General features: G+C 38.5%; 1 protein-coding gene across 1 annotated transcript; it reads left to right on the forward strand.

The window, feature by feature from the left end:
* The first annotated feature begins 20,078 nt into the window (after positions 1–20,078).
* LOC149193961 (uncharacterized) lies at positions 20,079–101,915 on the forward strand. The gene is made up of 5 exons (XM_089407490.1): positions 20,079–21,391; positions 21,460–21,707; positions 21,757–22,418; positions 28,261–29,011; positions 101,475–101,915. Exons 1-5 carry the CDS (start codon positions 20,371–20,373, stop codon positions 101,913–101,915), a joined length of 3,123 nt encoding a protein of 1,040 aa, XP_089263616.1. The 5' UTR covers positions 20,079–20,370.
* The last annotated feature ends 42,264 nt before the right edge of the window (positions 101,916–144,179 follow it).

Genomic DNA, 144,179 nt, shown 5'->3' on the forward strand with positions numbered 1-144,179 from the left:
CATTCCCTTTTCAGAATCAAATACAGAGCCTATCTTGGGATGGGGATGGTATGGAATGATGCCTAAATTGAGTTCTGCTGCAACCTTAATAGTACCCCCAAAGATTTTTTGCTATTGCACTAGACTGTGAGATGGTCGGCAATGGTCAGGATGGAACCCTTGACTTTTGTGCATGAGTTTTCTTATTGATGAAGATGAAAAGTTGGTCATCCACACTTATGTCAAGCCACAAATTCCAGTTACATATTACAAGTTATAATGTTCATTTATGACTTATTTATTTAATTTTGACTTGGCACTTGCTAACCTTATCTCATTTGGATTAGGTTAGGTCACATTGCATGACCAAACCACCTAATTGATTATGTTATTTGTAAGAATGATGTCAGTGGCATCAAACCTGGGCATCTAATAGATGCACTACCACTAAAGCAAGTGCAAGAGAAAATTAAGCAGGTCTTATGCAATGGAGAAACAATCTAGCGTGCTCGTTTAAAAGGAGGAAGAGAAAAGGTTCTTGTAAGACATGGTTTGGATCATGATTTGAAATGCTTGGTAATGGAATATCCTGGTCCTTTAATTAGCTAACGTGGTTATATATGTGTATATGTAGTTGATGTCTCCACATAAATTGAATTTCTAAGGTTTGTTGGGCTCAAAGACTTCACTAATGTTTCTCCAACCTTCATTTTGCAAGGTTTGAATGAATTGTTTGGGTCAAAGATTGTCGTAATGATTGTAATATATTATTGTTGCAACATGTGTGGAATTTTATCTTTGACCTTTATTATACGCACAACTCCTCTAGGGTATTTATTGTCTCTATGCGAACAAGCGAGTTCATTATCCTTTTTCTTTTCCTTTTGTAACGTGAATCTACAACATATAGAAGATTGTTTAGAGTATTTTTGGTTTCTAAATAGAGTTTTTCCTTGTTTTAAGATCAAAAGATTCAATTACATCATCTACAATTCTTTTTAAATGTAGGATGAAGCTCATTACTCTACTCCCTAATTTTATGGGAGACTCGCCAACTCAATTTTTCTATATAACTATACATTAATTGAATTGGATGTGGGCCCAATTGGGTCTCAAATTCGTTGTTTTAGGTCGAGTTGAATATTTTAAGATTAAAATATTCAATTACATCTACAATTCTTGTTAGATATAAGATGAAGTTCATTACTCTACTCCTCAATTTTAATAGAGAACTATCAACTCAAGCGTTTCTATATAACTATACATGAATTGAATTCGATGTGGGCTCAATTGGGGCTTAAATTTGTTCTTTTAGGTCAGGTTAACTAAATGTTTATGAATTTTTTTCTTTTAGACTAGGTTCACTAAATGTTGACATTATATAACTATATTATACAATAGACTAACTTGGTTATCATTTATAATGATTGTGAATATTCCTTTTAACTCTGTTTTCTGGGCCAAAGTTTTTAAGGTCTTTTTTGTTTGATTTTACGGGAACTTTCTTTGAGAAACAATCCCTGAGGTAGGTAGTTGTGGTGGATTACATGAGTTATTTTGGCTTAGAGGTAAGGGGTTGTGGTGCATAACATAAGTTGTATTTGGATTATGTGTTAAATCATATGGGTATCCATTTTTCCACAATCGTACAAGACTTCATCCCAGCTTCATCCCTTGTTTGAAATATGTTAGTTTAGTTGAATTTATATTATTAATGCTAAAAACTATGTGGAATTTGCAAACTCTTTTGTGGCTTTTATTGTGAAAGTTAAGGGTTCATTGCATCTTAAAAAAAATCAACGCTAGAGAACCGTCACATTCAATCAAGGATCCATACCTACATTCAGCAACCATCCATATCCAAATTACCAGGCTATCTCTTTCCCTAGAAGGGTATAAAACGAAACTAAAGTTGCAAGTACAATGTTGAAATTGCTAAGAATTCCCTCAATTGGCATATTTCAACTCAAATCAATAGGATAGATAAAGAGGAGTTCACTTTAATTTTAACACCATGTTATTTCTCTCACTCAAATTGTAACATATCACGCTTGTCTCCATCTATGCTCTTTCTCCATATGTTATTGCCCTACGACATTCCTTTACAACATCTGGTGCAAGTGCTAGTTAAATAACTTTCTCACACACACACTCATGTTTTTTAACAAACTCATATACATACACATAGCCCCCCCACCCAATAAGTAAATTGAACCTTTAGGTACTCGACCATAAGGGAGAGGATGCGTAAGCAGGCTCGACTGTTAAGGATGCGTAAGCAGGCTCGACCATAGCCCCCCCACCCAATAAGTAAATTGAACCTTTAGGTACTTGACCATAAGGGAGAGGATGCGTAAGCAGGCTCGACTGTTAAGGAGAGGACCCTTTAGGGTGCGTTAGCACACTCGACTAATAAGGATGCGTAAGCAGGCTCGACTGTTAAGGAGAGGACCTTTAGGTACTCGACCCCAAGGGAGAGGAGAGGGGGCTCGACTGATAAGGATGCGTAAGCAGGCTCGACTGATAAGGAGAGGACCTTTAGGTGCTCGACCATAAGGGAGAGGAGAGGAGAGGGAGAGGAGAGGAGAGGAGAGGAACTTTAGTTACTCGACCATAAGCCCCCCCATCCAATAAGTAAACCCAAGAGGTACGTTAGTGACTTTTTTAGTTACTTATTTGAGAGCCCAATAAGTAAATTGAAAAGAGGAGGTGGGTGATTCTATTCTGGTTCCTATCTCAAATGACGTAATTACGTATATAATGAATGCCGACCAAGACAATGAGTAAGTGACTGCTGAAATGGTGGTAGTTAGTTATATATGAGCATGTGGTAGTTTAGGTTCAGTCAGTTCCTTGCTCTCTCTTTGGTCGAGCAAGCGGGAAGAGAGAAAGAATGAAGTGCGGAAATAGAAGTATGGAATTGGGCTTGAAAGCTTTCAATCGAACGGCTTTCAATAGAGCGGAATTAGGCTTTCACAAGTAGTGAGATTCGGTCCCCACCCCCACCCCAGTAGTTCTAGGCGGGTGAATGAAGGTCCCAAGTCATCCTTCCGAGTCTTGAGATCAATTAGTTATCTATATAATATTCTGTAGGCTTCACGCTGTTAGGCCCTATCAAAAGATAGGAGCGATACACCAGATGGATGTATGGAGGGAAGTATGGATGAAAGGGTTGGGCCGGTCAAGGTATGCCTAGGAGAGCGGTTAGGGAACCGGATGCGGGTTGGGGAAAAGGATGCATGGGAACAGCTAGGTTCGGTTAGCTATAGTTCGAGTGAGTAGCCGCTTGGTAGGGTTAGCTATTGTTCCCATGGAGTAGCTTTTGTTCACCCAGTTGATGTAGTCTACAGTGTGGTGGGTCAAGCCATTGTCTGAGCTTAGGAGGTAAGAGCTAGAGCGTGATAGCTGCTGAGCGTAGTAGCTGCTGACCGTAGTAGCTGCAGTAAGGTGCGAGCTATAGGGCGGCTTATGTCCCGTACTACTGTTTCATGCCGTAGTAGCTGCCAAGGTCAGGCTGATCCCCGTGCGAGTAAAGGGTAACTGGATGGCTCGTGAAGCAGTTCAGGTCAGAGGTCAGAGTTATAGGAGTGATAGGCATGTATAAGGATGGGTGAAGGTGATCTAGCTTGGTTCGTGGTTATTGATGCAAGCATTAATGGTTCAAGTGAGTAAGCTAGCTTGGTTTGGTTCGTAGTTAGTTAGCCAAGCCATGGTTCAAGTGAGAGTAGCTGTTGTGTGTCTAAGCCAGGAAGGCTCCTTAGTGCCCCCTACGGGGATTCGAAGAGTCAAGCCATTGTCTTAGGAGGTAGGGTCAACCAATGATGTTTAGCAGCTCCAGGTGTTTGGCTAAGCCAGTTGATCCAACTTGACTTTCCTATTCTCGTGGAATATTTGTCATATTCCACTTGATTCTCTATCCCAGCTATGTATTCCCCAATAGTAGTACGAAGGGGTACGCGAACTAGCTATTATATTCCCCGAACCATGAGTAGTACGAGGGTATGTATTCCCCAGCCCCTGTGTTGGGGTGTGTCCAAGCAGTCGTAGGTGTGGTCTCTGGCCCCATTGTTTCCGTTAGCCCTGGATTGATTGGTCCAGCTTGGGTGTGTCATTTCCCTCCTACTATTAATGAAACGGTTTGGGTTCGGAGACACTCTCGAGATGCTGGGTCAAGCACAGTTGAATTGGATAAATCAGGAGATTCATACCGAAGCAGATATCTTCGCTACTCTCTTCTCACCGAGTAATGGTCATAATTGGCAATAGACGGATGGCGCTACGACCATCCATGCTTCGCAATTCATAATAGTAGGGCCACTTCGTCCCCTGCGCCGCAGCGAGAGAGGAAACAAGCAGTGAAGGTGAAACCTACGTATTATTCACTTACTCCTAACGGGGCGAGAGGCAACTCCTCGGATTGGCGCCTATGGATTGGGAATAAGGGAGGGACCAGAGGCATGTCCATTCTGTTGTCGATAGCTGTGCCAAGAGGCGGGAGGGATAGAAACATTTCGGCGCATAAGGATGAGCTTGGAGCAGTGAGGCTCTAGCATTTACGTATTAACAAGGCGGTGGCATAGATATGTGGACCAAATGTATTGACCTCCCCCATTGGTCCCGGACCCCGGGAGGATTGGGACTTATGGAGACACTCTGGGACGGATGCCCGTACGATAGCTAGTACGGATACTCCACTCATGCTGGTATCGCTCCAAAGATGCCATAAGATGGGATGATGTTATGCCATGTCCTAAAGCGAGATGCTGGGATACTAACACGGATGCTTAAACCCTCCATGTTCCGCAATTCATAATAGTAGGGGTTCATTCTCAAGGTTGACAGCTTAACCATTCTACCCGATAGCCTACTCTACCCCCTATTCTTATTCAAGCATCCCTGCCCCCCTCGTTGAGTTCTTAAGCCCATACCTTAGACCCCCGGCCTTTCTCCCTCCCTCATCTCCCTTGTCTCGATCATCGCCATCATCTCCTCGAATTGACTCGTAATGGCATACCGTAACATAGCAGTGAACCCATAGGTCACTCTAACTAACCAGTGGGCTTCGAGGGGAGGGCAGTTGTTTTCTCATCATCCGCCTGCCCGAATCTGCTTATTCGCTTGGACCAGCTTATCTCTCAGTCGTCCGGCCGAGGCAAGGTTTCCTATTTGATTCACGAGGTTTTCGGTTTTTGATTCACACAAGATGAGAGTGGTGAAAAGAACACACATTGGAAGGAGGGAGGTGACTATATGAGGGAATGACTAAGACGTCCGCTAGACGAGTGAGATGCAGCTCACTTACGTATATAATAGTCGGAATTTCATGAATTCTTTCTTTCATGAATTCTATGGAATGCGAAGTGAACAGATCTAAACCCATGCAATAGTTTTTATGGCCACAATCTCATCCATCTGCTCGACTACCGCTGGACCACACGGGCCATTGATACAACTCTCATCAAAAAGTTTTCTCTCTCTGCCCCATGAATGAATTAATAATAAACCCCCTAATAATAAAAAAAGAGACAAGAAAGAAAAGCACTCTATTATATATGTTTCTCCAGTCAAGGAGTAATCAAACAGGGACTAAAAGGAACATCTTGATGAAATAGAGGGTGAGAAAGCGAACTCTCGACCAAGGGGAGAGGTCCCACTTTTAAGAAATAAGAGGCGATAATGAAAGAAAGCTGCTCCAACCACTGATAGATCGGCTGGTGTCGTACAATTCCAATTGTGTACTTCTCACTCCCCCAAATTCTTATATGATAGAGGCGGATCAACTATTACGTATGCAACACTGGGAACCCGCCTTCCGGTCTCAAGTCCAGGAACTATAGGAACGCCCTACTATTTATGAAACGCCCAACCACTTATATATCCCGCCCAAAGGTTATTGCGCCTCATCGATCCCAGTTGGTCGTTGCAATTAGGACCAGGGTTCGGTCATCCCACCTAGAAGGGAGCATCATCCGTACGAGAGAGTGAGGAGGGGTTCCCATTGATCCTCAAAACCCTCCTTGGACCTTAGGAAATGTCATTTTACCCCACCTTGTCCGTATTAGAGGGTTGGCTTAGAATGAACTGCAATAAGAATAAGAATAAGGGCAACGCGTGTATTCTTACGACGTTAGTAATAGATGATGATAAAAGCACAACTTCAATATTTTTTAGGCACATGCGGTTGCTGGGAGGATCCGGATTTGAGGGCCCCCTTTTTCTTATTATTTAAGGGGAAAAGATGTTTGACCATGCACAGGAAGGAATAGTGAGGTGCCCCTTATCAGGTAGGTATACCTGGGTAACTCGAGTAGCAGATGCAGATGCAAATGGGCGAATTAAGAATCTTATTCAATAGACTGTAGCCAATCATCCTCTATGATTATTGCTGCTTGCCCCTCAGTCTGAGGTGCCTTAGATCCTATTCCTTATCCTGTAAAGTCTCCTGTGGAGGAGCTGAATATGGCACTAACTGCTGAGTTTCCATTTCCTTAAGTTTCACTTATTGTACTGAGCCCTGCCGAGTATCTGTCTTAGTCTGTTCTGGCTCCTCCTGATCAGGATTCTCTGTGTTACTTCCTTACGGTGCAGCCTGAGTTGGCTCAATGGAGAATTCTTCATTGGTTCGCTCCACAACCCGCACTGCAGTATCTGTTTCTGTCATTCCTTCCAAATTGATGGTATATACTGGTCGGGAAGTACAGTGGGTTTTCATGTGCTTGGCACAGCTGTGTCTTTCTCCTTTCTCACTGTAACAAACAACCTTTACCTGTTCTCGAGGAATATGGGAAGAACTATAACCCAATAAGTAAGGGTCAACAGGTACTAGCTTGCTTCCTTCTGGGCTGAGTATTCGTGTATAGGTAGGGGTCAAGGTGAATGTAATAAGTAATGGAGGGACAGCAGGTCCGAGGTTGAAAGTGAAAAGTAAGCAATAAAGTGGCTGGTCCAACACTCTCGGGTCTGGTCCTCAATCAAACACTATCGTAAGGGTCTGGTCCTCCATCCTACACTAGCGTAACGTAAGGGGTTTGTCCCCTGAGGTCTGGGGCTGTCTTGGTCGTATGCTCGGGTGTTAAGGTAAAAGTCGGTAAAAGTGAAAAGGTAAGGGTAGGTGGTTGCTGGTCCTACAATGTCCTAGGGTATTAACGTATATAGAGTACAATAAGTAGCTGCCCCTAAGGAACCGTAATTCAGGCAGTGGGTGACGGAGATTGTGTGAAGGTGTTGTAGCTGGTCCTAAATGTCCTTTCGTATTCACGTATACAAGAAGGTATATGCCCCAAAGTCGTATTCACGTATACAAGAAGTCTATGCCCCATATGCCCCTAAGTTCCGTAGGTAACTCAGGCATTGGGTGACGAACAAGAGAAATAGGAGTGTCTCTCCCTCCATCCTCCGGCCCTGTCCCGAGGTGTTGCTAGCTAACCTAACCTCACCTCACCTAACTAAACAGATTGGGGGAATGCCTTTCTCGTCCCGGTTAAATAACCAAGGGTAAGGTAAACAATAATTGGACGCATGTGGTATGTGACCAACCCCCAAATAAGTAACTAAGGGTAAAAAGAAAGGTTCTACGTGTCCTTCCCTTCTGGGATGAGGATTCGCAGGATAGGTAGGGTAGCTTGGTGAAAGGTGAATTCCATCATTAATGGAGGGACAGCAGTTACGACGGTTCAAATAAAAGGTAAGCAATAAAGTAGGTGTTTGGTCCAACAATAGCTCCAGGGTCTGGTCCTCCATCCAACACCATCAACCAATAGCGTAAGTATAGGTCCAACGGTTGAAAGCAAAAGTAAGCAATACAGTGGCTTACTGACTGATAATGTGGTTGGTGTGCCTTACATACAAGAAAGTGTTGGTTGCTTTTTTATTCATGTGGTCCATGTTTGCTAGCGGGCGATCAATAATAGATAAAGCTGGATCGACGGTCAATGAGCAAGATCGACGAGTCGGGATTCCCATAGTCAAGGTAGGTGGATCGATTCGGGTTGGGTGGAATTAGAAAACCAGTCTTTATTCTTTTCCTTTCCTTTGGGGTTGGAGTCACTTTGCCATATATATATATATAATACAAATTTGCTTTTCTTTCTCTGCCGGTTCTTCTTCCTTTGGAAGATAATTCGGTTCCTCTTCCTCATCCTCACCTGCCTCTTATTTTTCGCCCTCATAACCCACCCCTCGCTATGGTAAGGTTTATACCTACAACCGAGATATAAATTCCACCTGCTCCTAGGCCCACTGAGCAAGTGTTATGACGGATCAAGTTAGTTATAGACGGCCGTGTAGCCGGTGTAACGGATCAAGCCGTAGATGGCCAAGTGGGAAATTATATATCCTTCCCAATACTTCGGATCGTTAGATTGGTTCGCCTCGGCTGGGGTTTATGACCAATGGGATGGGGTACATCTTTGGGGTAACTAAACCGGAAGAAAACCTACGGAGAATAGTTCCGGAAAAGCACTTAACTGATGGATGGCTCCTTCTTTCAGTCTGTACGTCACAGATAGATTCCAAATCCGTAAATGGGCTCAATTAGCTCAGCTCCTTCGTTCCTTTCCTTTCGGTCAGTTCGCTTGCTTCCTTTCTTTTGGTCAAAGCAACTACTCGACAGCAGGAAGTAGTTCTCGCTGAATCCGTTTCTATTCCCTCGAGTTCCTACTTCCGGGTATCGAGATCAGAGGCAGTCGATGGAGCAGGCACTCGAGAGCAGGCAATCGAAGAGTCCGTCCGTAGAAAGAAATACGCTCTTCGTTCTCCCTTTGAGGGGTTGGGGGTGGGAGCCGAAGGAATAGGAAGTGCGTAGAGAGAAAGAATTAGTCGTTCCGTTTTTGGAAGGCAAGGTTAGTAAGGCTGCTCTATTGTTAACTATTTACCCACCCACCCCAATCCCCGAAGGATGGCTCACCTGAGGTAGGAGGGTGAGGAAGGAATTGGGAATAAGGCTTATTTAGAAAAGGATATAAGAAGTAAGTTTTATATAAGAAGTAAGTTTTAGGCTTTTCCTTCCCCTCGGAGGGAAAGTAACTAAAGTTCCTCTCCTTATCAGTCGAGCCCCCTGTCGGGTCCTTGCACTAGGAAGCGCAAGCCCCTCCGGGTCCTTCTTGAGTCTTTATTTCCCCGGTTCATTCAATTATTCATTCCCACCCTTTGACTTACCGGATGATAAGCGAAAAAGCAGAAGTGAAAGGCAGTCATTGACTCTATACAGTGAGGTATCTCCTTACCATTTCTTTCCTAACTGAATGGGCTATCTTGACCATATCTGTCCTTCCCTCCACCTTTAGTATCCTTCCCCCCTAATTCCCCACCTCTTATACTATGAAGAGTCTCCTTCCCCATATCTGATCTCTCCTTCGCCTGCTTCCCTAGATAGTTGCTATAGAACTGTCCCACAGCAGTCATTAGGGTCTATTCCCCGCTTATTTCCTCCATACAGATGCTTTATTTACAGTTGGGATATTGTTCTAAGTAACGAACCCTATTATTTCTCTTAACGCTCTCCTCTATACAGTTAGAGATATCCTTACCATTTCTGTCCTTACTTGTATGGGCTATCTTGACCATATCTGCCCTAACTATAAGGGCTTTACTGCCTGGGTGGGTGAAACTATCTACTGGAGAGGATAGATTTATTTATAAAGGCATCCATGTTCCTCGGTAGGTGCTGGGCTCGGCTATTCCTGCTATGCCTCTTGGCTGGCCAGACCGGCCGGCTATTTATCGCAGCGGGGTTATTGGCCCTACGGCCATTGCAAGCAAACTTAGCGAAGTATTACGGATCAAGCCTTAGCGTCTGCCCAACTGCACTAGTTACTATATCTGTCCAACTACACTAGCCCAACTGCACCGGTTACTCTATCTGCCCAAAAGAGTCTGAATATAACTCTTACTTTGTACTTATCGAGGTTCTGCCCCCATATATAAGTAAGTAAGGAAAGAGGTTCTCAATACTTTCTTACTTATGTATGTAATTACGCTCTGATCTTGAAAGAGATTGATTCTGACCGGAGTACCCTCCCAAGGCCAAGGGGATAAGTAGATCAACCGCCCTGCCTACCCACCCACTAAGTCTCGTCCTGCCTACCTACCTATCCTATATCGAACTGCCTATCCGTAGTGATCTGCCTACCTATCAGTATCGATCCGCCTACCTAAGGAAGGAAGGGGATAGTAGCGACCTGCCTACCTATCAGTATCGATCTGCCTACCTGCCTGTCAGATTCGAGGACCCTAAAGCGGGTATTGACTATTCCATACAAATCCCAAAAGAAAAAGACACTCCAACAGCAACTCTCAGAAGAAAACGATTCAAATTAGTGAATGAATTCTGATTACCAAGGTATTGGGTCGAGTCAATTCAGAAAATGGAATAGATAGGACATATGTAAATAGATAGATAGGAAATATGTAAATGGAATAGATAGATAGGACATATGTAAATAGATAGATAGGAGATCTGTATCCCAATCAATTCTGACATCTGGATAACTCTATTTTCTTTTTATTCGTCTTTCCTCTCCTTATCAGTCGAGTCCCCTAAAGGGTCCTTGCACTAGGAAGCGCAAGCCCCTCCGGGTCCTTGACTGTTACCCTTCATTCCTTCGATCATACCCGATAAGGTTATAAGTGCCTAGCAACAAAGGGTAATGAAAGGCAAGTGTTATCGAGGTGAATGCTGTCTCTCTCGAACGCCCATACAAGATGCTCTATGTGAACTGCCCGTACAATGTGCGTTTGGGGTATGGGTTGGGTAAGTGAGTAAGTGAAGGGTTCATAGATGCCGTACCCTCCTATTCCTGGCCTGGCTGAAGCAAGTGTTGTTGAGTTGGGCAGCACTCCACCATCTCCTAGAGTGGAAGGCAGTAAGGTCTGGTATAACAGGTGGTGGGACTAAAATGAAAGAGAAATAGGGCTCTTCCTTTCCTAGCCAGTGGGTTCAAATTCCTAAATAGTATTTGGCTGACCTAACCGGGTGAAGCTAGTTCGTCCCCCCAGCTCAATAGTGTTGCTACAACAAAGCATTCCTGGCTGAAGCAAGAGGTTGTTGGGGCATCCATCCCATCCAGCATTAGAATTGTGAAAAAGGGAACCCACCTATGAGCTACTCGACCATCCATCCAGCCAGCCATGTCTCTGAAGTTCTGGCAGCTGTTTAGAATCTATCCGGGGCAGTTATTCCAATGATCCCACCCACTTAGTCTTCCTGGCTTCAGCAATTGGTAAGGGCAGCCCTCCCTCCATGGACTAGGGTGATAAGGGAGTAATAAAGTAAGGGTAAGGTTGGATAATCCCGTCCTGTCCTGATAAGAGAAGGGTAATGAGATGGGTTGGTTAATAGCAGTACCGACTAAGCGATTCATTAATCAAGTAGTATAGAGGGCTAACAGGTATAGGTATTCAGGTGGGAGGTTATGTGGAACCAAGGTAGGGAGTTCTCCTCATAATGCCTCCCCTACCTACGTATTCCTGGCAGAAGAAATGGTGCCCGGGTTTATAAGGGATAAAGGCACTTCCCCTCCCTCCATATCCTAAGTAGGTTGAAGCATAAGATCTGGTAGAACAGGACCAACCTTTCCCTCTTACTCACTTACCCTACTTTGTGATGCCCAAACCTCGTGCTGAATGAATGTGGGGTAGGCACTTTCAACTTGACTACTCTTTATATGCCTACTTGCTTTACTTTATTTCCGGCAGCAGCAACCAACTCAACTCACCACCTGGCGTACGTATTAACTCACCTTTAGAGACTGGCTCCATGACCTTCCTTATCGCATTTTGGTGGGTCACTCGATTAGCTGCTTCCTTCCTTATTACAAGGGGACTTCCTTGCACTAGGAAGCGCAAGCCCCTCCGGGACCTTGCCGGCAACTTCTCTATTATCGTACGGGTTCCGACATTGGTAGGCAAGCACCCGAACTCTCTATAGGGTTCCTTTCCCTCTAGTCAATTTACAATAGTACTTCATGATTCTTGGGCACGCCTTTCCAATAAAAGAAAAGAAAAGGAGGAGAATCACCCTGCCCGAAGGTCTCAATGAGAAGGCTTGGCTAAGAGTATCCTGTTTCTGGTCCGGTAAGAGAGAGCGGTGTAAGTAAGTGAATTACAAGGCTGGTCTTCCCTCCGTAACGGTACTGGCTTATTATTGCTTTCCTACCTAGGTCCCTAATGTCTGATTGCTCGTAGCTCGTGCTTGCTAAAAAGGCTGATAGTTGCCTGTGCTATGCATACCTGGGAAAGAGGGAGGTAGTAAAAAGACAGGTTGGAATTCGTGTGGGTCCGTGTGTCTATCCCTACCTAAAGAAAGGGTGTCCAGCCTGTACGATAATGCCAATTAATCAATTTGGGTGATCGCCAGACCATTCATCTTTGTATATGATATTATTGCAGCCCAGCTTGGCTAAGTTGAGCTCGCGACTGAGAGATGACTGCACGCATGTTAATAGGGGGAGAAAGCCAGAGCTTCTAATTAACCATCACTTGTGAAAAGGTGCTGCACAATTGGGCTAACTTGAAGGGAATTGAAAGTGGGGTAAAAAGCGAAAAGGAAGGCGGCTGGAGTGCCTTTTAGATTTATATAAGTAGGCAAGCCTTAAAGCAAGCAAACGTTAGTGTAGATTCATAGATAACTACAGAGTATGGATCAAAATAATTGCAGACGCTATCGCTCTTGTTGATTCAGGCTAGATAGGGAAGACAGCTTGGAAGGGAGCTTCAGTTCAGCTCAGCTCAGGTACCAAGCCAGCTGGCAAGTAAGAAGGGGGTTCGGGTAAGTCGGATGGAAGTCAGATGGTGGCAGGCCCGATGTGCCACGGCTTTATACAGAGAATTATACTTTGAACCCAATCTAATGTGGAAAGGCTGATTCCTTCCTCGACCTCGTCTTTCTTCTCTCTCTCTAGCTAGGAAATCACTCTCATTATATATGTCATTACGGCAGCAAATTAGGCTATTTCTTAGGTCTACGCAGGTTCCGAGGGCCAGCTTGGGCGTGTCAAGTAGCCGTAAAACACACGCAAATGGTCTTCAGACGAAATTCCACTCTCGATGCATGCCTCTGGAAAACTACCGCAACATAGGCTGGCATAGGCTGGCTTACGAGCTTGCTATCGAGTCATGCCATAATGACATATATAAGACACTACGATCTGACAAAGAGAGGATGCGTAAGCAGGCTCGACCAACACCCCCCACCCAATAAGTAAAATGAACTTTTTTCAGTAATGAAAATTAATCCTTCACTCCTCGGCGATAATGCAGTCAAGAGAGAAGCAGGAAAGAAGGCCAGGTTCGCATTCTCTCTCTATCCTCTTTATACGCCCACTTTCTGTACTGAAATTACCATATCGATAGGACACGTTCATTCGCACTCTCTTCTCTATATCATTTCGCGATGCCACCATTGCTTACTGAATTTACCATTCCAAGCGCGGGCTCTACCTGAGAAAGGTGTTAACCAGCCGAAATCAATTGGTGATTCAGATTCTTCCTAGCCTGATAGATATGATCCAGAGGAAAAGGCTCAAGGCTTATGGTGAATGGTTCGTGTGGCTCTTGTTAGTGTGGTTGGGAAGGTCAGTAAGCGTGTTCCCGCAGTGTGTGTTCTTTTCTGTCCGCTCTGTCTCGTTCATTCTGTGCCATCCGGTCAGATGGCCGCCCGCAGTGTCTGTCGTGTGTGGCTAATCGGTGGGAAATGAGTGGTCTTCCTTCGGTGGTTTCGTTGGTCGGTTTCTTCTCTCTCTTATCTCGAAGCATAATCTATCTCTCGACGGTGTCTAGCGTGGTGTCCAGGCATGTCACCTCCGAAGTATAATAGTGTTGTCCAGGCCTAGGGTGGGGTGTGTTGGTCGACGCCTCCCTCCCGGCAAGTCAAACTAATCCAGAATAAAAGCAAGTAAGAAAACAAGATCGCCTGCCTGTTGGGTTGCGGCAACCACGCATAGTAAAGAATGTCCTAGCTTCAGGCAGGTTCTCTCTCTCCCTTTCTCTGCCAAACTAAAAGCAAGCATCCGGGGGGATCAAGCCGGTTCCCTAAAGCCTAAAAGCAAACGGCAAGCATTTCCTCAAGCCTCAAAGAAGCATAAAGCATCCGGATTCGTTCGTCAAGCCAGCAAGCATAAAGCATCCGGGTTCGATCGCTCCTCTAGCAAGCCAGCAATCCGGCCATCCATGCCGTTTCTTCGACCAGCCCGCCATCAATTAATCAATCGCAAGCGCGCCCGCCGTTTCATTATTTATTATCCCAGCCGGTTCTTATCCCAGCCCGTGGTTTCTTGGGCCCGCCCGTTTCGTATCTTCTGCCAGCCCGAGCATCCGGGTTCGTCTAGCAAGCAAGCAGCAATCCCAGAATCCTAGCTGTGCCATTCCCCTATCCGTTCGAAACGTTGTGAAGTACCAATCTTCAGTAAATAAAACATCACTTTCAAAGTGAAGTGGGTTCACCCTCAGCATGCGAAAGGGTTTTTTCTTAAATGTTAGAAGCATAAGCTTCGAAGGAAAATACATTGAATTTGTTTTGAAATAGTAATTTTAAAACATACTTTGAGTCTTATGCAACCATTAAAATTTTGTAAATAAGTACAATTTATGGTGATCATGTGAGAATTCTTGTAAGGCCTCCAAGCTGCGGAGCACCGGGCGCATCATGCACGAAAGCGAGTCGGGCGCGCGAACGGGCGCGTGGGCGGGCAGAGTGTGACAGGGCTACAGTTGTGCGACGAGTTTACGACAGAAATGCGACATAAAAAATGTGACAAAAGGGAGCATGCAAAAAATGACTAAGTGTCATTTCCTCACTTGTACGCATATGTTATGAAACAATACGAAGGTTTATATGCGTTGACTGTTGAACATAAAACACGCTCGAAGCCGACATGTAAAAGAATCATACGACAATGGATTGTGCGGGTCGGCCATGTGTTGGCACCCCCACGTAACATCACATGTATGCGTATATATACATGAGCTTGGGAGCTCATTTGAACACAAGCTCTTCGCTCATACATCCTCGCAAGAAGGAAAGGAGTGCGCAGTCTTTAGTAGGGAAATGCGCACATCTCATGCGCATTAGACTTAGGAGATTACGCAGAAAGTCTTGGTGGATGGTGGACATGTGTGCCACGAATTGAGTGGGTTTTTGGATACGGTTTCGTGCAGGATTTGGCAGGAAGGTTGGGTGGCTCGGGTGAGCACTTCCTCTTGTGCAAAGGTGCACGACGCAGTTGTAAAAGGCTGTTCTATGCCTTGTTGTAAAATTATTCTAAGTGTTGGCTTGAAGTTTGTCAAGCACACTTGTATTGTAAAAATTGAAGAAGCTGTTATAATACATTGTTGGGCAGACTTTATCGGGAGTTGCCCCTCCCTTTATACTTGTGTATTGTTGATGTTCTCAATTTGTTGTACATGGTTAATGATTGAGAATGATCTTCTTTAAAGTATAAAGGATAACTCTTTAATTGGTTGCAAGAAAACATAAGTTAAAGTAAGTTTATGTTGGGATAGGCGTAGCCCATAAGAGTTAGTATTGTTAAAAAGAAAGCGTTCGGTGGTGCCGCACCTCACTACAAGTGGTTGAAAGATCACCACAGGTGTAGGGGCGTGACAGTTGGTATCAGAGCAAAGGTTTCTCGAGACAGAGATAAGGGGTTGCAGGTGAAGATGTCTATCTTGCAGAAATTGGGTTATGCATCCTTCGAAGAACCCGAAGGGAGTCTACTTGAAGAGTCAGAAGGAGTAAAAGAGGATTTGCAGAATGGGGCAAAAGGTTGTTTGAAACAAAGAGTGCTCTTCATGCCTTGGCTAAGAAAGGGGTTTCTGACCAGAATGAGGAGGAAGCCTCTCAACTTGCAAAAGAAATGGTCTTGCTTGAAGCAGAATTCAAGGAGCTCGGGATAAGACAAAAATTGAACCAAAAGAAGTGGGATTGCCTAGCTCTTGAGAGGCATCTCCTAGCCTTGAAGAGGAAGGCTGAAGCTGAGAAAGAGCTTCTTCAACCCGGTTGGGCAATGGAGCAAGGTGAAGTAGCAGATTGTGCCAACAAGAAAGAGGAAGTCGTGATAGAGGGAGATGTTGCAGGCATGACTACGATGGAGGATGAACTTGAAGATGATCAAGTTGAACCAGGATCGTGCAGTTTGTCAACATGTATGAATGAGGTCACTCACATGGAGGAGCCTCATGATGATAAAGTAAGTGATGATACTTGTGTTTCATTTGGGCATTTGGGAGATGGACCATGTGCAGGGAAGGGAAAAACCAGTTTGCCAAGGCAAGAGGACATCTTACCATGGATGACTATGATGGAACCTTGTATGGAAGAGCAAGGATTCTCAGTTGTTGGAAAGCTTGTTGGGGTTACTTGTGACCTTTTGATGAAAGGTGCAAGGACCCGGAACAAGGATGGAACTTGATGATCGTTGTGGATGATTGAGTCATGCTTTAGCCATATGGAGAATTGGCTAAGTGCCCGGCATGACTCATGGACAGATTGAGGAGGGCACACACTTGTGATGTTTTGGGTGGGCTTTTCATGGCCGAGACCAAGAGATAGTCTTGATGGACACTTTGGTGGAGGAGCTATGATGAAGAGACTCATGACATGATGACACGTTGGTGAGATGGTTGAGTGACCGAGTTCACTAAACCGAAGTTCGAAGACTTGGATGAGATGGCCAGATGTTGTGATGTGTCTACTTGGTTAGACTACATGGGCAGCTTAGTCATGGACATCAGGTTGGAGACTTGAAGACATGAAGCATGGTAGAGACCTATGCAAGGACATTGTGTGGAAGCACTTGTAGAGATGTCAAGGGACATCCAAACAAGGTGCTAGGGCAGGAATGTTATGCAGGAGGACATGCTAGTGTGACATGGAAACTTGAGGATGGCACATTGCAGATGATGAAGAGGACTTCATGGACCTGAATGGGGCACATCAAGAGTTGATAAGAATGAAGACTTGAGGATGGTACATTGCAGATGATGAAGAGGGCTTCATGGACCTGAATGGGGCACATCAAGAGTTGATCAGATTAGAGACTTGAGGATGGCACATTGCAGATGATGAAGAGGACTTCATGGACCTGAATGGGGCACATCAAGAGTTGATAAGATTGAAGACTTGAGGGTGGCACATTGCAGATGATGAAGAGGACTTCATGGACCTGAATGGGGCACATCGAGAGTTGAATGAAGAATTGAGGGTGCCACATTGCAGACGATGGAGAGAGCTTCATGGACCTGGATGGGGCACACCAAGAGTCAGTTTGATGATCTCTTCACTTTGGAGGAGACACACACATGGACAACATAGTGCAGATGACAGTGGTTCTACATATGTTGCAGTGATGTTTGCCTTATGTGGAGGAGACCATATCATGGTTGATGGTATGTTGTCGAGGACGACAACGATTTCAGGTGGAGGAGAATGTAAGGCCTCCGAGCTGCGGAGCGTCGGGCGCATCGTGCACGAAGGCGAGTCGGGCGCGCGGACGGGCGCGTGGGCGCGCGGGCTGCGACGGGGCTGCGGTTGTGCGACGAGTTTACGACAGAAATGCGACATAAAAATGCGACGAAAGGGAGCATGCGAAAAATGGCTAAGTGTCATTTCCTCACTTGTACGCATATGTTATGAAACAATACGAAGGTTTATATGCGTTGAGTGTTGAACATAAAACACGCTCCAAGCCGACATGTAAAAGAATCATACGACAATGGATTGTGTGGGTCGGCCATGTGTTGGCACCCCCATGTAACATCACATGTATGCGTATATATACATGAGCTTGGGAGCTCATTTGAACACAAGCTCTTCGCTCATACATCCTCGCAAGAAGAAAAGGAGTGCGTAGTCTTTAGTAGGGAAATGCGCACATCTCATGCGCATTAGACTTAGGAGATTACGCAGAAAGTCTTGGTGGATGGTGGACATGTGTGCCACGAATTGAGTGGGTTTTTGGATACGGTTTCGTGTAGGATTTGGCAGGAAGGTTGGGTGGCTCGGGTTAGCACTTCCTCTTGTGCAAAGGTGCACGATGCAGTTGTAAAGGGTTTTTCTATGCCTTGTTGTAAAATTATTCTAAGTGTTGGCTTGAAGTTTGTCAAGCACACTTGTATTGTAAAAATTGAAGAAGTTGTTATAATACATTGTTGGGCAGACTTTACCGGGAGTTGCCCCTCCCTTTATACTTGTGTATTGTTCTCGGTTTGTTGTACATGGTTAATGATTGAGAATGATCTTCTTTAAAATATAAAGGATAACTCTTTACTTGGTTGCAAGAAAACATAAGTTAAAGTAAGTTTACGTTGGGATAGGCGTAGCCCATAAACGTTAGTATTGTTAAAAAGAAAGCGTTTGGTGGTGCCACACCTCGCTACAAGCAGTTGAAAGATCACCGCAGGTGTAGGGGCGTGACACCTCTAGTCTCATTTGGCTACAACTTTTTATTGAACAACATGGTAGCTTGATAGTCACGAACAACGTGCATACATTAAATAAAATTCATTAATGTCAATTCAAATCAAAATAAATGAATCTTTGAGAAAACAAAATTGGCTTACAGAAAATCTAAAGTTGAAAAGATTAAAAATTACAGAGTTTGCATCAAGTGAGTGTGTTGTGCATAATTGGATTCATATATAGAAATACATTACATTATTCTTATATTCCACAACACATTTCCTCAACCTCTCTAAACTAGTTGAAAAGATTAAAACTGACATATTTTTGGCATCAAGTAGGTGTGTTGTGATAATTGGATTGATATATAGAAATACACTACATATTTCCTCAACCTCTACCTAAAAAGTCATGTTAAATTATCATTTTATCTAGTTATTTTATATTATTTTTATCTTACCAAGTCAAAATGTTTGCCTAACATAAGTTAAATAACAAGGCATTATAACATCTCTTCCACACTGGTTTGGCGAGCCTCTTAGACCAATAATTAGCTATGCGAAAAAGCAAATTGTCCATTATTAACTATGGAAAAGTTATTATTAAAACTACTTGATATTTAATGGAAAAATCAAAACTTTTGCTTTATGGAAAAATCAAATACATATATATACATATACATAGAGTCAAATTTTAGATATATATTTCAAATTAGCAATTAAAAAATGGCATAGTCTAATTTATACACGAAATAACATTTTTCATGACATGCTTTCTAGTTCGTTTTAATCAAAATTTGAAGAAGTTTTTAAAAATGTGAGTTTAAGTTGTATGATCTCGAAAATTTGAGTGTCCTAAGGGTTTTCGAGGGTGTTGAATCTATTTACGCATTCAAAAATATATTCTAAATAACCCTAAGGGTTTTCGAGGGTGTTAAATCTATTTATGCATTCAAAATTATGTTCTTAATAACAAAAAAATCAAAATTATTTTACCCAATATCAAAAAAATATATATATATATACATTTCTTCCGTAAATTAGACTATACTATTAATAATGTATAAATTTTAAAGATGTCGGTAAATAATAAATAAAACCGTAAAAACAGTGAAATATAGGCTTCACATTTAACCACTGGTACTTAGTAAGTTTTTCAACGATATTTTCGGCGGTGTGTTTGAGTTCATTAATTTAGCCGACGAATAGTTGTCCTGCATGGGCCATAAGTTTATGAAAGGAATATAATAATCATTTTTAAAGTTGCTGTCAGTCGTAGTAAGAGTGGATTTGGTCGAAGTTCATGAATTCAGCCAACGAATAGTTGTCTACACTAGCCGGCCATAAGTTTAGGAAAGGAATATAATCATTTTTTAAATTTGATCCGTCAGTCGTAGTAAGTGGCGATTTGGTCGTGCTATACCGATTGATTCGTTTGAAATTATATTATTAAGTTGAAAAATTTGCGAAAACCCTAAAAATTCGGACCGTGGACTGTTTCGATAGGGCCATGCTAGTTGGGTTTCTTCTGAATGTCACCCACTCCGGACCCAGCGCCAACCAAATTCCAATTAGAAATGTGGCACCAACTATCTTCAACATTAGGCCCCACTCAATACAACATTGTTGACAAGTATGCCCCACACGGCTTTTCCATTTACTCAGTAGCGTTGAGTGAACTTATGTGAGTCGGGCACAATATAGCATAGCAAAGAGAGGAGGGCATGGCTGTTGGGCAGCGAAAGAGAGAAATGGATAACTGTTTTGTGTGCTTTGTGATCATGGCAACTGCAATAATACTCTTTCCTGTCACTGCCACAGTTAGTATTAGTGACTCAAGGGAGCCACATTATTCTTCCCATATCCATCTCCAAAATGGTTTCTCCGATGGTCATCTGATCGAGAGCAACCCTGGTGGAAATACTTCTCTGCAACTCCGTGGTTTTGGTTTGAAGGAAGATAGAACGCAAGCTGGAGGAACGTGAATTGGCATCATCCATGGATACAAGGGACATGGAGGCTCTTCTTTCATTCAGAAAGATGATCACGTGCGATCCACATGGATCTCTTTTGGACTGGACGGCAGAAAACTCTAAAAAAGTATGCTCCTGGACTGGCATTTGGTGCAGAAAAAGAACTAAAAGAGTGGTTGCAATCATACTTCCTGATCTGCAATTAGAAGGTAGCCTTTCTCCGTCTCTTCGCAACCTTTCATTGTTGCGTATTTTTAATCTTTCTCAAAATAATTTCAGAGGAGGAATTCCACCAAAGCTTGGGCAGCTTAAAGCGCTGGGAATTCTTGACCTCAGCTTTAATCATTTCCAAGGCTTTATTCCAAAAGCATTGTATTATTGCACACATCTTCAATGGATCGAACTTTCACACAACAGCTTGACTGGGATTATTCCATCAGAATTCGGGCGTCTAGTCAAGTTGGAACATCTGCACTTGAGTGGCAACTCGTTAAGTGGTGATATCCCTGAAGCTCTGGGTAATTGTACTCAGCTTGCGGATTTAATTCTGGAAAAGAACGGAATCCAGGGGACCCTGCCCATGAACATATTTCGGCTTCCCCTTATAAAACTAGATCTTGCCGGTAATACTTTGTCTGGCAACATCCCTGAAGCAATTGCCAATTTGAGTCAGTTGACCGTCCTAAATCTCGAGGCAAATCAGTTCACCGGTAGCCTACCGAAAGCGATTACCAACTTGTCTCAGTTAATCTTCCTAAGTCTTGCTGCAAACCATCTAACTGGTAGAATACCTGCGGAGATTGCCAATTTGAAAAAGCTTGTTTTCCTTTACCTCGATACCAACAATTTCACTGGTGCAATTCCAAAAGCCATAGGAAACCTTCAATCCCTTGAAATCATTGCCCTTAATAGCAACAGCTTGACAGGAAATATTCCGTCAGAATTCGGACGTCTATCCAAGTTGGAACTTCTGCGCTTGCTCGACAACTCATTAACTGGTCATATCCCTGCAGCTCTGGGTAATTGTACTCAGCTTACGTATTTAATTTTGGGAGCGAACAGAATTCAGGTCCCCTGCCCATGAACATATTTCGGCTTCCCCTTATAATACTAGGTCTTTCTCGAAATACCCTGTCTGGCAACATCCCTGAAGCAATTGCCAATTTGAGCCAGTTGACCTACCTAAATCTCGGCGCAAATGAGTTCACCGGCAGCGTACCGAAAGCCATTACCAAATTGTCTCAGTTAAGCTTCCTAAATCTGGGTACAAACAATCTAACTGGTAGCATACCTGCGGAAATTGCCAATTTGAAAAAGCTTGCTTTCCTTTACCTCGATACCAACAATTTCAGTGGTGCAATTCCATAGGAAACCTTCAATCCCTTGAAATCATTACCCTTGATAACAACAGCTTGACAGGGACTATTCCAACAGGATTCAGTGTCTAGCCAAGTTGGAAACACTACGTTTGCAGCACAACTCACTAAGTGGGCATATCCCTTCATTTCAAGGTAATTCGAGTCAATTGGTTAACCTAAATCTCGGTGATAATAAGTTCAATGGCAGCATACCTAAAGCCATTACCAAATTGCCTCAGTTAACCTACCTGGATCTGGCTATAAATAATCTGTCGGGTAGCATACCTGCGGAAATTGCCAATTTGAACAAGCTTGAAACACTTTATCTCAATACCAACAATTTCAGTGGTGCTATCCCTGAAACTCTTGGTAAATGTATGGCACTGCAGTATGTAGATTTCTCCCAAAACAATTTTAGTGGAAAGATTCCTACATCTTTAGGGAACTGCAAAGCTTTAAAGGCTCTTATACTCACAGAGAATTTGTTGTCAGGGACAATACCATCAAGTTTAAAGAAATGCACTGCTTTAAAGAGATTGAAATTGTCAGAGAATTCACTTAGTGGAGATTTGACAACGCAGTTTTCAAATTCTCTACAAATTTTCTCAGCACATTCTAATAAGCTCAGTGGGATTTTGCCTTCATCCTTGGCTAATTGCACCCAACTTCAATTGCTAGATTTAAGAAATAATGAATTTACAGAAGGGCTTCCTCAGTATATTGTGTTATGAAACCAGCTCAAGAAAAGATAGAAAAGATAGATCAACGCCTTAGAATTCAGCCTCTTCGAGGGGGCAACCTCCTTTACATTACATAAATGAACAATTCTTGGATGATACAAATGACAAAACCTCCTTTCTATATATAGGAGTCTAAGGAGTCACAATATAATCCAGCCGACCTAACAATAATAATATAAAGCCACAAAAATAACAATAGAGGGATTCTATGGGGCACAGAAATAACAATATGGGGGTAATAGGGGCACAACAATATAAATAAGGGGTATAACTACAATAGTAATGGGGTAATCACTAGTATTATAGGGACCCAACATGCCCCTCTCCTTCAAAAAAGTGTTGTCCTCAACGCTTGAGTAGTTCTGGATACTTCTGCATAAAATTCTCATCCTCCCATGTGGAATCTTCAGCGGATAAGTTCTTCCACTTGATAAGATACTCTGAAATTGATCGATTTCGTAGCTGTCGAGTTCTTGTTTCTGTGACTGCTTCCGGTTCCAATATAATTTTTCCTTCCTCGTCAAGTTCTGGCAATATTGTTTGAATTGGGAGCTTGTCACCTATAACCTTCTTTAAACATGAAACATGGAAAACTGGGTGCAATCGAGAAGCTGCAGGAAGCTCCAATTTGTATGCCATAGTACCAATCTTTTGCAACACCTTGTACGGACCATAATACTTTGGTGATAATTTATTATCCTTCTTAGCTTGCTTTAGGGACATTTGCTTATATGGTTGTAGCCGTAGGAATACCCAATCACCTACATCAAAACTTCTTTCACTGCGATGTTGATCTGCCTGTTGTTTCATTCTATTTTGTGCCAACACGAGGTTATCCTTTAAGAGTTGGAGGACTTGTTGTTGATGTTCGATGTGATGTTCCACTGCCTGAACCTTAGAATTTTCTCTTAAATATGATGTGATGGATGGTGGTTGATACCCATAAAGTGCCATAAATGGGGTCATTTTTGTTGCTGTATGGAAGGAAGTGTTATACCACCATTCAGCCAGAGGCAACCATTTGACCCATTGTGTCTGTTTATCAGATACAAAGCAACGAAGATATCCTTCCAAACATTTGTTTACTATCTCAGTTTGCCCATCAGATTGAGGATGATAAGATGAGCTATGAGCTAACTGAGTACCAAGACAAGAAAATAATTCTGTCCAAAAATTTCCAGTGAAAATGGGATCTCTGTCACTTACAATAATCTTTGGGTTTCCATGTAGCTTTTGAACTGTTTCCATAAATGCAGTAGAAACTGTACTGGCTTTAAATGGATGTGATAATGCACAAAAGTGTGCATACTTGGTAAGTCTGTCAACTACCACCATGATGACACTCTTTCCCTCAGACTTGGGTAAACCTGTGATAAAATCCATTGAAACCTCCTCCCAACGTTGGCTTGGAATGGATAAAGGTTGTAATAGACCCGGTGTCTTAATTGTTTCAACTTTATTTTGTTGGCAAACCAAACATTCCGCCACAAACTTTTGAATATCTGATTTAAGGCCATCCCAAAAAAATTCCTTCTTAACCCTGTGGTAAGTTTTTAAAAATCCTGAGTGCCCTCCTAAGGGAGAAGTGTGCAATTCCATAAGAATCTTTTGTTTTAGCTGGGAATTCTTACAGAGGTATAAGCGATCTTTGTACCATAACGAATCATTTTGCCAGCTAAATGTATCAGAAGTACTGGAATCTTGTTGTAGCTTTCGAATAAGTGCCCACACTTCTTCGTCATTCTTCCATTCCTCCCTTGCTTCGTTTATCCAATCTGGTTGGATAATAGAAATGGCACACAACAATGCTTCCACATCCTCATCCTTTCTTGAGAGTGCATCTGCCACCACATTTTGCTTCCCTTTTTTGTAGATGATTTCAAAGTCATAACCCAACATCTTTGTGACCCACTTTTGTTGCTCTTCAGAGGATAATCTTTGTTCTAAAAAGTATTTAAGGCTATCATGATCCGTTTTTACCTTGAAGTGTCTTCCCATTAGGTAGGGTCGCCATTTCTTAAGTGCATGGAGTATTGCCAACATTTCCTTCTCATAAATAGCTTTGCTTAAAAACTTTCCCTTGATTGGACGACTTTCAAAAGCAATGGGTCTTTCATCTTGCATTAGAACAGCACCAATTCCATTTCCTGAAGCATCACATTCCACAATAAAGGTTTTTGTGAAGTCCGGTGTAGCTAAGACCGGTGCTTGGCACATTGCCTCTTTAAGATGTTCAAAGGCCTTTGTTGCTTCCGGAGTCCATGAAAATGAATCTTTCTTCAATAATGTTGTTAGAGGTGCTGCTATTCTCCCATAATTCTTAACAAACTTGCGATAATACCCTGTCAACCCAAGAAATCCTCGCAGATGCTTTATGGATGTGGGGATTTTCCATTCCTTAATGGCTTTAATTTTGCTAGGGTCTACCTTAACTCCTTCATGAGATACAATATGACCCAAATATTCCACCTCCTGGACTCCAAAGAAACATTTGGATCTTTTTGCATATAATTGTTTCTCCTCCAATAGTTGTAGCACCCTGTCAACATGTTCAACATGATCCTTCCAAGACTTGCTGTAGATTAGTATATCATCAAAAAATACTAACACAAATTTTCTAAGGAATGGTTTGAAAATTGAATTCATCAAACCTTGAAATGTTGAAGGTGCATTGGTAAGGCCAAAAGGCATGACCAAAAATTCATAATGACCCTCATGAGTTCTAAATGCCGTTTTCGGAATGTCTTCAATCTTCATTCTGATTTGATGATATCCCGAACGAAGATCCAACTTGGTGAAGTAAATTGATCCATGCAATTCATCCAGTAATTCATCAATGACAGGAATGGGGAACTTATCTTTAATAGTGAGCTTGTTGAGCTCCCTATAATCCGGACACATGCGCCATGATCCATCCTTCTTGTGCACCAATACTACTGGAGCTGAGAAAGAACTTTGACTCGGTTGAATTATACCAGCCTCTAGCATTTCTGCAACCATACGTTCAATTTCACTTTTTTGGACATAGGGATATCTGTACGGCCTGATGTTTGGAGGAACACTTCCTGGAATCAGATGAATAGCATGATCATGATCACGCATAGGTGGGAGACCTTTGGGAGTCTCAAATACCTTGGAATGATTGTCCAGGACTTTTTGGAGATCTGGAGAAATAGATGATTCCAATGTGGAAACATCTAGCGAACATAATTGTGCAATTACACCTCTTTGCTCCTTTTTTAGAAGCTTTGTCATGCCATTAGAGCTGATTATCTTTCCTGTTTTCCCTGCAATACCCCTTAATTCAACTTCCTTTCCTTCCGTAGAAAATTTGATGAAAAGTTCTTGAAAATTAAAAGCTATTGTACCCAAGGATTGTAGCCATTGGACTCCTAGTACAACATCAGCACCTCCCATTGGAATGGAAAGCATTGGGCTAGTCAATACATATTCTCCCATGGATAGCTTGATATTATGGCACTTTCCAGAGCAATTTATTGTTCCTCCATTTGCAATCATCACTTGACACTCTGGTGCTGGATATAGGAAGCAATTCAATTCTTTTGCTACCCTACAATGAATAAAATTGTGGGTGCTTCCTGAATCAATCAACACTATTACCTTTTTCTTCTTGATTTGTCCTTCTATCTTGATGGTTTGAGGAGTGGTAATTCCCGCCAATGCATTACAAGATATGGTCGGATTTATTTGTTCTTCATCTAGGCTTTGTTCCTGGAGTATATCTTCTTCTTTTGACCTTTCTTGCTCCTTTTCTTCTTCCTCTTCACAATCTATGTAGAATAATTTCTTCTCAGCACACTTATGACCTTTAGTGTATTTGCTATCACAACTGTAACAAAGCCCTTTTGCTCTTTTTTCTTCCAATTGTTGTGGTGTCAACCTTATAGGTTGTGGAAGACTAGGGGCAACAACACTTCCGTCTTTATAGTTGTGAGTGGTATGCTTCCTGGTTGCCATAATTTTGCTTTCCATTTTTCTTGCTAACCTGAATGCCTTCTCTAATGAATCAGGTTCCCAAAGGCGAACATCATGTTGGATATTATCCTTTAAAGACCCTATGAACACATCAATCCTATGCTCCTCTGGAATATCTTTTACCCTTATGTTCAATTTTTGGAACTCCTCAATGTGCTCCATTATTGAACCCTTTTGTTTGAGACTTATCAATTGGCTAAAAAAAGTGTTGCTTTTTGTATCCTCATAATGTGCTATCAATTCTTCCGTAAAAATTGCCCAAGTGATAAATTGTTTACGAGAGCAAAGCCATTGATACCATACAAACTGATTTGGTTCCAAATATAAAGTTGCCATACGTACCTTTTGTGTGTTTTGCACATTATTGAGATCGAAGAATTGCTCCATCTGTAATATCCATGTGGCGGGATCCTTGCCATCAAACTTCCTCATATCGATTTTTGGAATATGGTGATTCTTCGATCCAACATTAGATCTATGGAATCATGATTAACATTTCTTTTGTTCTCATCATGAGTTTCCTTTACTACCCTTTCACCATTAGTGACCCTTTCTTGTAGCAACTTCTTCAATTCTTCCATGTCTGTCTTCAAATCTATCTTCAAATCTGCCATCGAATCCTCCATCTTAGCTTCCATGCCCTTTATCTTAGATTCCATGCCATTTATCTTAGATTCCACGCCACTTATCTTAGCTTCTGTTAGCTTTTGTGAGCGTGACATTTGTTGCACTTGTTCTTGTAATTTTGATATATCATGTAGCATTTCTTCCTCTTCTTCATGAGTCATGCTAGAGCTTTCAGGTTCCTTACTAGGTGTTTGCATTTTCTTTCCTCGGGGCATCAGTTACCGATAATAATGCTTTACTATGCCCTTTGAATTCCGTTAAACCAAGCTTACACAAAAATTAAAAAAAAACTACACACCTTTTTTCACTTTATAGAAGCCTGATATTGAATCTGATGTATCTCTGTAATTTCGGATCATCCAGTTCTGAAATTGCTACCTGTAGTAGCCTTCTGCGTCCTCTTTCCAATGCCACAAGTCTGAGCCAAATTGGATTCTCCAAGGAAGAGTTATGTGAAATCTCCCACAGTGACTTGCTTTTAGACTGGTTCAGTAGAGCGAACTTGTACGACGTGCCACGAGTCACTGTTTCAACCTTTGAATCTGAAACACACACCCAAGAAACTACAGTCCGTCCTCTTTCTGTACCTTCTTACGAAATTTCAATCCGATCCCCAGAGAGAAAGTTATGACGATTTTCCCCAGGTCACCTGTTTTGAATGTAATTCAGGAGTCTGCAAAAAGACCAACTTCCTCAGATCATATCTCCGCAAATATCGCGCGAAAAGCTCTGAAATTCGGACCCAAGGTTCAGTGCGATTTCTTCTCAAATGGGTTTTTTTTTAGACTTCTGAAACGTCACAAAAAAAGTTATAGCGAAAATGCCACGATGACCTGTTTGGAGCAGCGAAACCCTAGAATCCAAAGCTCTGATACCAAATGTTATGAAACCAGCTCAAGAAAAGATAGAAAAGATAGATCAACGCCTTAGAATTCAGCCTCTTCGAGGGGGCAACCTCCTTTACATTACATAAATGAACAATTCTTGGATGATACAAATGACAAAACCTCCTTTCTATATATAGGAGTCTAAGGAGTCACAATATAATCCAGCCGACCTAACAATAATAATATAAAGCCACAAAAATAACAATAGAGGGATTCTATGGGGCACAGAAATAACAATATGGGGGTAATAGGGGCACAACAATATAAATAAGGGGTATAACTACAATAGTAATGGGGTAATTACTAGTATTATAGGCACCCAACATATTGTTTCTTTTTATGACCCGAGAGTTTTAAGTATGGTTTATAATAAATTCAATGGTAGTATTCCTTTGTGGATTACAAATCTTCACCGATTGCAAGTGTTGGATTTATCCAACAATAATTTTAATGGGAGAATACCATGTAATCTTAAAGGACTACATGGATTCAAAATCAAGCCCCAACTTAGTGGTAACACACTATATGAAGATGTAAGGATTACCATTAAAGGAGCTAAGTACACTTTAATATATGTGCTGGTAACAAACACAATATTTGATTTGTCTAGCAATAATCTTATTGGTGAAATACCTTCAAGTATAGAAAGTCTAGGAAGTTTGTTGTTGTTGAATTTATCTGGAAACCATTTGGAAGGACAAATACCTACATCACTTAGTCAAATATCTACTCTGGAGCAAATGGATTTGTCCAAAAACAATTTGAGTGGAATAATTCCTCAAGATCTCTCTAAATTAATGGAATTGTCTTATTTGGATTTTTCAAATAACAAGCTTTGTGAGAGAATTCCAAAAGGAACACAGTTTGACTCCTTCAGTGTGGCTTCATTTCAGAAGAACAAGTGCTTATGTGGCAATCCTTTACCAGCATGTAAACAAATGGGAAAGAAAAAGGAAGAAGGTAGCTTTAGTGAAGGTCAAAAATGGTTGAGTCATGTATCTAAACATGTTTCATTGATTGCCTTAGGGTTGGGAATAGGAATTGGATTTGGTGGAATGGTAAGTGTCATGACATTATGGAATAATGGTATATTTTGAAAAATATCTCCCAATCCTAGAAGATCTTATGGAGAGTATAGATTTCTTACATAGCTAAAAAGTTTGTTTTAGCTTACTATATTATTAAAATGATAGCAACATGTACTATTAAGATGATAGCAAGTATGCTATGAGAAATAAAAAAGTGAATTATGTTGTTATATCCATAACATTGTTGTATTAAGATGATAGCAAAGTATGCTATGAGAAATAAAAACGTGAATTATGTTGTTATATCCATAATATTGTTGTAATAGAGATACTTCATCATTTAAAAAAGAAATTTAACAATATTTATTTAAAAAAAATTATTTCAAATCAAGCATTATAAACATGTGTACTATTGTGTTTTTTTGAATTCAAATAGTCTTTTTGTACTATTGTGTGTTTTTTTCTTTTAAATTCAAATAATCTTTTTACATATTTTAAAATTGATTTAATACCAATTATTTTTTATAAAAAAATATATATGAATATAAATTATATACTCATTTTTCATTAATATTATTTTAAATTATATATATAGATAGATATATATATATATCATGTTATTAAATTAAATTAATGTTTTTCTTTTTTATTAAATTTATTTTTATATTATTAATGATAACCATTGTTTTAATAAAGCGTTCTATATTATAATATTATAAATCCAATGTTAACGTGATTATAAAATAATTGTAACATTTATGAATGATATATACAATTTTCACTTATTAAAATTAATATAATATTTAAAGTATTTTTCTCTTATATTAATTTCTGTAATATTAATAAAAAAATAATAATTTATTATAATATTATAAATCCAATGCGATTATAAAATATATTGATAATAATTTTGATCGATATATTTCCTTTTTTACCATGCATTTAATACAATTAAAAAATATCAGGTAATAATTATCAAAATTTTAAATAACTAAAAAACTAATAAAATCAAAATTTATAAGTTTATTTTTTATTAATTTTAAATTAAAATTTAAAATATTTATTAAATTAAAAAATTAATTAATATAATACATTTATAAAATATATTATTGATATTTCCAATTTATACTTTAATAGAATGTGATATTCTCATTTAATTAACAAACAATTTCAGCCCTTAAAAATTATTACTATATTATTGATCTATATTAACGAGTACTATATTATTTATCTATATGAATGAGGAAGTTTAAAGTAGTTAATTAATATATTAAAAAAAATTTGAAAAATTGAATTTTTACTTAAATTTATATTAATTGATTTAACATTTTTTGAAAGTTTTATATATATACATATATATGGTCTGCTTCAGATAGCTCAAGTGGTGATGGTTGTGGAATGAAATCTCACTTAACCAGAGATCTTGAGTTCCAATCTTGTGCTACTCTCCTCTAATAACTAGGTAAATAATAGAAATGTAAACTTGAAAATAGTAGAGTCCTACTAAGCTTTTATATATATATATATATATATATATATATATATATATATATATATATATATATATAAAAGAAATAAAAGTAAATAACGTTGTTGATAAATTAAAAGAATATAATATATTTAGTAAATTAAATAAAATTTCTAAATTATTTTTAACATATATGAAAATTATTTATTTTATTAATATATTTATCTATAAATTTAAAATTAGTAAGATATTCACAAAAGTGTAAGAATTTATTAATAAATTAGTTTACACTAAATTAAATATAAAATTTAGAAAAATTCATTTCATAAAATATATTAAGGCATATTTTTAATTTAAAATTTGTGTTAAAAAGTTAATGATTAAGATAGTAAACTATATCATTGCTTATGTTTAAATTAAATTATTATTGTTATTATTTATTATTTTAAGTTATTTTCATTTATTTATATAATTTAATCTCTAAAGTTTCTTTGAAAATATATTGCTACTAAAAATTACATTTTTTAAAAAGTTATAAGTTATTATCATAACATCCCTTACCCCCTTCCATTGCTCACCATTCCCTTTGCATGGTCCCCTCTTTCCTAAAATTAGATTTTGATGGCGCATCGAAAAGAATCTGGACCCAACCAGATTCAATGGTATATTTAGAGATCACAAAGGCCTTCCACTTTACATATAATCAGTCACATTGGGAATTAATGACAATAATGTCATTGAACTCATTCTTCTCATCATAGGGATGGAAATTGCACAAGCATAGGGCTCTTCCAAGATTTTTGTGGAAAACGATTCTAGCTTATCATCAAAATGCTCCATAAGATACAGAATGGTACCCTAGTACCTAAGGTGTCCAAAATTTGGTATTTAGAAGAACTCGTATGCAAGGCTTCTTCTCTTTTTTCCAACATCTCGGTCATTAACACCTACCACATTTGGTGGACAAGCAACAAAGTAGAAGATATACTAGCTAATCATTGAAGTTTAGACTATTTGATAATACTCTCCTCCATTTGGAACCTTCTACAGGAGTCCCCTCTTAAGGAAATGTGCTGGAAGCTCATTCAAAAAGATACATGTATCCTAGATGGGGTGTTTTGTGTGCAAAAGGGGGAAATGGGTGGGTTGCCACTACCTCACCTAGACATGTGGTCGGGTGACATGCAAGCATTCCCCTATAAAGCATGTTCATGATGTTATTTTTCCTAATTCCTCTTCACATATGAGGTTCTCTCAACACACTCTAGCACATGCATGACTCCTATCATATCCTTGAATGTATGTCATCCATCCTTACTACTCATCTGGCCTCCACTCATGTGGCACTACATCTAACTCTAATGCAGATTATAGCATCTCTTCTTGCGGTTTGATTTTCATTTTATGTTACTAGCTACCAAAGCCTCTGGCATATATCACGAGCTTAGCTCTTGATGATTACAATCAGGTTCTTCAATTGACCCACCCATTCAAGCCTTGATCGAGAATTTTCCTGCCACATTTGGACCTCATTCATTGCTCCAAATCAAAGTGGCCCTCCCTCATAGACTAGAGTCATGATAGCAATTTCCAATTTTCATCCTAGAAAATAGGTTCCACCTAGTTGTTTCCTTCATCTCATAGGTTCAACACACATGGTGTTGCCTCCAATTTTGGTTCCTCTTGCATTCAAGAAAAACTCTCATTTGGGTGTCAGATGCCTTCAAAAAAAATGCTCTTGTCAGGTTTTAGTTTGAATAATGCTCCTTGTTTGGTATTTATTCCCACATGTGAATATTCTTCTAGAATTTCATCACTTACCTCTCTTAACTGGCACTCTCCTTGTGGTCTAGATTCAAATCTTAAGCACCCTCTCTCTAGTTTTCTTTCTTAGGCCATCCTCATTGATCTTTTAGTCTTTTCAAATGGCCTAGTCTCTCTCTCCTCACCCGCTCCTGAGTTGGCTCACCCTTTTCATGGATGGCTTCTTGTACTCTCCCTTACTAGATCTTATCCTCCATTTTTAGTTAGCCACCTGTCTCAAGACTTTCTACATGTGTATCTTCCCTTCATGCATGTTCTTATAACCCTCCCCCTCTAACCACCTACACTTCTATCACTATTATGCCCTCCACCGTGCCCCTTTAGTGTGAACATATTCCCATAGAAGCCTACAACCAAGAATGGGCCTCTACGGGGAACTCATATATGAACCACTACCTGGAGGAAAATGTTGCCTATTTTTGTAAGTTCACTTCGAGCCTCATCCAGGATGAGAAAACCTACATGGATAGATAAGGAGCCTCTTAGAAGAGTCAACTTTCAAACAAATAGGTTCTCTTAGTGTTTGTAGACTAAGTGTCAGACATTGAGCATACATGTGTACATTTCAACCAATACATGTACATTTTTTAAATATTGGCACTTAAAAATTCTCCTTGGCGAAATCTTGATGGATTTATTTGGGCATCGAGTAGATCTCTTGCACTCTATAGAGCATTTGCATCAACATATGAAGGACATGGACCAATGACTAGACCACATTGACTAGCACCTTAGTGTGCCACCCCCATCAACAATGAGGACCCCATCTAGTTCACAACTATTGATTTTGACCCCTCTACTTAGTATATGTTATGTTTATATTAATTTTTTATTATTGTTGTTTATTATGATGGCCAATCTAGCCCACTTTTTAGTTTATGTACCATCCATTTTATATTTTCGAGCACTATGCTATCATATGCCTTTCCACAGAGAGTGAATTTTTTGTTATGGTATGATATTCGCAATAGAAAATTGACTTGACATTATATATATATATATATATATATATATATATATATATATATATATATAATAACAAAAACAATTATGCATAATTTTAAATAGATAAATAAAAAGGATGCAATGTATTTAGAGAATTAACTCATTTTTCTACAATATTTTTAACATATATGAAAACATATTTATTTTGTAGCTTCATGACCCAGATTATCCACAGTTTCTTGTTCATTCTGCCAACGTTTCAAACCCCAGAGGGGGTCCATCATCAGGACAAAACAGAAAGAATATGAATGAGAAATTATTATTGAGAGAAGAGAGCAAGCGACCTGGATATAAATAAACTAAGAACCCTAATTTTATATAATGGCCGACACATGATATAATTTTATTTTAATTTAATTTATATAAATCTTAATTGATTAATTCTTTTTATTAATTAAATTAGTTCATTTATTAATTTTATTTATAAATTGGTTAGTTAGTAAATTTTTGTTTTTAATTAATAAAATAAATTTGTTTTTTATCAATTAATAAGACTTTAGTAAATTTCATTAAAAATTTTCTTTTAATTTTAATTTAAAATTTTTAATCCAAATGAATTTTTTGTTTCATTAAAATTATTATTTCTTCTAAAAATTTTTAATTTTAAATTATTTAAATTTTTTCATACCAATTGAATTTTTATTTTTAATTGATTAAAATTATTTAAAATTGAATTTTTATTTGATTAAAAATATGAACAAATTTCTGGAGTCGCCATGGGTTCCCCGCTCTCACCTATCGTGGCCAACCTATACTTGGAGTACTTTGAAAGAAAAGCCCTTGGCTCATTCCACCTGAAGCCAGCATGGTGGAAAAGATTTGTCGATGACACCAACCTGAATTCGACTCATGGTAGGGCAGAGCTTGAGAAGTTCTTCAATCATCTTAACTCTGTATCTTCCGAAATCAAATTTACGATGGAGCTTGAGGAGAATGGTAAGATCCCCTTTCTAGACGTTCTGATCAGTAGAAAAGATGATGGTACTTTGGGACACCAGGTCTATAGGAAGAGAACTCATACTGATAGCTATCTTCATGCTGACTCTTACCATCATCCCTCCCAAAAGTCTGGCATCTTAAATACCCTGGCTGTGAGGGCTTTCAGGATTTCTGACCCTGATCACATAAAGGATGAGATTGAACACTTGACCTCTGTCTTCAAAAACATTGGATACAAGGAGTGGAGCATCAAGAAGGCTATAAGAAGGGCTCAAGATAGGGCCCTCTCTGAGCATCCCCCTCGAGGCAAGAAGGAATATCAAGGGAAAGTTTACCTTCCATTCATCCAAGGAATTACAAATAAGATTGCGAAAATTTTAAAGAAGAATAACATAGACACTCAATTTACAACATGTGGAACGATAAGGCAAATGATGAGGTCGGTTAAGGATAACATTGATCGGCAACAACTCAAGGGAGTATACAAGATCGATTGCTCATGTGGCAAGTGTTATATTGGGGAAACAGGTCGGTCTCTGAAAATAAGACTTAAAGAGCATGCCGCTGACATAAAGAATGAAAGGTCCCGCTCATCGGCCCTTACGGAGCACTCGTCTAAGACCAAACATCATGTGTGTTTGGAAGACGCCAGGGTAATTGCAAGAGAAGACAACTATTATAAAAGGACAATCAGAGAGGCCATTGAAATTATGAATTTTCCTCAGAACCTCAACAGGGACAATGGGAGTGAAATCAGTGGAAATTGGCTTCCTCTGATCAAGCAAATAAACCCCCCCGGACCATTGGAAGCATAATATCAAAATAAGGGGTCTTTCATTCAGTAAGTTTAATTAATTAATTTAAACAATTATATAAAATTAATCTAATTAATTTAATTAATTATATTAATTAAAATTAATTAAATTATTGGTTTAATTAATTAAATTAAATTAATCTAATTAACTTAATTAATTTAATTAATTTAATTAATTATATTAATTTAATTTAATTAAACTAATTTAATTTAATTTAATTAATTATATTAATTAAATTAATGATTTAATTCTTAAATAAAAAGAAATGAATTTGAAGTTAATCTTATGTATAATAATTTTAATTATGTATAATAATTTTAATTATATTCAAATATCAAAATCTTTTAATCAAATAAATTAATTTAATTTGATTTAATCTATTAAATAAAAATTATAATGAAAGTGAAAATCTAATGAAATTGAAAATTAAATATAAATTTAATGATAATAAAAATAAATAAAAAAATTTAAATGAAATAATAATTTTAATCAAATAAAAATTCAATTTTAAATAATTTTAATCAATTAAAAATAAAAATTCAATTGGTATGAAAAAATTTAAATAATTTAAAATTAAAATTTTTTAGAAGAAATAATAATTTTAATCAAACAAAAAATTCATTTGGATTAAAAAGTTTAAATTAAAATTAAAAGAAAAATTTTAATGAAATTTAATAAAGTCTTATTAATTGATAAAAAACAAATTTAATTTATTAATTAATAACAAAAAATTACTAACTAACCAATTTATAAAAATAAAATAACAATAAAATTAATAAATAAACTAATTTAATTAATAAAAAGAATTAATTAATTAAGATTTATATAAATTAAATTAAAATAAAATTATATCATGTGTCAGCCATTATATAAAATTAGGGTTCTTAGTTTATTTATATCCAGGTCGCTTGCTCTCTTCTCTCAATAATAATTTCTCATTCATATTCTTTCTGTTTTGTCTTGATGATGGACCCCCTTTGGGGTTTGAAACGTTGGCAGAATGAACAAGAAACTGTAGATAATCCAGGTCATGAAGCTACAAGAAACCTCCACAGAAGCCTAAAATCTAACATATTTATTTTATCAACATATGTATTTAAAAAGTCAAAATTAATAACTATTCGTAAAAGTGTAAGCATTTTTTAATAAAGTAATTTAGAACCATCTCAACTTTTGATTTACGAAGTGGTGAGAGAGGGATCCAATGTATTTTCACTCTAAAAAGAGATTTGCACCTCTAATAAATTTGATTCCTCTCTACAGTTTATAGATCTAGAGCTAAGATAAATCTAGACTAGTAGAATGTATGTCTTCAAATAAATTAAATATCAAATTTCAAAAAAAATAATTCATAAAATGTATTGAATTATATTTTTAATTTAAAATTTTCTATTAAAAGGTTAATGATTTTACTATCAGTTTTCTTGCAATCTTGACAAGATTACACATTCATCATGTCCAATATATCACCTCAATCAGAGCAAGGAATTGAACCACTGACTTCCCATCAAGGAGTAGCTTAACAGAGCATCCGATTACCATCAATCCAAGACCCCGTGGATAATGACTTTACTATCATTACTCAATGTAGTAAACTATATTATCACTTATGTTTAAATTAATTTATATTTTTTTAATTCTTTAATGTTAAACGACAATTTTCTTAAATTTTTTAAAATTTCATGAAAAAAATATTGCTACTTAAAAATTTACATATTTTAAAAGTAATAAGTTATTGTCATAGTACTTATTTTTCTTTTGTCCTTTCTTTTATTTTTTTAATGCATTATCTCATTAAATAATTCTACTTTATTTTATTTATTTTTAATTTAAAATATATTTATTTTGCAAAATTATATCTTTTATTTTTTTTCCTTTTTTTAATTAAAGTGTTTGTATTACTTTAAAAACTAGATTACGTCATTGACATAGAGGCAGTAAGAGGGAGGAAAGGCTTCTCAACCTCTGCCACCAAAAAACCTTTGTAATGCTTTAAATACAACTAGACTTTCACTTCTCACTCTCAACATAAAAAACAAAGACATTTTTACATTGACTAAACATATAAAAGGCCCAACGCAAGGCTGAGAGCCCTATCTTTATACTAAACTTCATTATCTCAAAAAGAACAAGGGAAGTTTATTCATACATTGATCCAAGAGTGTACATAGTCCACACAAATAGGTGATGAAGTTATGCACCAAGAAACAACCTTCCTTACCCATAGCTTCGTACCAGCCACTACACTCCATCCATGGCCAAAACACTAAAACACACAAATATGAGATTTCTAAATCATCGTTGTATGTGAATTAATGAACTGTAATAAAACACGATATAGCCTGCTAGGAATACCTAGATATATCCCATGATATTTTTCCCATACTATTCATTCTCTGAGAAAGAGATATTTGTAAGACCCGATGCACTAGAGCTATGGGGATCCAATTGCTCCCATCCCTTAGAATCATAAAAAATATGACTTTCTACACGAATCAAGTGGGTAGCTATATTTTCCATACAGAACCTCAGGTTCCTCAGTATCATTTTCATGTCTTCATTAGAGGCATAAATATTATATTTTTGAATCTATTTGTCTCATAACACCAACCCCAAAATCATTTTCATTTCCAGTGCAGTGCTACTAAATTCAGGTACTGGTTGGCCCTTCCACTCATATTACAAGGGTCAAGAACCTATTTAGACATGTCCTCCAAAAATTATGAATCCTAGAGAGATTATTTCTCCTCCCGATATTTAATTTGTAGCTAACTAATCTCTCGGCGCATCTTCAAAGTAATAGTGTTAAAATAGGTCCCCACTGAGTCGTGAGCAAATAACTTGCCACCTCATTTCCCTAGTTGATCTCTGGCTTCTCCTCCCCTCCTGCTTCTCTCTCCCTCTATCTCAGAAACATTGTTAGGCCACCAGAGGGCTCTTCTTCTTCTTTAAAAGGATTTCCTCTTCCTACAAAGGGACAAAGCCACTAGCTCAAATAGACCTTATTAAGACTTGGGAACCACCAGCATTGTAGAAAGACCAAACACATGAATTGACCTCTAACATAGTCTCACCAATTAAGGATATGGGAAACTCTGTGTCAATCAAATACTTAGACCCCTTAAACATTGAGCACATCATATGTAACCCTTGTACCAAAATGATATTATGCTCAATAACCCAAGGAGAAATTACAAGACCCCACCTCCAACACATGACAAACCTTGCTTCCCATGGTTCCCCTACCACTCCTGTACTCAAAACACCTGTTCCAACTTTTCCAAGAGGAATCTAACTCAAAAGACACAATCCCAACAAGGCTACAAAACTTAAAGAGACCATGACCCTCAACTTGACTAATTTCAGCCAACTTCAATTGTTGGATTTAAGAAATAATGAATTTACAGGAGAGCTTCGAGATTAATTTGCACTTTTTAATGACTTAAGAGTTTTAAGTATTGGTTATAATAAATTCAATGCTACTATTCCTTCATGGATTACAAATCTTCACCAATTGCAAGTGTTGGATTTATCTAATAATAATTTTAATAGGAGAATGCCATCGAACCTCAAAGTACTGCATGGATTCACAATAAAGCCCCAACTTAGTGGCAACACACTATATAAAGATGTAAGTATTATCATCAAGAGAGTTGAGTACACTTTAACATATGTCTACCAATAATATCATTAGATAAATACCTTCAAGTATTCGATTTGTCTAGCAATAATATCATTGGAGAAATGCCTTCAAGTATGGAAAGTTTAAGAAGCTTGTTGTTGCTAAATTTATCTGCAAATCATTTGGAAGGACAAATATGAGCATAAATTAGTCAAATGTCTACTCTAGGGCAATTAGACTTGTCCAAAAATAATTTCAGTGGAATGATTCCTCAAGATCTGTCGAAATTAATGAAATTGTCCTATTTAGATGTTTCAAGTAACAAGCTCTGTGGGAGAATTAAAAAAAGAACAAAGTTTGACACCTTCAGTGTGGCTTCATTTCAAAAGAAGTGCTTATGTGGAAATCCTTTACAAACATGTAAACAAATGGGAAAGAAAAAAGAAGAAGGTAACTTGAGTGAATGTAAGGATGGTTGTGTCATGTATCTAAACAGGTTTCATTGATTGCCTTAAGGTTGGGAATAGGAATTAGATTTGGTAGAATGGTAAGTGTCATGACATTATGGAATAATGGTATATTCTGGAAAATATCTCCAAATCCTAGAAGATTTTATGGAGACTGCCAATTTCCTAAATAACTAAAAAAATTATTTTAAATCGTTATATTATTAACACATATGCTCTTAAGATGATAGGAAAATATAAAAATTAAAAATAAATAACTAAATAAATAAATAAATAAAAAATCATCAATTATGTTGTTACATATATAATATTGTTGTAATAGAGAGTACTCGGTCATTTAGAAAAGAAATTTGACATTGTCTATTTTAAAAAAGTTATTTCAAAAATATAAATTATTGAAACATTTTTACTATTGTATGTAATTTTGTTTTCTTTTTTCAATTCAGTATTGTTAATACATATTTTAGTTTTAATTTAATACTAATTCATTATAAATTATAATTTATTTTTCATTAAAAATATAATCTATACACTCACCTTTCTATTAATATTATTATAAATTAATTTAATATTGGTTAATTATATATAAAAATTTCATGCGTTTAATACTGATTTATATTTAAAGTATCTTTCTCTTATAACAGTTTTTCTCATAGTTAATTAATGATAAAAAAGTTTTATTAATGATAAAAATGTTTTAATAAAACATTATATATTATAATATTATAAATCAATGATACTGTGATTATAAAATAATTGTAACATTTCTCAATTATATGTACAATTTGTACTTATTAAAATTAAATTAATATTTAAAGTGTTTTTTCTCTTATATTAATTTCTTTAATATTAATGATAAAAAAATTTTAATAAAATAAATGTGATATAAAATATATTGAAGATATTTTTCTTTTCTATACCATGCATTTGATATAATTATAAAATATGGATAATAATTATCAATTTTTTTGAGATAATTAATAAAATTATAATATATAATATATAATTTATTTTTTTATTAATTTTAAATTAAATTTTAGAATATTTATTAATTAAATAAAGTCTTTCGGTAGAAATTATATGAGAGAATTTTTTGGCCGATGCTCGAACCAACAAGTGTGGTTGGTTCATCATCATCTTGATGATGAACCACACTTGTAGGTTCAAAAAAAGTTGGCCAAAAAATTCTTCCATATGATTTCTACCAAAAAACTTTGTTTAATTCATTATGAATCATAAAAACTTAAATACAAAAAATATTTATTAAATTAAAAAATAATTAATATAATATATTTATAAAATATATTACTGGTGTTATTTATCTATATTAATAAGTAAGTTTAAAGTATTTAAATAATTACGATAATTTGTTAAATTTAAATCTATATCTATGATTTTAGAATATTAAATTAAAAAATATTTAAATGAAATACTAATTACTGAATTTTTACTTAAATTTATATTATTTGACTTGACAAATTTTAAAGTACAATGGCTATTAAAAAAGAAATATATCATAATAATTTTAAAAATAAAAATAAAAGTAAATAAGTGTGTATAATTTTGAATCGATAAATAAAAAAATATAATATATTTAATGAATTAAATAAAAATTTCAAATTATTTTTAACATATATGAAAATTATTTATTTTATTAATATATTTATTTATAAATTTAAAATTAAAAAATATAATATATTTAATGAATTAAATAAAAATTTCACATTATTTTTAATATATATGAAAATTATTTATTTTATTAATATATTTATTTATAAATTTAAAATTAGTAAATTATTTATTCTATTAATATATTTATTTGTAAATTTAAAATGAGTAGATATTCATAAATTGTAAACATTGGTTACTAAATTAGTTTACACTAAATTAAATATAAAATCTCAAAAAAATGATTTCATAAAATATGTTGAGGTATATATTTAATTTAAATTTTTAAATTTTATGTTTAAAAAAATAATTATTAAGATAGTAAATCACATGATTGTTTATCTTTAAATAAAACTGAAAATTTCTATATTTTAATGTTAAATATTATTTATTTATTTTAATTTTTAGAGTTTTTTTAAAATATATTACTATTAAAACAATTACTTTTTTAAAAATCTATTAGTCATTTTTATAATTCCTTTCTCCATTCAACATCCTTTACTCCATTCCTTTTGCATGTTGCTTTCTTTCTTATAAATAAATTTTAATGGTGCATTGAAAAGAATTTGGGCCAACCGAATTCAATGGTATATTTCGAGGTCATAAAGGCTTTCCAGTGTACATATAATCACACACATTTGGTTGCTAACAATAATAATGTCTTTTGACGCACTGTTCTCATCATAAGTATGGAAATTGCACAAGGACTAGGCTATTACAAGGTTTTCATGGAAGACGATTCAAGGTTATCATCAAAATGTTCCATAAGTTACAGAATAGTACCCTGGTATATAAGGTCTCCAAGAATTGGTGTTTAGAAGCAATCATATGCAAAGCTTCTTCTCTTCTTGCCAATATCTCGGTCATTGACACCTTCCACGTTAGGTGGACAGGAAACAAAGTAGCATATATGCTAGCTAATTATGAAGTTTGGATTATTTGATAGTACTCGCTTCCACTTGGAACAAAGTAAACTATCAAATGGGAGTCGTAACAAGTTTTCATTTTTTTGAGGTACCAAAGTATTATTTAATCTGTGTTGATTCAGAATACACATTTTCTTTGGAGCATATTTTTGACACTTTGAATCTTCTTATGTATAAGTATGAACATTTTTTTTTAAATGTTAGTAATTTTTATGTTGATTTTGAAAAGTTTTGATGCAACATCAACCACATTTTTTAGAGGGATTATTTTTGACACTTTAAATTTTATAATGTATTAAATGTGAATAATGTTTTTAAAATGTTGATGATTTTCACGCAGATTTTGAAAAGCATTAACATTTTTTTAAGACATATTTTTGGGATTTTAAATTTGCTTATATCCTAAGTATGCACAAGTTTCTTTAAATGTTGATTATCTAACCATTTTTCAAGTTGTCTTATTCCTTTTCTTTTTTTGCCTCCTAAGATATTCGTTTTTGAAGGGTGTTCCAAACTTGTGTTTTTTCTTTTCTTTGCAATGTTTTTTTATAATGATTTATTTATTTATTTTTTTTGCAAAGTTTTAAAAAAATAACATTAATATTTTGAGGTTATGATTTTTTATATATTTATATATCGTTAATTAATACTTCAATACACGTAAAATAATTATCACTAAAAAATAATTTTAAACACTCCACAAAAAATATACATTTTTCATATAGATATCATTTTAAATAATACATATTTTGGGGTATTTTCACTAAAAATGATATGTTAAATAAAAAAACTATGAAAAAATTGAATTTAAAAGGGGGGAAATAGAAAATTTTAAGACATTTCTATGAATTTAATATTCGAAGATGATGACTATCAAGGCCCACTAGCACAACTAGTTGAGGATGAGTGTCATTTACTACGCAATTCAGGATCAAACCTCACAAAGGTTGTTATGCTCGTGCTAGGGGGAAGAGACATGCTAAAATCCAGTTAGCTTAGAGTTGGTGTGGCCCAAGCCAGGTGCGATCCCCGGGTGAACTTGATAGCTTAGATCCCCCTGGATCACAGTTTCTCAAGCCATATGTCAAGCCTATAACAACACAAGCAACTTGACAAACAAACAAAAAAATATTCAAAGATGATGACATTTGAAGTTTCTTTTTTGCAAAAAAAAATGATTCGAATAAAATTTTAAGTAAAAATAATTCAAAAATGTTAAAAAAATATAATTTACAAAAATAAAGTGAAAAAATAAAAATCTTCAAAAATAAAAAATAGAATACATTTATAAAAAAACATTTAAATAATTTTTCTTTAAGAAAAATATATGTAGAAGGAAAATAAATTAAAAATAAAAGCCATTAAAAAAATTTAAAAACCCCAAATTAAATTAAATTAAGTTAAATTTAAGAAAAACATTATACAAAAAATTAATAAATAATAAAAAAACATTAAAAAAATGTCAAACCCCGCAAAACCACATGATCAGCCACGAGCCAGGGTGGGTGGTCCTGCATAAAGCTTCACCCACCTTGGCCTACGGCTGCGCGGGCATCTAGGCAGAGGTTTAATTGTTTTAAATGTCTTTATTTTTTTATAATTTTTTAAATAGTGTTTTTTAATTTATTTTTATTTTTATTATTTATAATTCTTTTATTATTACTATTATTATTTTTTCCATGGTTTTTTTTAATTGTGTGTGTTTTTTTTTTATTTAATTAATTAATTTATTTAGTATTTTTTGTTTTATTTGTTTTTTTAATAATCTAATTAGGCTTTTTTTGGTGTTATTTTCTATATTTTTTCTTAAATTGTGTTTTACTCCAAGAAAAAAATAAATATATATACTTTTTAATTATTTTTTTGAATTTGTATCTTTCATTAGATAATTTTGTTTTTCTGTTTTTTATATTTAATTTTTTTTTTTTTTTTTGTCTTTTTTACATATTTTTTTATATTCAATTTTTTTTTAGTCTTTTATTTTTTAGTATTTTATATTTTAATATATATTCGTATTTACTTGTTATTATTGTTTTGTTTTAAATAGTTTTCATTTAGTTTTAATTTTTTTGAATATTTTGATTTTTGTTTTGTTTTTCATTTTTCATTTTTATTTATTTATTATTTAGATTTTTTTTTTTTTTTTACGAGGTCTATCTTGATTCTCGACTAGCAACCCGGCCCTCGTATGTGTGAGTTTCATAGTTGATTCCAAAATTTTTGTTATAATGGATCGAATCCACCCCCAAAATGTGTCAATTTCATGGTTGGTTTTTAAGTTTTCATTGCAATAGGTCAAGTTTGCATACATTGCATGTCAATTTGATGGTTGATTTTTAAATTTTTGTTGCAATGTGTCAAGTTGTCTTAGGCTAAGATTTTAAAATAACTATATTTTTAGTATTTAAAAGAGAAATTACTCTTGGTATAATGACTCTTTCATTTAGGTGTTCATTTTTAAAGTTTTTTTAGTCATATAATTTTTCTATAATGCCATAGTTGAAATATGTTAAAAACTTATGGTTTTCTATAGTCATGATCTTTGGTTTTAATTCCATGGTTGAAAAATTGACAAAGTTTTAAGGTTTTTCTGAGTCATGATATTTTATCTTTAATGCTATGGTTGAAAACAACTATAAGTATTTTATCATTAGAGATCTGATATTTTATCTTTAATGTCATCTCTAAAAATCATTGGAATTTTAAGGTTTTTGAGAGTCGTGATATTTTATCTTTAATGCCATTGATAAAAATACATTGAAAATTTACCCTGAAAAAAAAAGGCATTATTTTAGCATAAACACTTTTCACTTTTAGGGTTTTTTTTTCACAATAAAAATGGATTTTATTGGCTTTTACTGCCATTTTTAAAAAAACGTTTAAAATCTACCGATGGTCCCCTATTAAGGACATGTATTGGAAGCTCATTCAAAAATATACATGTGTCCTAGATGGGGTGTTTAGGGTGAAAAGGGGAGAAATGGGTGGGATGCCACTACCCCACCTAGCCATGTGGTCGGGGGACATGCAAGGATGCCCCTATAAAGTAGGTTCATGCTGCTATGTTTCTGAAGTCCTCACCATATGTGAGGTGCTCTCAACACACTATAGCTCATGTATGACTCCTATCAAACCCTTGAATTCTTGTCATCCATCCTTAGTGCTCCATCTACTTCTAATGCATATTAAAACATCTCCTCTCATGGTTTGATTCACATTTTATGCTACTAGCTACTAGTGCCTCTAGCCTAAATCACAGGTTTTTTCTCTTGATGTTTACAACTGAGGTCTTCAATTAACTCATCCCTTCAAGACTTGGTCAAGATCTATCCTACTACCTCTAGGCCACATTCATTGCTCCAAATCAAAGTTTCCCTCTCGACTAGAATTATTCTGCCCGGTTGTTTCCTTCTTCTCGTAGGTTCAACACACTTGGTGTTGCCTCCAATTTTGGATCCTCTTGCATGACAGAAAATAACTCATTTGGATGTGAAATGCCTTCAGTAAAAATGTTATTGTTAGATTTCAGTTTGAATAATGTTCCTTGTTTGGTGTTTTTTCCCACATGTGAATTTTTTCTATAATTTCATCACTTACCACTCTTGAACGATACTCTCCTTATGATTTGGATTCAAATATTAAGCACCCTCTCTCTAGTTTGTTGTCTTAGGTCATCCTCATTTCTCTGCTAGTCTCTTCAATTGGCCTAGTGTCTTTCTCCTCACCCGCTCCTAAGTTGGCTCACCCTTTTTGTGGACAGATTCTTGTACTCTCCCTTACTAGATCTTGGCATGCTTTTTGATCACTTGGTCACCTGGCTTAGGACCTTCTACATGTGTCTCTCCTTTCGTGTATGTGCTTATACCCTTTCCCCTTTAACCACCTACTCTTCTATCTCTACTGGGCCCTCCGCCATGCCCTGCCAATGTGCATGTGCTTGTAGAGAATCCTACTACCAATAATGTGCCTCTGAGGGGAATTCATATATCAAGCACTACATGGAGGAAACTATTTCCTGATTTCATGAGCTCACTCCAAGCCCCATCCAAGATGAGCTCAACTACATGGATAGAGAAGAAGCCTCTCAAAGGAATCAACTTCAAAAAGATAGGTTCACATAGAGTTGGTACACTTGGTGACAGACATTGGACAAACACGTGGATATCTCAACCAATACATGCACAATGTAGATTTATGTTGGCACTTAAAATTCCTCCTTGGCAGAAGCCCTATGGATTGGTTTGAGCATCGAGTAGATCTCCTACACTCTATAGAGCATTTGCATCATCATATGAAGGGCTTGGACCAACGACTAGACCACATTGAGTAACACTTCAGTATCAAATCCACATCAACAACGAGGACCCCATCTAAGTCACAACTGTGGATTTTGATCCCTCTACTTACTTTATGTTATGTTTATATTGTTTTTTGGTATTATTGTTTATTATTATGGCAACCCTTGCTCGCTTTTTAGTTTATGTACCATCTTTTTTTGTTTTTCAAATACTATGCTATTATATGCCTTTCTACCGAGAATGAATTTTTTGTTATGGTCTTGTTTCCCTAATAAAAAACTGACCTAAAGTATATGCATATCCATATACATTCCTATTTAGAAGGTAATACAATATTTTTCCCAAAAAAGATTCACTTAACATTTTTTCTCTTAATTCTTATGAAAAATAATATATATATATATATATATATATATATATATATATATATATGAAAAAAGTATATATAATTTTAAGCAAATAAATGAAAAGAGTGGAATGTATTTAGAGAATTAATTAAATTTTCTACAATATTTTTAACATATATGAAAAATTATTTATTTTATCAACATATGTATTTATAAATTCTAAATTAATAATGATTCATAGAAGTGTAAACATTTGTTAATAAACAAGCCCAAATACATCTCAAATCCTTATTTATCAAGTGCTTAGAGAGGGATCCAATCTCTTTTCACTCTAAAAAAGAAATTTCGACCTCTAAGAAATTTGATTCCTCTCACCACTTTATAGATCTAGAGTTAAGATAGATATAGGTTGGTAGAATATATCTACGTATGTATATATGTATTTATTTTTACATAAGAATACCATTTCAAAAACTACGGGTTGTAAAACCTAGAACTCAAAAATCACTGATGGTGAATTGACTATTTTACTTCAATTTTATTTTAATTATTATTATTTTTATTTAATTTAAGTTTAATTTTAATTTTTATATAATTTAACTGATCCAATATTCCTATATAATATGAGAGACTTTAATGCGCATCTCTTTCAAACTGAACTAGAAAGTAACAATTACTTTCAAGGAAATTAAATATAAAATTTCAAAAAAATATTGAAATATATTTTTAATTTAAAAATTTCTATTGAAAAAATGGATGATTTTACTATCAGTGCTTAATGTAGTAAACTATATTATCACTTATTTTTAAATTAAATTATATCTTTTAATTCTTGGTGTTAAATGAAAATTTTCTTATAGTTTTTTAGGTTTTTTGAAAATTATATTGCCACTTAAGAATTTACATATTTTAAAAGTTATAAGTTATTGTCATAGTACTTATTTTTCTTTTATCCTTTATTATTTTATTTGTTTATGCATTATCCCACTAAAGAATTTTATTTTATTTTCTTTATTTTAATTTAAACTATATTTATTTTGGAAAATTATATATATATATATATATATATATATATATTGTAAATTAAATTGATTATATTACTTTAAAAACCATATTGCATTGTTGACATCTAGGCGGCTAGAGAGAGGAAAGCTTCTCAACCTCTACCAACAAAAAGATACTGTAATTATACAACTACAACCACACTTGCACTTCTCACTCTCAACATGAAAAACAAAGATATTTTTACATTCACTAAACATATAAAAAGCCCAAGGCAATGCTAAGATCCCCATCTATAGACTAAAGTTCACTATCACAAAAATAACAAGGTAATACTATTCATATGTTGATCTAGGAGTGTACACAGTCCATGTAAAATAGGCGATGATTTTATGCACCACGAGAAGACATTCCTTACCCACAACTTCATACCAACCACTACACTTCATCCATGATAAAAACTCTTAAACCCAAAACCGTGAGCTTTCTATGTCGTTGTTATTCATGAATCAAGGAACTACCAAAAACCTCAATATAGCTAGCCAAGAAGACCCAGAGATATACCACCATTTTTTTCCCATACTAGTCATCCTCTGAGGAAGAGATATCCTTCAGATCTCATGCACTAGAGCCAAGGGGATCCAATTTTTCCCCTCCTCATAATCACAAAGAATGTGAATTTATACATTCATAAAGCAGGTAGCTATATTTTCCACACAAAAACATAGGTTCCTCAACATATTTTTCATGTCTTCAATGGAGGCGGAAATATTATATTTTTAAAATTGTTTGTCTCTTAACAACAACCCCGTAACTGTTTTCTGTAGAAATTTTGAATAATATGACACTTATTCAACAGAGATTATCCTGATCATACATTATTGCGGAATACATGCACAATACATAAGCTCCTCTACCTTGATCAACAATTTAGCAGCATCAAAAACAATGAAACATCAATAGCATGCACACATTAACATAGTATGTAACCCGAGGAAAGCTTACAGCTGAAAACCCCACACTATCTATATATTAATGATTGAGAACATGTAACATTACATAGTACAATACTCCTCACAAGTATCCAGCACTATCTACACCTGTTACACACAATACAGCTCAGATCTGATCTCCAAATCTCCCCCGCTGCTTTTCTTGCCTCCACTGCACAATCCTGCAAGAGAATGAATATAATATAAACTCCTTCCAAGTTCTATTTACCTTGGAAAATCACTCACACTGGAAATCACGTGAGCGCAGGCTATATCACTGGGCATATGCAATTCTCATGGGCATACTCAATCGTTTGATTGTGGAAGATCTCATGCACAACTATAACACAACTGATAGCAATCTCAACCTCTAACACCTGTCTCCACTGAACTGTACATGCACTGAGTTGACTGATGTATTCTTCAGTTGCATTATGAGTTAATAATTAGTGAATTAATTAATAACTATTTCACACAACTCATCACTTAGTCTCTTGGCTAGTTAGACTAAATACAACTAGTTCAACTAAGTCAAACTGAACACAACTCCATTAACTTCTCATCCAACTCCATACAACTCAACCACATGAGTTCTAACTGATGTCATGCATGCAATAGCTCAAATGACTCAAAAAGAAAGCGTATTTCCTTCTCACAGCTGCATCTGCCACATTTGTAGCTCAAACTGAAGTGCTCCAAGAGGATAAGATAAAGTTTATAGTCTAAATATTATTATGAGACAATAATATTTGAATTTTCTATTTTTGACTAGCAGTCTAAAAATAGACTCTGATCACTCCTGCTGTGATCCAAAAATATAAGTCCATCTATTTTTCCCAACATGACTAATCATCCATAAATAGTAAACTGCAACTCATAGACCATGATCCATATGTCTAAAAATAGACATAGTCTAAAAATAGACTTTGTGCCAAAACCTGCCTACGAGACCACTTAGTGAAGGCGACTCCTTTCCACTAAGCTCCATCATCTTGTTGCATTCTCAACAAACATTTCTTGTTGCACTCTTTTCAACACTCTCTCTCAACAAGAAAGGCTTCCTCTTCAAACCTGATCCTGTAACTCTGGAATGTTCTGGATGCAACACATTTGCTCAGTCCACTTTGCTCGAAAAACACTTGGAACAAAAACACTCCCAACTGACCACTCTGTTGGGCTAGGAAAATACTCTGATGCTAAAGCTATACCTGCTGTTGACAAGTGCTCCTTCTCTGACATCTACACTACTGCAACATCTTCATGCATCTTGCACCATTGCACACCTCTCTATGCCACCTAGCACTGTGCAAAATACTTGTGCCTCTCGCATTGTTGTAGCCTGCATGCTATGCGCTGTCCTAGGATTCCTTGCACTGTCGCTCTCTCTGTCACTCCATCTGCATCTTTCTCTACCCAATCAATCAGTTCCTACTACTCCACATCAGGGCTCCCGTAGCAAGGTCTCATCCAAGAGGTTGGGTACCTCAAGGATCCTGCCCCTCCTCCTTGGGACGATTAATCCACATCACCCCACCTCCTACCTGGAGGTATGGCTGCATGCGATCCTTCGGCCCACCTGGCTTGAAGTTTCCCCCTACTGGAGGTCTCTGCATAAGTAGATATCTCTACTCGATCTCCTCTCAGCTTCCCTTGTTGTGGCTGCTCCACAACCTCATGAAGCTGCTGCACCAATCGTGGCTCCTCCACAATCGTCTGAGACTTCTTCTGGCTCTACATGTTGAGAGGTAATATACCCTCCCTATCAACCACCAAGTCTCCATCAGTTGCCTCGCTACTCAAGGCTTTACATGCACCTTGAACCTCAAGAGCATACAGGTTCTTGACCCGTGAACCAATCTGCTTCACCTGTCTAGTGATGATGTGTCTAAGGAAAACCTTTCCCTTACTCAAGACTACATCATAGCCTCTGTCTTCCAGCATCGCGATCGACACCAAGTTTCTCTTCAGTCCTGGTACATACTTGACATCGGTCAAGGTAAGGCGAGCTCCATGCTCCCTCTGAAAAATAACCGTGCCTACACCTGAGACACTATACTTCTCATCATTACCCATCCCTATGAGTATCTGGAGATCTTTCTCCTCTAAAGTACTGAACAAAATTTTGTCACCGGTCATGTGGAAAGAAGCTCCACTGTCAAGAAACCAACCACTTCCCACCATGGATGAAACCATGCATGCGAAGAGTGTGAAATCCAACTCAAACTGCGAAGAAATTGCCTCACCTTCAAATCCTTCCCCGGATCCCTTCTTGGACTTCTTCTTTTGGAAATTAGTAGCATAATAGCCCAACTCATGACAATGAAAGCATCTCAATTTCGACTTGTTAACCTTCTTCCCATCATTGGAAGAACTAGATTCAGAAAGAGAAGCCTTCATCTTCCCCTTCTTTGCCTTACTCGCTAAGACACAGTTCTCCTCATCATGCATAAATGAAGAATTGTCTCTGGTTCGCCGTCTAATCTCCTCTTGCACAAGATCCGACCAAAGTCTCTCCCATCCTGGCAATTTCTCCTTTCCATTCACTGAGTCCTGGTAGCATGCCAACTCTTAGGAAGGCCAAGGAGTGCTAGATTCACCATATCCTCATCCTCAACAGCTACCCCCACACTTCCCAGCTCATCCCGACATGGGTGAACTTCGTGAGATACTGGGGCATACTGTCTCCATTCTCACACCTAATGTTTTTGAGTTTATCTTTGAGCGCCAGCTTCCTCTGATCGCTCTTGCTTTGGAATGGATCTTTCAACGCTTTCCACATCAAGTATGGAGAAGCCTTTCCATGCAGGCTGGACACAATGTGATCCTTCACGCCCTCCAACAGAATCCTTCGACACTTTTCTATCTTCTTTTTCCAAACCACAGCTTCAGCAGCATCAGTAGGTTTTGGGACCTCAGCCTCTATGAAATCCTTCAACCCATTATCATTTAACACCGCCTCCATCCTGTCCTTCCATGCAATATAGTTTGATCTTCCCTCAAGGGCATACTCCAATCACAATTCGTCGAAATACATTTCAACTTTGACACCAAGAAAACACTGCTGCAAAATCGAATTCCACTAGCTCAAAAAACTCAACCGCTTCTGATCTAAAATTCATGAGAACAAAGTATTTCTCGTACAGAGATTGACTGTATGGGCTTTTACCAGATATCTCACCTTCCAAAGGAAGGATGAATCCAAAAGCTACCTGGCCCGATTACAGACTCTGCCCGATTACAGACTCTGCCTGAAGAAATAAAATGTAAACACTTTCTGAATAATGGATCTGATGATCAACTCTGATACTTGTAGAACTTTTTCTACAAATAAACTAGCTCTGATACCATGTAGAACTTCTGAATAATATGACACTTATTCAGTAGAGATTATCTTGATCATGCACTATTGCAGAATACATGCAGAATACATAAGCTCCTATACCTTGATCAACAATTTAGCAGCATAAAAAACAATGAAACATCAATAGCATGCACACATTAACACAGTATGTAACCTGGGGAAGCTTACAGCTAAAAACCCCACACTATCTGTATATTAATGATTGAGAACATGTAACATTACATAGTACAATACTCCTCACGAGTATCCAGCACTATCTCCACTTGTTACACAAAATACAACTCAGATCTGATCTCCAAATCTCCCCTGCTGCTTTGCTTACCTCCACTGCACAATCCTGCAAGAGAATGAATATAATCCAAACTCGTTCCAAGTTTTATTTACCTTGGAAAATCACTCACACTGGAAATCACGTGAGCACAGGCTATATCACTGGGCATATGCAATTCTCATGGGCATACTCAATCCTTTGATTGTGCAAGATCTCATGCACAACTATAGTCACAACTGATAGCAATCTCAACCTCTAACACCTGTCTCCACTGAACTGTACATGCACTGAGTTAACTGATGTATTCTTCAGTTGCATTATGAGTTAATAATTAGTGAATTAATTAATAACTAATTCACACAACTCATCACTTAGTCTATTGCCCAGTTAGACTAAATACAACTAGTTCAACTAAGTCAAAATGAACACAACTCCATTAACTACTCATCCAACTCCACAGAACTCAACCACATGAGTTCTATTTGATGTCATGCATGCAATAGCTCAACTGACTCATAAAGAAAGCGTATTTCCTTCTAACAGCTGCATGTGCCACATCTGTAGCTCAAACTGAAGTGCTCCAAGAGGATAAGATAAATTTTATAGTCTAAATATTATTATGAGACAATAATATTTGAATTTTCTATTTTGGACTAGCAGTCTAAAAATAGACTCTGATCACTCCTGCTGTGATCCAGAAATAGAAGTCCATATATTTTTCCCAACATGACCAATCATCCATAAACAACAAACTGCAACTCATAGACCATGATCCATATGTCTAAAAATAGACATAGTCTAAAAATAGACTTTGCACCAAAACTTGCATACGGGACCACTTAGTGAAGGCGACTCCTTTCCACTAAGCTCCATCATCTTGTTGCATTCTCAACAAGAATTTATTGTTGCACACTTTTCAACATTTTCATCATCCAGTGTAGTTATATTGAATTCAATTACTACTTGCACCTTCCCTTCATATTACTAGGGTTAGGAACCCATTTAGACATGTGCTTCAATAATTCTGAATCTGATAGAGATTATCTCTCCTCCCCAACATTAATTTTTATCTAACAAATCTCCTAGCATGTCTCCAGAGGAATGGGATTGAAATAGGTCAACACAAAGTCATGGGTGAAAAAATTACCACCTCGTTGCCCTAGTTTAGCTCTGGCTCCTCCTCCCCTCCTTCTTCTCCCTCTCTTCCTCAAAAACATTGTAAGACCACAAGAGGTACCTTCTGCTTCTTTAAAAGGATTGTCTCTAGCTAGAAAGTGACACAACCACTAGCTTGACTAACCCTTAGCAAGACCTAGGAACCATTAAAAAATGTCATCACAGGAACACCAACCATAAGAATTGACCTATGACACAGACCCACCAAATACCGATATGGGAAACTCCATGTCAATCAAATACTCTGGCCCCTTAAAAGTTGAGCACACTAGATGTAACCCTAGCACCCAAACGATGCTATACTTAATAACCCAAGGAGCAATAACCAGACCCCACCTCCAACACATGTCAGACCTTGTTTCCTAGGGTTCCCCTACCACTCCTCTACTAAAAACACTCATTCCAACTTTTTCAAGAGGATATTGACTCAGAAGACACAACCCAAATGAGGCTACAAAACTTATAGAGACTTGGCCCTCAGAATACAAGACACATTCAATAACTAAGACACAAGACCCGAAATTCTTATACCCACATATAAACCACATAAACCAACTGCTTTAAAAACACGAAGGCTAGAAGCGTTACACAGGGCATACCAATTCCAGTCATTGGCAATAAAATCCCACAAAAATTCATCGCCTCCCCATCTGGACACAACCGAGCCCAGAAAATTATACCTGGTGAAAAGGAATCAGAAGCATGGGACACTAGGACTTGTTTTTGGAACAAAAAGTTTCTCACAACAAGACCTATGGAATCCCATATCCTTAGAATCTTAGGATTCACCTCCCTCTAAAAAGAATTACAGCTGGTGATTACAACTCCACTACCAAACCAAATACATGGAATAACCCAGCTTCACCATCCCTACCTTCACAAATTCCTTCCATTACTATCCCCATCACCTCATAAAAACCATTCGAACTAGAGGGTTGCATTATTCTACATGTGAAGAAACAAGTGTGTACGCCCTCCATTAATGCATTTTTAATACACTGACAGTGGTGGGCATGAAGACCCAAGCCCCTTTCCACCCTTAATAACATCCCCATCGGACATATATATTTTATTTTTAAGAAAGCAAAATTACATCCTATGTGTAAAATGAAACAACAGATAAGGCTCATTGAATCATGTTGATTATAAAATTCATTTAAAATAAGGTTCCACAACAATATTATTAAAAAGTAGTGTTGCAAAAGTACTATTAGAAAGTAGTGTTAAAAAATGAAAGGAAAAAAATATGGTAGAAAAGAAAGAGAATCTATTAGTAATCCTCTTTTCTAATATTTTTACTCTTATCTAAAATTTCAATTAACACACATATGGGATTCCTTAAGAAATGGATTCAATAATACTCTTTGTAAAGAAAAATCCTTCATTTCGTGATCCTAAAGAATTGCCAAATCCTTGCAAAACTCTAAGCTATTAGATCTATGTGGTCTCTTTTGTTTCCCTTGCAATGTTTCATTTGAATTTACAATCTTTGTGAGGGTATAGCTGTAGACTTATTTTTTTCTCCATTCTTGGTGCAATGAGTTGAATCCTTAGTGGATTATTTGGAAAAATATTTATTTTCTACTTGTTGACATTGGAATTGTACACTTAAGTTAATAAGGGATGAAAAGCCTAGACTGAGGCTCTTTAATATCTCAAGCTATTTAGTATGGCTACCCTTGATGGGTTTATAGGCTTTGTTGGCCTTGCATCCTTTCCTCTTACAAAGAAGTGAATCCAAGGAAAACTAATCCTAATTTAAACTATGGTTATCGTATTCTAAAATAAAACTAATTCTACACTAAATAATGATTAAAATAAATTGTAAGTAAATTATGAGGTTAGTTATTGGGGAAATTATATGAATGGTATATTTCCACAAATTAAATTATCAACCAAGGATTCGTAATCAGTAGAGCTGATACACTATATGTGTCGATAACTGATAAGTTCATATGTGTGATGCGTATTAGCCTAAATAAGAAGCTTTCAAAACCAACACTCGATTTCATAAATTTCAATCTAACTTCCTCACACAATTTAAAGGTCAGAAAGAAAAACTCAAAAATAAAATCTCAACAAGTATGTGATCTAAAGTTTTTTTTTCCTCAGGTAATAAGTTTGTCCATGTATAGTCTCATGAAATAAAAAAATGGATTCAACTATGTTTTCCTATAGCAACTGGCATAACTCAACTTATTGCAATAAAGCATCAAGTAAAGCAATCATTCTTAATCTAACTAGCTCTAAAGGAATCCATACATTCTTATACAGGAAATGTTAAGTATGACAAGTGTCTTTACTAATAGCACATGTAGGTGAATTGTGAGATCTCTGATCTTAACACTCCTTTTTATTTAAAATTGAAATCAATAAGCAAATATACATCCTAAGAAATAAAGTTTTCATTCATAAAACCGATGATTTACCACTCCAAAACTAACATTTACAGACTTATATCAAACACTCTTAAACAAATTACCTTAATAGAATCAAAACTAGAATCATATCAAATACTTTGAAATTGAATTATAACACTAAGTCACACATACATCAAACTAAATTTGTAATAACTCTAATGAGAAGTTTCCTTGATGGCTTCGATGGGCCCTTGCCAAGATACCAAGGAAAGCTAAGAAAACTTGCAGGACTAAGGAATCTACCAACACATTGAATTCATCAATTGCTGCTTAAATTATTGATTTCAAAAATAAAGGATTACAAAATCAAATCTCCAACATAACAGTAATATTTACACCTATGTATCATTGACTCTCTATTTCTCTTATTGTCCCTATAAACTAACTGCAAGTACAATTATTTAATTAACCAACTCCTATGATCTACAAGACTTCTCTTATAGAGGAATAGTTGTTACATACAACACTTAAAATATATGATCAAATCATTGTAAAAATATACAATTCACTTTCTTGGCTTCATCCTCATGACATGTAGTGCATGAATGATGAAGCATATCTCGATTTTCCATAAAAAGGTAAGGCATTTGACCATTGATTCCCTCAATCTCATCGAAGGTAGCTCACGCAAACTACAAAAGCTGAAGAGTTGGGTTTCATACTAGATGAACACAGGGGTTACAAGACGATTGGAGGTACCAGATGAACATAGTCGGTACTGGACAAATACAGGTATTCGGGTACCGGATGAATGCAGGCGCACGGGTACCAGATAAGCAGGAACATGAGTACATGATGAGAAATGTTGGTACCAAATGAGCAAGAACAGGGTCTAAAAATATATATGAGCCAAGCCAAATACGTAGAAAGTATAAAGAATCAATTATTTCATTCCTATTAATAAGAAATCATAAAAAGCATGATGTAAGTATGAATTACCTCATATATACACAAGGATGCTAAAATTCATGTTTTTGAAGAAGGTAGGCAACTGGTGAGTAGGTTTTGAGGTAAATTTGGTAAAAAATAGAAGACAATATAGGGTATTAAGGCATCAAAAAGGAGACCCAACATTCCCCCATGCCTAATTCATTGCATGTTGTCATGAAAATAGTTTTGAACCATTCCTCAAAATTTCAAAAATGGGGTTTTCTTACACTTTTCTTGAACATCAGCTATTTGGATCTAAGAGATTCACACCTAAAGCTTCTTCTTTGAGTTCCCTTTTAATAACCATGGCATAGTGTATAGGTGAAGAACTTTCTTAAGCTTGCTAGAGACCTCACCATACTCATCTTGCAACCTCTGGCTATTCTCCTTTAATTGCTCATTTTATTTCTTGATGTACATGTCTAACAACTTATACTCTTTCAATTTTTCCTTTAGTTTTTCATTTTCTATCTAAAGTCTCTGAATTGTCATTTGATCACTAGTTAGAAAACTAACATATCCAATTGTTACATTCTTAGTGGTTTCTTTACTAGCCTCAAATTCTTTCCTTAACTATTTCAGGGTTAGATATCAATTTTTATGATTCAATTGCATTAATTAAGTCATTCATCTATAACCATTTCCATGAGAGGTAGTTGTAACTGAAAAACTTCTCATGATTTTTAAACAGTCCACGAGAAGTAGTCATAACTAACTAATTTCTCATTATTTTTTAATAGTCCACTTAGCACTCATTGCACTAGGTGATGCTCACAGGGGTGAAGAAGTGGGATTGAAACTAATGAAATGAATCACATAGCATCAATCATCACTTTCAAGGCTTGCGCCTGGTAACCAGGACCTCCCTAGAGGTCACCCATCCCAAATCGCCTCTAGCTCAAGTGTGCTTAACTATGGAGTTTTCCCCACAATCAAGCCCACTTAGATTTCTACCCCATTTGCAAAACCTTAGCAAGTATTGTGCCTCATGAACCATTCAAGTAGAGTTCCCTTCAATCTTTTGTATTTAAGTATTGAGGGGTTTTCACAGTGCATCGTATTATGTATCATGTTTTGGGATTCAACTGTGTTAAGTAAGTCATTCATATATGACCATTTCCATGAGAGGTATTCATAACTGACTAATTTCTCATGAATTTTTAATAGTCCATTTAGAACTCATTGCATCAGGTGATGCTCAAGGTTTATGTAACCAATTCTTTTGTTTCACTAAGTCTTTCAACCAGTGCATTCTCTTTTTCAAGTGAAGCATAGACATCTATTGGATTTTATGGAAAAGAAGGGGTACGAGTGGCCATTACCTAATGTGCCATGCTTGTGGTATTTCATCATGTAGGTATTGATGGCTCACCAGATTTGTTGTCATGTGTGAGGATATAATCTTGAAACAACCTCCTCTTCTTCCTTTTGGTCTGTGACATGGACTCTGCAACTTCTCCTTTTTGTGCATGTTTCTCCTTTTTTTTAGAAGTTTGTGCTATGTCACCCTTTTCACTTGTTCTAGGCTATTTCATATTTTTAACCCTTGGCTTAGGAGTGTCCTCCTGAGGCAACTCAACAACTACCTCTGAAATAATACTTGTGAGTTTTCCTCCTTCACTATCAGCTTGCTTCCTTTTCTTCTTCTCACTCTTTGGGGTTTTACTTTGAGTGGTTGAATCAAGAGAAGGGCTTTTACCCTTTAATGATCACCTTGTTGGTGCAAGAGACTCCTTCTCCTATATCATTTTACCCTTGTCTGATTGATTCACGGATCTTGGTGAAGTAGGGCCAACAACGCCTTCTTTAGATTTTGACCTCCCTCTATTTCTTCTTACTACTCTCTTGCCTGCTATCTAAATCCTTATTGCTATCCACTGGCTTGTTTTCTTCTATGGTTTTGTAACTTCCTTCCAAATAAAAATTATTTTTAAGTAAAGTTTTCCGATTGCTACCCTACTTCCTTATCTCATAAGTAACTAATAGTTTTATCAGTCCATGATGATAATACTAGTCTCCGTTGAAAATAACAACAAGAAATGTTAAAAATAGAATCCAGAAATTTCAATTTTAATTTGTCCTTGAATTAAATTGTGAATTAAAATTGTAATTATTTTCTCATAGCAACTTGTAATAGTTAACTAGGTTAATTTGACTTATTTAACTTAGGAATTTCGAGTTGGAAGTCTATCTGAAGTCATGTAAGTGTGACCTATAAGTTTTAGGGGTCCAAGATGAGTTTATTTATGAGTTGTAATTAGATAACTCAGTTTACTGAGCTAAGGAAAGTTAAATTAGTTCTAATTATTTGTGGAACTAATAGAGGATTAATAGTCAGTTGGTGCACTGGTGCATCCACAAGTGTTACTGCAATTAATTTAAGATTCCCTCATCAGAAACTCATGCATGTAAGTTTAGAGAAAGACCCAGTTGAGACTATAGTGTAGGGATAATGTACTATCATTTGTATGATTTACGGAGTTGTAAATATCATGCATGCAATCAAAGAATTACCTAATTTTGTATGGATGAGGAATTTCTCTTTAAATACAAGCTAATTCTCTCAGGAATTGTGCAAAGAATTAGAAGATTGGAGGCTAGAAATTTGGCTAAGTATTAGCCAAAGGAAGTCATCAGGTGGAGGATAAGAAATACTTGTGTAGGTTAAGCTCAATTTTGAGCAGAGAATATTGTATTCATCCAAATTATTTGACCAAGGGCTCAAGGAATCAGGGGCTTGTAGAGCAGCAAAAGAGGCTAGAGATTGGCTTGAGCTTTCTTGTGAGCAGGGAGATTTATCATATTGAGTGTTGGGATTGTTCTTGTGAGAACATGAATTTTATTATCATCTTGGATTCTAATTTAATGCAATACACATAGTGAGGGTTTTCATCTGAGGTTTTCCCAAGATACATCTTATGTTATGTGCCATTGTTTTATCTTCTTCTTGTTCATATTGTTTTCATCGATTTATTGGTTTTTTAGGTTGAAACTAGAAGTAGATTCTTGTCCTGTGCTTTAGTAAATTGCATGAGCTTATGAATCTATAGGTAATTCTACATGGTATCAGAGCTAGATTTTTAGAAATTTTCTACATGGTATCAAAGCATCAATTTTTTTTTTTGGGCCGTGAATTTTCCAAGAAGTTATGAAAGTTTTTGTGCAGTATTTTAAAAAAAATAAGATATTTTATAACTTGTGAAAAAATACCCAAATTCAAAAAAAAATCGGCCAAATCAGAGTTCAGATGAATGAGATATCATTGATTTAAAATTGGTTCTTTTTTCCAGAAAATTCTATGATGGCGGGACAGATGAAACAAATTGGTGTGCTAGCCAAGAACCTGTATGAACTTGAGGTACAATATGCATGAAAAGCCTTGAATATAAAGTCAAAGCTTAGAGACTTGGTGGTTGAGAGGGAGAGTAAATTAACTCTCAACATGCAGCCCCAGAAGAAGTAGGCTCAGAAGAAGTCTCAGAGAATTGTGGAGCAGCCACAATTGGAGAAGCTGAGAGGAGACCGAGTGGAGGCATCCATTCATGCAGAGACCTCAAGTAGGGGGAAATTTTGAGGCAAGTGGGTAGAGGTATCACATGCAACTATACCTCTAGGTGTGAGTTTGGGCATTGTGAATTGATAGTCTCAATGGGGCTTAAATTGGGTAGGGTCCATAGAGAGGTTTTATCTCCTGGATCGTACCTTGCTACGGGAGCGTAAAGTACATAGTAGCAAGAGGAATCAGTGGTGATTGATACAGAAAAAGATCAGAGTGACAAAGGCTATAGTAGTCAGATACTAAAGAGTGCAAAGAAGGGTTGACAATAGTGTAGAAAGGAAGATTCAACAGAATCACATAATTTTTAGTTGACAGAGGCAATAACGGTTAGAGACTTTGATGATAGATGCATCACACTAATTTAAGTTGGATGTTTTTTTTTTGTTTATGGAGTTGTTGTAGCAACAACACTAGAGAGAAGTGTTGCATGCATAACATTACTAAGGTTTTGGATTGGCATCGAGTTGAATTCCTTTCTTGTTGAGCGAGAGTGTTGAAAATAACAACAAGAAATGTTAAAAATTGAATCCAAAAACTCTAATTTAATTTGTCCTCGAATTAAATTGTGAATTAAAATTTTAATTATTTTCTCATAGAAACTTTTAATAGTTAAATAAGTTAATTTGACTTAGTTAACTTAGGAATTTCGAGTTAGAATTCTATTTGAAGTCATGTATGTGTGATCCCTAAGTTTTAGGATTCCAAGACGAGTTTATTTATGAGTTGTAATTAGATAACGTCATTTAGTGAGTTATGGTCAGTTAAATTAGTTCTAACTGTTAATGGAACTAATAGAGGATTAACAGTCAACCAGATACTGTAGAAAATGGAAAAAGGTAGAAGAACGGGGTCAGGGTATTGCGACAAAGCAAGGGATAGAGTTCGACAAAGAGATGAGAACAAGACAAATAACCATCAGCATGGTCCCAGACATCCTGAGATGGGGGCACTCAACAAAAGGAACCTTCACCATCAAAGAAGCTTACGAGCTAAAAGCATAACAAGAACAAGATGGCCAAGCACTACTCTGGAAAAAAATCTGAAAGGGTGGATGGTGGCCTAAGGTAGCACACTTCCTCTAGCTAGTTTGTAAAGGGAGAATCCTAACCTGGGACCAATTACAGAAGAAAGGAATGCAAGGCTCGTGCTTCTGTTGTATGTGCCAATAGGAAAAATATGACATAGAACACATGGTGAACTCATGCCCATTTGTGAACCAACAGTGGGGCCAAATACAAGGAGTATTTGGCAGGATGGACAAGAAATGTCAAAGCATAAAGGAAACAATCCTAATATGGTGCAACAACATATTCTCAAGCCTTGTTTTGAATCATGAATGGGGATTGGCCATAGGCTTCAACCCTTGGACTATCTGGAAAGAACATAACTATAGAATTTTCATAAACAAAACCTCAACACAAGATCAGGTATGGGAAGGATTAGTTAAAAATATCAGGGAAATGATTCTAGCAGAACAATGGAGCAGAGCAGACTGGCAAGTCCTTCCCCATGACGCAAGAATACTTCACCGTCTTAACTTAACAATGAAAATGATCACCCTTAATGCATGGAAAGCGCGAAGGATGAATATCAATTCCCCGATGCATTTCATTTAACTAGGAGAAGGATTCATCAAGTTGAATTTTGATGGGGCCTAAAAAGGGAACCTGGGAGTAACATGACTAGGTGGCATATTTAGATATAACCAGGCAAACATGGGGCTCATATACATGGACTCATGTGGAATTGAAAGTAACAATGAAGTTGAATTCACAGCAGCTGGACAAGGGCTTCGAATAGATGTAATATTTGGATACAAAAACATGAAGGTGGAAGGAGAATCCATCTTGGTCATAAACACCATGAGGAAACTTAACAATTGCACGTCATGGGACAAATTGAGCCAAAATTGGAGGACAACTCACCTTATCTAGGAGATAGGGGAGCTCATACTCAAGTTCAATTACCTAATAATCAGACATGTAAGAAGGGAAGGGAACAAAGCAGCAGATTTCTTACCCAACTGGGGCTGCAATCAACAACATGGCCCAATGGAATAAATATGGCCAATTTAGCCTAGGGATGATAGATTCAAAGCTCTAGAGGACATCCTATGTCAAGATTCCCAAAAATACTAGGAAACTGAGAATCCAAACAACAATATCCTCGATTGGGGTGCATTCCCAAGGAAGGTGAGGACGTTAGTCATATATGGTAGTTGTGGTATGTAAGGGAAGGGTACCACCCACTACCCCCAACATGCTCAAGGTGATGGGTATGGTGGCCTCCTGCATGCAACCTGACAGAAGACATGGGAGAAGTGGCAGTCACGTATAGGGTGGAGAGAGAGGTGAGGAGGTTAACGCAGGATGAGTAATGGGACAAAGAAAGATGGATTGGGATTATGAAGGAAGTCAGGACAGAGAGGGGAGTATATTCAAAATTACGAGAGGAAGGAGGAGCGAGGACGCAAGAAAATTGAGCTACCAGCAACGACCTCTGTGAGTTGTTTCTAGGTATGTCCCCTAGCCTTACAAGCCCATTACTATGTTTACTATGTTAATTCATGGATGGGGGGTGTGGGTGAAGATCAAGGAGGGAAATTGGGGAGAAGGTTGGGAAGACCAACATAACCTAGGGGGAATGGTGTCTGGGTTAGAGCCAGAGACTAGAGCCGGGAGATCAAACCGGGGCTAGGACTTTGAGAAACCCCTTGTGAATGATCGAGATAGATGGTATACTAGGGAGGGTGGGGAGACTGTGGCTAAGCATGCGCGAGGGCCATGGGAAGAGTAGAGAAGAGAGGAATCTCTTCTCGGCAGAGATGAGAGGAAGCAACACTGGGTAGAGGGGCGAGGGAAGGCATTGCGAGTGGGAGTGATAGTAACCTGGCTCGATGGGCTGGCGGTGAGAGTTGTAAGCATAATTTGGGTCAGGCACCGAGACATCACCCCTGTGAGTAGGCGAGAGCATTGGCATAACTAGAGGGGTGGTGAGGCTATTGCAAGGTAGGTGAGCAAGAAAAATGAGAGGTAGAAGAGTGGCGCAGACGCATCAGGCAGAGGAGAGGCAATGCATCTTGGGGTAGAGGGGCACTTGGGCAGAGGAAATTGTGATGGGAACCATGAGGGGAGGGGAACCTGCATCATTCAGGAGAGGCATGAGACCACACCCTGAGAGCTAATGCATATCGTGTGTGAACAGGCCCAGAAAAGAGAAGAGATGGCCCCACCCGCACATGGAAGAGGACACGATAGAAGGGGGAGGGAGTCGACTCGTGAAAAAAACTGAGCACCTTGGAACCTAGGCATGGGAGGAAGCCGGTAGAATGCCTTATCAGTGAAGTGGTAGAATATTAGAGGGAAGGAACGGATGCAGGCATCCGTAAGATTCTGGAAGAATTGGGGGAGAGGATAAAACAAGAGGAGGAGTTCGATGAGGAAATGGAGAATTGGTGGGCTATAATCCCCGATCCTGGGAGTACCAAGGGAAGACTCACCCAGTTTAAATGGATTTTATATATGTACTAGCTCATGAAGAGCCTTGTGGGGAAGGAAATGGAGCAAATTTTAGTGGGGATGGCTATAACCCTCCAGGACAAGCCCAATTACAAAAGAGACTTGTAGACAATTCAGTTTCAGTTGTGTAAGCAGGACATCCACCTAGATCAAATCCAAAGGCACATTCTTTTCATTATCGAGCTTGTTGACATACTTGGAGACTCAGCCAAAGACCCAGCTTTGGTGGAGTCTGCCTCAGAAGAATAGTGGGATTAGTCAATTTCTTGGATGTTGTTTTTGCTTCTTGTAGGTAGCATTTACTTTTACTGATGCATGCTTATGATAGATAGACACATAGACTCTTATCATTATACTGATACATGTATAGCTTGGTTAGATCAACTAAAACTATATTATTTTTGGATGGCTTATAACGAGGATAGGTGGCCAACAAACTAGGTTTCCCACTAGGAAAGTTGAGGCCACTTATCTCACATATGTGGTGTAAACTTATTTTTTATAAATAGAAAAAGAAGGTCATACCAAGCTTAACAAAAGGAAATAGAGGATTAACAGTCAGTTGGTGCACTAATGCATCCACAAGTGTTACTCTAGTTAACTGAAGATTCCCTCATCGGAAACTCATGCATGTCAATTCAGAAAAATACCCAGTTGAGACTAGAGTGCAGGGATAGTGTACTATTAGTTGTATGATTTATTGAGTTGTAAATATCATGCATGCGATCAGAGAAGGACCTAATTTTGGATTGCGTAGTTATGGATGAGGAATTTCTCTTTAAATACAGGCTAATTCTCTCATGAATTGTGCAAAGAATTAGAATCTTGGAGCCTTCTAAATTTTGGCTAAGTATTGAAAAAAGGAAGTAATCAGGCAAAGGATAGGAAATACTTATGCAAGTTAAGCTCAAGGTTGAGTGGAGCATATTTTATTCTTCCAAATTCTTTAACCAAGGGTGCAAGGAATCAAGGGCTTGGAGAGAAGCAAAAGAGGCTAGAGATTGGCTTGAACTTGCTTGTGAGTAGGGAGATTGATCATACTAAGTGTTGGGATTGTTCTTGTGAGAACAAGCATTGTATTATCATCTTGGATTTATGATTTAATGCAATACAGATAGTGGGGGTTTTTAGCTGAGGCTTTCCCCAGATACATCTTGCGTTATGTGCCATTGATTTATCTTCTTCTTGTTCATATTGTTTTCATCTATCTATTGGCTTCCACTGGTTGAAAGTAGAAGTAGATTCTTGTCCTGTGCCTTAGTAAATTGCATGATCTTATGAATCTACAGGATTTTCTATGGTCTCAACCTTTTTGGAAACTGATTTAGCCCATATTACCATCTTGTTCAAACTCATTTAGAGGTGTTGGCCGCATAAATCGATCTTGCAGATAAGGCTGATCTCCCTAGTATCAAAAGCTATCTAGCAACAAGCAGACAAGAAAATATATCTTTCTCTAAACATTTTGCGATTCATTAATAAAAACTATGGAGGTGTTTAGACCCTACCTTAAGTCTAACACTAGTTTGTAGCAACCATCCTTCAACTGTCCAAAAGAGTTTCCTTTTGAGAATCTGCAAACACAAACAAGCAAACATCAAATAACCCCTGCATAGCTAATATCATAAATCATGTTCAGTATGGTGATCAAGGAATCCATAAAATAAACCATAAAACACAGCTTATTGAGAAAAGCAAACTTATTTGTATTAACTTTGAAGTAGAAGAACCTTACAACCTTTTCAACCTTGATGTTGAACAAGCTCTTCCCAGGGTCCGAAATAGGAATCTCCTTTACTTTGACAAGCCTTACACTCTTCCAAATGAGATCAAAGAGGTATGTAATCTCTCCTCAGAAAAGCTCAATTAGGAAGACTAAGTTCCAGCAGCATTTCACCTCAAAAATATTCAGCTTTCAACCTCGCAAGTAACCAGCCTAATCCTTCATTTTATAGTGCAAAGGAAGGAGGTTATAGGTCCACCTATGAAGGGATATAGTCCTCCTTCAGAGGATAAGCTCCTCACATCAAGGGTTAGCTCCTTAAGGTATGGGATGCATGAACCTTAAGGGAGTGAACTTGCCACCTCAAGATTCCTTCCAGAAGCTTCTAGAAATGACTCAAAGTGAGTTTTTAAGAATATACTTGTGCCCTTTTTACTTTTACAAGGGTCCACACCCATAACACAGAGACAGAGCGGTTAGGTGTGCAGGGGACATGACCTTTAGGTGTGGGACCGCAGGTAATGCTAAGAGAAAGTGCAGAACCAGAGTTTTAGAGACTTTTGAGGGCTTTCTCTTATTTTCAAGGCTTTATATGAGGAACTGAGGCTTAAGACCTGCAAAGGAGGAAAGTATGAGTGGTAATGGACTCATACAGATTGCCGAATGTCAAGGTGACAATTTTTGTGCAACAGATTTCCCCCTAAAGTGTGAAGTCTGTAATAGATGAAGATATAGTTTTGTCATCTATGAAGAGTGAAGTACTTTATCATTTCAAGGATCATCCTATGGACACCCCAGTCAGAACCTGTAAAAACATTCAATGCAAAAGATATATATGTGAACATATCATCGCTGAGGTAGGCATTCCCATACTCAGATTAAAACTAACTAGAAAACTGACTAAACTGTTATGATACAAGAATGATTTTGTAATACATTAAGAGTGTAGACACATGTAGACAAAGTATGGGAGTAGCCATCTGTTTATGAATAGTCCACTGTATAATGAATCACAAAATTTCTCGCAGCCTGCATGGTAGAAACTAGATCCAGGGTCTTGATTTCTGCTTCCCGAAGTAGTACAATTCTATCCATGTGAATGAATGTGTCGAAGTTGAACATGGTAGAAACCACTTGATTACCAGTCAATGATGTGAACTGTTAACAAGTGTGAGAGAAACCACCAGTAATATCAATGTCTCTCAAAGTACTCAGTATAATCCATGAAATCTGAAAAAAGTCAGCTGATGTCGAACATGTCATAGAAACCTTTGATCAAACGTCAATGATGTAACCTATCATTGAAGGCAAGAAACTTGCCATTAGGGCATGCAGATTCCAAGGTACTAATGGTTTCTAGATCATCTTTCTAGATAATGAGCTGAAGTCGATAGAAAGTGATCTGTCGTAAGCAAGCCCACAACATGAAATCATAGATCAAGTTTTGAAGAAATATATTTGGCGAGGACTAACTTAGGGATGGTCAAAATGGATGGCAAATATTTTGCAAATGAATGGTTTATTTGAACTGACCTATTGAACACATAACGACACAGCAGATGGTTTGGTGACAATTGACCCAAAGAGAATACCCAGAAATCAGCCGAAGACTTTCAATATGGTTTGATTCACTATTAGGCAAAGGATTTCCCAACCCAGGTCAACAAAAAGTGTCGTGTTCAAGAGTGGTTAACTGCTTTTCTAAAACACAAAATGTAACAAACAGGTTCATTTTTCTCTCTTTTCCCCCACCATTTCTGGCAAGTACCTCTTTATTTTTGACAAACTTGAGGAGAATAACATTTGCTCTTTAGTTTAAAATTCGAACCCTAAGAAGGAGTGGTTCAGTGCTGTTTAAATTGAACGACTCCTTTACTGTTAAATTTTAATGAGTCTAGTATAGGAAAAACTCATTGTTTTTCAATTTTAGGGAGTCAGAAGAAAAACTTAAGGAAACTCCATCGGTGTCCTTTTTCGTAAATTTGTGTCCCCCAAGCACAAAAAGTATAAAATAATACTTGAGAGAACCGCTTGACCATTACGATCAAGGAGTACTTTTCATAATTAGTGGCTCCGATCTGAAAAGGTAAAAAAGTGATCGAAGACACGTCATTTTATAACCAATATCGAACTTGAAATGACAAAATTTTGGTGATATTTTCATGTTTATACAGTTAGAAAAGAGTTGTAAGTGAACCTCCTTTTTAATTCTATTTAATGAGTTTAAAAGGGAAAAAACTCGGCAATCTTTTCATATTTTACGAGGCAGAAAGAGCTTAAAGAGGAATCCAATGTTTCACTTTTTCGTAAGTTTTGGAAGAGTCCGAAAAAGTGAAAAAGTATGCTCTTTGTTGAAAATGATCAATTTTCCCCGAAAATTCCAATATTCTACACAAAAACTTGAAATATTACTCATACCTATTTAAGATAAATAAAAATGTATCAAAAATTTACCTTTTTAAAGTGAAAAATAAATAAATTAAAAATTCATTTATTCAAAAAATATTATAAAAAGGGCTTTTGTAAATTCATTTTTACCATTTGATTTCAGAGTGAGAAGTGAGAGCTTTTGGGTAAGAAACTTCCTGTGAAGATTGAAGAAAATCCGTCTATTGGAATCGAAAACCGTCAGCTCCAGGTAATCCACATCATCCCTATCTTACATTTCAACCATTTACATTTCACTTTTATGCTTTAAAATTGGTTTTTAAGGGAAAAATTAGTTCAGAAAATCGCTTGCGGGGGTTTGCAGGTGCAACATGCGGCCCCTGCGGACCATGACTTTTTTCTACAAAGAAAAAAGTTGTGGGTCCACACTTTACGACACGTGTGGACCTACGCACTATCTGTAACCAGCAGGTGCGGACCCCGCGAAATGGATTTTAAAAAACTCAAATTTCTCCATTTCCGCCCAAAAATTTTCAAACTAAATTGTTCTAATGCATCTTCTTTGCATTATAGGACATACAAAATGCTTGTTTGGTGGGAATGCGAGCATCAGGATGTGGACCTTGCCACATTAAATCATCCACCAACAATACGGGCATTGAAAGCATGCAGACTGTTTAAATTCTGGGCCATACCAGGCATGAGGGCCGAAGTAGACTTCTTGCAATGGCTGGTAGATAGGTGGAGCATACAGGACCAGTGTTTCATGTTGGTGGCTATCAACTCGAAATTGAGCTAGAGGACATATATTTCTTAATTGGTTTGCCCAATATAGGTGAACGATTAGCTCTTTTCAGGACTATACCAGGTGGCCAGTCTGTCGCTAGTCTCCTATTGGAGTTTTGCAATGATCAAACAAAGGACAAACGAATCGATATTAAAACTATCAATCATCTTGAACTTTAGGTTATTGCCTTCACTGTCACCAGACTATGCGGGAGTGCAGCATTGCATGTAGCTACGAGATCCTAGATGTAAATGGCAATAGACTGTTATCGAGGTACCATCTTCAACTGGTGCGAGGCTGTGTTAGCGAATGTAAAAGGTCAACTAACTAGAGCAAAGAATTGACAACTAAAAAACTTTGGATATGGTTTCCTCATTGTGATTTTTATTCTAGAGAGAGTTCCTATGTTGGTCCCACAACAGCTTTCTGTCGAAGGTGGTCTTCCTTGAGAGCCTAAGATAATGTGTTGGGTTGTAGTAATGGCCCGTCATCCTGAGGAGGGTTCAGAGGTTGTTCAATTTCCACCTGAGAATTTTCGTTGGTTGAGGAACCAACTTTTCATGATTCAAGATTTTCCATATGCTGGGATGGATTATCGTTGTGACCCAAACATGATTCTTCCACCAGGAGAGCAGTGGGATGATTCAAGTAAAATCATTTTCAACACTTTATAAGTTTTAACTAATTTTTTGTTTTTGTTTTTTAAATCATCCAAAATTGATAATAAAATGTTTTAAATGCAGATGTGGGTCCACGACGACCATCCACTCTCTAGCCTTATGAGAGGAGACACCCAGCTACAGTAGTACAGGCCCCACAAGACCAATCTACAGAGACCCTAACCGAATTGGAGAATCATCTAGAGCGTTTGGCAGCAGATATTCTAGAGTAAAATCAAGATAAGCAGGAATAATGATAAAAGCACTCTCTAAACTAGGCACACTTTTCAAATCTAAAACACACCAGCTATAAAGAAACTAATCTAACAAAAATCTCCACACCAAAATTTAAGCATAATATCTTTTCAGATAAAGCCCATTTCTGGGTTTACCCAAAGAGACACCGTCAAAATCTACCAATTCATAGGCCCATTTTGCTCGCTTTCGCTTAACAATATAAGGACCATGCCACATAGGTACAAATTTTCCAGCCCCTAGCTTATTTTTTGCTTGAACGTATAGTAAAACTAGGTCTCCTTCCGAAAAATTACGACCTGTAACATTTCGGTCTTACTGAGCTTTTATCTGTTTCGCATGAGTCTCGATTGCTAATGCAACATTACGTCGATTCTCATCTAGCTGAGCTAAGTACAAAAAAGGTTTCTCCTCTTCAGAAGTGGCTACGAGTAACTCTATGGCTATTTGCAATGACGGGATTTCACATTCAATGGGTAACACTGCTTCCAAACTGTAAACCAGTTGAAAAGGAGTGAAACCAGTTAATGTTTTTACTGAGGTTCGATATGCCCAAAGTGTTGAAAACAACATGTTATGCCAATTCGACCTATGAATACCAATGATTCGTTGGATCATAATGACTAGAACTTTATTGATAGCTTCAAACAGACCATTAGCCCGTAGATAATATGGAGTAGAACTATCGTGAAGCAGGCCAAGTCTATTTTTCAGTTCAGTCATCATGATGTTTCAAAAATGACTCCCATGATCAGTAATAATAGCTTGAGGAACACTGAATCTAGCAATTATATGATTGAAAATGAAAGTTGCAGCAGTTTTTCCGTCTGCCGAAAATGTAGGCATTGCCTCACCCCACTTAGTAAAATAATCTACCGCAAGAATGATATACGCATGCCCCCCATGTTGGCTGGATAAATCGATCTTTCAGACAAGGCTAATCTCCCTAGTATCAAACGATATCTAGCAAAAAGCAGGACAAGCAAATCTACCTTTCTCTAAACATATTGCGATTCATTAATAAAAACTATAGAGGTGTTTAGACCTTACCTTAAGTCCAATGCTAGTTTCTAGCAGCCATCCTTCAACTGTCCGAAAGAGTTTCCTTTTGAGAACCTGCAATCACAAACAAGAACACATCAAATAACACCTACATAGCTAATATAATAAATCATTTTCATTATGGTGATCAAGGAATCCATAAAATAAACCATAAAACACAGCTTATTGAGAAAAATAAACTTATTTGTATTAACTTTGAAATAAAAGAACCTTACAACCTTTGGTGCCTTGATGTTGTACAAGCTCTTCCCAGGGTTCGAAACAGGAATCTCCCTTACTTTGAAAAGCCTCACACTCTTCCAAATGAGATCAAAGAGGTATGCAATCTTTCCTCACAAAAGCTCAATTAGGAAGACTATGTTCCAGCAACATTTCACCTCAAAAATATTCAGCTTTCAACCTCTATAGTAACCATCCTAATGCTTCATTTTATAGTGCAAAGGAAGGAAGTTACAAGTCCACCTATGAAGGGATAGAGTCCACCTTCAAAGGGATAAGCTCCCCACATCAAGGGGTTAGCTCCTTAAGGTATGGGATGCATGAACCTTAAGGGAGCAAACTTGCCACCTCAAGATTCCTTCCAGAAGCTTCCAGAAGAGCGTGTTTAAGAATATACTTGCGCCTTTTTGAATTTTACAAGGGTCTGCACCCATAACACAGAGATAAAGCGGTCAGGTGTGCAGGGGACATGAAATTTAGGTGCAAGACCGCAGGTAATGCTAAGAGAAAGTGCGAAACCAAAGTTTTATAGACATTTGAGGGCTTTCTCTTATTTTCAAGGCTTGATATGAAGAACTGAGGCTTAAGACTTGCAAAGGAGGAAAGTATGAGTGATAATGGACTCACACAAATTGCAGAATGTCAAGGTGACAATTTTTGTGCAACAGATTGCCTCCTAAAGTGTGAAGTCTATAATATATGAAGATAAAATTTGTCATCTATGAAGAGTGAAGTACTTTATCATTTCAAAGATCATCGTGTGGACACCCCATTTGGAACCTGTAAAAACATTCAATGCAAAATATATATATGTGAACGTATCATCACTGAGGTAGGCATTCCCATACTCAGACCAAAACTAACTAGGAAACTGACTAAACTGTTCTGATACAGGAATGATTTTCTAATACATCATGAGTGTAGACACATGTAGACACAGTATGGGCACAACCATCTATTTGTGAATAGTCCACTGTATAATGAATAACAAAATAACTCACAGCCTGGATGGTGGAAACTAGATCCAGCGTCTTGATTTCTGCTTCCCGAACTAGTATGATTCTATCCATGTGAATGAATGTGTCGAGGTCGAACATGGTAGAAACCACTTGATTACTAGTCAATGATGCGAACTGTTCACAAGTGTGAGAGAAACCACTAGTAATGTCAATGGCTCTCAAAGTACTCAATACAATCCATGAAATGTGAAAAAATGAGCTGATGTTGAACATGTCATGGAATCCTTTGATCGAAGGTCAATGATGCAACCTATCATCGAAGGCAAGAAACCTACCATTAGGGCACACAGATACCAAGGTACTGACGATTTCTAGATCATCTTTCTAGATAATGAGCTGAAGTCAATAGAAAGTGATCCGTCATAGGCAAGCCCACAACACAAAATCATAGATCAAGTTTTGAAGAAACATATTGGCAAGCACTAACTCAGGGATGGTCAAAATGGATGACAAATATTTTGCAAATGAATGGTTTATTTGAACTGACCTCTTGAACACATAAGAACACTGCATATGGTTTGGTGACAATTGACCCAAAGCTAATACCTAGAAACCGGCTGAATACTTTCAATATGGTTTGATTAACTATCAGGCAAAGGATTTCCCAACCAAGGTGAACAAAAAGTGTCGTGTTCAAGAGTGGTTACTTCTTTTTTAAAACACAAAGTATAACAAACAAGTTCATTTTTCTCTATTTTCCCCCAACATTTCTGGCAAGTACCTCTTTATTTTTGATAAGCTTGAGGAGGATAACATTTGCTTGGTTATAAGCTCATCCTTCGGATGAGCCCAACTCAGTTTAAAATTCAAACCCTAAGAAGGAGTAGTTTGTTCCTGTTTAAAATTGAACAGGTCCTTTACTGTTAAATTTTAATGAGTCCAGTATAGGAAAAAATCGGTGTTTTTCAATTTTAGGGAGTCAGACAAAAAACTTAAGGAAACTCCATGGCGGTCCTTTTTCATAAATTTGTGTCCCCCAAGCCTGAGAAAGTATAAAATAATACTTGAGAGAACCACTTGAGCATTACGATCAAGGAGTACTTTTCATAATTAGTGGCTCTGATCTGAAAAAGTAAAAAAATGATTGAAGACAAGTCATTTTATAATCAATATCGAACTTGAAACGACAAATGTCTGGCAATCTTTTCATGTTTATATAGTCAGAAAAGAGGTGTAAGTGGACCACCTTTTTAATTCTATTTAACGAGTTTAAAAAGGAAAAACTAGACAATCTTTTCATATTTTAGGAGTCAAAAAGGAGCTTAAAGAGGACTCCAATGTTTCGCTTTTTCGTAAGTTTTGGAAGAGTCCAAAAAAGTGAAAAAATATGCTCTTTGTTGAAAATTATTAATTCTCCCTAAAAAATCCAATATTTTGCACAAAAACTCAAAACATTACTCATACATGTTTAAGATAAATAAAAATGCATCAAAAAGTGACCTTTTTAAAGTGAAAAACAAATAAATTAAACATTCATTTATTCAAAAAAGCTTATAAAAAGGGCTTTTGTAAATTCACTTTTACCGTTTGACTTCAGAGTGAGAAGTGAGAGCTTTTGGGTAAGAAACTTCTTGTGAAGATTGCGGAAAATCCATCCGTTGGAATTGAAAACAGTCAGCTCCAGGTAATCCTCATCACCCTTATCTTGCACTTCAACCGTTTGCATTTCGTTTTAGGGCTTTAAATTGATTTTTTAAGGAGAATTTGTTTTAGAATAACGCTCGCGGGGGTCCGCAGGTGCAACATGTGGCCCCTGCGGACCCCGACTATTTTTTGTGAGTCTTCACCTATTGCCTACGACGAGTGTGGTCCATAACCAATGGGTGCGGACCCCGCGAAACAGGTTTTAAAATTTAAAATTTTTCCATTTCTGCCCAAACTTTTTTTGAACTAAATTGTTCTAATATGTCTTTTTTGCAATATAGGACATACAAAATGCTTATTTAGCAGGAACGGGAGCATGAGGATCTGGACCTTGCAGCGTTAATTCATCCACCTACAATACGGGCATTAAAAGCATGCAGACTATTTAAATTCTGGGCCATACCTGGCATGAGGGCCCAAGTAGACTTCTTGCAATGGCTGTTAGACAGGTGGAGCATGCAGGACAAGTGTTTCATGATTTGTGACCACCGGCTCGAAATTGAGCTAGAGGACATATATTTTTTTACTATTTTGCCCAAGAGAGGTGAATGATTATCTCTTTTCGAGACTAGGCCAGGTGGCTAGGTCGCTAGTCTCCGATTAGAGTTTTGCAAAGATCAAACAGAGGACAAACAGATCGATATTAAAACTATCTCCCATCTTGAACTTAAGGTTATCGCGTTCACTTTCACCAGACTATGCGGGAGTGCAGCATTGCATGTAGCTACCATATTCCAGATGTGAATGGCAGTAGACTGTTATCGAGGTACCATCTTCGACTAGTTCGAGGCTGTGTTGATGAATGTAAAAGGCCAACTAACTAGACCAAAGAATGGACAACTAAAAAAATTTGGATATGGTTTCCTCATTGTGAGCTTTTGTCTAGAGAGGGTCACTATGTTGGTCCCATAGCAGCTTTCCGTCGAAGTTGGTCTTCCTTGAGAGCCTAGGATAATGCGTTGGGTTGCAGTGATGGCCCATCATCCTGAGGAGGGTACAGAGGTTGTTCAATTTCTGCCTGAGTATTTTCGTTAGTTGAGAAACCAACTTTTTGTGATTCAGGATTTTCCATATGCTGGGATGGATTATCGCGGTCACCCAGACATGGCTCTTCAACCAAGAGAGCAGTGGGATGATTCAGGTAAAATAATTTTCAACACTTTTCTAAGTTTTAACTTTTTATTTATTTATTTAAATCATCCAGAACTAACAGTAAAAAAATTTAAATGTAGATGTGGGTCCACAACGACTAGCCGCTCTCCAGCCTTATGAGAGGAGACACCCAGCTGCAGCAATATCAGCCCCACAGGACCAATCTACAGAGACCTTGACCGAATTGGAGAATCATCTAGAGCGTTTAACAACAGATATTCCAGAAACTGGCATAGATGATATTTCATTTAGGTTACAACGATATGTGATTGGGGTCCTAGGACCTTTTAGGAGGTTCCTTTGTAGGGTGGCCCGAGCAGTGGTTTCTTATCGTGATCATCACCAGGAATAGGATGATCGCTTTGTAGACTCACACGACATTTTTGTCTTTTTGTACTATCATTTTTGCCGATCATAAGGTGTTTTTCAACCTATGATCAAAGACGATGTATATTTTGACAAACTTCTATGCTATGAGATATCACTATTACTGACTATCTTGTGTAACATGTTATGGAATGTTATAAATTTACTGTTTTAATTATTGCAAATGTCTATTTATCATACAAGAAGCAACTGCATCTGCTAATGTAATATATTGGAATATGTTGATATTTAATGTAATCAAATTCACGTTCCAAGAGACGAACTCTCAAACATAATCTTAATAACACTGGATTTCTAATGGCATAAACCCTGTTAAGCTGTAATACAACGAGTTCAGAATCTAACCTAATAATCAAACTCTGAATCGCAAATGAGATGGATTCATATAATAACTCAATCATTGCACTATACTCTGCAATGTTATTCGTTGTTTGACCGAAGCTTACCCCATGCATAGATACTAACTCATCATAGGGTGAATAGATAACCCAAGCTGCGGAAGAAATGTTTTGTGTATTACGACAAGAACCATCAGCAAAACCAATGTATGTTTGAAGAGACGTCGAAATCTGCAACATCAAGAGTAAAATCAAGATAAGCAGGAATAATGATAAAAGCACTCTCTAAACTAGGCACACATTTCTAATCTAAAACACACCAGCTAGAAAGAAACTAATCTAACAAAAATCTCCACACCAAGGTTTAAGCATAATATCTCTTCAGATAAATCCCACTTTTGGGTTTACCCAAAGAGACACTGTCAAAATCTACCAATTCATAGGCCCCTTTTGCCAGCTTTCGCTTAACAATATAAGGACCATGCCACATAAGTACAAATTTTCCGTCCCCTAGCTTATCGTTTGCTTGATCATATAGTAAAACTAGGTCTCCCTCGGAAAAATTACGAGGTGTAACATTTCGATCGTACTGAGCTTTTATTCATTTGCATGAGTCTCGATTGCTAATGCATCATTGCATCGATTCTCATCTAGTTGAGCTAAGTACAACAAACGTTTGTCCTTTTCAGAAGTGGCTAGCAGTAATTCTATCGCTATTTGTAATGACGGAATTTCACATTCAATGGGTAACATTGCTTCCAAACCGTAAACTAGTTGAAATGGAGTAAAACCAGTTGATGTTTTTACTAAGGTTTGATATGCCCAAAGTGCTGAAAATAACATGTTATGCCAATTTGACCTATGAATACCAATGATTCGTTGGATCATAGTGACTAGAAGTTTATTGATAGCTTCAACCAGATCATTAACCTGTGGGTAATATGGAGTAGAACTATCGTGACACATACCAAGTCGATTTGTCAGTTCAATCATCATGATGTTTTGAAAATGACTCCCATGATTAGTAATAATAGCTTGAGGAACACCGAACCTAGCAATTATATGATTGAAAATGAAAGTTGCAGCAGTTTTTCTGTCAGCCAAAAATGTAGGCATCGCCTCGGCCCACTTAGTAAAATAATCTACCACAAGGATGATATACGCATGCCCCCCGACCGAGTGAGGGTTACATGTAATAAATTCGATACCCCACTTTGCAAAAGGACCGACAACAATTATGGGGTGGAGAGGAGTGGGTGGAGCATGCATCTTACGATCAAAAATTTGACAATTGTGGCATTTTTGGACTACATAGATACAATCTTTGAATAAAGATGGCCAGAAATAACCAAAGCGCAATATCTTTTGTGTTGTGGCATACCTAGACATATGACCACCACATGCTCCAGAGTGACAATCATTTAGAACCTTTTCAGCTTCTTCATGAGTTAGACAATGTTAGAAAATAGAATTCGCCCCATGACAATAGAGTGTATCTCTAATAATATTGTATTATTGGGGTTGGAAACGTATTTTCCATCGCTAAGATCGTGAGATTTCAAGCCGAAAAGATTGGGTTTGGAGATAAAAAATAATATCTCCATACCATGGATCAAGAGTACTGATAAGAAACAAGGATTCATTTGCAATGGGCTCTTCCACCACAGTGTTAGTATCAGTACGTGGGAAGTCACACATCAGTTCCACAAAAACCAAATATTTTTTTGCCTTGGCTTTTTCAAATTCCAAGTCAAATTCCTGCAAGATAACTATGCATTTGGAATACTTGCCCCCTAGCAATTGTTTGGTCAAAATATACATCATAGGGTTATAGTCAGAAATTACCGTGGTTTTACGTAATAAGATATAGTGACTAAATCTTTGGACAACTTGAACAGATTCTAAGGCCAATTTCTCCACATCCAAATATTTAATCTCGGTTGGATGTAGAGTTTGACTAAGATAGTAAATCACATGTTCACTGTTGAATTCATCTTCCTGAACTAAAACCATCCCAATGGTGGAATGAGAAGTGGCGAGGTACAAAAAGTAATCCTGGTGGTAATTGGGAGGATGCAGTAATGGTGCATGGGTTAACGCGTGTTTAAGTGCATCAAAAGATTTTTCAGCTATCTCATCCCAAAAGAATGGAGTATTCTGTTTCAACAACCTAGCAAAACCTTTCGTTATCTCAGCGTAGTTAGGAGTGAAACAACGTAAAAAGTTTGTTTTCCATTGCAAACTTTGGAGTTGGGGCACAGGTGTGGCCCTATGGTACAGGTGTTGTCCTTGATGGAAAATCACATTGGTGTCAGACCTCAGTTAAGGCGCTCAGAATGAAGGAAATCTTGTACATGCAGGTTCACCTTGCCGAAGTCGCGTATACATGCGGGTTATACATTCAGAAGTCGCGTATGCGTATACATGCACTTTTATGCACAGAAAAGCGCGTACATGGTGGGAAAATTATTTTTGGTCCATGGTTGTTAGTCCTTAGAATTTGAACCTATGGTTTTGGACCAAGGTATCTCGTCAGAAGTGTTGACCCCAGGTTTTGGGCCCTTGGTATTGGTTTATTATGGTTTTGGACCGTGGTATTGTGGAAGGCCAAAAACTATGAAATAGGAAGGAGATCATGTGACAAGGATCATCTGAATTATCATTGAATATCTGATAATGTACGAGATCTGAAATATTGGTGATTAGCATTTTGGAGCAGATCTGGATCTGAATGAAGGAGGAACCTTAGCGAAAAGAAGGATAAGTTCTATTGATTGGTCATAATCTCTTGGCTTGAATGATAATATCTTTGCATGATTTTGATCTGTTATATCTGGCACATGTGTGATCTATAAATCAGATAATCTAGGTTAATCAATGCCTGAATACTTGAAAGAGCAAACTATGTTTGTAGATCTATACGTAGGTTCAGTTCAGCTAAGGCGCGTATATACGTAGGTTTAGTGAAGGAAAACAACGTATATGCAGGTTGTTCCATACGCAGAAGTGTATGCATGCAGGTTTCAGGCCATTAAAGTAGCATATACATTTTGAGTTGTGTTGTGCTGCTTCTGTTTATTGCTGCATTGTTTTGGGTTCAGTTTTGCTATGTGGTACTGTTACTGTGATCTGGGTACAGTCGTCAGAGAGGTGTTTATGTTGATTTAGTTTTGGAGAAAAGGTGATTGGTTGATGCAGAAATTCTTGAGGGTTGATTGATGTTATTTGTGGATCCAGTCTGAAAATTTATGAAACGTGGTCCTTGAAAGAAAGAGAAGTTTGTAGCCTTCTGTAGGCCAGCACATACGTACTAGTATCTTGGCTAGTGCAAGAGCTAAGGGGGTTGTAGCTCCCTTCCAGGAGAAGCTGGAAAACGAGAGAGAGTTGTAGCTCTCTGCAGGTTGCAGCCTGCGTACTGGTAAAAGGACTGCACTAGTACATTTGTAAAAAGAAGTTTCTAATTAAAGAAAAGATAGAGACGAATTGCAGCAGGTGGTTTTCACCCACATTGGGTTTCCACCTTATATCTTGTTTTCTTGTGTGCAATTGTCTTTCTGCTCTGCTTTACTATTTTTGGTTACTGGTTATTTTCTTCTAAATCACAGGTTAATGACTAACATCTGAAAGATAAATCAAATTATAAGTTTTCTTTGTATATGTGGGTTTCTTTATCTATAGTTGCATATATACGCGGTTTTTATTAAGAGAAGTAGCCTATATCATCTGGAATTGAAAAGGAAATATTTGACTTGATAATACTGATTCACACCCCCCCCTCTCAGTATTATTTCCAACAATTGGTATCAGAGCAGGTCCTTTTGAAGAAGCTTGATCGCTTGAAGGAACATCCTTCATCATGAGCAACTACGAGAGTGAAGCATCAATCAGGCCATTGGTTTTTGATGGGACAAACTTCGTATATTGGAAGGTAAGAGTTACTGCCTATCTTCAATCGTTGGGTATAGAAGTCTGGGATATCATAGATACTGGATATACTTTTCCAGCAGCAACTCCTACAAATACGGCTGAGAAGAAGAAATATGAAACAAATGCAAAGGTAGTCAACACTCTATTGGGATGTCTATCCCAATTAGAATTCGTGAAAGTTATGTAGTTAAAATCAGCAAAAGAAATATGGGACAAGATTGTCCTAAGCTATGAAGGAGATGATCAGGTAAAACGAGCAAAACTTCAAACCCTCAGGATTCAGTATGAAAATCTCAAGATGTATAATGATGAAAGTGTGGCTAACTATTTTCTTCGTGTAGATGAGATTGTTAATTGTATGAAAATTTTGGGTGAAGAAATAAAAGAGGCTGTTGTGGTTGAAAAAGTTCTAAGATCTTTGTCCCCTAGGTTTGAATCTAAAGTTTCTGCAATAGAAGAAAAGGAGAATTTACAAAGCCTTAAAATGTCACAGCTGAACGGTATTCTAACTGCTTATGAAATGAGGAAAGGAGGACCATCAGACAGGAGAGAAGCTGCCTTCAAGGCTTCAGGCAAAGGCGAGTACTATGAGTCATGACGCGTGTCAGAAGAAGAAGAAGAATCAAATTTTGTCAGAAATATTCAACGGGGTATTGGACGGTTCCGAGGTAAGTTATCTTTCAAATGCTTTGCTTGTGGAAGAGTCGGTCACTATGCTGCCAAATGTCCTCACAAGGATAAGATTGACAAAGGGAAGGAACCTGTTATATGGAACAAGAAACATAATGCAAATATGAAAAGCTATTACACTCATGAAGATAGTGATGAACTTTCCAATAGTGACGAAGATGAATGAGGTAATAAATATAAACTAATGGCTTTTGAAGATGATGACTACATGGATGCTATAGATGTAGAAGGTTTTTCTGAAGAGATGACTAATCTCAAAATCTGCTTAGAAGAGAAAAGTGCAATTATTGAGTCTCTACAATATCAACTGGCTGAAAGGGAAAAACATATTGAAAAATTGGAATGTGAAATTGTTTTTCTTAGAAAGGAGATTGAGAAAACAAAAGCTATTAATCTTAAATTTGTTAAAGGATCTAAAACTCTGGATGAGATTATCAATGTGCAGCGTTCTCCACTAATCAAGACATGTCTGGGATATAATGGAGAAACATCTCAAGCTTCTACCTCCAAAAGTTATCTTGATGCAGCAAAGAAGAGTGAGCAAAGGCCTAATAGAAATGATCAGGTAAATCAGGGATAATTTACCTCAAGAACGAATAAAGACTATCAAGAAAATCGGGGACAAGCTACCTTAAGGACAAACAGAAGCCACAATCAGCCACAGGTAAAATCTTCCCAATTTGCCTCAAGAATGGATATCAGTAGAAACTACAATCGATTAGATGATAGATTTGATAATCGCAAGAGTGTCTTCAATGGCCAATGTTTCTCTTGCCATAATTTTGGTCACAAATCAGCTCAATGTGTTGCCTATAAGACAATCATGACTAGAGAAGCTCAAAAACAAAGGAATATGAATGGAATCACGATAAGGACTTATAAAAAAAATTCGGCCCTTGAAAATGAAGTTGAATGTTCTATTTGTAATAACTTTGGTCATGAAGATTTTGAATGCAGGAGTAGGTTTTGGAAGACAACTCAGAAGGAACATACCTCAAGTTCCAGAATATGGAGAATGAAGGAACCACAACCAGAAAGATGTGGGATAGCCTTCTATGCAGAAGGATAGGAAAATATATGGTATATCGACAGCGGATGTTCAAAGCATATGATAGGGGATAAAGAAAAACTTGAATCATATACTGCAGTAGAAAAGGGGAAGAAGGTGTCTTTTGGAAATGATACCCCTGCAGCCATAAAAGGAAAAGGCACTGCTCAGTTGAAAGAACAGGTCAAAGCTGGAAATGTTTTGTATGTTGATGGCTTGAAGCATAATCTACTAAGTGTTAGTCAGATGTATGATCAAGGAACCGAGGTAATATTTCGATCAAATGGATGTAGTGTTCGTGATCTTGATACAGGAGAAACAATGATCAAAGGCAGAAGAACTCCAAATAATCTATACATATTTGAAGAAGGACAAAAACAATGCTATTTAAGCAAGGATGATGAACACTGGTTATGGCACTGGAGGTTGGGACATCTAATCTTTTCACAAATAAGGAAAGCATGCAAATACCAGGCAGTTCGTGGTCTTCCAGATATCAAAATTCCAGACAACACCATATGCAAATCATGTCAGTTTGGTAAGCAAACCAGAACTAACTTTCCTAAGAAGGAAGGATCAGCTAGCCGGCCTCTTGAGCTAGTCCATACAGATGTATGTGGTCCATTTAGGACAAGGTCACCTCGAGGAGAAGAATACCTTATACTATTCATTGAAGAATTCTCTAGGTTTTTTTGGTTAGGACTTATGAAGCACAAAGACGAAGCATTCGAAAAATTCAAATCCTTCAAAGCCTTAGCTGAAAATGAATTAGATTACAAAATTAAGTGCCTCAGGTCTGACAGAGGTGGGGAATTTACCTCAAATGAATTTTTTGATTTCTTTGAAGAACATGGAATAAGAAGGGAATTCTCTACAGCTAGGACTCCTCAGCAAAATGGAGTGGTGGAAAGGATGAACAGAACTGTCCAACAAATGGCTCGTGATATGCTTGATGAGTCTGGAACTCCCGCAACCTTCTGGGGTGAAGCTTCATACGCAGCGATTGTTATTCCCAACAAAACAAATGTCCGAGTGAACAACACTCAAACTCCTCATGAGCTCTGGTATGGTGAAACTCCTTCGGTAAAGCATTTCAAAATTCTTGGGCACAAATGCTATATTAAGAATACTGATGAGAAGCTTGGAAAACTTGAACCTAGAGCAGATGAAGGCATTCTCCTTGGTTATTCTCCCTACAGAAAAGCATATAAGTGTTACAATAAAAGGCTTGGAAGAATTGTTGACAACATTGATGTAGTGGTTGATGAAAAAGGATACATCCCTAGGGAAGTGAATCATGAAAATATCAATGAGGATGAAGAATACTCTCTAAATCAGTTAGATGATGAAGAAGAACCCAAGAGGCACCAGAGGAACAAATAAGGATAGAAGAAAAGACTCCATCCAGGTACGTTCAGAAAAATCATCCAGAATCTCAAATTTTGGGGCAGAAAGAAGCAGGTATACAAACAAGAAGAACGATAGCAGAAGCTTCAAGCTATTTGGCATTGCTCTCTCATTTATCGATGACATCTGCGTCTATCTGACCCTCAAATATGTGGATTTCAAATTAACTTGTACCTTAAATGGTGTGGCATTTCTAGAGTATTTTTTGGAAGCCAATGCGTCATCCTGGGTAGTCGCTGAAGGATCTGGGCAAAGTTGTCCATCATCACGTTCCTTTGTCACTCGAGAGCTTCTTCGAGCAAGATTTTGATAGGATCTCCTGCCCCCTCATATTTCTTTTCATCTACCATGGGAGGCCATTGGGATTTGCAAGGCTGGTCTTGCAAAGGTTCAACTAGTTCAAGCCCTAACTCCTTATATCCCGACCTCGTTGGGGACATGGAAAAAAAACAGAGAAAAAAAGCAAGCCGCTCTGATACCAATGATCTGAATTTAAATTGGAAAGCAACAAATTACAGAGATAACCATAAACAAAAATATGTAGTGGAAATAATACTTCTTTCATTAATGTAAAATCTTGAAATATGCTTACAAACAGAAATGGAAATACACCAGCTAGGGCGATGGTAGCTTATCTCTGACAAGAGATGTGGTAGATACATGCCTCTAAACTGAACTACAATGAGGCTCAAGGGGCTTTTTATTATTTAAAAATAATAGCAAACCATAAACAACTAAAACCATAACCTGAGGAGATGTAACACAAAGAGTTTATGGGCCCCGTTGGGGTGAGTTGGACAACCAACTTCCCGGGGTCGTGACTTGGTCATATTATCTCTGTTGGACGCACATGATAGCCCGTTGGAAAGATCTCTCCAAGGGATATTACAAAAAAGATGATTTTAGGCAGACAACCATTGGCGGTATATTTCCAAAAAAAATTCATTTAGGGCCTCAAAATGGCTTCAGAAGTTTAGGACCCGAAAAACTGCTAAAAATAGTAAACTATGCTACACTTAAGGAAACTGGAAAACTGAAAGAAGCAATGGTGGGGGACCAAGTGGAATTTTCGGGTGGCCACCAATATCCACCTGGATCAATTTTGGTAGATCATGTTGATCTCCTGCAACAAAAATAGGTCCAGCGAATAACCAAGGTTGACCTACCATAGGTGAATTTGGAGAAGATGAACTTGAACTTGATGAATGAGGTGAAGGAAAGCTTTGAAAAGGAGGACCTGAAGGAGGGATAATCGGAGGTGGAAGGACTAATATTTGAAGAACTAATGAAGTGGATGAAATTGTAACTTGAACCAAAGTAGTTGAGTGGATTAAAATTTGAGATACAATAGGATCATTTTCCCAATCAATTTCTTCCAAAGGGAACATGGGATTTGTAAAAGTTGTAAACTCAGATGAAGCTCTAGGATTGGTTTTTGTTGATGAACTAGGACTAGCTTCATAAGAGGATGATATTATAGCTTCAACCTCATGCCTGGGTCTTCTCCTTTTAGATATATCAAATAATATAGGGGATAAACCTGATACTTTGCTTTGAGATCAAGTATATACTCTAGAAAATTGAATTTGAGGGTGCATAGGAACATATGATACCTCAGTTGATTCTTCTAGTGAGATTGTAGTTATTGATGAAACAGGTAAGAGTTCAGTTGGTTGAAAAACTATAGATGAGGTGCTAATATTAGATGATTTTATATGATGAATATGCTCAATAGGTTTATCATACATACAATATCTGTGGCTCTCCTTCTAGTGCCAAATTGTTGACAGGCGGAAAAATTCCTGCTGCAACTAGTGAGTATTTTCCCAATCAGAGTCCCAATTAGAAACTTTTTAGTTTAAATGGTCCTATAATATTTGAAACAAAGGATTAGTTTACTGTTAACCAAAACTAAAATTAAACCAAGAAACTATCATTAATTTAAGGAAAATATATGAGATATTCAAATCATTTACAAAATATCAACACAATATACAATCCGCTGGTATGATATGATTAGTTTAAACAACATAAATCAAAGAATTCAAATGAACATAATACCACATGAAATATCATGTGATTTAACATCCTAACTGGAATTTTAGTCTAGAAAACTGAACAAATAATTTTTTGAGAAGTTTTATGCTAAAAACTTCAAAAACAAAAATCGGGCTTTCATCCTATTCAAACAAATTTTTTTGGTATTTTATGATATATATATATATGCATGCATTACCTAAATAAAATTATTTAAAATAAAAGGATGTGTACTATAACATGTCATAAGAAATGTTAAACAAATTAATCAAATATTCATTCAAAATTACATAGCACAAGTTATAGATTAATACCAAAGGCATCCATTAAGAAATCAAGATGATGTCCTAACATAAATCTCATAGCTCATCACACATTAAGAGTGAAAATCGTCTTCAAAAAAATTGGTACTTTAAAACTGATTCAAAAATACAAGTTTGTAGTCTTCACCATTTCTTGGGCCTTTTCACCAAAGCAAAAGGATCTATAAATACTAAAAAATAAAAGATAAGTTTTGAAACAAGAAAATAAACATGTTTTCTAAAAGTAAATGCCTAATTCTAAAAATATAAACTCTATCCTTGTTCAACTGATATATGTCAGAGAAGTAGGCAAGCTTTCCTCATCTTCAAAATCATCATAGTTGAGACTGAGCAATAAGTGGGGTGCATGACCTTTGATATTATTTTCCCATTGTGAATATACCTAGGAAACTATAGAGAAATGATGGAAGGAAACTGATTAATATTGATTTGGCAGTTGGCAATCAATCATTGGAACTTTTTCTTTCTTTTATGATACTTAATTTCAAATCTGGCAATAAGCTTGATTTATTCAAAAGTTACTTGTAGAATTTTACGAAAATCTTGTTATTTCCATACTTTAGTCCTTTGGATTTCTACCTAGTCCTTATTAACAAGGTCTTCTATAGGTTGCTTTGATTCTACTAGAATAGTTTCCTTCAGTGGCTTGGAACCTGGAAGATCAAATTCTTTTATAAAGTCTATCCCTTTCTCTGAGATTGTCAAACATTTCTCTTGTGTTGTTTGTATCCATGTTCTGATTTCTTTGGCTTCATATTCCCTATGGCTTAAGGATGCAAGCATAAATATCTTATCTATCTTTGAAACTTTTGGAATCTCATCAAATTGAAACTTTGTTGACATTGCTATACCCATCAACATTCAGGGGATCTCCCCTATATGAAGTCCCAATTATACCTCACGCCATTTGGTGTAGGAGTCCCATCTAGAATACAACCCAGTTGACGATGCAATGGGTGCTAATGATATGGCTTGGCTGTAATTATGCATAGAGTGATGTAGAGTGACTTTGGTGAGAAAAAGTGTGTGACCCTGCGGAGAGTCAAGTGTGATGCATGAAGGTTTTTCCACACTGAAGGGAAAATAAGCGAGCCCCTTAAAATAATGTAATAGTACACATCTTGAAAGGAACACACGAACATAATGATATCACAAGATAATATGTGAAATAGTTCACAAGTTAACAGTGATGAATTAATACAACAACAAGCATTCAACAAGATTCATACAAATGCAAATGAAATAGTTCATAAGCATAAACATAAGTTAAATAACATACATTTCAAACATAACAAGAATAGTCCTATTACATTTACAACATATGCATGAAAATGTGTCATCTTTGAGCCTTTATTAAGTGAAAGTTCCAATCATACATACACCATTGTTGGACCACTAGACCTAATAGTGGAACGTGAAGTCAACATCACGTTCTCCTCCCAAGAAACATACTTCCTCTACATTACAGAGAAGCCAAGGCTCTCACAAAACTCCCAATCTCCCTACTCTAAGCCTAAGCCTAGCCAAAAGCTTGGCTCCCAAAAATCCATTTACATGAGTTATGAGGTTCTATTTATAACAAGATGGGGTGAATCTTCAACTCCCCTTTGTGACTTTTGGACTACCCTCATGACTCTTCAACTTCTTTTCAAAATAACTCATTACATTACATCATGACTCTTCACATTGTAGTATTTACACTTGGAATTCCACTGCAAATTTATTTACAAATAATATTACAATTTACACTCATAAAAATATAGGACAAAATAGGATAGAGCCAACTAAATAGCCTAACAAGACAAAACACTATCATGCTTGAGTTTAGGAGAACTCAAACTCAGCAACTTCCACTTGATGTTTCTCGGTCACATATTGGTGCCAAGCTTGGTATTGCATGATGACATCCCCAAACTATATGATCATGTCTATATGGAAGTAGACTCTAGCCTCCATGGAATCTAGGTACAATGATTTAAAACCAGTTTCTACTTCCTTCTGAAGCATGAGAAACATTGTCTGCACTTGGAAAAGGCCACCAACGTAGTTGTGCATGTTCTGTCTATTCACCTCTAAGTCCTCCATGGAAATTCGTCCCGACTGCTCCAAGTATTCCTCTATCTATTTTATGACCTGGTTTCTAGGTTTGGCTTCAGTGAGTGAACCAACTGATGGATCCTATGGGTATTCACCAAGAAATTCATATTGTTGTATAAACTTGCATACGAGGCCTGAATTTTACTGTAACACCCTCCTCCCACATCTACCTAAGTAGCCGGCCAAATGGGGTAAACATGTGATGAGAGGCTACTATGATGGGATTCAACCTCTTATATGACCTTAAGGAAGTGGAATCAGTTATCACTCTGTAATTTCCTTTGGATGTAGGAAGGAATCGTAGAGGTAACCACAAACCACTTGCAGAATTGGAAACTAGCCCTTCTAACCCCAGAGAGGGCTCTCTCTTTCAACTCAGTCACTAAAGACTGGTTTCAATGAATAAAAATGGCTAGATATTTGAAAAATATCATAGTTTATAGGTGTGGTGGCAGGGTAGAGAAAAACCCATTAGGCATGGAGTTAGTAAAAATTGAGATCAATGACGTGGTGGGTGCTCGGTGAATTGGGAAAAGTTGTTCAGAGGCAAGATAGAAACACTTCCTTATGCCAATTAATAGTTTCATATGTGAGAAGAATAAAGAATATAGATAACCATCTCAAGGCATCAAAAAATGGATGAATCTTAAAATGATTATGGTAGAAAAAACATATGGAATGTCTAAATGGTTGCAACATAGCACCATTAAATAGATGAATTTTGAAACAAGTTTTTCATTTAAACATCATAGGAAGAAATATACCACACACAAAATAGGAAACACTCACGTAAGAGAGCTAAATCACATGAATTTCTGAAGAGATTTAACTAGGTACTTATGATCCATCAAATTCATTAAAACTCATAAAAATTACAATATGCACAATGTTATTTCCTTTCCAATATGATCAGTCATAATTATTTTATATGTATTTACATCACTATATACGATGAGAAATTTGAATTACCACTCTAGGTGGCTTAATTCACTTCACAAAAGTTGAATGGTCTAGATGCAATGCATCTTCACTTTGTAGAAAAAATAGAAATTTTTATTACAATTTCGAAACATCAACTCAAACAATGCATCTTTGTTTAATAGCTCAAACTACATGATTTTAACTTATCAACACTTATCAAACAACTAAAATGACTTATAGAAGTTCCAAATTTCGAAATTTTCCAAAATAGATTTGACTGATATGTTTGTGCGACAGTTTCACAATAGAGGGTGCTGAATTTCTAAAAACATAGGGTTGAAAGGAAATCTCATATATCCTAATTCTGGATATTCGTTGCAAAACTAAGGGAGGTTTTGTATATGAGAGTGTTCTCCAGAGAAACATCTCTTAGTTTCCAAAATTTTCTCTCCATTTCTTCACAATATGCACCCAAACATCATAACTAAAATAGGAAATGCCAAAACCAAAAAAATAGATTGTAAAGATAAATTTGAATCTTCCAATATATGAAACTTGTCCATAAACTGAAGAATTTTTTGTTCTCTGGTCCATGCTTAACAAACAACACTTTTGGTTTTCCAAAATTTAGCTCCATTTTGTCAAAAAAATATTTTGCAAATGATGAAAAAAATAGTCAATTTTGTAGCAAATTTGTAGCAAGTCCAAGTAGCCCTCCATGCTTTGTATGTTTTCACACCTTCTCTGGAAAAATAGATCAAATGGGTCAGCTTGAAATGCCTGTGTGATGGTGTAGAAATCTTGAAATAGTCTCTCCAACTCTTGCAAGCCTCCTAGATTAATAGTAAGAGCCAAACACACTTTGATTCCTATATTATAGGATCTTAACATTTGCTCTAATGGGGATGGCATCCTCCTTGTGAGGTGCCAAGAACACTGTAGACTAGTAGCTTGATCCATTAGGAAATGGAGTCTAATTGCATTCTTCTTTGACCTACGACCTTCTCTAACTGAAGCCAAATAGTTGAAATGTAACCAATATATAGTCTGAAAAAATAAAATCCACACTAGAAAGACACTACTGCAACTGAAAAATGAAGCGTTATTATTCCTATGAGGTTTTTATATACAAAGAAACATACTCTAATCTGATCTCTGAAAATATGAACTAGGTGATACTAAAATTCCAATGCAACCAGTTTAGTAGTTGCTCAACCATGGCTTCTTGACTGTGGTTCAGCAAAATCAAAACTGGAAAATGTAAGGGCAATGGAAACTGATTGTAGGCTTGATCTTCATAGCTGAAACATGATCGAAACTCTGTAGTGAACAATTCCTCCATATAGACAACTATGGGACCATGAAAGACGTGACTTATTGGTTGATCTTTAAAGTATTATGCAAGTTAATCAACATGCTTGAACAATTCATATATGATTTCGATGACATCATACAATTTCAGTTGTGATTCATCAAGCCCATTCTCAAAACACTCCTCAATTTCAATATCAAAAGGCAGCACTACCACTTCTTATTTTGGCTAAAAAAGGTTCTCAAAGGACTGATTTTGGCATTGGAAATTGTGGGACTGAATTTGAACTTCTAAGGCTTGAAGATTCTTCTCAAGTTTTTCACAAAACTCTTCTAAAAAGTTGGTCTGGCTTCAGAGCTACATTTGCATGACTTTAAATAAATAGGTAAAAAATTTGAGAAATAAACATCAATTTGATCATCATCAAAATTATCCCAGTGTTCTTTAAAACCTTCAATAGAAATAGGGTCTATCACATACCCTGCCATCTTGTTTGAAAAACAACTAGATCAATAATTTATGTGCTGAATGCTTCGAACATTGGAGTTTCTATTGTATTCACAGCTCACTTAGTGTCTTATTGCTAATCTATGGTCTGGGATGCAGGAAAATAGGGAAGAAAAGGCAATTTTCTAAGTCAAGGAAGTCAACGGAGCTTAATGGAATCTTCTCCATTGTAGAGTGATTGGAAAGAGCTTTCTTATGGTATAAAGAAATCCATAAAAAGATCCATGGATCAAAAGTTACACTCCACTGAACTATTCCTTTAAAAAAGCCCTGAAAGCATGAAAAGGGTAAAAATGGTTAGGTGTTCAAATGAAATCACAATTGGGCATGGAGGAATTATCGCATCATGTGAAGACAAATATATTGGCCAATTAGCAGACCCGAGGGACATAAACATCGGTGTCGGTGGATCATAGCACACGTCCATATCGTAATCGGTGCAGTCCAAGGGCCCTCCCTTAAGGATTATCAGCAGAGGTGAAGGTTGATTGCGATATATAGACCAAACTTGCCGGGGGAAGTGTATTTTTGAAATACAAATAAATGCACTGCAAAACAAGGCCCAGGCTACTCCTCTCTCCTCCACATGGCACTCCACCAGCGATATCACGGTCCCAGCCATCGACAAAACAAAGGGCTTTGGTTTAAGACTTATCGGTGGTGCCAGGGTCCGATTGCGATTTTTGTAATCGCATATCGCAAACGACGATTGCAATGTGCCAAATATTAAAACATGTGAGCCAATAAAGAAGCACTGATGCGATATGAGGGCCCGGATGCAATAAATTATAAACTACGACCTATAAAAATTGCAGGTCCCAGAAATCAGTTGATAAGAGGATTTATTGCGATATAAAGAAAAGCCCCTTATGCGTTTATTTGAAACTTTAAGCGATTTATAGATGGGCCCTTGGTCTATGCCTATGGTCCTATGTAGAAATTCATAAAAGGGGCTATCAAAGGGGGTCCCAGACTTAAATAAGAAATCCTCACCGATTCGCTTGTTTTAAATGAATTAATCCTAAGTCATAATGCACTGATAAACACTGAGCAAATTTTTGACAGATTTATGAGTCAATAGTTGAGCATTTTATGAGTTATAAGGGCGCTTTTAAAGAAAGAGGGCCTACAACACAGTCAGTGCTGATTTTAGTTTAAACTTGAAGTGACTATGTCGGCGCGTTTTCACATCAACCACCTTAAATAACCCATTGTAGCATGATGTGGCCTTTATAAGAGTCTTCTGCAATAAAGGAACGTTTGACACCTCCTCCTTCTCATTGGGATCCTTCTCTCTTCTCATTTACTCTAATATTTTCATATCATGTTTAAGAGTTCGAAGAGGAAGCACAGCTTGAGAAGACACCCTTCCTTGACTGAGAAGGCAATCTGATCTGACAAAGAAGACCTCGGCCCATGAATGCTCCTGTAAAAAATAATTAATGTCTTGGTCATCCCCTTCTTATAAATAGGAGATCCTGATATTGTAAAAGGGTTCGAAAATACAGAGAGAAAAGGGTCGACTCTGTAACTCCTATGATATCTTATAGATCTTTAGAATACCATATATTGGTGGTGATTCCTCCTTCTAAACTTTGCATCTTGTTTGTCCTATAAAATAACTTGTCTGTTTGTTCCTCATTCCTCCTATTCATGCATCAATAAGAACTGTAATGTCTTTAAATTCTCCTGCAAATTCATTTTTATTTCTTTAAATGCACATGCATGTGTGAGGGTTCGAAATTATGTTTGTAGCATTGTATGATGCGAAGTCCTATTTCTTCTATTGTCTATTCAACACTCCTTTTTTTTAAATTCAGAAAGTAGATCAACTTTATGGTTCCAAGCTCATACTCTATAATTTTGGGTTTCTTTCCTCTTTTTATCTGTTATCATTTACTTTAAAACAATTTGATTAAAATGTGAATTTTTGAAGGGAAAGGCCTCCACTATCTTATTTTATTTATGAAATCTACTTCTGTGTAGCAAGGCTTATAGCATTGGCTTACATCTTTAGGAAGAAGAACCACTCTCTCGTGTTCATGTTTAAAACATAGGTGATGTCTCTTGTTATTCAAAAGTCGTTTGAGACACATCGATCTGGATGACCCTATGCACTAGTATTGTCATCAATCCAAGGTTGTCTCTAGGGGTCTTTCTCTGTATTATGCTGCATTTGTGTTGCATATTTAGGTTTTAGCCATAACATCTTCTGGTGTCATTGTCGAGGAACTTATTGAAGGATTTTTCCCCTGGGATAAGACAAGCTAAACATTCTTTGTACAGGTGAACATAGATGTTTTGATTGCACTCACTTCACCTTGGTGAATCCAATACAATATACTCATCTTTCATCATCCTAGAATAAAAAAGGCCTCACACTTGGTCATACACCTCTCAGAAGAAGGCTCCATTTGTATCTGACCCTGAAAAGTTGATTTCCAGGAGAAATCAGAAAGAGAAAACCCCACCTTCTTGTGCCACCATCTCACCAGCATTTGTAACTTCCCCTTCTAGTTCTCATCTTACTGTTGTTCATCGCTTAGGGTTGGCTTCTAACATATTGAGATACCCAGTTTCCAGTCCGTCTACTCAAAACCCTGTGGCCTTGACCCAAGTCCCTCAAGAAAATCCTCATCCTCCTCCCTTATTTCAGATGGTTGTCCTAGGCTTTTTGATGAATAATTATGCTCCTCTTGACTTACCACAACCCCTGAATCCTTTGCCACAATATTATTTGAAGTTTTTTGCAAGGTTCAATGGAGAAGATGAAAATAGTGCACAGAAACACCTTGAATCTTTTTGTGCCTTTGATAAGAACTTCAATGTCAAATAGTTGGATGTAGTACTCAAACCTTTTGTACAGTCTCTTGATGGAGAGGCCAGAAAGTGATTTAAAACCACACTAGATGCCTCCATCACTACTTGGGAGGAGCTTGAAGCCTCTTTTACACAATAGTGGGGTGAAACAAGGAACCACGAGTACCTCGTTAGAGAGTTCAATGCTATTAGAAAGAAGCCAAAAAAAGACATATATGAATTCAATAAGAGGTTCAACAAGCAATACAATAACTTGCCTGCTAAAATAAAGCCCCCTCCAGCTGCTGCTCATGTCACTTACTTGAGAGCTCTTGACCCTGAGTTTAGATTTGTGTTGAGAGAAAGGAAGTGTCTTACTCTAGATTGGCTTCAAGTTGATGCTCTCGAAGTGGAAACCAATTTTTCCTCAGCTGGAAATATGGGTGGAAAGTAAGAAATCACTGTGAGAAGAAGAGGTAAAGAAGAAGCTTCTTCCTCAAGACAAGAAAGACAAGTACCAAGTTCAAAGTTGGAAGATATGGATAAACTCATCAAAAGTTTGTCACAAAAGGTTGGAAAACTAGAAATCGAGAACAAAAATCTCTTCAAGGATAATCCTCAAGGAAATAATCGCGAGTATAAATCACAGCATAGGAGGATTCCTTTACAGATGCTGCAAAGGGAGATAAAATAACATCCAGGTCAAATCCCACGTCCTCTATATATAGAGGAGGATCTAGATGAACCATGGCTAGATACACAAGATATGCCAGGGAACTTATATCATGTGTTCCCTAAGGAGGAACAAGAAGATATAGCTCACCGGGAGGCCAGCCATAATGAAGAAAGAAAAATAGAGGAGGAAGACATGGATTATTATTACAAAAAGTTTTTTGACTTTATGAAAGCACATATGCATCACAAGTATGATCTAAGGTCTTCTAGAAAGAGGTACAGGGAGCCAGAACAACGAGAAGAAATTGTTCCCCAAATTATTCCCCCATTCCTAGACAAATGAAAGGGTAAATTGAACCTTGACTATGCCATGATAAAGTTCCCTTTGAACTAGGAAATAAATATAGGAGAGGGACATGCAACAAAGGAGGCACTTGTTTTCCATAAAAGTTTTGATGGTAATGAAGTTGAAGCAAAATCAAGGGGTATGGAGAAGACCCAATCTGCATTTAATCTTCAAAGGGAGCTTGAAAAGGTGAAGATCGTTGTCCGACTCACTGAGCTTCTAAGACAACTTACCTATAAATCTCAGGTATCTCAATTCATGCATCCATCAGTTTCCTCACCCACTCGTGATTCTCTAAATCTTCAGGAGGAGAGGCCAATGGTAGTTTTTGGGCCACATGTGGAAGAAATTGATCCTTCTACTACTCCTTTCTATGTTACTCTTGGGGTTGTTGGGACAGGGTCCCCTAGGGTCAATTTTGTGGCAAAAACCCAATTTTTGGGGTAAAAAGCACAAGTTTTATTGTAAAAAATTGTAAAGTCTCTACAAGATGTGGTCGTGGAGTGCGTATATAGTAAAGTTTCGTAAAGGGTTTTACCCTACTTTAATGTATGTTCTGTCGGCTTTAGTAGATCTACCCATGGTCCGTGGACCATGGGATTGTATAAAAAGGAGAGTCTTAGAGAGTCTAAGGAAGAAGATAGAAGTAACTAAGGAAGAATGAATGTAATGGGTCAGTAGAAGCAAAGAGTGAAGAAGTCTTAGAGTAGAAGAGAGGCTCTGCAGCTGTGTGCACAGAGGCCTAAAGTAAATTCTGCAGTTGAGTGCGTGGACCCTTGCAACTAAGTGCACAAGGAAGTCTTGAGTATGTAAGAAGAACTGAAGTATCAATAAAGTGATTATTCTGGAAAATATTTTTGTATTGTCTATTTACTTATGTATTGAATGAATGCGGTTACGTTATGATGAAAAGGGTGTTTATGATTTAATATTGTATTGATGTGGGATTTTTCATAATTTACATTTTTATAAGAACACAAGTAATAATATATGTTTACACAAAGAATATCTTGTTACATGTTAATGTTATCAAACACTTAAGATGATCTCGGTAAATGCAAACCTAAGGGAAGTTACAAAGGCGTGCAAAGGGTTGATTCACCTATTTAGGGTCCGCGAAAGACAGTCGTAAACCTTCATGGAGGTATAGAATCTAATTAAGAGAAGTATATCGATAAGGCCTAAAATGTGTATCTATTTGTGCAAAGGAAAGTTTAGGGCATAAAACGACATTACACTAATATCTGGGTGTGGAAACTTGGTTTCAACATCCCCCCATACTACTTCGAGTGAGACTTTAGTCCACGCTCCGCAGGCTGATGCCGAAAGGGCCAGTAGTGTAGGGATTTGTTTGGAAAACTTAACTCTGAACCTTGGTCAGGACCCACTAAGCCAACAAATGGTTCCATTTCCGAGACCGGGATATGCATTAAGAGATGTGTGATGTCCCATCACTAGAATCCAAAAAAGAAAGAAATTGAGGAGTGGTTGGACAGAAATATCCAAGAATTTGTGGCGCAAGAAAATGGAAATCCACGATTGACGAAAGAAAAGTGGTTGGACAGATATATGTACATAGAGATACAAAAAATTTTCTTTTGTTCCTTCCCAATCAAGCTATACAAGTGGATCGCTAAATTGGCAGATGGCCAGGGAAGGTGGAGGCTTGACGGTCCAATAGTGTGGACTATGGAACTAGTGTGGAGATTAGAAGCCTCTGAAGATAAGAACACACGTGGTGTCTATCACTGGCTTGATCGGGTCATCAGAGGGTTTGTGACAGAATTCGTGGTCGATACTTCGATTAGCTATACTGAAGCAGAGCAACGCTTCTTCAAGGGACCACAAGATAAGTATTTAAGGTTTTTGAATACTTGCATTAAGATGCTCTTGTGTGAAAAGTGGGTTATGCAATTGCCTTGATATGTGGAGCTACGCAAAGTGGAAAGACCTTCAAGGATAGAGGGAGAATAGGCCCTGAATATAGACTGTTGATGGAACCTCCTCTGAGTGACGATGAAGGAATAGCACAGGCTTCACCATAGAGTTTTGTCCAGTTAATAAGGTGAGTGTTCCTGCGAATACCCCATCCACCCACACCACCTCCATCTTCACCTCCATAGCATACACCTTCTCCACACCACTTCCACCTCCACCACCGTTCAATATGGTGAATACAATGAAGTTTCCCATTTTCAAGGGCTTGGGAAGTGAGGACCCGGACTAGTTTTGGTTCGTTGTAAAGGCTATGTGGCAAGCTCAGAATATTACAAGTGATCAGATGAAGAAAGCAACAATTGTTACCATTTACAGGATCATGCACTAACATGGTACGTTAATTACTACACCGATAACTCGACGACAACTTTGGCAGACATTCAGACCGTGCTGAATAAGGAATTCAGTAGGCCCAAGTCTAAAGCACAATCAATCATGGGATTCAAGGAAATCATGATGAAGCTTGGTGAGACACCCTCGAAGCTAGATAAGAGATTGAAATGCAATATCCATGAAGCTAACATGAATCTTATGGATGGGTAGCACTACGAATGGTTTGTAGCTTGACACTTGCCACACCTAACGATTGCTTTATCACAACAAAAGATTGGGACCCAAGCAGAAGCCCTTGAGATTGCATGAGACACTACTTCCTAATGCTTCTTTGGGAGTTCAACAGATTCACGTGGAGTTATAGAATATTTTCCTAGAGTTCCAAAGTCTAAAAAAGGATAGGGCGGCTTGGCGTGAGGTGCGCAAAAAAGTTTGGTGTTTGAAATGTAAGAGTTAGGGGCATGATAAATATCATTGCCCTATCTTTGTGAATTATGTTGTAAGAGGAGGGCCAATGTCTCTAAGGCCTGAAGCTCAAGAAGGGTCACGTACGGGGCCTGCGCTATGGTGCACTATCTATCAAGTAGCTAGAAAACATGTGACATAAATTTTTACAGACACCACAACAACCCTTTTGCAACTTCTACAAATTAGTAGATCACGATGAGCACAATTTTCATAGTTACGAGCTAATGATGGATAGAACGCCAACGTATTGAATGCAGAGATAAAATCGGCCTCCAGATCAAGGTGCTGGGGGATTGTGAGGAGGATATCATGGACGCAGACGAGGTCAAGGTGGAGGAGGACCTGGGAGAGGTCGGGGACAAGTTATTTGTTACAATTGCAAGGTACCAGGACACTACGCATGAGAATGTACGAGCCCGACATGCTTTTCGTGCAAATACTGTACTCGGTTTGATCACATGATAGAAGATTGGCCTATATCAATAGCTAAGATGCGAGAAAAGGGGATGCAGCCTCAACAACCTACCTAGAACCTGCAGATGATGAGGGTTGAATACTGCGAACAATATCCTAATGTGAATATTGTGCTACGAAGTGGAATGACGACTAGTGAAGACAAAGGAAAGAAGCCTGAAGAAAGTGAGTGGGTCTGAAAAGTTCCAGAAAAGGAGGTTGGGTTTAATTTGGAGCATGTGAGGGAAAGAATCATGGAAGCAAAGAAAAGATTTTCTGAGGCTTCTCCCTCAACAAGTCAGGAAAAGTAGTTTGAAGAAATGGACCCATCTATGCTTACTACCTTCTTAGAAACCTGTATGAAGATGTTGCGCAATAGAAATGTCATAAAAGGATTACAGGAATTAATAAATAAGTGTGTCAGAAAAGAGATTTCTCCTAAGACACCACACGTAGTCAGGAAAATTAGTAAGCATAAGGCAAGAACAAGGCATGAGATGAGGGTCACTATGTAGATAGGAGAGTATGAGATGGATCAAGTTATTCTAGATCTAGGGTTAGATGCGAATGTTTTTCCTAAACAGACATGGGAGAGAATGGGGAGACTTACATTGTAGTGGTCTCTGATTCAATTAAGGATGGAAAATCATCATGAGATTATCCCCATGGGAAGATTGCAGGTGGTAACAGTAGATATTGAAGGCGCAAGTACATTGGCTGATTTTGAATTGATAGAGATTGTGGATGACAAAAATCCCTACACTACACTCCTTGGAATTGATTGGACCATTGACATGAATGGGCTGATCAATTTGAAGAAGCGGGGACCTTTGGACCCTGCAAAAGGACTGCGCTATACTGAACGGGTCTGTAATTATGAAAGTGGCGATGATTTTGACCTAATCTATAAGATAACAGTGTGAGATCAATATTGGGTGAATCTGGTAGCAGATGGGCATATTGCATGAGACTGCAAAATCTCATGTACATTAGATTCGGATGAGGAGTTGGAACACTAGCAGTATAGGTTGCACGAAGTATCTACTCTGTGTTGTAACATGATGACTAAATCCTTGTGTTGTGTATCATCGACGGTAAGGAGTTTTCCTTATTATGATGGTTTAACTAGCGTAGATAAATATTTGGATGCATTTGAAAGGGAAGTACCAGAGAAGCATTGCTTGCAAGCCTTGGATTTAGTGTTATGCCCGCAAGATGGTGGGTTATGCATAAAGATAGTTTTGATGGATGACGCAAATACAAAAGAATGATTAGGGTGCAGTTTGGTCGCCCAAAAGTGTGATTGACAGAGAAATACGATGGGAGGAGTGATTTGTGCAATCACTTAGAAAACTGGACTAATGCTTATGGAGCAGAGCCGCAACCGAAGTGGATGCATTTGTTTTTTCATACTTTAGATGTAATACCAATGAATTGGTACTTGGAAACCGAACTTTGCCATGGCATGGACGAATGGGATATCTTGAGACATGGATTCTTAATGACATTCATCTTTGAAGATGGATTCGAGTGCATCGATGAAGCATTGTAGGAGGTCAAGGCAACGATCTTCAGAATCCCACAAGATCCCTTGGATTTGATTTAACCAGATTGGACCACCCAGTTGCGCCGTGCACAAGAGTGCTACAATGTTACCACTAAAGAAGAAGACAAGGATCCAAGGAAAATTAATATCCCAAAGACATAAGGTCACCTCAAAGTTGAGGGGCCATAGATAGAGAATCCAGATAGAAATTTGTCGCTGAAAACTAGACAAGTGAACATTGGAACAGAGGTGGAGGAAAAGTTTGCAAAGATAGGGGACTATTGGGATGACGCTACAGTCGATAAGGTTGATGAGTTGCTCCATGAGTACCAGGATTTGTTCCCTATAAAGTTTTCATACCTGAAGGGGATAATAGGCAATTTAGGAAGGATCAAAATAACGTTGAAATGAGACGTGAAGCCTGCTAATCAGAGGCCATATTGCGTTAATCCTAAGTACAAGGAAAAGGCCCTCTTGGAGTTGGACAAGATGTCAGCACTGGGTATTATTGAACTAGTGGAGGAGTCAAATTGGGTAAGTCCTATGGTAATTAAGGAAAAGAAGCAGAAAGATGAGATAAGGATATGTGTAGATCTCAGGAAACTGAATGATTCTTGCATGCATGATCCTTTTCCAACACCATTCACAAATGAAGTACTGGATAATGTAGGAGGACAAGAAGCATATTCATTCACTGATGGGTTCTCGAGGTACCATCAGATTAAGATTACGCCAGAAGATAGGAGTATGGAAACCTTCATGATCGAGTGGGGATGTTTTTAGTATACTGTAATGCCTTTTGGAATTAAGAATGCGCCGATAATCATTTCACGCGTAGTCATTGTGACGTTCAGAGAGTTCATTCACAATTTTTTGAAGGTATACTTTTATTATTGGATAGTGTTTGGATTGGTAAACCACCATGTAGCTAGTTTGCACTTGATGTTGGATACATGTCGGAGGTAGCATATTGTGCTAAACTTGAAGAAGTGTTTATTTTGCGTCCCTTTCAGAATCTTGTTGATTCATGTAGTGTGTAGACAAGGATTAATGGTGGACCCTTCTAAGATCATGGTCCGAATTAATTTGGAGGCACCAAGAAGCATTAAACAGTTGCACTCGACACTAGGTCATATTGGATACTATCGAAAGTTCATCAACATCTATGCCTAGATTACCACGTTGATGGAAAATATATTGAAGAAGGACGTTACATTCTGTTGGAGTGAAGAATGTCAGTGGAGCTTGGATGCGTTAAAGGAAAAGATGGTCATCACGCTGATACTAGTCTTCCCAGATTGGAAGAAAGAATTTCGTGTGCATGTTGATGCATCATGTATTGTGCTAGGAGTAGTACTGACACAGGCTGGTGAAGGAGAATTGGATCACCTGATAGCATTCACAAGAAGGAAGTTGTTGAAGGGTGAAAATAATTATTTGATGACAGAGTGTGAAGGGTTGGCTATGGTAGACATGCTCTAGAAGTTCAGGAATTGCTTGCTAGGTAGACACTTTAAGATGTACACAAACCATTCTACATTAAAACACTTGGTCAACAATCTTGTGTTGTGGGGGGAAAATATGAATATGGTTGCTATTGTTTCAGGAATATGATTCGAAATAATCGTAAGGCAAGGGAGATTGAATGTAGGGCTAGACCATCTATCGTGCATTGAAACAGGAGAGGAGCCTACTAATTTGGAGGAAGGATTGCCTAAAGCATAGCTTTTTGCAGTGTGCATAGTAGACAACAATTTTGCAGACATTATCCACTTCCTGACTACAGGAACAGCTCCAGAGGGATACACCAGTCAATAGACGTAGGAATTGGTGATGTGCGCGGCAGAGTTTTAAGTTATTGGAGGGAATTTGTATAAGTCGATGGGATCAAACGAAATACAACGATATTATGTGCCTAACTTTCAACGAAATAGTATCCTTGTTGAAGTTCAAGGAGGAGCTGCGGGAGGCTACTATGAAGGGAAGGCAACAACACAGAAGATTTTACGTGTTGGGTTGTGGTGGCTGACATTACATAATGATTCCAAAGCATATTATAGGGCGTGCGATGCATGTCAGAGAACAAGCAGTCCATCACGGAGGGATGAGATGCCTTTGAATTTGTAGATGTCATTGCAGCCATTTGAGAAATGGGAAATTCATTTAGTATAACTGATTCAACCTCTAGGAAAGAAGACGAGTGTGCGGTATATCATCACTGTGACTAAGTATTTGACCAGATGGGCGGAGGCACAACCTGTGAAGTACTGTACAGGGAAAACAACAATGAAGTTCCTATTTGAATATGTGTTGACTAGGTTCGGTTGCCCGAAGATTTTTATGAGTGATCACGGTATGCATTTCCTCAATGAAACAATCAGTGCACTGACAAAGAAATTCCAATTTTATCATCAGAAGAGTATGCCATATCATCCTCGGGCTAATGGAACAGTTGAATCATTTAATAATATATTGGAGAACGCACTAACAAAAGGTTTGAAATGTGTAGAGGAATGATTGGGACATGTGCATACCAGTGATGCTATGGGCTTATAGAGATACTTGTAAGAAGTTGACTGGATAGACACCTTTTAGGCTGGTCTATGGCATAAAGGCTGTGATGCCTATGTAGTATAGTGTGCCTAGTCTACGCATAGCAGAATTCACAAGGATGGTGGATTCTGAAGCCTTAGAAGAGTGGCTCACGTAGTTGACAGAGCTCAACAAAGATAGATTTTTCGCTAGATTCCATCAGTAAGTTCAAAAGGATCGCGAAAAGGCATGGCACGATCGACACATCAAACTATGCACCTTCAAGGTAAATGATTTAGTTTTATTATATGAAAACAAGTTTTCTAAATTTCCAAGAAAATTTCAGATGCATTGGCTGGGGCCATATGTGATCAAAGAGGTTACCGATGGTGGATCATTTTAGCTTGTGAAATTGAAAGGAGATCCATTTCTAGGAAAGGTAAATGGAAGCCGATTGAAGCCATAAACTGGGGATCTAGCCAAATGACTATATGATGGTAGCATAGTCTTAGCACTCTAGGAAACTGTAAGGAGGCATAGGACTATAAAATACACTACCCGGATTGTAGAGCTACGCTATGAGGGGTCTGCGGGAAGGGAGTTGCACTATAGAATGGGAGACTGTGCAGTGCAGCCAGAAAGTGACTTTTATCATCACTGTTCATGATTTGATAGCTAGACGACGGTTAAGAGGAGTGGGTGGTCGGAATTTAGGACACTTAAGGCTAAAATTAAATGTGAAATTTTTGGAAATATTCCGCCAGTATCGCATTTATGGATGGATTTTGTGGGGAACAGTCAAATTTGAATTTGAATTCGCCTATAAATTATAGGTGGCCGCCCAACGAGGAACACTTTGCATTATGAGAATTTCTAAGATTTATTTTTTGTTGTGCATGAACCGTGCATTTTTTGAGTATTTTCTTGCAAGCCCCATGTTCGATCAGTATCCTGAGTTCGACTGCAAGCTTGTTCACGAAATCATGTTAAGACTAGGTCCCACAGAAACTGTAAGCACTGGAGGGTCTATTACTTCTAAGGGAGATGCCCCTGAGGTTGTGAGTATGGAGATTCTAGCAACAGTGCCTATGGCGTTGAGGTCACCTATGCCAAAGCCTATGCCGATGAGAGAGGTCCCTAAGCCTAAAAAGGATAAACAAAAGAAGTCAATGTCGATGTGTGAGTCACTGAGGAAACATGAAGCTACACAGGCGCAGTGGAAAGAAAAGTCAAGCGCGAAGGAGAAGGGGAAGGTGGTTGATCTGGAGGCATAGGATGGTGCAGAGGATATTGAAATTGATGGGGTGGACCCTATTTCAAAACTGCCAGAGTATATCCCTCCGCGAAAGGGCAAGGTGAAGGTCCCGAAGGACCCAGATGCCAGACAATTCTCCCTCAACACTCCCATGTTGCCAGAGAATATTACCTTTGAAGGTCCGCACTTGGTGTGGGTCCCACATTTGAAGCTTCAAGACTGGGATTTGGTGGTTCTTGAGTGGTTCCCCAACCTTGCTACTGACACCTTCATGTAGAGTGTTTTCTACAAGGAGTCTGGAATCACTATGTTGGAGTCGATGGAATGGATTCGCAGATTCAATAAGTCAGGGCTGCTGAACTTATTATCTGTGTCACACTAGCATCAATCAAACATAAACCTAACAGTCATCAGAAAATTGTTGTGTGTGGTACGCAATGAGTGCCTGTGGCTGAATGAGTCGATACCCATAACCGACACGTTGATCCACAGGATCACACTATTACCGCACTCTGGGCTGAATTTGACCAAGGTGTTTGGCGGAAAGACGAGCGAGTGCAACCTCGCTGAGAAGATGAAGGACAAGTTTAAGGTTGTCAAAAATCTGCGCGGGTATCCAATTACCATCATTACCGACCCTACGGTCATGATTGCCATGCAAATTCTAGCTGCCAAAGTGATGAGAAAGTTTCACACGGACAAGGTGCCAGTTCCAGTATTTTCTTTAACAGATCAATGCATGGAAGGCATACAGTTCAACTAGGTGTGATACTTGTGTAGCGTGTTCCTTGTGAACTGTAGAGAGGCGCATAATGAAAGTAAGACTTTTCACTATTCTTGGTTGCTACTATCAATAGTGCTAGTCACATGGGACTTGTCGTAGGATAGCTAATTTCTTCCTATGGAGAAGCATTTACCAGAAGAAGAAAAGTTCGCATATCTTTGGGCCACGAACAATGTTGTGCGAGTGACAAAAAAGTCTTCTAGGTGCTAATGGAGGCGAGTATTCACATAGCCACCAATCAGAAGCTGTGATTGTCACAAACCATGTTCAAGCAGTTTTCGAGGTACGCAGAGTTCAAGGCGGACTTCCACCATGTTTACATCTGAGCGCGCAAGGACCTCGACCAAAAATGGTTTGACTTAACCTATCTAGCCACGGATGACACAATTGCGGAAGTCATCAAGCATTGACCAGTAGACTGGAACTGTTCCATCCAATGAGGCCACCTAGACTAGCAAGTTCACGGAGAAGCAGAAAAAGGAAGAAGCTAGACAGAAGGTTCAGTAGTTGGCTGAGAAGAGGAAGAAGGAAACTGAAGAGAAGGACTGAGTAGAAGTGGAGCACGCTGCAAAATAGGGAGCAGGAGACCAACACCTTCCTGATGAAGTGGTATAAGGAGTAGGAGAAGGAAGGACCATGCAAAAAGACAAAAGCCTCCAAGTCATTGCTAGATCTAATTACCTTGACAGAGGGCAACTTGGACGATATTGGCAATAATGTGCGAGACACAACAACATAACTGCTGCAGTAGTTTGAGTAGCAACAAAAGCAAGCATTGGTTTCCATACAGTCAGGTCTGCACGAGCTGCAGATAAAAACAACTAGACTTTAGGCTGGTGGAAGACAAACCAGAGAGGCATCCACTAGTTTGATACCAAGGATAACTCAAGCAGCAAAGTTGGTTCAGACAATGGATCTCTGGGCAGTCACGCTACCTGATGGATCTTTGAACATGGAGGCGGCCACTGACAAGGCGATTGTCAGCACTTTGAAGAATTTGGGCCTCAACTTGGCCATGTTCCCTAGCGAGTTCCTTCACACCTTAAAAGCAAGTGTGATTGTAGAGATTCAAGCCCAAGAGTAGTTCGCGCTAAGCATGATCAGCAAACATAAGGTTAACAATGAAAATATGTTCATTGAGAAGACAACTGTGCTAGAAGCATGGAAGAAGGTTTAGGAGTAGAATGAGTGAACTACATCCATGGTAGCCGAAGCATGCATAACAATTCCAAAAATGCATATACTAGAAGAAGAATCATTGGAGGCCAATATTAGGAAGTTGGTTGCAGGCGTGCGCTATGCAAAGACAGAAGTGGCCAAGGTTCAGTTTTAATTGAATCTTAAAATCATAGAGCTTGAGTTGAAGTCACAACCTTCAACTCCACCAGAGGTTAAAGAACAACACGAGGTAGATGTAAAGAATGGAGTCATGACAATAGATGCTACAATGGCGGATTGCAATGTGCTCTTTGAGAAGTCCATGGAGGTAGTCATGACACTCCAGGAGGATCCTAACCTGCACAAGTTGAATATGGAGGCCTGGGAATTACAATAGTAGTATGATGAAGCAAGAGAAACGGCGTGCACTGTCACTATATCACAATGATTGGCTAAGCTGCATGAAGCAAAGCAGTTGCTCGAATAGGTGGAGGCAGTGTAATGGAAAGGGGGGGTCCTCAAGGCCAGATTGGGGCCTTGGCTATACAAGGCCTATTTTATCTTTGGCACCATTGAGGCTAATCTTGTGAGCCTACAGAAAACACAAAAAAAGATAAAGGAAGATAGTGCAGGACCAACAACAGAGCAACTGGTGGAGCAGATCAAGCAGGCAGCCACGCAGAGCACAGTTGAGGTAGTAATGGCACAAGTCAAACTGGGAGGTCTCCATAGTAAGATCTCCACACCAAAAGAGTGACATGGGGGCAAGTCACGATATTTTTTTTGGGGGCCTATTGGGACAGGGTCCCCAGGGTCAATTTTGGGGCAAAAGCCTAAGTTTTGGGGAAAAAAGTCCAAGTTTTATTGTAAAAAAGTGTAAATTCTCCACAAGATGTGGTCGCGAAGCGTGTAGATAGTAAAGTGTTGTAAATGGTTTTACCCTTCTTTTATGTAAGTTGTGTCATCTTTAGTAGATCTACCTATGGTTCATAGACCATGGGATTGTATAAAAAGGAGAGTCTTAGAGAGTCTAAGGCAAAAGATAGAAGTAACTAAGGAAGAAAGAATGTAATGGGTTAGTAGAAGTGAAGAGAAAAGAAGACTTAGAGTAGAAGAGAGGCTCTATAGTTGTGTGCACAGAGTCCTAGAGTAAAGTTTGTAGCTGAGTGCACGGACCCCTGTGGTTGAGTGCGAAGGGAAGTCTTGAGTCTGTAAGAAGAACTAAAGTATTAATAAAGAGATTATTCTAGAAAATATGTGTGTATTGTCTATTTATTTTTGTTATGAATGAATGCGATTATGTTATGATGAATAGGGGGTTTATGATTTAATACTGCATTGATGTGTGATTTCACATGTTTTACATTGTTATAAGAATGTAAATAATAATGTCCGTTTACGTGAAGGATATCTTGTTGCATGGTAATGTTATCAAAAAATTAAGTTGATCTAGGTAAATACAGACTTAAGGGTTGATTCACCTATTTAGGGTCCACGAAAGATAGTCGTAGACCTTCGCAAAGGTATAGAATCTGATTAAGAGAAGTATATCGATAAGCCCTAAAAGGCTTATTGATCTGCATTTAGATAGGTTTAGGGCATACAATGACATTACACTAATCTTTGGGTGCGGAAACTTGGTTCCAACATCCCCCATACTGACTCGGGTGAGACTTCAGTCCAGGCTCTGTGGGTTGAGGCTGAAAGGGCCAATAGTGTAGGGATTTATTTAGCAAGCTTAACTTTGAACCTAGGTCAGGACCCACTAATCCAACAAGGGTCCATGATCTTCTTCTACACAATTGCATGTTGGATTCTGGAGCTTCTCATAATCTCATGCCATTGGAAGTGATGGAACAACTTGGGTTACATATCACTAGGCCTTATAAGGATTTTTACTCTTTTGACTCCAAGAGAGTAAAATGCCTGGGAATGATTAAAGAAATAGTGTTGAACTTGGCCCAAATTCCAGAAAAAAGTGTGGTAATGGATATAGTAGTGGTTGATATACCTCCTCGTTTTCGCATGCTTCTATCAAGATCTTGGGGTTCTAAGGTGGGGGGCTCAATTAAGTTGGACCTCACTTATGCCACCATTCCAACCTTTGGAGGAGAAAAAAGAAGGCTATATAGAGAATCCATATTTGTGAAAATTGTCACTTCAGCTAAAGGCTCAAGGAACTCTCCAATATATGGAAAAGAAAGTGATCTATCCTGCTTATTTTTAGAAGAAGATGAGGTTGTTACAGAGGAAATGTTAGTTCACTTAACCTGGCAATTGGAACAATAGCCTGTAGGTGATAGCAAATTCTGGAAATTGTATTTCGATGGAGCAAATTCGAAATAAGGAAATGTGGCAGGAGTATTGTTAGTATCTCCTAAATGTCGTACAATACCTCTTTCATTTAAATTAGAATTGGAGGAAACCAACAATGTAGCAGAATACGAAGCACTGTTCCTTGGGTTGAAGACTACAAAAAATCTAAAAATTGACTACCTAACAGTTTATGGAGACTTTGAGCTAGTCATAAGGCAAATCAGGAATCAATGCCATGCCAAACACCCTAGACTGAGGATGTATCAAAATGAAGTATGGGACCTAATTCATAGCTCCTTCCTTGCCTTTAACACTCAGTTTCTGCCTAGAGAAGAAAACATGATGGATAAATCTCTGGCTGTAGCTACCAGTACCTTCATGCCTCCCAAAAATCCTCTCCTCAGGTATGAAGTTGAAGTTAGGTGTAGACCCTCTATACCTGATAATATCAAGCATTGGAAAGTATTTGAAGATGACGAATAGGTGAAACGATTCCTAGAGGTCATTGGGGAGTTTTCCAACTCCACCATTGATCAAGAAGAGGAAAAAGAAGAATAACAAGCAAGTCAAGAAGTCAATCCATGGAAATATGTAGTGGTTGGACACAAATTCTTGCAGCTGAAAGGGAACACTATTCCCTGTGGACTAGTTTCACTGGAAAGGATCTTTACTAAGGACGGCATAGCTACTAAACAAATGGTTTCTAAAACTAATGATCAAGTGTAGAATCATAAAATTGGTTTAGAATAGGAGCCCCAAATGATTAATTTGTCAAAAGGAATCTCATTGCAGTATAAACAAAGGTATTTAGATCTCTTTAAATCTTATAAAGATCTTTTTGCTTGGTCATACGATGAATTAAAAGTTCTTGATACTAACATCATACAACATAAGATTCCTTTGAAAAGCAGGATGAATCCTTGTAAGAAGAAGATCAGACAAACAAATCCTCTCTTACTCCCATCCATTGAAAGGGAGATAAAGAAGTTGCTACAGGAAAATATTATTATTCCTTTAAGATATTCACAGTGGGTAAAAAGTCTAGTCCCTGTTCGAAAGAAGAATGGGGAGATATGGTTGTGTGTGGACTTTCGCAACCTGAACAGGGAATCTTTAAAAGACAATTACCCCCTACCCAAGATGGAAAATATACTACAGAAAGTGGTTAGTTCAACCCGAATGTCAATGATGGATGGGTTCTTCGGGTATAATCAAGTTGCAAAGGCAGATTTTACTACCCTGTGGGGAACATTTATGTATGCGTGTATGCCATTTGGATTGATAAATGCAGGTGCCACATTCGAGAGATCCATGGACATTTCTTTTGTAGGGGAGAAGGACAAATTCTTGGTGATATACCTTGATGATATTACAGTCTTCTCGAAAAATGAAGAGGATCACCTTTTACATTTAAAATAGAGTTTTGAGAAGTTCAAAAGGTACGGTCTCTCTCTAACTCCCAAAAAATCTCAATTCACACTAAGTGAAGGGAGGTTGCTTAGACATATAATATCATGTGAGGGTGTGAATATAGACTTGAAAAGAGCTGAAGCCATCTGCCGCATTCCACTTCTCAGAAATAAAAAGTAAGTCCAAGATTTCTTAGGGAGAATAAATTTCTTGAGAAGATTCAGAGATAGTCAAAGGCATCACAGATATGCTCAGGAAGGACAATGAGGTAAAGTGGAATCCTATTCCCCGTGATTCTTTCAACAAGATTAAGGAAGCTCTGGCCAAAGCCCTAGTGTTAACTTGCCCATATTATTCAACTCCTTTTTACATTTTCTCTTTTGCTTATCCACTCACAATTGCAGCAGCACTATTACAGAAAAACAAAGCAGGTCATGAGTATCATATTTCCCTTTTCATCCAATTATTGAGAGATTTTGAATCAAAGTATAATATATTGGAGAAGCAGGCTTATGCTCTGGTTAAATATTTAAAGGCCTTTCGCATTTATGTACTGCAGTCCAAGGTTACAACATTTGTTCCCACGACAGCAATCAAAGACATTTTGGTGCAGGGGGGTAGTGAAGGGAAGAGGGGCAGATGGATAGCAAAAATACAGGAGTATGAGATATAAATAAAGCCCACCAAGCTCATTAAGGGACAAAGTCTAGCCCAAATCCTTTCTAAATCTAACTGCCAAGCACTTGGGATAAATTTAATCACAGAAAATAGTAGATCTGAAGAGCACTAGAGTAGCATCGGAACATCTGAACAGAAAATTTATGGCAAGTATGAGGGGTCTTAGTGGTATAAAAATGTTGTCCTCTACCTCTTGTTTTTAAGATGCCCATTAGGGCTTGATTCCTCTAAATATCGAAGCTTGAGATTATATGCTCAGAAATACATTATATCAAATGGCTTACTATATTGTAAGGACCCAGTCGGTATATTGCTACTGTGTTTAGTAGAAATAGTGACCAATATGGTGATGGAAGAATTTCGTGAAGGAGCTTGTGTGGGACACTATAGTAGGAAAAACATAGCCCAAAAAACCCTCAAGATTGGGTTTTATTGGCCTACACTGTTCAAGGATGTTTATAACAGAGTCAGGAGCTGCCAAAAATGCCAGATGTTTGCTGAAAGACAGAAGTTTGCTCCTCTCCCCTTGATTGTAGTTCAGATGGAAGAGCCTATTAGAAAATGAGGCTTGGATTTCATAGGAGAGATCAACCCACCATCTACTGGCCAACATAGTTGGATATTGATAGCCACCGATTACTTCACCAAGTGGGTTGAGGCCATCCTAGCTAGGAATGCTACAGATGCAGTGGTTATGAAGTTCATCGAAGATAACATATTGTCCTGCTTTGGCTGCCCCTCCAAAATCATCCCTGATAATATCAAAGTGTTTAATTCTGCCAAGTTCAATACTTTCTACAACAAATATACTATTACTATTGGGCATTCCACCACATATTACCCTTAGGGTAATGACTTGGTTGAATCCTCTAATAAAACAGTGGTGAGAATATTGAAGAAAATCATTGCTGAAAATAAAAGGAACTGGGATTCTCAGTTGAAATTTTCTTTATGGGAAAACAAGGTAACACCCAAGAGATCCATTGGGGTATCACATTTTGAGTTGGTGTATGGTAAGGTTGTTTTTTAGCTATACAATTAGAAATGCTTGTAGAAAAGTTGTTACAAGAAGTTGAGGAGGAGCCAAGTGCACTAACAAGGAGAATAAATGACTTGGTGGAACTTCAGGAGAGTATAGAGCTGGTGGAAGCCAGATTGTTTGATTATCAGTAAAAGATGAAGTTTTTTTTTTACAAGAAAGCTAAGGACATACCTATGCAGACAGGAGATTTAGTTCTTATGAGAGATTTTAGGTGGCAAGACAAGGACAAGGATAGGAAATTCGATCCATTATGGTTTGGCCCCTTCAGGATTACAGAAGAAAGACAGAAAAATTCCTTTATTCTAGGAAATTTACATGGTGAGTTTCTGGAACTACCGATAAATGGTCAGTTCCTTAAGTTTTATCTTTAGAATTAAAATCGTCCACACTACACTCATTGTAAATATCTGTTGTGTGTACTGCAAACTATTGATTTAAGTTTTCTTTAAATTTGTAAAGAATTTTTGGATTTTTGGAAGTATCTTTTGTTCTAGAAATGACTCCATGCCCAAATAAGTAGTTCATAGTGTGCAAGTTCTCAGCACCTTGATGGCAAGGCACTATCCCCAAATGGAGCCAATGTTGTATTTGCAGCTCACTCAGTGTCTTGTTGTTGGTCAGTGGTCGGGGATGCAAGACAACAGGGAAGAAAAGGCCATTTTATGAGTCCTGGAAGTCAACATAGCTTGATGGAAGCTTCCCCGTTGCATAGTGCCCGGAAAGAGCTTTCTGGTGGTATAAAGAAATCCAGAATATGATCCCTAGATCAAAAGTTACACTCAGCTGAACTATTCCTTTAAAAAATCCCTGAAAGTATGAAAAGGATAAAAATGGCTAAGTGTTCAAATAAAATCACAATTGGGCCTGGAGGAATTATCCCATCACATGAAGAAGAATATATCGGCCTATCAGCGAGCTCAGGGGACATATACATTAGCGTTGGTGGATCGCAACACACGTCCATATCGCAATCGGCGTAGTCCAAGGGGTCCTCCCTTAAGGATTATCGGCGGAGGTGAAGGCTGATTGCGATATATAGACCAAACTTGCAGAGGGAGGAAGATTTCTAAAATACAAAGAAATGTGTTGTAAAACAAGTCCTGGGTCACTCCTTCTCTCTCCTCCATGTGGCACTCCACTAGTGATATCACAATCTCGGCCATCAGCAAGACAAAGGGCTTTGGTTTAAGACTTATCAGTGGTGCTAGGGGCCGATTGCAATTTAGGATATTGCATATCGAAATCGGCGATTTCAATGTGCCAAATATTGAAAGAAGCGAGACAGTAGAGAATTGTTGATTGCGATGTGAGGGCCCGAATGCGATAAATTATAAACGACAACCTATAAAAATTTCGGGTCCATGAAATCAGCCAATAAGAGGATTTATTGTGATATAAAGAAAATCCCTTTGCGCATTTATTTGAAACCTTAAGAGCTTTATAGATGGGCCCTTGGTCTCCACCTGTGGCCCTATGCAAAAATTCATAAAAGGGGCTATCAAAGGGAGTGTAAGACTTAAAAAAAAAAATCCTCACTGATTCGCATGTTTTAAGTGAATTCATCCCACATCATAATACACTGATAAAAAATGAATAGAGCTTTAACAGATTTGATGAGTAAACAACTGGGTGTTTTATGTGGAATAGGGGCGCTTCTAAAGAAATAGGGCCTGCAACACACAGTCAGCGTTGAAGTTAGCTTAAACTTGAAGTGACTATGTTGGCCCGTTTTCACATCAACCGCCTTAAATTACCCATTATAGCACGATATGGCCTTCATAATATTCTTTCACAATAAAGGAATGTTTGACACCTCCTCCTTCTCACTGTGATCCTTCTCTCTGCTCATTTACCCCAAGATTTTCAAATCATGTTTGATAGTTTGAAGAGGAAGCATAGCTTGAGACAACACCCTTCCTCGCCTGAGAAGGAAATCTAATCTGACAATGAAGCCCTTGGAAAATGAATGCTCCTGTAAGAATCATTAATGTCTTGGTCATCCCATTCTTATAAATAGGATATCTTGATCTTGTAAAAGGGTTTGAAAATAAAGAAAGAAAAGGGTCGCTTCTGCAACTCCTGTGATAGCTTATAGATCTTCAGAATACCATAGATTGGTGGTGATTCCTCCTTCTGAACTTTGCAGCTTGTTTGTTCTATAAAATTACTTGTCTTTTTGTTCCTTAATGCTCTTATTCATGCATCAATAAGCATTGTAATGTCTTTAAACTCTCGTACAGATTCATTTGTTTTTATTTAAATGCACATTCCTATGTGAGGGTTCGAAATTACGTTTGTAGCATTGTATGATGCAAAATCACCTTTCTTCTATTGTTTGTTCAACACTCCTTTTTTTAACTTAGAAAGTAGACCAGCTTTATGGTTCCAGGCTCATGCTATGTGTATGGACTCCTTGGTGTTGTGAACTCTATAATTCTGATTTGCTTTCCTCTTTTTATCTGTTATCATTTACTTTAAAACAAATTGATTAAACTGCGAAGTTTTGAAGGGCAAGTTATCCACTGTCTTGTTTTATTTCTGAAATCTACTTATGTGTATCAAGGATTATATCATTGGCTTACATCTTTGGGAATAAGAACCACTCTCTTTTTTTCATGTTTGAAACATAGATGATGTCTCTTGTTATCCAAAAGTCGTTTGAGACACACTGATTTGGATGACCTAGGTAGTGTTCTTGTCAAAAATCCAAGGCTATCTCTAGGGGACTTTCTCTGTATTATGCTGCATTTGTGCTGCATATGTAGGTTTTAGCCACAACATCTTTTGGTGCTATTGGTGGAGAACTTATTGAATAATTTTTCCTCTAGGATACAACAAGCTAAACACTCTCTTGATAGGTGAACAAAGATGTTTTGATTGCACTCACTTCACCTTGGTCACTCCATGACAATCTACTCATATTTCATCATACTGGAATGTAGAAGGCCTCACACTCATTTATACACCTCTAAGAAGAAGGGCCCATTTGTATCTAACCCTGAAAAGATGATTTCCAAGAGAAATTGGAAATAGGAAACCCCACCTACCTGTGCCACCATCTCATCAGCATATGTAACTGCCCCTTCTAGTTTTCAGCCTACTATTTTTCATCGCTTAGGGTGGGCTCCTAAGATATTGAAATAACCAATTTTTGGTCCATCTACTCAAAACCCTATGGCCTTGACCCAAGTCCCTCAAGAAAATCCCCATCGTCCTCCCTTATTTTAGATGGTTGTCCCAAACTTTTTTCTGAATAAGTATGCTCCTTTTCACTTACCGTAGCCCCTAAATCTTTTGCCACAAGACTATTTGAAGTTGTTCCAAGGTTCAATGGAGAAGATGAGAATACTGCTAAAAAACACCTTGAAGATTTTTGTTCCTTTGCTGAGAATTTCAATGTTGAACATATGGAGGTAGTACTCAAACTTTTTGTACAGTCTCTTGATGGAGAGGCCAGAAAGTGGTTTAAAACCTTACTAGAAGCCTTCATCACCACTTGGGAGGAGCTTGAAACCTATTTTACACAAAATTTGGGTGAAAAGAGGAACCACAAGTACCTCCTTACAGAGTTCAATGCTATGAAAACGAATCCAAAAGAAATATCTAAATTCAATAAAAGGTTCAACAAGCAATACAATAACTTGCCTACTAAAATAAAGCCCCCTCCAGCTACTGCTCGTGTCACACTTGGGAGCTCTCAAGCCTAAATTTGGTTTGTGTTGAGAGAAAGGAAGTCTCTTACTCTAGATCAACTTCAATTCGATGCTCTTGAAGTGGAAGAAAATTTTGCCTCAGCTGGAAAGATGAGTGGAAAGTAGGAATTCACTATGAGCAGAAGAGGTAAAGAAGAAGCTTCTTCATCGAGACAAGAAATACAAGTACTATGTTCAATGGTGGAAGATATGGATAAACTCATTAGGAGTTTGTCACAAAATTTTGGAAAGCTAGAAATCGAGAACAAAAATATCTCCAAGTAGAATCCTCAAGGAAATAATTGTGGGTATAACTCATAGTATAGGAAGCTTCCTTTACAGATGCTGCAAAGGGAGAGAAAATAACATCCAGATCAAATCCCGCATCATTTATATCTAGAAGAGGATCCATATGAACCATGGCTAGATACAAAAGATATGCAAGGGGACGTATATTCTACATTCCTTGAGGAGGACAAAGAGGATATGTCTCACTAGGAAGTGAGCCATAGTGAAGAAACAGAAATATAGGAGGAAGACATGGATTATTATTACAAGAGGTTTGCTGACTACATGCAAGCACAACTGCATCACAAGTGTGATCTAAGGTCTTCTAGAAAGAGGTCCAGGGAACCAGAACAACAAGAAGCAAATGTTCCTCAAATTATTTCCCCATTGCCAGACAAAGGAAAGGGTAAATTGAACCCTGACCATGCCAAGATAAAAGTCCCTTTGAAGTAGGAAATAAATAGAGGAGAGGGACATGCAACAAAGGAGGAACTTGTTTTGCATAAAAATGTTCATGGTAATGAAGTAGAAGCAGAATCAAGGTGTATGGAGAAGATGCCATCTACATTTAATCTTCAAAGGGGGCTTGAAAAAGTGAAGATCATTGTCCCACTCGCTGATCTTCTAAGACAACTTACCTATAAAGCTCAGTTATCTCAATTCGTGTATCCATCAGTCTCCTCACCCACTCATGATTATCTAAATACTCAAGAGGATAGGCCAATGGTAATTTTTTGGCAACATGTGGAAGAGCTTGATCCTTCTACTGCTCCTTTCTATGTGACTCTTGGGGTCTGTGATCTTCTTCTACACAATTGCATGCTGGATTCTAGAGCTTCTCATAATCTCATGCTATTGGAAGTTATGGAACAAATTGGGTTACAAATCACTAGGTCTTACAAGGATTTGTACTCTTTTGACTCTCATAGAGTAAAATGCTTGGGAATGAATAAATACTTGGCCAAAATTCTAGAAAAAAAAAAAGGTGTGGTAATGGATATAGTAGTGGTTGATATACCTCCTCGTTTTGGCATGCTACTATCAAGATCCTGGGTTTTGAGATGGGGTGTTCAATTAAGTTGGACCTCACTTATTCCACCATTCAAACCTTTGGAGGAGAACAAAGAAGGCTATATAGAGAATCCATATTTGTGAAAATTGTCACTTCAGCTAAATGCTCAAGGAACTCTCCAGTATATGGAAAAGAAAGTGATCTATCTTGTTTATTTTTAGAAGAAGATGAGGTTGTTACAGAGGAAATGTTACTTCACTTAACCTGGTAGTTGAAAAAATAGCCTCTAGGTGATAGCAAAGTCTGGAAATTGTATTTCGATGGAGAAAATTCGAAAGAAGGAAATGGGGCAGGAATATTGTTGGTATCTCCTAAAGGTCGTATGATACCTCTTTAATTTAAATTGGAATTGGAGGCAACCAACAATGTAGAAGAATATGAAGCACTACTCCTTGGGTTGCAGACTACAAAAAAAATATGAAAATTGACTTGACAATTAATGGAGACTCTAGGGTGATAAAGAAGATGCTATAGGTAGATATTATTATTCCTTTAAGATATTCACAGTGGGTAGCAAATCTGTTCCCTGTTCGAAAGAAGAATGGGGAGATATGGTTGTGTGTGGACTTCCACAACCTAAACAAGGCATCTTAAAAATAAAATTACCCCCTACCCAAGATGGGAAGCATACTATAGAAACTAGTTGGTTTAGACTGAATGTCAATGATGGATGGGTTCTCAAGGTATAAGAAAGTCGCAGTCCACCCCGAGGATGAGGAAAATACGACTTTTACTATCCCATGGGGAACATTTATGTATGCTAATATGCTATTTATATTGATATATGTAGGTGCCATGTTCAAGAGAGCCATGGACATTTCTTTTGTAGGGGAGAAGGAAAAAATTTTGGTGGTATAACTTGACAATATTATAGTCTTTTTGAAAAACTAAGATTGTTACACAGCAATTTGTCACCATTTGTCACCATCCCTGTTACCCCTCACCCGCACACTGGAGGACTCATTCCGGGACCTGTGAGAAGTGACATGACCTGAAACCACTTGCATCATATTCCTCTGAGTATGAGCTTCATTTGCCCTGAAGACATCTCCTCCAAAATCCTCAGGAAAACAACTCTTTTTACATTAGCGCGGGTCCATAGTTCACTTCCCGCGCCAATGAGGGAAATCCTCCATAAAGGGCGCACCATTGGCTCTTTGTCCCAGAGTCGCACTCGCGCCAACCGAATTGAGTAAAGTTTTCAACAAACAAACTCCCGAAGGTTCTCTTCAACCCATTCACCAACTGAATCTATGTTGAGCTAGGATGGTTTGGCTTCGAATCTCCATAGAAGGGAAAGTGGTTTGCCACCTTTCATGGAAGTTTCCAAGTGATAAAGCCAATCCCCTGAATAATGTGGTTGATCCTATCTCTTTCCCTCTCTATCTATAAAATCTTGCCTCTATGCCTTGAGCAAGCTAGTTGGAGTGATAGTTAGAATTACAATAGTTCCAGGAGTTTAAGAGTTTGAAGCTCCAAGAGCCTTCTTTGCACCCATAAAGCCAAATCTAAGTAAGGAGATTCTTATCACCCAAAGAGAGAGAGGCTTGTTCCTCATCCCAACAAGCTTTTCAAGACTTGTGTAGCTGACTACCCAGGCAAAGGAGGATTTGACGTCAGAAGAATGGTTGTATTCTTCTTTGTTATTCATTAATAATAGATAACTATCATTATGGTTCCACTCTCATTGTCTCATGTTTGATGTTGAGTTATATCTTTTCTGACCGATATATAATTGCATCTACTAGATTTTACGCTTGTTTTCGTGTTGTTCTTTGCGTGTGCATATATCCTATCACGAAGATTGTGCGGATCGTGACCGGCCAAAGCAAAGGAATGAAGGTGACATCTCTTCGACGAACACTAGCGTTGGAATCCAAGTAGGCTCTCACCATCTACTTTGTATTTGCAGTTAGGAACTTGCGTGGTAGCATTGTGTGATTGTTGTTAGACCCGGTCTGGGCTAGTAGGGATCGTCTCTGTCCGCAGAGAGGATTTACCTCCACAACAATTTGGCGACTCCGCTGGGGAGATCTTGTTGTTTGATTTGTAAACTTTAGACGGAGCCTGAAGCATGGCTAGGTAGCCTTCGAAACGCTATTGCTTTACATTAGCAAAGTAGATCAACGCCACTTCAGTCAATCTCCGGTTTGGTTTACGAACTAAACGACTTGGAGTTTGTCTTGTCTCTTTGGTTTTTCTTGTTTTGATTGCTTAGATAGCTATCTGGGTCGAATTTCTTGCAGTTTCTTGCTTCCTGGTTTGCCTAGATACTGTTCTCAAGCCCTGGGTCACTTGCTTTTGTTTTGATTTAAGTTAACTTGATTAGCGCGCTTTTTAGCCTAACAGTCGCACTATTGGCGCAAGTTGCTCAAAGACAACCCGCGCCAATCCTATAAAGGCGCGAGTTGCAGCCTGACAGTCGCGCCAGGCCTGTCAAATTTTCAAGTTCGCTTGTCCTTAAGCCCTCTGAGCTTGGATTTGTGTCTGGCTGTGTCTTTTTCAATTACTGCAATGTGTTTGATCCTGATTTGACTGGTTTTAGACCTTCATCATTCGGGTGTTTGCTTCTTTCTATCGGTTTCACATTTAACCCTAGGGCATCTAGTGGCTTTGTGCGTCGAGCCTCCCGGAGGTGTTTTGTGTTCTTTGATCATCCGGTCAACATTGTGGTTATTCCTTTGCATTCGCTCAGTAGTTGTCAAAGTTATTTCTTGTTATCCAAGTGATTTGCTTGGGTTTCACTTGGCTTCGTTTGAGCTTGGATCACATAGCTCATGAGAAGTCTTTGTATTTTCTTTTTGGTTTAAAGGACTGTTTTGGTGTTTTTGGGATCTGTTTGTGTTCTCATTGAGTGAAATTGGTCTTTTGCTCGGTGTTACTGTCTCTCAAAATTCATTTAGTTCACTTTGCCATTGAAAAAGGAAAGCGAATAATCTCTGTTGCGTTGCATTAGTTAATTGAAATTAGAAGCTTTTCATTGATTAAGTGATTTAAAACAAAAGAAAAGTTTTGTTTATTCGTCATTAGCTGCATCAAAGTGATTTGTGCTTGTTTGTGTTCATTTTTTTTGAAAAAATCCTTAACTCTCTTGTAGTTAGCATTCATCGAACGAAATGATATTCCTTGGCATATAGTTTGCATTTAGGAAATTGTGAGAGATTACATACGGTAGGACCTGAAACTGAAACCTAATCAAAGATCAACCATAAAATGAACTGAATGAACTTAAAAACACATTGGAACATAACGCTAACTGATTAGAGGTCTAGGCTAAAGACGTGCTCCGGCGTCGTTAAACTTAGTCACTGTTGTTTCACACTATGGTTGGGTGATTCCTCTTTTTGTGACTCGGTAGTGGTCTAGCACGGATTTGAGCTCCCACGTACCGTCGCGTATATAGGGGAGACCCCACTAGGTTATCATCCTTTATCCACATGAAGCCGTGTCTACCTCCTTACAAGCCGTAACGCACCGAACACAACATTGGGGAAGATTGACTGCCATACGGGAAGTCCTTGGTTTTCATATGACTGCCAAGGTGTATATGCAGTTTTACGGATTTGTTTGGTAAACCCTTTGCCTAGTCTCTGCAGAGTAGTCACTTTTGATCCTTTTCAGACTCCTTAAAAGAAAAGGCTCACTTGAGCAGTTTGTCACTTCGGGCTCACAAAACATTCGAAGGCGACTAGAGTCACCTTTTTGTCCTTTTCTCGACTCTTAAAACATGAAAAGGTCAAGTTGTGTCCTTGCGTCTTAAAATTCATTTGGCCACGATAAAAATTACCTGGTTAGATCTTGTGTGTGCTAGTTTGAGTAGGGTCCTTTATCGTTAGACTCCCTTAGGTTTGTTCGAAGTTTGTCATGCTGGCTGAACCGTCGACTCCCGTTCCAAGTGATCAAGGCTCTCCATCTGTCGCTGCTCCTGAGGTACCAATTGTAAGTGATACTCTTCCTGTTATCCCGAGTATCCAAATGATCAACTCTCGCGCTCCGGACGACGAAGGTTACGAAATTCATTGGAACTCCATCTGGGAGCCTGACGAGGACGATATTCCCTTTACCCCCCTGGTGTTTCGTCTCCAATGTCTACCTCTCACATGGATGAGACATCTCCTAGAGTGAGTGAGACACCTGTGGTGTCTAATATCGACACTCCCATCCCAGCTACTTCTCCACTCCCCCCACGCTATCAGTCGTTGAGGGATAGGGTAAGTGCCAGGACTCCTACTTCGACCATGTGGGATCCTCATATCACTCCCACCACGAGACCTTTCGTTTCACAACCCCATACTACACATGTTACTTCAGTTCCGACGAATCCAACCATTTTTGTAGCACATTCAACTCCGGTTGTTAGTGCCGTAATAGCGTCCTCATCTATGAACACTGGTGTTGGTCCCCCTCACGGTCAAGTGAGTAGTGGCTAGCCGGAACTCTCACCTAGAGTTGTCCACCCTGGACAAAGTGCTCCACCCTCTTCTGGTCTCGTTCTAGGAGGGGGGCCATATGATGCCTCTGGACAAGCTGTTCAGGATCCGAATGCGCAGGGTCCATTATTTTACTATGATTCTACTAGTCAATACCTTCAACTCTCTCAACCCTTGCCTACTCAACCTATTGTTGATATTTCGGTACCATTATCCATTGCTTGGAACCCTGGTACTGCCTCTTTCCATGGGGGCCAAGCAATGCCTGTATAGCTTCAGGGACCACCTAACCAAGGCCAGCCATCTTATGTGCAAACCCCCAGGGGCAGCAATATTATGGCCAGTCTTACCCAGGACAACCTGGGGGCCTACAAGGACAACCCTATCAGGGACAACCTTTGGCCACTGGCGGTCCGTCTTTTACCTATCTGACTCAACCTTCGGGTTATCCGGGGCAACCCGGTACCTAGCAAGGTTACCCGTCTGGACAACCAGGAACTCCTTATATTCAACAAGGCCAACCTGGTATTCAGCAGGGTTATCCCTCTGGACAAACTGGACAAACTTACATTCCACAAGGTCAACCGGCAGTCCAACAGGGGTATCCTTCTGGGCAAGGGGGGCAGCCTTACATACAGCAGGGCCAACCCACTGCCCAGCCTAGTCATCCTTCTGGGCAAACGGGCCAGCTCTCTGCACAGCAAGGCCAACCCACTGCCCAGCTTAGTCATCCTTCTGGACAGGCTGGCCAACCTCAAGGTCAACCGGCCGTCCAGTCCGCTCAACCATCTGCCCCGCAAGGACAATCCTTGGTTGCTCAAGGACAACCTGCCACCCAGCAGACATATCCCTCTAGGCAAACAGGTCCGTCCCAAACCCAACCAGGCCAACCTTCCGGCCAGATGGTCCAAGCCCAACCTGTTCAAGGACATTCTTCTGGGACCCAGACTCAACTTGGTTATCAAATGCAAGGTGGGCCATGACCCCAACCTTCCTACCAAGCGCAGCCTTCTCATCAGGCTTAGTATGGAGCTCAGAAAATGTATGGCTACCAGCAACCCCAAGGACAAACTCAATTTACCCCTTACCAAAATTATCAACAAATGCAAGTTACTCCTTATCAAAATTATCAGCAACAGTACGTTGCACCTGCAGGTCAATTTGCTAATCCATGTGGTGTTGGGGGGTAGACCTAGGGTCAACTGTCTGCATATGGCCAGAATCCTTATGGGCAGAATCCATATGGACATAACCCCTACGGGAAAAATCCCTATGGGCAGAGTCCTTACGGGCCGGGCCCATCCGGACAAAGTCCATGGGGGCAACCACCACCTGGTTGGAACCCTGATACTACCTCTCTTCCGCAGCCACAAATGTCCTTTAACCCTCAGTTTCCTTTGTTAGCGACGTTGGAACTCCCAGATGTGTCGAAGTTGACGAATGATCCCATTCTTCATAATCCATATTGGCCACCAGTTCCAACTAAAATACCCGGTGATTGCCCAAAATTCAATGGCAAAGCTGGTGAAGATCCTCAAGCCCATGTCATGACCTATCACCTTTGGTGCTCATCCAACTCATGGCTTGATGACTCCATCCGGGTTCGCCTCTTTCAAAGGACTCTCACCGGCTCAGCCGCTAAGTGGTATATTGAGCTGAATCGTGGAACATTTCAAGATTTCAACTCGCTGGCTATGGCATTCCTAACTCATTTTCAGTTACCCATTCGGTATGAGATAGGGACACATCTCCTTATGTCTCTCAAACAGGACACGGCCACGCATATATCCGATCATATACGTGAATGGAGACGGCGTCGTCTCTTGATCAAATTTTGGATTCCTGATCAGCTCCTGACCGATTGGTTCACGACTTCCTTTTTCCCTACGATCGCGCGAGACATCGCTATGGGAGCTTGTGTAACTGAAGAGCAAGCTATCGCACGTGCTCAGTACCTTGACTTAGTATACTCTCAGTCAGGTAATTTATATGATTATTTTCCAGACGCCCCGAGACTCGGAACATCCAAAGCCCCGCCAAAACCATCTGTTGACGGAGTTATTGGCTCTGTAAACATGTCATCAAAGAAATCGACCGCGAACCCTGGGAAGAAAAAATATAACGCTTCTAATGGAAATGGTTCTCAGGGTCAATCTAATTCTGGAAGTACCTCCAAGGTTAACGCTGTCCAGTCCACCGCAGCAGATAAATCCTTGAAAGGGAACAAGAAAGGGAAGGCTAAGAATAAGACTGAACAGCCCAAACAGGACTCCCCTAAAAATCCACCCGAGGAAGGAGCCAAACGAAAACCTAAGTATCCTTGTCTTATCTGTGATGAGGATCACTACACTAAAGACTGCCCCAGGAGGTCTGAAGTTATTCGATTATTGAAAGGTGATCCTGGGACTCCTGCTGTGCTCAAAGAACCTTTCCCTTCTCAGCAAACTCAAATGGTGGCAGACCCATCTCAACCCTCTTCCTCATTTGGCTCTCAAGTATTTATGGCTGGGAAAATCCCCATCCATGTCACTACTCGAGCAAAAGAATATCCATCTCCCACCAGGAAAGAGCCAGAGGTCCCCTCCAGTGCTCCTCCGTTCAGTTCTGGTCCTCTCCACATCGAAAGACCCAGCACTGAGACGATCCCCTGACCCCCTCTGAAAGGTGTACTCCGAAAGTCTTCTTACAACCCTAATGCTCCTGCTGCCCAGCACTATAGCATTGTGGAGGACTTAGCTCAAGCTCCGTCTGCTATGTCCGCTCTAAAAGTCCTCCAGAGCTGCCCCTCCCAGAGGAAGTCCTTGCTATCGGCCATCGGTGGCATAGACCCGGCTGATTCAGATTTGATTTCTTTCGATCTCGAGGGCTATACGCCGAGACTGCCTCACCAAATCACTTTCCTTATACAGTTCATCATCAATGGCAAAACTATCCATTGTACAGTCATTGATGAAGGTGCCTCAACTTGCATCATGTCTGTTGCATGCTGGAAAGCCATTGGTTCTCCTACATTAAGCCAGTCTCCTACGACGTTAGAAGCCTTTGATGGAAGAGAGTCTCGTCCTTACGGTATCCTCCAACGCTTGCCCATCTCCCTGGAAGGGAAGATGGTATAAGTGGAGGTAGAAGTCATTGACGCTAATCTCACCTATAATCTCCTCCTCGGACATAGTTGGACATATGCCATGCAAGCCGTGGCCTCCTCCCTTTTCCGTGTCATTCGTTTCCCTCATCAAGGGAAGATTGTCACGGTGGACCAGCTCTCCTTCTTCGCCTCTTCTTCCGACGGTAATGTGCCATTCGTAGAACATACCTCTAAATCATTTGAGAGTGTGGGAGCCGGACTCTTTAAAGATCCCGCTCTAATGGGTGTCTTTCCCTTTCCACCTTCGAATCTCGCCCCTATTAACATGATTTCCGTGTGTTCTGGTCCGTGGGTCCTTCCTCCCGCTAATCAGGAAGAATCTTGGGGCGATATGATGCCGTTGAGTCCTCCCGAGCTCAACTACGCCGAAATCGTCGCTGCATCGGCTCCCCCTGCCAAACCTGCTCTTCCGAGTAGTGTTCCCGACTCATATGTTCATTTCCCTTGGCTTGGAGATGATGCTACTTCAGATCCATTAAAGGAAATATTTCCTTCTGATGAAGCCATCATAGAGACCATGTCTCTTGAAGAGCTCCCTTGGTCAGATCATCACCACCGCTCTTCGTTTCTCCCTCCCCATCAGGAAATGATCGCATGTCTTGAACGGTTTGCTTCGTGTATCCCATCCTCGCCCCTTCAAACACCTATTCAAATCTACCAAGTATCTTCTGAGGGCAATATGGGAAACATCACGCAAACCCAACCCATCGACATCTCTGTGAAATCAGGGATTGTTGAGTAAATTTACATAGGAGTCACTTGCACTCCAGATGAAGTTCAACTCTACACTGATCTATTTCGCGAATTTCATGATGTCTTCGCTTGGTCCTATGAAGAGATGCCCGGCATCGACCCTAGTATAGTGGTGCACGATATACCTATGTATCCAGGTGCTAAGCCTGTCCATCAGCGCCTACGCCCTGTGCACCCCCGAAAGGCCGCAACCATAAAAGCAAAAGTCGAAAAGCTTCTCAAAGCTGGTTTCATTTACCCCATTCCACTGACGGATTGGGTCTCTAATATAGTTCCTGTGAACAAGAAGCAGGGCACTATTCGAGTCTGTGTTGATTATCGTGATATCAATCGCGCTTGTCCTAAAGATAACTTCCCTACACCCTTCATCGATCAGCTTATTGAGGAGTGTGTAGGAAGCAAAATTTACTCGTTCATGGACGGTTTTTCTGGATATAACCAGGTCAACATCGCACCTGCTGATCAACATAAGACCGCTTTTATCTGTCCTTGGGGCACTTTTTCCTACAAGAAGCTCCCTTTTGGTTTAAAAAATGTTGACTCTACCTTCCAACGTGCGATGTCCTATGCCTTTCATGATGTTCGGCACATTGTGCAACTGTATTTGGATGACCTTCTAGCTCATTCAGCCAAGCGTCAAGACCATCCCTCCCATCTTCGCGAAATTTTTCTCCGCTGTCGACACTACCGTATTAGGCTCAATCCTCATAGATGTGTCTTCTATGTGGAATCATGTCGACTACTCGGGTTTATCGTCTCCCGAGAAGGCATCCATTTGGATCCCCTCAAAGTCGAGGCCATCCTGAATCTTCCCTCCCCTGCTTCTTTGCAGTAGTTGTAGAGCTTGAAGGGCAAAGCCAATTTCCTTAGACGTTTCATTCCGAATTATGCCGAGGTGGCTAAGGGTTTCACATGGTTGTTGAAGCGAGACACACCCTTCCATTGGGATGCTATCGCTCAGGAGTCTTTCGAACAACTCAAGGGTCTCCTTGTCTCTGCTCCATTATTGCAATCTCTGAACTACCACCATGATTACACTCTATATCTGGCCGTCGCCGATACCACTATCGGCATGGTTCTAGTGCAGGATGATGATGATGGCAATGAGAACGTTATTTATTACCTCAGCCGCAACCTCCTGGATACAGAAACTCGCTACGCTTATGTTGAGAAGTTGGCATTGGCCGCTGTGTGCACCGTCCAACGTTTCTGGCACTATATCCTGTTGCACTCCACGACTGTGATTTCTGACTGCAACCCGATGACGTACATTTTTTCACGTCAGTTGTTAGGCGGAAAATACTCTAAATGGATCATAATTCTCCAAGAGTTTGACTTGGAATTTACTGCTGCCAAGTCTAAGAAGTCTCTGGTCTTCGCTGAATTGCTTTGTTCATTGCCATCTCCTTCTGCACCTTCTCTTTCAGAAGATCATATCCTGGATGAAACTCTTTTTCTGATTAGCACCCTCGATCCTTGGTACGGGGATATTATTGTGTATTTACAAACATCCTCGTTCTGCCCCGCTCTATCCAAAGATGCTCGGCGGCGGATCTGCCATCAATCTCAACCCTATCGGATCATAGGAGACACCCTGTACCGCCTCGGCGTTGACTCCGTTCTCCGCCGATGTCTTACCCTCGAGGAAGCTGAGAGAGTCTTGAATGACTGCCACTCTGGCGTCTGTGGTGGTCACATGTCCGGATATGCCATAGCTCAAAAAATCCTTCGCGCTGGTTATTTCTGGCCCTCCATTTTTAAATATTGCATTCTTGTTGTCCGCTTATGTCATGCATGCCAGATATACCAGTAGAAGATGCGTGCGACACCGGCCCCGCTGCACCTTGTAGTGACCGTAGGCCCTTTTGCAAAATGGGGCATTGATTATACAACCTGTAAGCCTCGCTTGGCCGGGGGGCATGGGTTTATCATCGTTGTCGTCGATTACTTCACAAAATGGGCCGAGGCGATGCCCACATTAAATGAAGATGGTCATACAGCGGCACGGTTTTTTCTCAATCATGTTATTACGCGGTTCGGAGTTCCACAGGCCATCGTTACAGATCACGGAAATCATTTCCGTAATCACATGATGACCGAGTTGACAGCCCAACTAGGCTTACGGCATGATAGTTCAACCCCGTACTATCCTCAGTCTAACGGTCAGGTTGAAGTTGTTAACAAGATTTTGGTAATGATGCTTCAACGTACTATCGACATGCATAAGTCTAATTGGCATTTGATGTTGTTTCCTACCTTGTGGGCCTACCGAACCTCTGTGAAGGATGCCACCGGGTTCACTCCATTTCAGCTAGTTTATGGACTGGAGGCTACCCTTCCTATAGAATGTGAAATTCCTTCATTGAAAATAGCTGTCGAGTTGCTTCCCAACACCACTCTGATGGAGGAATGGCTCCTTTATCTAGAACGGTTAGACGAGACCCATCGTTTAGCCTCTCTAGCTATCGAAGCTCAAAAGAAGAGAGTCAAAACTCATTTTTACCATACCATTCATCCTCGTTCCTTTGTTGAGGGAGACCTTGTCTTGCTATACGACCAAGCCAATGATAAGTTGGAGGCAGGCAAACTCAAGCCCATGTGGCTAGGCCCTTACATTGTAAAGAGAGTGTTGCAAAAAGGGGCCTACGAGCTAATTGACTACGAAGTTAATCCTCTTGATAAGCCCCGCAATGGGCTATACTTGAAAAAGTACTATGCATAATTCATGCGCTTCGATTTGGATATGCGTGTGTGTATGTGTGAGTTTTCATGTTTTTGGTTTCGTGTGAAAACATGATTGCCCCTTATTGTGTCTTTTTGCTTCTTGTGCAGATGTCGGGTGCACCTTACATTGGTTTCGTTGATGGTGCCTGCCGCAGTACTCGTAATTTGTCCTCTACGGCGTGGGTGATCTACGATCCTCACGGTGAGTTGATAGACCTTCAAGGTGTCTGTTTAGGCTGTACTACAAGCAATGTTTCTGAATATAGCGCCGTTGTTGAATTAATAGCCGAGGCAATTAATCTCGGTATTCGTACATTGCTTGTTAACTTAGACTCTCAGCTTGTTGTCCACCAGCTCAATGGGCGATATTCCGTCAGAGACCATCAAATTTTAAGGTTGTACTTACGTATTAAATTGTTAGAAAGGAATTTTGATTTTATTACATATCAGCATATTCCACGACGATTAAACACATTATCTGATGCATTGGCCAACCATGTATTAGATAGACATTTGCGTAATTTATAATCACAACATCATACAAGCAAGCACATAAAAGCACAATAATAAACCATAGGCATATGTATATGTATATATATATATATATATATATATATATATATATATATATATATATATATATATATATATATATCTCTGTGTGTCATAATGTTTGCACTGTGTGCATTACAAAACCCAAAAAATAATAGATGTTCTGATACATCCTCGGACAACATGTCCCTCAAAAAATATGCATGAAATAAACCTAGGAGTCTACTCGTGGTGGTGCTCATGATAGCACGTCACCGCGCGCACCAAGCATCTCAACAGATGATGGATGCGGGATGGCACCCCCACCGTGTGCCTCTGATATGCGAATGGCACATCCGCCAATCTAGCATAGCCTGGAATCCCTTGGGTAAGTCCCTCGAGATTCTGCACCAGCTCTTACCCCACGGCACCTCTTGCCTGAGGGTCAGCTGCAGGTTGGTCCCTCCTCGCTATAGGAGACAAACTGGCTGGTCTCTCTGGGCCCACATCTGCATATATATATAACTGTCATCAGAACATGCATGTATTGACAAAAAAAAATAAAAAATACATAAAAAACATCAAAAAGAGAATATCATACCTAGCTCCTATTCCCATTCCTCCCCCTCTGGCAGTGGGAGGTCTGGGTCCCCCATGAAGTTGGTTCCCGCTTACGGCCATTCCTCCACCACGATCAACTGGCGACGAAGCCATATGAAGAACTCGGGCCGCGAAGACATCTGCTGGCCCCCTCCTCCTAGGCTCTCGTGGTAATGGGGCCGCTACTAGGACTCCCTGGTACTGGAATAAAGGTAATCGTTCCAAGAAGAACGATACCACAATCGAACCATATCCAAACTGTTTCACTCCCCGCGCTTACACTTTGTAAGCTGCCTCTTGATATTCGTAGTCACTGTTGTAGCCCAGTCAAAAATGGTGGGGCTAAGACATTCTGTCGCCAGTAACAGATGGTTCTTGCTGGCCTCGTGGGGCGCCTGTGCCCCAGCTGCACGTGTGATGGTGAACAGTATCACCTTGAGAACCAAATCATGGATGGTGGCGATATCCACCTTGGCGCTGTTCTTCCCAAATTGTGCCTCTGGGCACACACGAGCCTTCACTTCACCTATTTTCTCTGCGGAAGGCCTGCTTCCGGTCAGAATGGGGATCGCCCCTCTCCGTGACAGCCTAGTAATGAAGTACACATCAAATACATCCAGCTCTAAGGTCTGATCCCGTAGTCGAAATACTTGGTCGTCGACATCCCAAGCATCTACTATGAACTGTAATAGCTCTGGTTGAGCTCGCAGATAGGAGGTGAGAAAGAATTTATTGAGACCACAGTCTCTCAGAGCATTCATGCATCCCTCATCTGCAATGGCTAAGGCATCTATGGCATCATGCTCTCGTTCTTTCCATTCCACCAGCATTTTTGCGTGTTTCCTGCACCACAAGGATGAATAAATCATTAGTGAAACCCTGGTAGACATATGCACCGGACAAATTTCAAAAATGATGGGAAAATTTAGGTGAAAAACTAGGTCGCGTGGTTGGCGCGACTGTTTCTAAAACAGTCGCGCCAATGGCGTGGTACCTTTGGGTAAATCACCCCATTGGCGCGGACCCGTGCTGGATACCCGCGCCAATGGGGCGCAACCCTAAATTTTAAAATCCCCCTTGTGGAGGCTCAATTCAGGAACAAAATGCATAAAAACAGGTATGGAAATGAAGCTTAAGAGAGCGCCTCTTACCTGGAACTGGCGGAATCTCAAATGGTTGCCCGGATTGGTGGTAATCGCTGCTCGAAGTTTGCACTCCAAATGGACCACTACCACTATGCACAAGGTAAAAAGGTAAAAGTAATTTTGTTTTTTACATTTTCACCACATTTATAGACTTTTTGACTTGTAATAGGGTTTAAAAAGTTGATTTTTGAATATTTTAATATACTTTTGGTCGAAAACAGGTTTTACGCTTGTTTCTGGTGCTATGACAGGTCCTTTTTGCAACTTCGATGGTGAAATGAGTTGTGTTTTATGATTTTTCGAACAAGGTAAATACACGAAAAAATCATTATGGAGTTATCTTTCAGCTCTTTTCTAACTCGTTAAAAGTGAAAATATTTCCGAGTTGCCCCTCTTGACTCGTTAAAAGTAAATAAGAGGCGGTCGTCTTTAAACCCTTTTCCGACCGTGTTAAAATGAAAAGATCATCGAACCCTTGTCGTTTCCGGTTCGTAAATGGTTACGAAACAACGTGATGTTGATCACTTTTCTACTTTTTTGGATCGATGTCACTATAATTGAAAAGTACTCCTCGATCGATCAGGCGGTTCTTTCAAGCATTGTTTTATACTTTTTCAGGCTCGAGAGACACAACTTTACGAAAAAGGACCCCCCTGGAGTTTTTCTTTTTGCTGTCTTTTCAGACTCTCTAAATAGGAAAAGACGCCGAGTTTTTCCTTTGTCAGACTCGTTAAAACTTAATGACATCGGATTCCGTCGTAATGACGTTCACAAGCATATGCTATCCCCATCAAGCTTGCTAAAAATAACTGGGGTACTCGCCAGAAATGGTGGGGAAAATGGATCCATAATTGTTGTCGTGTCGGCAGTATGTTGCTCTTGAACATGGCACTCGTCTGCATTTGTTTCGGGGTGGGGACATCTCATCTTGTTTTACACTAGACTCCATGGGTTTGGGTTATCCTATTCGGCCTCTCATCTGCTCATTTCCTTGTCACCATGACCTTTGCTCATTTGATGTCAAATACTGCCAAATCCACTATCATGCCGCCGATATGTTCAAGAGAAGTTGACCTCTGCAGCAATACCACCTCCTCTAATACCTCACATAATTTTGCATCACCACAACATCTTTCCTCTGTCTCGTGTCAATGATGTGGGAAACACTATGGCCCACCTTTGATCAAGATCACTTCCTGTCGACTTCAGCTCATTATCCAGGAAGCTGATCTAGAGACTCCCTTTGGTGCCTTGGAGCCTGCATGCCTCAATGGCAGGTTCTTCGTCTTCGATGAGAGGTTTTTATCATTGGCCTCCGATCGAATGATTCTATGGGTGTTCGACGCCAGCTCATTGATTCACATGCCGTAGATTGTACCTATAGTACCTTGAGGGCCATTGTCATTATTGGTGGTACCTCTCGCGTCTGTTAACAGTTTTCATTATTGACTGGTAATCAGACGATGTTCATGCATGTTCGACTTCAACTCATACATTCGCATGCTTGAACTTGTACTCTGTACGGGTCGAGATGGAGCACAAGACCCTGGATTTTGTCTATTGAGATCCAGGCTACGATTTGTGGATTATTATGATTATTACATGACTCATTTACTGGATGGCTGCGACCATGCCTGAGTCTATTTATCGATCCTCTCCGGATGGCTACGCCCATACCTTGGATCTAGATTATTATGTACTCTATTATGGATGGCTGCGCCCATACCACACATCTATCATGTACTTGAGATATCAGTTGTACTTCTTTACATAGGTTCTCTAGCGGCCGTGTTTTCAGTCATGCATGTTATTGTAAAGCATTTCACCCCTCTCTCTCTCAGGCCTCATGCTTTAGGGGGCATCTGTTACACATCAATTTGTCACCGTTTGTCAGCGTCCCTGTTACCTCTCACCCGCACACTGGAGGACTCATTCCGGGACCTGTGAGAAGTGACATGACCTGAAACCACTTGCATCATATTCCTCTGAGTATGAGCTTCATTTGCCCTGAAGACATCTCCTCCAAAATCCTCAGGAAAACAACTCTTTTTACATTAGCACGGGTCCACAGTTCACTGCCCGCGCCAATGAGGGAAATCCTCCATAAAGGACGCGCCATTGGCACTCTGTCCCAGAGTCGCACTCGCGCCAACCAAATTGAGTAAATTTTTCAATGAACAAACTCCCGAAGGTTCTCTTCAACCCATTCACCAACTGAATCTATGTTGAGCTAGGATGGTTTCGCTTTGAATCTCCATAGAAGGGAAAGTGGTTTGCCACCTTTCATGGAAGTTTCCAAGTGATAAAGCCAATCCCATGAATAATTTGGTTGATCCTATCTCTTTCCCTCTCTATCTATAAAAGCTTGCCTCTATGCCTTGAGCAAGCTAGTTGGAGTGATAGTTAGAATTACAATAGTTCCAGGAGTTTAAGAGTTTGAAGCCGCAAGAGCCTTCTTTGCACCCATAAAGCCAAATCTAAGTAAGGAGATTCTTGTCACCCAAAGAGAGAGAGGCTTGTTCCTCATCCCAACAAGCTTTGCAAGACTTGTGTAGCTGACTACCCAGGCAAAGGAGGATTTGACATCAGAACAATGGTTGTATTCTTCTTTTTTATTCATTAATAATAGATGACTATCGTTATGGTTCCACTCTCATTGTCTCATGTTTGATGTTGAGTTATATCTTTTCTGACCGATATATAATTGCATCTACTAGATTTTACGCTTGTTTTCATGTTGTTCTTTGCGTGTGCAGGTATCCTATCACGGAGATCGTGTGGATCGTGACCGGCCAAAGCAAAGGAACGAAGGCGACATCTCTTCGACGAACACTAGCGTTGGAATCCAAGTAGGTTCTCACCATCTACTTTGTATTTGTAGTTAGGAACTTGCATGGTAGCATTGTGTGATTGTTGCTAGACCCGGTCTGGGCTAGTAGGGATCGTCTCTGTCCGCAGAGAGGATTTACCTCCAAAACAAAGATGATCACCTTTTACATTTAAAACTGAGTTTTGATGAAAGTTCAAAAGGTACGGCCTCTCTCTAAATCCCAAAAAATCTCAATTCGCGCTTAGTTAAGGGGGGTTGTTGGGACATATCATATCATGTGATGGCATGAAGATAGACCCAAAAAGAGTTGAAGCCATCAGCTGCATTACACTTCTCGGATATAAAAAGGAAGTCCAAGCTTTCTTAGGGAGAATAAATTTCTTGAGAAGATTCATTCCAAATTACATAGAGATAGTCAAAGGCATCACAGAAATGCTGAGGAAGGAAAATGAGGTAAAGTGGAGTCCCATTCCTTGTGATTTTTTCAATAGGATTAAGGAAGCTTTGGCCAAAGCCCAAGTATTAGCTAGCCTAGATTATTCAGCTCATTTTTAGATTTTATCTTTTGCTTCTCCACTCATTAATGTAGCAGTACTATTAGAGAAAAAAAAAAGTAGGTCATGAGCACCATGTTTCCATTTTTAGCAAAGTACTGAGAGATGTCGAATTGAAATATAATATACTAGAGAAGCAAGCTTATGCTATGGTTAAAGCTTTAAAGGCCTTTCGCACTTATGTACTACAGTCCAAGGTTACAACATTTGTTCCCGATATATAGTCCCCCCTTCCGCGGTATGGCCTGCCGCGGCTACCCTGACAACCGCGAGAGTTCCGCAACAATCAAATAAATTCTAGTGCAGGGGGACAGTGAAGGGAAGAGGGGCAGATGGATAACGAAAATACATGAGTATTAGATAGAAATAAAGCCCACCAAGCTTATTAAGGGGCAAGGTCTATCTTCAATCCTGTCTACATCTAACTACCAAGCACTTCGTATAAATTTAATCACAGAAAATAAAAGGTCTTATGAGCACCAGAGCAGCATTAGAACATCTGAACATAAAATTTATGGCAAGTATGAGGGGTCTGAGCGGTTTAAAAACGTTTTCCGCTAACTCTTGTTTCTAAGATGCCCAATGGGGCTGGATTCCTCTAAATATGGAGGCTTGAGGTTACATGCTTAGAAATACATTAGATCAAATGGATTACTATATTGGAAGGATCCAGTGGGTGTATTTCTACTGTGTTTAGTAGAAATAGAGACCAATAGGTTGATGGAAGAATTTCATGAAGGAGCCTGCGGGGGACACTATAGTTGGAAAAACACAGCCCACAAAATCCTCAAGGCTATATTTTATTGGCCTACACTATTCAAGTATGTTTATAACAGAGTCAGGAGCTGCCAAAAATGATAGATGTTTGTTGAAAGACAGAAGTTTTCTCCTCTCCCCTTGATTGAAGTTCAGATGGAAGAGCCTGTCAGAAAATGGGGCTTGGATTTCATAGGAAAGATCAACCCACCATGGAGTGGCCAGCATAGGTGGATATTGATAGCCACCGATTACTTCACCAAGTGGGTTGAGGCCATCCCAGCTAGGAATGCTATAGATGCAGTGGTTATGAAGTTCATCGAAGAGAAAATACTATCCCGCTTTTGTTGCCCCTCCAAAATCATCCCTGATAATGTCCAAGTCTTCAAGTCTGCCAAGTTCACTGCTTTCTGCAACAAATATAGTATTACTATTGGGAATTCCACCACATATTACCCTCAGGGTAATGGGTTGGTTGAATCCTCCAATAAAAAATTGGTGAGAAATTTGAAGAAAATCATTGCTGAAAATAAAAGGAACTCGGATTCTCAGTTGAAATTTGCTTTGTGGGAAAATAGGGTAACACCTAAGAGATCCGCTAGGGTATCAAATTTTGAGTTGGTGTATGGTAAGGTTTTTGTTTTCCCTATACAATCAACAATTCCTATAGCAAAGCTATTACAAGTAGCTGAGGAGGAGCCAAGTGCACTAACAAGGAGAATAAATCAGCTGGTGGAACTTCAGGAGAGCAGAGAGTAGGTGGAAGCCAGATTGTCTAATTATCAGCAAAATATGAAGTTGTTGTTTGATAAGAAAGCTAAGGACAGGCCTATGAAGATAGGAGATTTAGTTCTCAGGTGGGATTTTAGGCAGGAAGATAAGGGTAAGCATGGGAAATTCGATCCATTATGGTTTGGTCCCTTTAGGATTACGGAAGAAAGACGGAACAATTCCTTTCTGCAGGAAAATTTAGATGGTAAATTTTTAGAACTACCAGTAAATGGTCAGTTCCTTAAGTTTTATTTTTAGAATTAAAATCTTCCACTCCACACTCATTGTAAATATCTGTTGAGTGTACTGCAAACTATTGATTTAAGCTTTTCTTTAAATTTGTAAAGAATTTTTGGTTTTTTGTAAGTATCTTTTGTTATAGAAATGACTCCATGCCCAGAGGAGTAGTTTGTGGTGTGCAGGTTCTCAACACCTTGATGGCAAGGCACTGTCCCCAAATGGAGCCAATATTGTATTCACAGCTCACTCAGCGTCTTGTTGTTGTTCAATGGTCGGGGATGCATGATAGCAGGGAAGAAAAAGCCATTTTCTAAGTCATGGAAGTCAACAGAGCTTGACGGAACCTTCCGCATTGTAGAGTGCAGGAAAGAAATTTCTGGTGGTATAAAGAAATCCAGAATAAGATCCCTGGATCAAAAGTTACACTCAGTTGAACTATTCCTTAGAAAAATCCCTGAAAGCATAAAAGGGTAGAAATAGCTAAGTGTTGAAATAAAATCACACTTGGGCCTGGAGGAATTAACCCATCGCCTGAAGAAAAATATATCGACCAATTGGCGGGCTCAGGGGACATATTCATCAGTGTTGGTAGATTGCAACACACGTCCATATCACAATCAACACAGTTAAAGGGGTCCTCCCTTAAGGATTATCGACAGAGGTGAAGGTTGATTGTGATATATAGACCAAACTTGCCGAGCGAGGAAAATTTATGAAATATAAAGAAATGTGTTGTATAACAAGGCCTAGGTCACTCCTTCTCTCTCCTCGACGTGATACTCCACTAGTGATATCACAGTCCCATCCATCAGCAAGAAAAAGGGCTTTGGTTTAATAAATATCGGAGGTGCCATGGGATGATTGCTGTTTACGATATCACATATCGCAATCGGCGATCACAATGTGCCAAATAATAAAAGAGGAGAGACAATAGAGAATTTTTTATTGTGATATGAGGGCCTAAAAACGTTTTGGGTCCCTGAAATTGGCCGATATGAGGAATTATTGCGATATAAAGGAAAGCCCCTCGCACATTTATTTGAAACCTTAAACACTTTATAGATGGGCCCTTGGTCTCCACCTATGGTCCTATGCAAAAATTCATAAAAGGGGCTATCAAATGGGGTCTCAGACTTAAAAAAGAAATCCTCACTGATTCGCATGTTTTAAATGAATTCATCCCACATCATAATACATTGATAAACAATGAATAGAGCTTTGACAGATTTATGAGTCGACAGCTGGGCGATTTCTGAGGAATAGGGGTGCTTTTAAAGAAACAGGGCATCCAAAACACTCGGCATTGAAGTTAGCTTAAAATTGAAGTGACTATGTCGGCCCATTTTCACATCAACTGCCTTAAATTACCCATTGTAGCATGACATGGCCTTCATAAGATTCTTTCGCAATAAAGGAATGTTTGACACCTCCTCCTTCTCACTGTGATCCTTCTCTCTGATCATTTACTCCAAGATTTTCAGATCGTGTTTAAGAGTTCGAAGAGGAAGCATAGCTTGAGACGACACCCTTCCTCAACTGAGAAGGAAATCTAATCTGACAATGAAGCCCTTGGCCCATGAATGCTCCTATAAGAATCATTAATGTCTTGGTCATGCCCATCTTATAAATAGGAGATCCTGATATTGTAAAAGGGTTCAAAAATAAAGAGAGAAAAGGGTCGATTCTGTAATTCCTGTGATAGCTTATAGATCTTTAGGATACCATAGATTGGTGGTGATTCCTCCTTCTGAACTTTGCAGCTTGTTTTTCGTGTAAAATTAATTGTCTTTTTGTTCCTCAATCCTCTTATTCATGCATCACTAAGCATTGTAATGTCTTTAAACTCTCTTGCAGATTCATTTATATTTATTTCAATGCACATGCCTGTGTGAGGGTGTTACACTAAAAAATGTCACCATGGCTATTTACAGTTAGTATGGCTCTATCAACAGTCATGCTATCCTCCTGGGAAAGTCTTATGCCTCTGCTCTCCATGTCAAACTCCAAAAAGAGAGAAAGTCTTTCTAAATGTGTTTATCTCTGGGTACGCAGATTCTCTCGGCCTTACCTACGTGTACGCACCTAATGTTCACAAAAACTGCGTACTTGTATGCTCTGTATGTAAAGGGGCAGGTGCGTACCCCTGTAAAGGTCAAAAGGCGCGAGTTTCATCTTTAAAAAGTTACTTGTGGTTATTTCTAGAGCATTCTAGAAGGTTGTTCGACGTGTATTGAGCGCCTCCAGATGGTTCATGTACCCCTATGAAAGAGGAACTTATCCCATCAAGAGAGGAGCTATCCCATCCAAAGAGGGGATTATCCCATTGATGGTGGACCTGATTAACTTCCTCTTGAGCACTATAAATACAGGCATTGGGCCAGAAGGAGGGGAGGTTGAAAGCTGAACATTCCTAAGGGTAGATGCTGCTGGAATTAGGACTTCCTTGTAGAAGCTTGTGAGGAGAGATTCCCATCCTTTCTTGTTTCATTTGGAAGTGGGTGAGCTTATCAAAGTAAAGGAAAACTCTTGCTGGACCCTGGGAGGAACTTGCACAACACCAAGGCTCAGGTTGTAATGGTTCCTTTTGTTTCCTATTAATGCAAATAAGTCCATTCTTCTCAAAAATTTGTTATTTATGAGTTGTTTCATATACTCCTTGGTCTGTATATTAAATATGTTTTATTTTATAAGATATTCAGGTGCTATTTAATCGTTTGATTGTTAGTGAACGCAGGTTTCGAAGAGAAGGAGGGGCTCATCCGGATCGACGAGGCTGGACTACTACAACAACGTTGGGTTATAGGTAGGATCTAAACACTTGATTTCTTGTATGATAAATGCATATTTAGAGAAGGATTGCTCTTGTTTTTCTTGTTTGTCACTAGAGATTCTTAGACTCCTAGGGAGGTTGGTTGTGTCCGCACTATCGACTCTTTCCACCTAACAAAATGGCGACTCCACTAGGGAATCCATTGATGTGAATGTTTTTTCCTTTGTATGAACTTTTGATCTGAGAAAATTTATTTGTTTTCTGATTTTTGGCTGTCTGACTATGTGTTTGGGTGGGCTAGCTTAGGGTTAAATTAGATTTAGTTTTTCTTGGTTTTTCCAGTAGTACTCACCCTCTGAGTGTTGCACAGTGCGTACCTGTACGCACTGTTGCTGTGTGCACAGAGCGGGCCCGCACCTGTCTTAACAGGTTGCCTGCGTACCCTGCTAAAAATTAAGAAATTTCCATTTTTTACATTTTTCCTCTTAGATTTTGTTTTTTCTTAGTTTTTTCTGCCCAGATCCATTAGTTTTCTACCATAAATCTTCACCTAAGCTTGTTTCATTAGCATTCCTGCTCTAAGCTTTCATCAATTGGGTGTTTTGAGTCTCTTTTTTGAGAAATTCTTAATTTGATTTCCTTTGGTCATTACTTGGAGGTTTGTCTCAGTCTTTTCACAATTTTGCATCTTTTTGCTTTTGTTTTTGCAAAACAATTTCCCCATCATTCGCCGGGGGGGGGCTAGATTGTGTATGAGTGTTAATCGCCTTTGAGTGTTTTTATTTTTTGATCTTTGGAACTCTCACCCAATTTTCTCGACTTACACTTGATTGGTTCTTAGATTACATTAGAATCATCTTGTGTTTGAGAATTCTCTTGCATAGATCACATTTGCATAATTAGAATTTTCATTTTCAGAATATGAATGAAAAATGTGCATAGATTACATTTGCATACTTTTCAAGTGAATTGTGCATAGATTACAATTGCATAGTTTACATTCTGAAAAATCAATCGTAGATTTAGATCAGTTTTCTTTGATTTGAATTTACACAAAATAAAAAAAAATAAAAAAATTGGTTTGGAATTGATTTGCATTAGTTTTTCTTGATGAATTTAGTGCATTATAGAATTTGTTATATTTTCTCTTAGTGATCAATTTTTTGCATTGTTGGAAGTGAATGGAAACTCTCTCCTTACTTTAGTTAGGATTCATCGAATTGAAAATATTACATTATCATATTCGATTGCATTCAGTTGAGTCTGGTCATAACACCATTGGTTTCGTATCCATTTACCCATTTGAGTAATAACATCCTTAATAACACAGCGCTTAATTAAAATTCATCTAGTAATTTTTACATTTCTAGGGATCTGAAACACCAACATAGCTTAGGCTAGTGTCTTGGAGTAGGAGAGTAATTAACTCTCCAAGACAGCAAAACCAAACAAGTAGCTCATCTTGTGGTAGGATAAATCCAACTGTTGCATTTATACTCTGGGAAAGCTCCTCTTAAAGGAGAAGCACGAGCTCGTGTCTGAACCAGTGAGGGGATCAATCCTCCCTCGTTGGGAACGATGCCAGACACGCACGTATTACAAACGGTAAACCTCGGATTAACCATTGACGAGGAGCCAGGGGTCACTTATCGGTGAACCTTGGATTGTTGTCCAGGAGCCGGTAAGGGGATTGAGCTTGATACTCTGCCCTTGCGTGCTGTCGGAAGGTAGACTGTTCCCCCAGGTGTATTTGTTGCTGTTGGTAACCTTAGTGCCCGTAATCTTAGGATTCTACACAAGGTGACGGTGGAGGGAAGATCCCACTGTACCTGGAGCAGACGTCGGTTATACTCACTTGGATTTTCTGGGGGGTTCACTTCACTCGAGACGGTTAAAGTGGAGGAACTTGGTCCAGTCTATTCATTAAGCAGGTTGCTGGGGTAACTGTTCCACCCGCCACTTCTGTACTGAATTCTGCAATGTTGGATTTCATCCCCAACAAGTGTTTTCGGTCCAGAAGGTTACTGTTTGTGTATGGTTTGACTCCTAGATTTGATAGCGCGTGTTAATTTGTTTGTTTTTACTTTTAGAGACCATAGGTGTGAATTGTGAATTGTTAATTTTAGTTTTAAAAATTGTTAATAAAATTCACTGAAGTTGAATATAATGGCGAATGTTCTGGAATTTACCAACCTAGGAACCCCTCCTAACGAGAATCCGAGACTGTAAGTGTTATTTGTGTTGAGCAAAACTCCGACATGCATCGTAAACCCAAATACCCTTGCAAGCTTTGTAAGGGTGACCACTTCCTTGTCAATTGTCCTGGTATTCCAAAGGTCTTGGAAGTATGGTCAGAAAAATTTCATCAACTTTCCATTGATCCATCAACCAGTGATAGTCAGGTTCCTGGGAAAAAGGGTAAAGTTAGGTTTCCTTGTAAGTTATGCAAAGGGAGTCATCAAACTCACATTTGCCCTCACATGGATGAAGCCTCAAAATTGTTGGAAAAACTTACTGTTCCACAACACGAATTTCCAACTGGTTACCGTAAACTTTCTCCCAACCTACCGTCAACTGACGGAGTGATTGATCAAATTTCAAGTACGATCAATCATACTCTTCCATTGGAGAGTGAAACTCATGTCACTCAGGTTGATGATCCATTAGTTGATCAAGTGGTCGATTCAACTTCACATTCAGTCGATCACACTCTCCCTTTCAAGAGTAAATTTCATACCGCTAATGTTCTTCTTGTTACATCGAATTCTTCTATGCCGGGGCGCATTTCACCTGTTTCTACAGAACCCCCTCCAAGTACTGAGGTCTTTTCCTTTGATTGGAATAAATTGACAGAACCTCGTCTTCCTTCCTCCATCCCTTTCCAAATCATTGTCAAGGCTAGTGGTAGGGACATACATCGTTCACAGGTAGATGAAGGTGCTTCTGTCAGTATTTTATCCTCAACTGTTTGGAAATATTTGGGTTCCCCTCAGCTTGCGCCAATTACGTAGAATCTGAAAGCTTTTAACAGAACCATTAGTGAACCTTTAGGGATCCTTCCTAAGTTTTCTATTACCTTGGAAGGTAAAATTGTCTGTATTGATCTTATGGTAGTTCGAGGTCCCTTGGATTTCAATTTACTCCTTGGGTGAGACTATGTTTATGCAATGAAAGCTGTCGTATCGACACTCTTTCGCGTGATGTCTTTCCCTCACAATGGCAGTATTGTGAATGTAGACCAGATTTCGTTCCCTAGTCTTGTTTCAACTACCAATAATATGACACCTCTAAATGTTCCTGATTCTAAAGTGGTATCTACCCTGCCACGGGTTAATTATGTGGCAACTGGTCCCATGTTTTCAGTTACCGATGTAAGTGAGCCTCTCACTGTTTGCTCATCTTCCATTGATTTAGATCTGGTAATTGACATGGAAAACTCTATGGGATTACTTGAACACGATGTTCTTATCCCTTTTGAGTCCCTTGACATGTGTTCCTTCCAGAGAAGTATTCTTCCTTCTGATGAAGACCTCTTGGAAGCAATGATCAAGGTGTGTCCATTGACATGTCTTTCTTCCAGTTGGAAGCCATGATCAATATTTCGAGGAAAGTTCCTTTTACTGTGTCGACCTCGTTAAAAAATGAATCAGTGAGTACGAGGATAGTTTTTTCCTGTATCAACCTCGTTAAAAAATGAAATAGGCTGTAGCGAGGATAGTTCCTTTTCCTGTGCCAACCTCGTTAAAAAATGAAACAGGTGTCTACGAGGATAGTTTTTACCTGTATCAACCTCGTTAAAAAATGAAATAGGCTAGCACGAGGAAAGTTCCTGTTACTAAGTTAACCTCGTTGAAAAATGAATCAGGAATGAGGATAGTTCCTGTTACTGAGTCAACCTCGTTAAAAAATGAATCAGGTATGAGGATAGTTCCTGTTACTGAGTCAACCTCGTTAAAAAATGAATAAGGTATGAGGATAGTTCTTTTTTTGTGTCAACCTCCTTAAAAATGAAACAACTCCCTTTTCACGTTAAATATTGAAAGTAAACCTTCATTCCATCCATCTGGTTGAATGCAATGAAGCTTGGGGGGCATGTACCTCACTTTGCATCATTATACTGGGGGCATGCGAAATTTTTGAGCATAGTTCCTTGTCTTGTGTCAAGCTCATTAAAAAATGAAACAAAGAGTCTTGAGCATAGTTCCTTGTCTTGTGTCAAGCTCGCTAAAAAATGAAACAAGGGTAGGTTAAGTAGGTAGATTATAGAGAGTAGTTATGAGCATAGTTTCTTGTCTTGTGTCAAGCTCATTAAAAAATGAATCAAGGATTTTAGAGCATAGTTCCTTGTCTTGTGTCAAGCTCGTTAAAAAATGAATCAAGGTTTTAGAGCATAGTTCCTTGTCTTATGTCAAGCTCATTAAAAAATGAAACAAGGATTTTAGAGCATAGTTCCTTGTCTTGTGTCAAGCTCGTTAAAAAATGAATCAAGGTTTTTAGAGTAAATATTTTTGTTAGGTAGATTGTAGAGAGTAGTTATGAGCATAGTTCCTTATCTTGTGTCAAGCTCGTTTAAAAAATGAAACAAGGGAGGATAGTTCTTTTCCTGTGTCAACCTCACTAAAAAATGAAACAACTCCCACAAGTCTTTCCAAGATCTTGAAAGTAAAGCCTCATTCCATCCACCTCATTGAATGCAATGAAGCTTGGGGGGCATGTACCTCGTTTTGCGTCATTATGCTGAGGGCATGTGAACTTATAACAAGCATAGTTTTTCATTTCAAGCTTGCGTAAACATGAAACCGAATCCGAGCATAGTTCTTTTCCTGTGTCAAGCTCATTAAAAAATGAAACAAATCCTCCTCTACTTGAGTCGAGAGATTGACTAGATCTCATAAATGTTAAGTATTTAGGTTAGTTATTTCATTTTTTGCATAATTTTGTTACAGTTTTAGGTTGAGTCTTTCAAATGATCTCGTCACTGAACCTTCATTTCATCCAACTGGTTGAATGAAATGAAGCTGGGGGGCATGCGCTCTAACAGTTATGCTTAGGGGGCATCAAGCATAGTTTTTATTTGTTTCAAGCTTGTGTAAAAATGAAACTATTTTGAAGCATAGTTTTTCACTGTTTCAAGCTTTTGTAAAAATGAAACCTATCTCGAGTCAATTTCAATTATTTTCAAGACTCGTTAAACTCATGAAAATCTCGAGATTATTTTGCTATTTTTCATTCTCGTAAAACAAATGAAAATGTCGAGTTCTTTCCGTCTTTTCCTACTCGTAAATTAAATTGAAAGTCGGCCATATGAGTACGTTTTTATCATTTTTTCGAACTCATTAAAACTTGCGAGAAAATGAAAACCATGAGTACATTTTTATCCCTTTTTTGAACTCGTTAAAACTTACGAAAAAGTGAAACCTTGGAGTTCTCTTTTAAGCCCTTTTCAGACTCCTAAAACATGAAAAGATTGCCGAGCATTTCTTTTACACTCGTTAAAACGGAATTAAAAGACGGTCCCCTTATAGCCCTTTTCTGACCGTAAAAACAGGAAAAGATTGCCGGGTTTTTGTCGTTTCAAACTCGATATTGGAAATAAAATGACGTGTCCTTGATCGCTTTTTACTTTTTAGGTCAAAGGCACTAACTATGAAAGTACTCCTTGGTCGCAAGATCAAGCGGTTCTCCTAGGTATTATTTTATACTTTTTCGGGCTTGGGGGACACAAATTTACAAAAAAGTTCAACCTGGAGTCTTCTTAAGTTTTTCAGACTCTCTAAAATTGAAAAACGCTGAGTTTCTCCTATACTGGACTCGTTAAAATTTCATAGTAAAGGACCTGTTCAATTACAAACAGGAACGAACCACTCCTTCTTAGGGTTCGAATCAAAACTAAGTTGGACTCATCCGAAGGATGAGCTTATAATCAAGCATATGTTATCCTCCTCAAGCTTGTAAAAAATAAAGAGGTACTTGCCAGAAATGGTGGGGGAAAAGAGAGAAGAATGAGCCTATTTGTTATCCTTTGTCTCAGAAGAAACCTTATTACCACTCTTGAACATGACACTTTTTATTCACCTGGGTTGGGAAATCCTTTGCTCACAGTTGATCAAACCACATTGAAAGTCTTCAACCAGGTTCCGAGGATTAACTTTGAGTCATTCGTTACCAAGCCATATGTTGTGTCGTTATGTGTTCAAGAGGTCTGCAAAATACTTGTCATCCATTTTGACCATCCCTGAGTCAGTCCTTACAGCAACATTTTCTCCAACTTGAACTATGATTTCGTGTTGTAGGCTTGCCTGCAACGGGTCGCTTTCTATTGACATCAGCACATTATCTAGAGAGATGACTTAGAAATCGTCAGTACCTTGAAGTCTGCATGCATCAATGGCAGGTTTCTCGCCTTTGACGTTAGTTTACATCATTGACTTTCGATCGAAGGATTCCGTGAAATGTTCGACATCAACTCATTCATTCACATCTCATGGATTGTACTGGGTACTTTGAGAACCATTGACATTACTGGTGGTCTCTCTCACACTTGTTAACAGTTTACATCATCGACTGGTAATCAAGTGGTTTCTACCATGTTCGAAATCAACTCATTTATTCGCATGGCTAGAGTCGTACCAATTCGGGAAGTAGAAATGAAGACCCTAGATCTAGTTCCCACCATCCAGGCTACGAGGAGTTTTGTATTCATTATATGGTAGACCAATTATAAACAGATGGTTGCGTCCATACTGTGTCTACGCAAGTCTATGATTATGATGTACTGCAAGATCATTCATGTATCAGAATAGTTAGTCTGTTAGTTAAAGTTTTGATCTGAGTATGGGAATGCCTACCTCAGCGATGATATAATCTTATACATGTATTTTGTGTTGAAAATTGAAGGTTCTGACCAGGCTCTCCACGAGATAATCCTTGAAATGATAAAGCGCTTCACCCTTCCTAGATAATACAAAACCCTAATCTACTACAGGCTTCGCACTTTAGGGGGCAATCTGTTACACTAAAAAATGTCACCATGGCTATTTACAGTTAGTATGGCTCTATCAATAGTCATGCTATCCTCCTGGGCAAGTCTTATGCCTCTGCTCTCCATGTCAAACTCCAAAAAGAGAGAATGTCTTTGTAAATGTGTTTATCTCTGGGTACGCAGATTCTCTCGGCCTTACTTGCTTGTACGCACCTAATGTTCACAAAAACTGCGTACTTGTACGCTCTGTATGTAAAGGGGCAGGTGCGTACCCCTGTAAAGGTCAAAAGGCGCAAGTTTCATCTTTAAAAAGTTACTTGTGGTCATTTCTAGAGCATTCTAGAAGGTTGTTCGACGTGTATTGAGCGCCTCCAGATGGTTCATGTACCCCTATGAAAGAGGAACTTATCCCATCAAGAGAGGAGCTATCCCATCCAAAGAGGGGATTATCCCATTGATGGTGGACCTGATTAACTTCCTCTTGAGCACTATAAATACAGGCATTGGGCCAGAAGGAGGGGAGGTTGAAAGCTGAACATTCCTAAGGGTAGATGCTGCTGGAATTAGGACTTCCTTGTAGAAGCTTGTAAGGAGAGATTCCCATCCTTTCTTGTTTCATTTGGAAGTGGGTGAGCTTATCAAAGTAAAGGAAAACTCTTGCTGGACCCTGGGAGGAACTTGCACAACACCAAGGCTCAGGTTGTAATGGTTCCTTTTGTTTCCTATTAATGCAAATAAGTCCATTCTTCTCAACAATTTGTTATTTATGAGTTGTTTCATATACTCCTTGATCTGTATGTTAAATATGTTTTATTTTATAAGATATTCAGGTGCTATTTAATCGTTTGATTGTTAGTGAACGCAAGTTTCGAAGAGAAGGAGGAGCTCATCCTGATCAACGACGTTGGACTACTACAACAACGTTGGGTTACAGGTAGGATCTAAACACTTGATTTCTTGTATGATAAATGCATATTTAGAGAAGGATTGCTCTTGTTTGTCTTGTTTGTCACTAGAGAGTCTTAGACTCCTAGGGAGGTTGGTTGTGTCCGCACTATCGACTCTTTCCGCCTGACAGAGGGTTCGAAATTACATTTGCAGCATTATATGATGCGAAGTCACGTTTCTTATATTATATGTTCAACACTCCTTTCTTTAACTTAGACAGTAGATCAACTTTATGGTTCAAGGCTCATGCTATGTGTATGGACTCCTTGGTGTTGTGAGCTATATAATTATGATTTTCTTTCCACTCTTTATCTCTTATCATTTACTTTAAAACAATTTGATTAAAAATGAAGTTCTGAAGGGAAAGGACTCCATTGTCTCGTTTTATTTCTGAAATCTACTTTCGCGTATCAACGCTTATATCATTGGCTTACATCTTTGGGAAGAAGAACCACTCTCTTGTGTTCATGTTTGAATCATAGGTGATGTCTCTTGTTATTCAAAAGTTGTTTGAGACACACTAATTTGGATGACCCTAGGCAGTGGTCCTGTCAAAAATCCAAGGATGTCTCTAGGGGTCTTTCTCTGTATTATGTTGCATATGTAGGTTTTAGCCACAACAGCTTCTGGCGTTGTTGTCGGGGAACTTATTGAAGGATTTTTC

Source organism: Pinus tabuliformis, chromosome 2_2 (assembly GCF_031772625.1).
Source record: "Pinus tabuliformis cultivar Carrire ecotype Pingquan chromosome 2_2, CPIR1, whole genome shotgun sequence".
NCBI classification, from domain to species: Eukaryota; Viridiplantae; Streptophyta; class Pinopsida; order Pinales; family Pinaceae; genus Pinus; species Pinus tabuliformis.

Excerpts from the sequence above, each read along its gene's own strand:
- LOC149193961 (XM_089407490.1), top strand. The coding sequence starts at position 20,371 with ATGGATACAAGGGACATGGAGGCTCTTCTTTCATTCAGAAAGATGATC. Across the intron at positions 21,708-21,756 it reads ACAATTTCAGTGGTGCAATT|CTTGACAGGGACTATTCCAA; the intron begins CCATAGGAAACC and ends TGATAACAACAG. Across the intron at positions 29,012-101,474 it reads GAATTGGATTTGGTGGAATG|GTGGCCGCCCAACGAGGAAC; the intron begins GTAAGTGTCATG and ends TATAAATTATAG.